The 124,252-nt window shown below is 45.3% G+C and overlaps 2 protein-coding genes and 1 long non-coding RNA gene across 10 annotated transcripts; 1 reads left to right on the top strand and 2 right to left on the bottom strand.

Moving 5' to 3' along the window:
• The first annotated feature begins 10,928 nt into the window (after window positions 1-10,928).
• Window positions 10,929-35,782, top strand: Got1 (glutamic-oxaloacetic transaminase 1, soluble). Its single transcript, NM_010324.2, has 9 exons — window positions 10,929-11,196; window positions 19,672-19,853; window positions 27,541-27,664; window positions 28,100-28,212; window positions 28,508-28,612; window positions 30,608-30,758; window positions 30,847-31,012; window positions 32,484-32,626; window positions 34,977-35,782. Exons 1-9 carry the CDS (start codon window positions 11,079-11,081, stop codon window positions 35,114-35,116), a joined length of 1,242 nt encoding a protein of 413 aa, NP_034454.2. The 5' UTR covers window positions 10,929-11,078; the 3' UTR covers window positions 35,117-35,782.
• A 2,541-nt stretch (window positions 35,783-38,323) lies between these two features.
• Window positions 38,324-96,465, bottom strand: Cnnm1 (cyclin M1). 7 transcript variants are annotated; one of them, NM_001373992.1, is made up of 12 exons: window positions 93,517-95,121; window positions 70,270-70,413; window positions 67,153-67,293; window positions 65,756-65,925; window positions 63,586-63,685; window positions 63,110-63,157; window positions 59,292-59,354; window positions 50,526-50,689; window positions 43,930-44,113; window positions 43,621-43,770; window positions 41,723-41,824; window positions 38,324-40,575 (listed from the first exon to the last, which is right to left on the bottom strand). In NM_001373992.1, exons 1-12 carry the CDS (start codon window positions 95,087-95,089, stop codon window positions 40,496-40,498), a joined length of 2,919 nt encoding a protein of 972 aa, NP_001360921.1. In that variant the 5' UTR covers window positions 95,090-95,121; the 3' UTR covers window positions 38,324-40,495. The 7 variants fall into 7 exon arrangements, 4 of the variants coding, with proteins under 4 accessions (NP_001360921.1, NP_113573.2, XP_006527543.1 ...); XM_006527480.4 differs by having other exon boundaries at window positions 38,403-40,575; window positions 41,723-41,854; window positions 93,517-96,465; XR_003952827.1 differs by having other exon boundaries at window positions 38,993-40,575; window positions 50,526-58,317; window positions 93,517-96,465.
• Window positions 96,466-107,573: 11,108 nt separating this feature from the next.
• Window positions 107,574-110,708, bottom strand: Gm38568. Of its 2 annotated transcripts, none has more exons than XR_003952909.1 (3): window positions 109,955-110,708; window positions 109,393-109,633; window positions 107,574-108,127 (listed from the first exon to the last, which is right to left on the bottom strand). It is a non-coding gene; the product is annotated as a predicted gene, 38568 (long non-coding RNA). The 2 variants fall into 2 exon arrangements; XR_877866.1 differs by having other exon boundaries at window positions 107,574-109,468; window positions 109,569-109,633.
• Window positions 110,709-124,252: the final 13,544 nt, after the last annotated feature.

Here is a 124,252-nt window from a genome sequence, read left to right as displayed (position 1 = left end):
CACACACACTTGCATGCATGCAACACATACACACACTTGCATGCACACACACTTGTATGCATACACACACACACTCACACACATTTGCGTGCATACACACACACACTCACACATACACACACTTGCATGCATACACACACACACAGTCACACACACACACTCACATCTTACTCTGTAAATAGTTCCAGCACAAGTAATTCTCATACTTCTTCTATTTCTAGAGGAGGGTTTTTGTTTTTCTGTCCAGAAATTGGAACTATTGTCCTAGAAATTACTGTGATGTCAGAAAACAAATGCAGTGACCTCATATAGGAGCAGGCCCTCCCTCTTTCTTGGCAAACATAATATCAGGGTGTGGTAGCCATTTGCCTTAATCTTGGCATTTGAGAGTCTGAGGCAGGAGGGACACGAACTTGAGGTCAGCCTGAGCTACAAAGTGAGAAGCTGTTTTAAAAAAACGCAAACCAGCCGGGTGTGGTGGCGCACGTCTTTAATCCCAGCACTCGGGAGGCAGAGGCAGGCGGATTTCTGAGTTCGAGGCCAGCCTGGTCTACAAAGTGAGTTCCAGGACAGCCAGGGCTATACAGAAAAAACAAAACAAAACAAAACAAAACAAAACAAAAAACAAAAACAAAAAACCCAACCCTGTTTCGAAAATCATAAAAGAAAGAAAGAAACAAACAAACAAATCCGCAAACCACCCCCACACATCCACAAACGATGACCCAGTCACACACGGTTATCTTTTAAAAATCTTGCCTCTCTCAAAGGGACGCTATGGAATGATTTACAGGTGTGACAGGATAAAACACTCCGAGATCTCTGACAAAAGCGCAGTATGACTTTACTACCCCGCAATGCATGCTGTCTACAGATTTTATCACGCCGGAAGCAGCCTGGCTAGGTGGAGCTGGGGACTCCAGAGCCAGACCGCCTGTGCTCCTATTCTCCTTATTTTGACTAGCTGAGCCACTGGGATGAACCGCTTGACTGCTTTTTTTTGCCTTGATTACCTCATCTGTTAGATGGGATAAGACCACCTACTTCAGTTGTTATACAATTAGAATGAATTAGTGTTTGTAAAGCACTTAGCCGGTACCTGGAAGACAGTAAGCACTATATAAATGTTGTTAAATGAATAAAGCCCTACAATGGGTGAGGCGGTTAGAAGCACCAATAGATCCGGGAAAATAGTGAACTACTGCTACCTACTGATGCTGTGTCTGGTGGGCGCTAGGCACCAGGAGAGTTGACGTCATCTCCTGTAAAGACTCTGATGGTGTGCAGTGATGTTCATTTAGTTTTTATAACTATGTCTTGACTGGCCACTAGATTCCAGGAGTGATCTCAATTGCAGGATGAAGTACCCTGGGATATATGTCTATTTGTTAGTGTGTGTGTGTGTGTGTGTGTGTGTGTGTGTGTGTGTGTGTGTGTGCATGAACACTTGTGCTTGCAGTTGCATACCCCTGCCACAACATGGATGGAGAGGTGAGAGGACAGATGACAAGAACCAGTTTTCTCCTTCCACCCATGTGGATCCTGGGGCTTGACCTTAGGAGGTCTGGCGTGGTGGTAGATGTCTTGCTGAATGAACCAAGTCACTGCCCTTTATATTTTTAGAAACCACCAGTTTGTTAGCAAAGGGTCTGTCTGTGTGCTTTTGAGACGTAGTGGAGTTTTGGCTGTCCTGAAACTCACTATGTAGACCAGGCTGGCCTTGAACTCACAGAGATGCACCTGCCTTTGTCTCCTGAGTGCTAGAGTTAAAGGTTCTCATTACCACAACCAGAAAGCAAATGCTTTGCAATACTTTCACACTTCCAAACCAGCCTCAAACTGTAGCACGGCTATCGGCTTTACTGAGAAATATGTTGAGGTTTTTTGTTTTGTTTTGTTTGTTTTGTTTTGTTTTTTTAAATTTTTCGAGACAGGGTTTCTCTGTATCTCTGGCTGTCCTGGAACTCACTTTGTAGACCAGGCTGGCCTTGAACTCAGAAATCTGCCTGCCTCTGCCTCACGAGTGCTGGGATTAAAGGCGTGCGCCACCAGTGCCCGGCTACATTGAGTTTTAAAGTATTACATGTTTGACAATGCCTGTTCACTTCCCCACTTTTCTACCCAATTTTCATTTTTAGAATCTACATTAATTTATATCTTTATGAAATCCCTTTCAAATCTGGTAGTTTTCAACCAAAGTATGACTTGAGAGTTTATAAAAAAATAATACTAGTATTCGCTAGGTTTTTTGTTGTTGTTGTTGTTGTTCAAACAGTGCTGTATTGCTTATTGTCTGTGTAGCTGCCTATCTTTGCAGACTTGTATACATTTCACTGGGGTAGGCTCTTAGACATGGCATGCACACCTTAATGTTGCGGAGATGCTCTCTTCAGAGTCTATGGAGGGGCACTGCCCTCAACAGTGATGCCAGTGCTCTTTCTCCCCAACGCTAATCAGTATTTTACATTTTTATCCGCGTGGTGGGTAAGCATCGATAAATTGGTATGACTCCAAATTAATAATGAGAGTCATTTTGAGATATTTGTTGGCTGCTTCTGTTTGTGACCAGTTATCTATTTTGGGGGTGGGGGGCTCTGAAGACGTTGTTCCTTGGTCAGGAGCACTTATTCCTCTTGCAGAAGACCTGGGCTCGGTTCCCAGCACCCACATCAAAGCTTACAACTGTCTGTAACTCCAGGTCCAGGGGATCTAACAACATGGTCTCACTTCTGAGGGCACTGCACACACACTGCAGGCAAAAAAAAAAAAAAAAAAACATGCAGGCGAAACCACTCATACACATAAAAAAAAAAAAACAACATTGTTTTCACTATATAACAAAACTCAGTTATTCTGAAAATCAAATAATTATCAAGGTGAATATCTAGTTTTGTCCTGATAGTTCTCTTCTCGTTAGTGCTCAGTTATATACCAGACATAAACAATTGGTGAAAGTGCTTCTTTTCTGGTGCCTCTGCCCAGACCTGTGGCTACTCCACAGCTTAGAGAAACTAGTGCAGATTATCCACAAGGTAAGGATGGAAGTCTCTAGGTGACCAGGAAACACCCCCACCCCCCCAAACAGCCAAACTCCTAAAAACTCATGAATTCTTTTCTTGTTTTGCTCAGTCGACCAAGAAGCCTCTGGGAGCTGGAACTAGCAATGTGGGAGGGTTATGAACAGTTTTCATCCTGGATGGAAAAGTCCAGGGAGCTGTTACACAACAGTGCAAACACGGCTAACACTACTGTATAGTGAACTTAAAATGGTCAAGATAGTGTTACTTAAAAAAAAAAACAAAAACACGGCAAAAGAGCTAATTTTGTATTAATGTAATTTTAAAGAGCTTGTCTTTAATCAATCAACAAATATTTATGTTCAAATTAGGCACCAAATACCTTTTTTTTTTTTTTTTTTTTTTTTTTTTTGTCATGGAACATGCAGAGAGTTAGGTCTAATGGTTTTGGGTCTTAAGAAACTAGCAATCAAGTTAGGGAGATAGTTAAGGTTACATGACAATTAACTAGCAATCCAGGCAATGTAAAGACACCAGATGAGAAGAAGCAGAAAGTCTTATATGTTTAGAACAGTATTGACCTCTTTGGGCTACAATGATAGAAAAACTCGTTAGGTATCTAAATAGCTTTTAAAGCAATTAAATTTTTGCTCATTTATTTATTTTTATGTGTATGGGTGTTTTGTCTGCATGTATGTCTGTGTACCACGTGTGTGCCTAGTGCTCACAACGGCCGGAGGAAGGCATCAGATCCCCTGGGATTGGAGTTACAGACAGTTGTGAGCTGCCATGTGGCTGCTGGGAATCGAACCAGGATCCTCTAGAAGAGCAGCAGCCAGTGCTCTAACCACTGAGCCATGCCACTTTCTGAATTAGCTCTTCTAATAAATCCTGAGGCATCTCTGCTTAAGAGCGGAGGAAAACAGGCTCAGAAGTTATAATTCGCCCAGTTGACAAGGCAGGGCTGGGGCTAGACTTAATGTCTGCCACCACTTTCTCCTCAGGAGGGTTGTTTAAGTTTGCACTGAAGATTCGTTGCCAAAAAATCTTTCCAGGGTCAGGATAGAACTCAAATATACTAAGAACACTTCTGCTATATATTTTCTAAAATTAGGGTTATTCTCTCCTCCGTGTCCTCCTGACAAAGAGATTGAGCTACACTTAGCACAAAAGTCAGACCCCCCCCCTTTTATTGCTTAGAGAAATTCAAATCATAGTGTAATAGAATCGATCGAGCACACAAGCTGTTTACGCACAGCTGTCAGGCAACCGAAGCTTCAGCAAAGAAGTCCCTCCCCCACCCTGTGGAACATCGTTCCTTAAAGTCACAATACCTGGCCTACGTCTGCATTTGCCCTGATCCGCCCCAAACGCGCTAGAAATGAACACTGACACAGCGGAATGAAGTCAGTGAGTAAGAATTTAGAAGCCATCATCAGGGTTGTGAGCATATGATTTACACACATTAAAAAAACCCACATCCTGCTTCAGAAAGACGATCTAGAAAGTTCAGGAGCGTTTACTGTGTTCATAGAAGACTGCTATCTGGCTGCCTAAGGTTGAGCCACTTTTTACCTTTGCCAGACAGCACACCCAGCAGAACACCTGAAAACTCTGGTTTTCACTAAGTACTCGGTCTTCCATTATTAAGCAAATAGAAGATATGGGATTCCTTCTATAAGACCAATAAGCAATAAGAAAAATAAATTTTAAAAAGAACTTGTATGGATAAAGTAAAATTAAAACAACAACAACAAAACGGTTGGGAGCCTTTCCCCTTTTCCCTAGATGCTCAACATTTCTCAAAAAAAGGGTAGTGCTGCCCTCTACTGCCAGATGTTGAAATGTTAGAAGCTTGTCTCTTCTGGCTTTGAGCAAGAGTCAAGCCATCGGTTATAGTGTCTTAAGAAGTTAGGAGTTAAAACACTGTTTTCTGGCAAAGACATTGAGTGTGCCCTTTTCATTTGCGTCCACCTTGTACCAAAGCTTACAACTTGAGGTCATGTCTAACTAAACAGAGGGGAAAGGACACAACTCGGAGAGATACAATGGAAGTCACTGGGGCTGGAGAGGCGGCTCAGCTTCCAGAGACTCCTTTCCAGCCTGCCTGTACGCCCGACTCCAAGGCATTCGACGCCCTCTTGTGGCAACTTTGAGCACATGCTTGCAGGAGCATCTTCATGAAAAAACAAGAAATGAAATCTCAAAAGAGGAAGAGGAGGGAGGAGGAGAAGAAGGAGGAGGAGGAGGCGAGGAGGCATGACGTTAGCAGTAAGACACTGCATCTATAATGAGCAGATCTACGTAGACACGGGGCCCATTCTGAAATGTTTTTGTTTTGTTTTGTTTGTTTGTTTTTTGCTTAGTATTCTTTTTGTGATTTATGTATTTTTTAAAAATTTATTTATTCGCTCTCATTGGTCCCACTGGCTTCCTTGCTCGCTCTGGCCCAAAGGTTTATTTATTATTTTAAATAGGTACACTGTAGCTCATTTCGGGTGGTTGTGAGCCACCATGTGGTTGCTGGGATTTGAACTCAGTGCTCTTACCTGCTGAGCCATCTTGCCAGCCCCCGTGATTTATGTATTTTTAATATTTTTCTTTTCTTTTCTTTTCTTTCTTTCTTTCTTTCTTTCTTTCTTTTGTTGTTGTTGTTGTTGTTTGAGACAGTGTTTCTCTGTATAGCCTTGGCTGTCCTGAAACTCACTTTGCAGACCAGGCTGGCCTGGAACTCAGAAATCCACCTGCCTCTGCCTCCCGAGTGCTGGGATTAAAGGCGCGTGCCACCATGCCCGGCTCTTAATGTTTTTTTATTTGCTGTTTTAAGTCAGTGGTTTCTCAATCTGTAGGTGAAGACCCCTTAGTCCCTCAGGGTCTTTCTCCATATCAGACATTTACATTATAATTTATAACAGTAGCAAAATTACATTTATACATATAATAATAGAAATAATACAAAATAGTACAAAATAATCTCATGGTTGGGTGTCACCACAACATGAGGAACTGTATTAAAAAGTTGCAAGTGGAAATGAAGGTTCCCCCCAGATGTTAGGAGAATTATGGGATGGTTTCTAAGACATTTTTTTTTTCTCTTGGGGAGAAAGATATAAAAGGCTATTATTACCATGTTCATATTTTAGTTCATTTTTGAATATATTATCTTGTTTTCTTTAATTGTTTTCTAGCACTTACAGATCTTTACAAAAACTTCTTAGAATTATTAAGTAGCTAAGGCTGACCTCAAATTCTCCCTCCGCCTTCTAAGTGCTGGGATTACAGACATGTACCGCCACACCTGGCCCCTTCTCCGTCTAGAAAATATTTCAGAGTGCATACCCACTAAGAGGCCAGATCAAACAGACTTCAAAGAGAGCTCAACCATTACCTTCCAGCTGTCTAGGGACTAAAGTGTAACCTCTATGACAATAATAATAACTTCTACCCATGTGCTAACTGTGCACACGTCTATATGCTACAACTTAACGGATATGAACAGCAGAACTCAGACACATTAAGTAACTCAGTGTCTCAAAAACTAGTAAGAGGCAAAGCTGAATTTTGTTGTTGTTGTTGTTATTGTTGTTTTTCGAGACAAGGTTTCCAGTGTATGTCCTGGAATTGGCTCTGTAGACCAGGTTGGTTTTGAACTCAGAGCTTCACTTGCCTCTGCCTCCCGAGTGCTGGGGTTAGCCACCACTACCACCCAGAGCAAAGCTGGAATTTCATTCTGAATCCAAGCTTAGATATAATTCACCTGGGTTGCTCATCGTTCAATAAAAAGCCTAAAGGACTCTCAAAGCAGAGTTGGTGATATCAGAGGTGATGACGAATCTCATTAACACTTGATGGACACTGTTAGCATCTGCTGAGTTCTTATGAGATACAATTCAAAGGACTTTCACACGGAACCGCTCAACTGCATTAAACAAGTTAATCTTCTTGACAACCCCCTGGGGTAGAACTATTATTACCTTCATATTGCAGGTGAGGAAACGGAGACACGCAGAGGAAATCCACTTCCAGAGGTCAGGCTTTTAACTGTTGTACTTAAGATACTTCTTAAACACAAAAATTACATGGCACAACGATTTCTAAATGGTGCCGGGGAGTTAATTACAGTCAACAGTAGAGGGTAGCATTCACTGCACTTGGGCCTGTTGATATCTTTGGAACATAAAGGTCTTCTGAGCCTTAAATAAAACCTGCACATGTGAGTATCCAGTCCAGGACTAAGTTTAGAAACTGTCTGCTTCAGGCCTCGCTGGGCATGTCCTTTCATGAGATAGGACACAGCAAGGCGCATCCTGGTTTGGTACGAACCTTGAGGCGGTCAGGGTTTGGGGCTGGGGATATGCTGGTAGAGGGCTGAGGCTGAGGATATGCTGGTAGAGGGCTGGGGCTGGGGATATGCTGGTAGAGGGCTGGGGCTGGGGATATGCTGGTAGAGGGCTGTACATAGGAAAGATAAGCATAAAGCTTCCACCCAGGTTCACCCAGGACCCAGCTAGTTAACCTGAGGGAGAAGCTGAAAACTGGCTGCTTGCTTTAGCAAGAGAATTCAGTTACCATTCCATTATACAACTCTTTTAGTGGGGTTTGTGCTTGGCTAACCCACCATTTGGCTACATAGTGACCCTTGAACACACCTTCTCTTGCAGCTTAGGTTTCTAAAGAAATATTGGCTCAGCATAAAACAGTCTCTAAATGCCCTTAGCGACAGCACACATATAAGTAGCCTAGATATGAGGATCCCAAAGTGCTATAAACTCTTCCCTCCCCAACTTATTCTTAAGTTTAGACATTCTGGGCACTGAGGCGTAAGATGGAGTGAAATAATCAGGTGCGGCTTAGCTTAGAGTCCCGGACAGTTGCCACCGACTCTCTGCCTCTTGGAAATGATCCAGACACAGCTGTTGCCGGGTGGCTTCCCAACCCCTCTTTTGCAGTTTTATTTTGTGTTTTGAAGAAAAGAGATGAGGGTGAGGGTGGGGTGGGGTGGGGTGGGAGCCAGAAAGGAGACACTAGGATTCTCCTTGAGTAGTTTTAGAAACTTGTCGGTAGACGACGACGAGGTTTATCAGACTCTTTGTCTTCTGACCTCAGCTGCCCTTTCCCTGGGCACTCTGCGGGCTGCCTCTCCATAAGCCTTTTGCTTGGATCATTTCCTCAGCAAGGAGGCAGTGTTGAGTCAATTCTAAGTCAACGCTTTAAAATTAGCAACGACCTGGAAGGCATTTTGTTTATTTCAAGTTCGGTATTTTCCTCAGGGGGTAGCCTGCACGGTTCAAGACAGAAGCGTTCTAAATGCAAAATCCAAGAACTTCACATTCCTGGGGGCAGGAGGCGGGAAGAAGACATTTAAATCCTATATAAATTAGGCATCCTTCCCTACCTTGCCAATCCTCTAAAACTCAGCTGTACGCACAGGACAGGAAGAACGGCTGTACTCAGCACCTTCTTCTTTGTCCACACCTGTCTTAGAGTTTCTAATGCTATGATGAAACACCATGACCAAAAGCAAGTTGGGGAGTGCATTTTGCTTATATTTCCACATCAAAGTCCATCACTGAAGTAACTCAGGACAGAAACCCAAGCAGGGCTAGAACCTAGAGGCAGGAGCTGATGCAGAGGCCATGGAGGGGAACTGTTTGCAGGTTTGCTCCCTATGACTCACTCAGGAATGGTACCACCCACAGTGGGCTCTGCCCTTCCCCCACAATCAATAATAAAGAAAATGTCCCACAGGTGGATCTTATGGAGGCATTTTCTCAACTGAAGTCCCTCCTCTTGTGTCAAGCTGACATAAAACTATGCAGTACCCGATCGCCACAGGTTTGACTGTGGAGCTGTGCACACCGTCAATACACATTTATTGGGAGGCTGGGGTGGCGATTTGGCTGGTAAGAGTGCTGGCTGTACAAGCCTGAGAATCTGAGTTTGGAACCCAGCACACATGTGCGAGCCAATAGTGACCATTATGCTTGTATCTCCTGTGCTCATCGACCTGAGGGTCTAGTAGAATTTGTGAGGTCCAGGTTCAGTGAGAGACCCTGTTTTAAATAATAAGGTGGAAAACAACTGTGGAAGACACCTGACATTCACCTCTGGTCCCTACACCCAGTTGCAGACATGTACATATTTACCCCTGCACATATGTGCTGCTGTGTACGTAACTCTAACTGAACAGGAACACAGGCGAGCACATGCACACACACACAGAGAAATATTTATTTGTTCTTAGCCAAACCAACAGTGTTTAGGTAACCTAGGGTTGCTTTTCTCCCTGGGAATGACGCAGGGAGTGACCATGACATTGTTGCCTAACGTTGTGAAGACGACACTTCTAAATTAAATTCTAGGAAGGCTAGGTTGCAGAACACCCCTCCCCAGTTGCCCTTCGGCTGTGATTTTTGGACGTACTCAAAGTGCACAGCCGATGGACCTTCCGTATTAGCTTGTGACTCTTAGGGGAAAACATTAATGAAATGCTTTGGGCAGTTTCCTTAAAAAAACAAAACAAAACAAAAACAAGGCGATGTTTCTGGAAAGAAAAAGACAGAAAAGCTTAGCAAGTAGTGCTCAAAGTTCGATGGCTTTTGTTTATCCTCTGAACCGAAAACTCGTGAAGATTTATCATGTTACCCAAAGGAAGCCATGATGCTGTTTTCTCGCAAAATACCAAGGAATTGGCGCCTTCCAGCATTGGGTGAATATGTAGTGGAAGAAACGGAGGGAGGTTTGCCAGATCCCAGGCAAAGCATCATGCCATCTAGGAGGGGGTGTGGACCCTGCGCCATAACAAAGCTAGTATTTAGAGAGCACTTACTGTATGCAACTAAACACTTTATGTGTCTTAACTCACCTAATCCCCACAACAACCTGGAGGAAAACACTATTATCTCCATCTTACAGAGCAGGAACAGGCCTGCCCAAGTAGGTCAGAGTCAGCCGGCATCTAAACCTAACTTGCCTGGCTCCAGAGTTAGGTTCCTACTCATCAGGAGGCTTTCTAAACTTGTAACGTCGACAACAAAACGCCCAAGTACAGGAAAGAGAGATGTCTAACCAAACAGCGTGTTAAGAGGTTTTATGGATGGCTGACAGATGTGAAATCTTCAAGGTCAACAGGTGGAGAAAGGATCTGGACAGAAATAGACTCTCAGGGGAAGGAGCAGCCTGACCTGACAGAAAGAAGCAGCAGTTTGGGTGTGTGCCAATCGATGATGACAGCACGCGTGGGAGGAATGCTGCAGAGAGAGGCTTCGCTAGATCCTTCAAGGTCCTTTAGGGCTAGGCTTTCCCGGCCCCGGTTATCTACCGGGGCTGGGGGTTGGTGTTAAAATTCTCAAGCTAGTATGTGCTCATCCCTTACTTTCTGCAGGGTCTCCCCTGCCAGCGATCAAGGAAGACAACACATCCAGGTTTCTTTCTGGGGAAGCACTGAGTGGAGACAGTCAAGGTCACCCACGATTGGGTACAGTGTGTCCAAGCGGACCACTAGAGTCCTGTGCCAGACACTTGGCTGTCAGCCGGGCCTGGCCAACGCAGGAACGTGCGCACCGCCGGAGCCTGGCGGCGACAGTCACCTGCTCAGCGGGTACAGAAAGACCTGTTCTCTGCTTTCCCCACGGGCGGGCCACCGCCCCAGGTCTCCAGGCCCCAGAAGGTCAGGAGGTTGTCCTCTGGGGACTCCCGCCACCCGCACCATCCTCATCACCCCAAGGAATAAAAGCCTCAGCGATTGGAACACGCTACGCCAATCATCCTAGCCTCTGCCCACACCTCCTCCGGTGTACATTGCATTGGTTGCATCATACAAGCCTCCGATAAGATCCTCTTCTCGAATTGGCTAGTAGAGGCTTGCCCCGCCTAACCCTTCTTAGTCGGAAGGTTGTGATTGGTTAAGCGCGTTGCCAAGCTCCGGACGCGGCTCGACCATTGGAAGCCGCGGGCTGCCCCGCCCGCCGGCGAAGGTGAGAGTCTCCTCCAGTCACCGGACCCCGCACCGCACAGAGCTGCTCCCGGCTCGTTCTCGAGGTCTCGGCACATTCTGTCGCGATGGCGCCTCCATCAGTCTTTGCCCAGGTTCCGCAAGCTCCTCCGGTTCTGGTCTTTAAGCTCACTGCGGACTTCCGGGATGATCCAGATCCCCGCAAGGTTAACCTCGGCGTGGGAGGTAAGGATGCAGTGCCTTGGAATGCGAGCAGCCTGGGGGGAGGTGGGCGTAGGAGGAGCTGAGATTTAGTTTGTGTCTCCCTGAGAGGAGCCCGAGGAGAGAAGGTTGGGACCACGAGGACATCACCAACCTACCCATTTTGCAGATGGCGATACAGAGTCCTTGGAAAGAGGGGGTGTTCAAGGTCACGCAGAACAGGTGTAACATCTGGGACACAAATGTTGTTTTTGTTTCTCCACCCAGTGTTCTTTATAGTACTTGTTCTAAAGCAACGATGGGGATGGTAAGGAGAGAGAAGTATGGTAGCTTTAGCGTCTCGTGGTCAACTGGAACTGGGAATGAAAGAGCTGTTAGCCTAATGGAGCTGTAGTCCGGGTTGAGCGAGTAGCAGACGCCACTTAGGAAGCCTGTTAACCCACATGGGGAAGATGTAGGTTTGGTTTATTCTCAGAGTGGAGCAGATGAGGCGAAGCCCATGCATCTCAGGCCACACACATCTGGGTCTTCATTTCTTGATCATTTGCCTTGAACCAAGTTAGCCTTCTGCCAAGGTCGTTTGTGTTGTAGTTTCTAAAGCCCTTTAACTCGAGCCTCCGGCGACTTCGTCATCACTGTTTGGATGTTTGAAGCTCTACAGAGCTTGGTGTGCATTTGGCCACGTGCAGAGGCCAGCCGAGGAGAGAAGAGTGAGCAGACTGATGCTCTCAGCAGGGAACCAACCGGAACTGAAAGCGCTAGAAGGTTAGAAAGAAGAAATGGAGTTGTTTTGAAGCAGAGGGTGACGTTAAGGGGATTCAGAATCTAGGTTCTTAGAGAGGATGTGCAAATATAGCCCTAGTGTCTCTGTCTCTCTGTCTCTGTCTCTCTCTCGCTCGCTGGCTCTCTTTCATCTAGGTTCTTAGAGAGGATGTGCAAATATAGCCCTAGTGTCTCTGTCTCTCTGTCTCTGTCTCTCTCTCTCTCGCTCGCTCGCTCGCTCGCTCTCTTTCATCTAGGTTCTTAGAGAGGATGTGCAAATATAGCCCTAGTGTCTCTGTCTCTCTGTCTCTGTCTCTCTCTCTCTCTCTCGCTCTCTTTCATCTAGGTTCTTAGAGAGGATGTGCAAATATAGCCCTAGTGTCTCTGTCTCTCTGTCTCTCTGTCTCTCTCTCTCTCTCTCTCTCGCTCGCTCGCTCTCTTTCATCTAGGTTCTTAGAGAGGATGTGCAAATATAGCCCTAGTGTCTCTGTCTCTCTGTCTCTCTGTCTCTGTCTCTCTCTCTCTCGCTCGCTCGCTCGCTCGCTCTCTTTCATCTAGGTTCTTAGAGAGGATGTGCAAATATAGCCCTAGTGTCTCTGTCTCTCTGTCTCTGTCTCTCTCTCTCTCTTTCTCTCTCTCTCTCTCGCTCTCTTTCATCTAGGTTCTTAGAGAGGATGTGCAAAATAGCCCTAGTCTGTCTGTCTGTCTGTCTGTCTGTCTCTCTCTCTCTCTCTCACACACACACACAGACACAGACACAGACACACTTCATCAAGGAATAGGAGTGGCTAAGAGAAAATCCTAAAATGCTGTTTTATTGATGGTGTCTGGACATAAATGATACCTAGCATTTTCCCAATTTCTATGTATGTTTGAAAGTTTTCAAAATAAAAAGCATAAAAAGGTCAGCATTCGCTGCTTTGCCAATGGAGAGGAGCTTGATGGTTTTAGCAGCCCTCAGAACAGGAGAAATACTGAAAGATTGTCTTGACTAGAAATCACAGTGGTCACCATATAAAGTCTTTATTTAAATCCAGCCCAGAATCTTCAAGTGCTTATTTACAGCCTAATAAAGATAGAAGAGCTAGCAAGGTCGATTGCTTGACCCATCTCGCAGGGCCTTTGTGGTGACTTGATGCAATCACTGCCTTGCATGGGGTCTGGTGTATAAGTAGGAGTTATATAAGTGTGAGCTATTTCTGTTGTTGTTTGTCGTTTCTTTGAGTGGGTCTCTTGAAAACAGTTGAATAAAAATGTTTAGCCTAAGAGCCAAATGATGACATTGATGACATCGGTTCAGAAATAAAATATTCGTGCACAGGAAAACCTCCAGTCCGGATGATCCAGTCAGCCTTGGGTTCAGATACTCATCTCAGTGATGACGTGCCTCTGTCATTGTTTCCAGGAACCTAGGAACATGAACAAATGAGTTATGCGTGTAAGCGTACGTACGTTCTGCCTACAGCAACTCTGGGAGGTTGCTTTCTTGCTCTCCTGTTTGCAAGGAAGGAGGCTGAAGCCCAGGGAGAAAGCATAGCTTAGTCCTTAGATGGGAGGGCTGGGATTCTAGGCAGGTCTCAGGCCTCAAGGGTTTTGGATTCTTCTCTGCTTGGAATACTTTCAGCTGGTCTGGGGGTAGCCAGGGACCTGCAGAGAGAAGAAACATAGGACCTCTAATTCGAAGGTTATCGAATGTCTTTGAAGCTGAGAAAGAATGAGGTGTCAGGAATGAATGACAATTAGAATCTATCGAAAGTCCACTCCAAGGTTTCCTAGAACCTTCAGGATTCTATTAATAGAGTAGTGCTATATAGTGTGGGATAATTGTATTGACCCCATCAATTAACCAAGGGTCAGTAAACCAGGAACAATTATGTGTGGAGTGTGATCTGTAATGAAAGGCGTTGCATATAGGCCTCTGTGATCATTACCTTGACCTGTTCTGTGTGGGTGATAGATGCTCACATAGGAATAGTCAAAACAGGGGATAAAAGGCCTCTTTCTGCACGTGTCTGTCCTGTTGTACTCTCACACACACTTCAACACACTCTCTGTAAAGGAAATTAATTACTGATTGAGAAGGTTGTTCCTCCCAAGGCCAAAGGTAATGAAACCGTCTCAGGTTCTCGTAGCCGTGCTGGGCAGTTTTAGAATAAACCGCTGCTGTAATCGCATTAGCTAGTTCCTATTTGCTGAGAGCTTCCCGGGAGTTTTTTTTTTTTTTTTTTTTTTTTTTGTCTTCTTGCTGGACTGATTTCAATAGCTCTCTTGTCAGGGAACAGAGCAGCGGGTCCCACTCTTCACTGCTTATGGAGCTGGTGGGCTTAGTGTTTCTCAGAGCTCCTTTAAGGACAGTGAGACACAAGTCCAACACAATACAAAGTCTCTTGTTTTTGTTTTTATTTACTCTGTGTGTGTGTGTGTGTGTGTAAGCGTCCATGCTTTCACGTGGAGGCCAGCTGTTGACACTGACTGCCTTACACTATTGCTTCTACTTTATCTTTTGAGATGGTGTTTCTCACTGAACCTAATGCTCACTGATGGCGTGACTAGCTGGCCAGCGGTCTCAGGGCTTTGCCTGTCTCCACTGCTCGGATGGAGCTCGGATGGAGCTCTAATGTTAACATGTCTATGCCCAGCTCTTTATATGGGTGCCCCAGAGCTGAAGTCAGGTCTTACATGTGTGTGGTGGGCGCTCAGAGGCAGAGCCATCTCTCTCTCTCTCTCTCTTTAAAAAAGCCAGTCTCCCCTCCCCCCACTTTTAAAATGAGAACTTAGCCTTCTTTCTTTGGGTCTAGTTTAGTAGTTTTTGATGTGGCTTCTCGCCTCTCGAGATGGGCTTGGTGTCGTGGAGAGCTGTATCAGGATTTCTCAGAGCAGAAGTTGGAGAAGGACCTAGAGGCTTGTGTGCACGGGCTCTTGGGTGCAGGTAGGTGAGGGAAGGGGAACCCTCAGGGGGATAAAGGCGCCAGTTCCACCATCCAATTCTCTGTTCTTCCTTTTCTGCATACAAGACTGCTGGGCTTGTCTGTAACCCGCGTGACTTCCCGGAAGCTTGCTCAGGAGGAAAGGACAAACATAGGTCACTCTGCGGAGCTGAGTGCTGATAAGAAGGCTCCTCCTGATTCAGGGCTCTAGGCTGAGGGCTTTAGAATTTCCTTAGGCATTGCCTGTTACAGAGAGGGGCGGGAAGAGGGAGGGAGGGAGGGAGGGAGGGAGGGAGGGAGGGAGGGAGGGAGGGAGGGAGGGAGGGAGAGGAAGAGAGACAGAGACAGAGCAACGAGCTCATTGAATTCAGTAGTATCAGCCTAACTCTTATTATCTTTATGATCTTTGGAAAATAATTTCTGGCCTCAGTTTCCAGACTCCTAATACCTATGTATTTTGTGGTTTGTTGAAATAATTAAATGAGAATAAAGAAATGTGCAAAGTATTTAGTAAATCCTTGTTATTACCGAGGCTTCAGTTTCCAGGAGTGTCTATAATTAGGAGAGCTCACCATCTGGGAGTCCTCTCCTAGGGTCCTTCTTAGTGCCGCCATGTGTTCACCAGCTCTCTACCCACCAACCACGCATTATCCAGACTCGACAGATATTGGAATGACCAGCCACCCTTTCCCTGTCCCACCTATATGAGTCTGGTCTTTGGGTTCTTGGTTTTGTCACATCCTCAGAAGTCCCGACTGCTTATCTTCCCATTCCTCTATCCCGCCATCATCGCCTTGTTTTGGGGCTTCATCATTTCTCTTCTGGATCATTTCGGGAGCCTCCTGCTTTTGGTCCTCTGGGGTTTGACTCTGTGATGTCACTCAGAGGAGTCTCTAAATGTTCATCTGTTGGTGTCACCCCTTTTAGATGTCCCCATTAAAACAGAAGGTTCTTGTAAAAACTCCCTGTGGTTCCTCCACCGAGCCTGCTCAGGAGACGTGGAAATGCAGCGCCTCTAAAGGCTATGCTGTCCTGCTCCTGAGGACCTTGCACAGGTGCCCCTCAGGCTGGAACGCCCCCTTGCCCCTGTTAAGCCCTTTCTTTTATTCACTGTTAGCACTCCATCCTCTGTAAGATCTTCTCTGACCCACCGTGGAGGTTTAAAGGCTCAGCGTGGCCTGTTTCCCAGGAGACAGGGGATATCTCCGTGTAGTGTAGCTTTTTCTAGCCAGTGCCGGGCACAGTGGGTGGGTGCTTGTTGAAGCTGAGTGGGTGGCAGGAGGATCGGGCCATGGGAACAAAACAGGACAGTCACAAGCACTCCAGAGGAGAGGAAGAACAGTGGCGGGCCATCATGCTTGCCTTCCTTGCTCCAGTCACCCGGAGAAGTCTGCGCTCATGCCGTAGTGATGGGTAGCACACCTGGGTATGCCCAGAATGGAACCTGGGAGAAACTGGGAGGGGAGCCACTCATTGGGCAATTCTCCTCTTCTCACAGTCGAGCTAACCTCACTCTTGAGTATTCAGGGTGGTTTTCTTTGGGGGCAGAGTGGTGGTCAGAGCATACGACGGGAAGAACAACAGCACAGTGGCTTTTTCTTTCTCCTACATGTTTTACAATAATTTAGGAATGGCGTTATGACATTACCATAGATACTCACATGCAGCATGTTATTATATCATGTATGCAATATCCAGTCATAGATCTGAAGTTAATAGGACTGACTTTTCTATACTTGTGGTGAGTCTAGGTGGTATCCTTTCTGGGTGGTTCAGACATGCATCCATTCCGTGACTCTGGGAGGTCCCTTTTGAAATGCCCTTGAGTGGTAGGATCCCACCGGAGAGCATCTCTTTATAACTGTCTCTGTAACACACCGTGCAGTTTATTCAGCCCTGCTTGCAGGGATTCGCGCAGGTACATTTCCCAACATTAAATTGGGTTTCAGAGGAAGAGGGTTGGGTAGAATTAAGGACCTTCCCAGTGATAACATCCCATCTAAAATCAAATCCCCCAGAGACTTCCAGGAGCACGTTTGCTGTGTAAGCCTCTGGCATCTGACCGGGTGGTCTGCACCAAGAACAGCTCTTCCTCGGAAGGAAGTATTTTGGTATGTCTTTAAAGAAACCCAATCAGGTTCCACCTGGTTAAGTAAACTTTTAATATTTGTTAAAGGCAGTTAGAGTATGTAAATGCTATGAGTCATGTTCTGAGGTTGATTCACCCGGAGACTAGACTATAGGTGATGAGGGGCCGTTTCAGTCATCATTTCTGTTACGCACTGATAAATTTTTTTGGACTTACAGATGTCTCATTTCTGGAAAGCATAGTTATCTGACGGAATAGAAAACACTTATTTCTATTAAAAATACATGACCCAAAGTGGACTTATGAATGCTAAAGTATTTTGTTTGTTGTATACATTTTGGCTTAGTAGTTTTATACTTAGAAGTATTTTCTGTGAATATATTCATGCTTAGTGATACAGGAATATTCAACACAATGTTTCTAATAGCAGATAATTGAAGTCACGGTTAATAGTAATTCATACTTAGGAAAGAGTGTTGTCTCTCACCCATGGTGATGGTGTAGATGGCTCACATGAAAAGTTTCCACTTGCATTTATAATAAGAGAAATGCAAATGGAACTGCCTTGACACAAAGTGCACATTCATACCGGGAATTCCTAGGTGAGGCTGTGGGGAAGCAGATGCTCTTCACATTGCTGGTTCATGTGAACTGATGGTTGTCGTGGAGAGCCCCGGAGAGCAGCTTGGAAGTATCTGTCCAAACACACATCCATCAGCACGTCCGTTTCAAGCTTGCATCTTACAGATGTATTTGTCAACACGAGAGATGACATGTATATGGGGCAGTTCACTGAAGTGTTGTTTTAATCGCTGACATAGTAAACAATTGCTTTAATCGCCTACATAGTAAACAACTTGGATGTCCAATGTGAGGCTGTCAAAAGAAAGTCTGGTTTATTCATCAGTTAAGCAGCTGTGAAAAAGAACAAAGAATCTTTTTGTGCATAAACATGAAGAGACCATCAAGTGGCGGAAAGCAAGGAACAGAACAGCGTGCGGTATGCTGTGGATTACCAAATGCAGGAAGCCAGACTTGCCTGTGTGTTGTGGGGAAACGCTGGACGGATGCATAAGAAACTACCAACAGTTGGGTGTAGAGAGGAGGATTTGGAACTAGACAGACACAGAGGATGGAATTGGGGCATGAGGACACATCACCTATCAGAAAAGATACGCAGAAGGCCTGGGGAGATGGCTCATGGGTAAGAGCACTGGCTGCTCTTCCAGAGGACCTGGGGTTGATTTCCAGCATGCAGATGGCAGCTCACAACTGTCTGTTACTCCATTTCCAAAGGGTCTGACACCCTCACACCAATGTACATAAAATAAAATTAAATAAATGAAGCCCCCGTTAGTTTAGCTAACTAATTAAAAAAGACACCTATAATGTATAATCAAGTGAAAAAGAAACATGCATGTTGGAAACCCTATGATGGTGTGGTCCATATTCTATAAAAGAATATGCACGCTGCCAATAGAGATGAGAAAGAGGTTGTACATTCATACCCAGGAGCAGAATGCTGGGGCTGAGGTGTTTAATGTCATGTTAAGTGTTTATATTTGGGCTAAGCTAAAATCTTTATAGTTAATGTGTGTAGTTCCGGAAGACACCCTGAGATATACACGAGTTACAATTTAGTCAGAATCACTCGGAGAGCTTGGTCTCACCTGCCCCGGCATAGGATCGCTGCCTCACTCAGTAGAGACGGAAGTGACCCCAGTTGGGATCAGCTCAGAGATTATTAGCTTGGGTCAAGGCCAAAGCAGCTGCCTGCAGAATCCAGGATAACTTTAGAGCAGGGTAGGAGGAAATCGGAAGGAGACGAGGTCAGAGCAGCCCGAGAATATGCTAAATGCACTAGAAGGTTGAAGGAATGCCTGGAAGTTTACTGAGTAGCCTGGTTAAATGTCGTGAACTAGATAAAATTAGGTCAGTGGGAGGCCTTGGGAGACAGTGAGTGTGTCTGAGCAGTGAAAATGTAAACACCAGCTGATTTCAAAATACGCAGAGAGGACAGAGATGTGTTTAAGTGGGTCCCTGGTCATTGAGTAACTGGTATCTGTGCGCCAGGCCCAGGACATAGGCTTCCTGTGTGACACGCTTCTGCATTTTTACGTCACCTGGAGGAGGCAGACAGTCTTTCTGTTTCTCCTCCTTTCTCCATGGTTGTGTTTGGAGGGGCATTGATTTTTGTCAAGTAGCACCAAGCCAGATGCGTCCATCCTTTTTGACCTTGCGTTATGACATTGTCATGGTCTACAAACCTGTTGGGTCGTGTTGGTAGCTATCTTGGGACACATGCAGGCTGTGGGCTGCAGTTTGGACACGCCCAACCTAGGCTTTTCTGGAACGCTCTTGGGGGGCGTGGGGATGTAATCTCTGAGCCGTTGATTTTAGAGACTTGATCGGCAGAGATGGCTTCCATTCACAGAGACCGCCCCTCTCTTGCTTGACCTGAGTTTGTGGCATCCCAATTTTATGTCAGCATTCCAGTTCTGGAGCTCACATTAAAAGCTATATAATCTGAATGGGGCAGGGGGAGCGAGGCTGTCCTGTGTGCCCAGCACCAACCCGGGACTCAATTCAGCAAGTGAACGCACTGTGTTTCTGTCTCTGTCCTGCTTTGGCTAGAAGGTGGGGGATTTTTCTCTGTCCGTATTTACACACGCTGCCTTGGAGGCTGCCTGACGTTCATGTGATCTCTTTCTCTGTACTCAGCGTACCGCACAGATGAATCTCAGCCCTGGGTTTTGCCAGTAGTGAGGAAGGTCGAACAGAAGATTGCTAACGACAACAGCCTCAACCACGAGTACCTGCCCATCCTGGGCCTGGCAGAGTTCCGGAGCTGTGCTTCTCGCCTAGTTCTTGGGGACAACAGCCTGGCTATCAGGGAGAATCGGGTGAGTTTGGGGGGGTGTGGATAGTTTCTCATTAGGAACCGTAAATGTCTAAAAATAAGAGATTAAAAGTTCAATTTCCTTGAAGGCACTGAAAGTTATATCTTGAGGATTCTTGGAAAATACATTTATGTTATTTTTTTCCTTGACGGTAAGCTGACCTCTTTTACATTTTTATTTATGTGTCTGAGCTTTGTGCTTGCATGTAATGCTTGTACATCATGTGTGGGCCTGGTGCCCAAGGAGGCCAGAAGAGGGCATTGGGTCCCCTGGGACTGGAGCTTCAGATGGCTGTGAACTGCTATGTGGGTGCTGGGAATTGAACCTGGGTCCTCTGGGAAGAGCAGCCAGGACTCTTAATGACTGAGCCATCTCTCCAGCCCACCAAATATATTTTCAGTCAGTGTAAGAGGATAATTATGGCTGTATCCGGAGCTCAGCTTCACTTACTCAGTTTTGTCCAGTACGTTATCAGATTTCAGCCGCTGGCGTTGAAACCGTTACTAGAAAAGCCAAACAAAGAGAAGTTAATGGACTGTGAAGAGTTTGGAGATGTATAGACTCATCTCTGCCACTGCTTTGGGCCACAGGCAGATCATTTACCTACTTGCTATCTGTGTCTTGAATTTAGAAAGGAAAGAAACTATAGCTCATAATCCCATCAGGGGTTCTTTCCTCTAAATGTATGACTTTCGTTCATTTCTGGGGAAAAATTTCTTTAATTTTACCCGGCTCCTCAGAAGGTTATCAGTGATCCCTCAACCTTCAAGAACCAGGATTCCCCGCTCTTTCTTGCCTGTGGTAATTCTCTCAGGTGCTCTCATTGAACTGCCCGTGTCATAAATTCAGATGTGTGCGAGAACTGAGTGTATGGTAGAAGCAGACACCGTGAGGTAGAGTGTATATGGTGGGAAGTGCTGAAAGAGAGATTCAGGGGACGGGGAGACCCTTGGGGCTGCAAATGTGTACCCAGCCGGTCCTGGAAGTTGTAAGCTGGACCCTGTGAACCCTTGCCGAGCCAATGTGATCAGAATCGTGAAGGGGCACTGCCCTCTTGTTCCCTACAACCCCGATGGGAGATTTTTCTTTTTTTCCTTTTTTAATCTTTTTTTTTTAAGAGAGGGTTTTTCTATGCAGCCCTGGCTGTTCTGGAACTCATTCTGTAGGCCAGGCTGGCCTCAAACGCAGTGATCAGAGATCCTCCTGCCTCTGCCTCCCAAGTGCTGGGATGAGGGTATGTGCACTACCGCCTACTTGGCTTGGGGGTATTTTTAAAAGGTGCCCCCACTGACTCCAAACTATATCTAGGTTTGAAAGACCACAAAGTAGAGATGATAAGGAAACATCGATCCTGTTCTTGGGACAGGGGTGTGTGGGATGGCCCAGGGCCAGCGGTGGGCAGAAGCAAGTCTTGGTTGTGTAGAGACTCGCCTGAAGACTACAGTATGTGCAGGGGTTACCTAAGGAAAGTGTTGTTTGAGCAAGGTAAACCTGGCTCACTGGGGCTGGGTGGGAGGGGAGAGCAAGAGTCCGGTTAGGTGTTGTGAAATTGAAATCAGCTGCACTCCTCAGCCCGCTGGGCCATGTGGTAACGCAGGTCACAGTTCATCCATGGAGAGGGCCACTGGGTGGAGTCATTTGAGGCGTTCCTCACCTGTTTGTGTACAGCAGGGTTTTCTTCTCCAGATGCCCTGATAAGCGAATGGCAAGGTGAAGTAAAGGACGAAGGGAGTCTCTGCTGAAGGTCTGGGAACCCAGGTCACTGATTAAACAAGTGATTAATCAGAGTTCGCACTAGATTTCTGTGTAAGGCAAGCCTTGGGGGAACGGAAGGTGTGGGATGTGTGTGCCGGGGTGGGGGGGTGGGGCTGGGGGTGTTAGAGCGTGGTATGGAAGAGTTGCCCTGAAAATCCTGTGTTTGCCCAGACAGAAGGTGGGCAGTCTGTTTTAAAATCTATATGTTCTATCGCTCCTCAGAGTTTCGGGCAGTGTGTTTTGGTCATACCCATTTCCATTTCTCTTTCCCCCTCCCTGCTGGAATGATGACGTGCTCGGTTTTATGCAGGAGAGTGCAGCCGATGTGTGTCCGTGTGAGCCAGCAGCCTGTCATGTCAGGAGCACACAGTTGTGTTCCAGCCCTTCCCAACCTCTGGCTCTTAAAAACCTTCCACTCCCTCCTCAGTGGTCCCTGATCTGTGTGTGTGTGTGTGTGTGTGTGTGTGTGTGTGTGTGTGTGTGTGTGTATGTGTCTGTCTGTCAGTCTGTGTGTGTTAGTGTGTTATAGATGTCCCATTTGTGGCCCAACACTCCACTGACATATGGTACCTCTCTGTATATGCTATAGATTAGGTTGGGCTGTTGTTGGCAAATCAGAGTCCATATTGAGGGAGCAGCTTCTCTAAGAGAACTGTATTCTCAACATGGCTACTTTGTTGACAGTATTCCTCTGTCCATGGATCTAGGTTTTGACCTCTTAAGACTATAAGAATCTCCCAGCACTTGGGAGGCAGAAGCAGGCGGATTTCTGAGTTCGAGGCCAGCCTGGTCTACAGAGTGAGTTCCAGGACAGCCAGGGCTATACAGAGAAACCCTGTCTTGAAAAACTGGAAAAAAAAAAAAAGACTGTAAGAATCTGGCCTGGGGCTCATGGCCTTGACCTGGTAACTTACTCTTCCTTCTTGGTCTAGTTCGTCTTCACCGTGTTTTGATTACAGAACGGACTTAAAGGACGGTTTTTATGGCATCAGTTATGTAAAGTTCCTGTTTTGGGATACTTCCCAGCATCTGAATTACTCTGGGTACCAGCTGCTCCTGAGCTCTGAGCCTTTCTTTCTTTCTTTTTTTTTCCTGGAAGTTCTCTGCATCCCTGGGCCACTATCTTCATCCACAAGGCCACCAGCTCATGTAGATTCTTGTAGTAGCCTCATTGGCCTTCCAGCCTCTACTCTCCTTGTCATTTCAGAACATTTCCCACACTACAGGAAGGGAGATACTCCTTATAAAGAGGGCTAACGGTGCTGCCTGCTCCCTTCCTCCACAGGGTGCACCTTCGTTGCTGTCTACAGAGTGTGGTCCAGTCTGTGAGCTTGCCATCCCTCTCCCTGTTATCCCTTCGGGATCCTGCCAGTCCAAGAGTGGAGAGTGTTGCTGTTTCGCAGACCCACAGGCCTATCAGAACTCAGAACCCAGGCCTGGCTTTTCCCTCTGTGTAGAATGCCCGTCCTTGCTTCACCAACTCTCTAGTCCAGACCTCTGAGACCTTCAGGACCCGACCAAGGGTCACTTCTGTGCTGAATCGTTCACTTTCTCAGGCGTGGCTGGTTACTTATGTTCTCTGAGTTATGACGTGGCTGTTTGAAGTCTGGGAATAACAGAACTCACTGTGGCTTTACTCTAGCGCCTAAATGAAAAAATATTGTTCCTCCACTTTATATGTGAGAGTATTTTGCTTGCGTGTATACATGCGTCACGCGCATGCCTGGTGCCCGTGGAGGTCAGGAGAATGTCTCAGATCCTCTGGAACTGGAGATTCAGATGACCGTGAGTCACCATGTGGATGCAGGGAACTGAAACCAGAAAGTGTTCCTAACTGCTGAGCCACGTCTCCAGCGTGCTAGGATGTCTGATTTTATAAGGCTTTTTTCCTCTCACAGTTTGTGACCCTGGCTAGGGATCATCTCACAATTTGTGACCCTGGCTAGGGATCATCTCACAATTTGTGACCCTGGCTAGGGATCATCTCACAATTTCTGATCCTGGCTAGGGATCCTGGCTTTTTGTTTAGTACACGTTCCAACAGTTAGCTCACAGAACTTCCAAGGGTCTCAGATGTTTGAGTTAGTCACTTGTCAGAAGAGCCAGGCACGTTGCTAGATGCTAGGACCCAAACATACATGTGACCACAGAGACAGGTCCTCCTTCCGTTTACTGTGTTAAACTTGTCAAATGCTGTAGAAAGAGAGGGGGCGGAGGCATGTTAGCCGTGGGGAAGGGAGGGAGGCTGGCTTCAGTTTTAACTGGAGTGGCCAGACTAGGAGAAGGGATAGTAGAGACAAGACGTGAAGAATGAACAAGGTTAACGGTAATGTCAGCTTCCTTACACAGCCTTCCTCTTGAAATTTACCATTACCACCTGCTTTGAAGGAGCTCAATTCTGGGACCCTGGCTGCTGCTGCTTTTCTGTTCTCAGACTTTTGGATTCAGACAGAATCTCACAGTAGAGCAGTGTTTTAGGCTCTGCTGTTCCTGAGCCTCAGCCGGCATGGCAGGTAGCCAGCCCCAGAAGACCCGACGTGATGCCTTTCCTTGTAGTGAGATCTCAGTCTCTACTTTGGCCCTCGCCTCAAGGAGTCCGGGGATCTTGCCCTGCCTCCGGTCTTTTCCACACTAGATTCTTTCTTCAGCCAGTTGGGCAGGAGCTTGTGTGGTGGTGTGTATCAGATACGGTAAGAGTTGCTATGGAACCCAGGTGACGTGTGACCCTGGCCTCAAACAGCTTCTTGTGGGCTCTGCTCCCGTCACAATGAAATAACACGACCAATTATGATATCTGACATGTTTCTAAAGTCAACAGTTATATGTCAACACGAAAAGGAGATGCAGAGACTGTCTGGTCCAGTTTTAACTGGTTGACTCTTTGTTCTGGATACCTGTTTAGTGATTTGGGTCCAGTGGTTGAGTCCGTGAATTGTCTGAACTTATCTCGTTAAATATTGATTTTTCCTTTTTTACAAAACACAGGACTTTCTTGGCCAAAAAAGTTTCTACAATGACCAGTTGCTACTTTATTTATTCACAAAAAGCAGTTTCTGTCAATTGTTGATATTTAGAGTACCATGTGTCACAGAAGCCATCCAGTGTTTAATTTTTAGGGCACGGTGGTTTGAGGATTCAGTCTTTCACGTGTCATATGTTATGAGTGCTCAGGTAGCTGATGTTAATGGAGTGAATTTATAATTTTTCGTTCCCAGGATCGTTTGCAGTCCTGGGTACCCTGTGTATCTGTGCTGACACCATGTGCTTCTGGAACAGGAGGGAGGGCGGGGCTAACCTCAGGACCTCTACTCCCTGGAGGGCGGGGCTAACCTCAGGACCGCTACTCCCTGAACGATTTTTCCTTTGCTGTCTTTTAGCATGAGTGTTAGCTTAGAGTTTTAGAACAACTTAGGGCAGCTTTTCTCCTCTAAAAAGAAATTTTCTTCTTTTAACCTCTTTATTATTTCAAATGCTATAATGCCTACATCCATGCCCACATCACATTACTTCAAGGTCATCTGTATTTGTGAATCTTGTGTAAGATCGAACCATACTGCCAGAGCAAATGCACGATAGCCGAATGTGTTTCTTCAATCATGAGATTTTACAAATAACACAGGAACGAAGCTCTTTGTGTGTCTTTAGGATCATCACGTAGGGCTGGAGAGACAGCCTATGGTTAAGAGTACTCACTGCTCTATCTGACGGACGGGGTTTGGATCCTATAGCATTCACTCTGGGCAGCTTCCACAAGCCTGTAACGCCAGCTCCACGTGTTTCAAAACCTGTTTCTGGCCTCTGTTGGAATACACAACACATACACACAACACATACACACACACACAAACACACATACAAACACATACACACAAACAAACACCTCCCCCACCCCCACACCTTAAAGAAAACCAATTTAGGCGCACGCCTTTAATCCCAGCACTTGGGAGGCAGAGGCAAGCCGATTTCTGAGTTCAAGGACAGTCTGTTCTACAAAGTGATTTCCAGGACAGCCACATCTATACAGAGAAACCCTGTCTCGAAAAACCAAAGTCTTTCTACTGTGACTATTCCTGAGTCTTTCATGAAGTTGTCACTGCTAGGAGACTGCTGTGCGTCCCTTGGCATTAAGTACTCTTTAGTACCATGATAAAACACCAGAACCAAAAGCATCCTTTGGAGGAAAGGATTTATTTTGGCCGATGGTTTCTGAGGGTTCGGGTCCTTAATGAAACGGAGGTGTGGTAGGCAGGTGAGAGTTACATCTTCAGGCGTGTGCAGGAAGCAGAGGGTGAACAGGAAGTGGAGTGAAGCATAAACCCTCAAAGCCCTTCCCCAGCGAGTTGCTCTTCCACGGAATTGTACCTGCTAAAGGTTACATACCACCACCACCCCAGCACCATCTACTGGGATCACGTGTTCAGATACCTCAGCCTGTGGTCGGCAATTTTCCATTGAAATCACACTCCTCTTCTTATGTTGTTTGTTTTGCTCTGAGACAGAGTTTCTCTGTGTAGCCCTGGCTGTTCTAGAACTCATTCTGTAGACCAGGCTGGCCTCAGACTCACAGTTATCCACCTGCCCTGGCCTCCTGAGTTTTGGGATTAAAGCTGTGTGCCTCTACTGCCTGGCACTTGCACTCTCTGTCTCTGTCTCTCTCTCTCTCTCTGGGATTGGACCTAGAGCCCTTCATGTGTTAGGTAAATGTTCTAGTTCTTTATCTGTGGTGGTTTGACTATGCTTGGCCTAGGGAGTGGCACTACTAGGAGTGTGGCCTTGTTGGAGAAAGTGTGTTACTGTGGGGGTGGGCTTAGAGACTCTCCTCCTAACCATGTGGGAGCCAGTCTCCTGGCTGCTTTCCAGTTAAGATGTAGAACTCTTGGCTCCTCCAGCACCATGTTTACCTGGACACTGCCATGCTTCCTGCCTTGTTGATAATGGACTGAACCTCCGAACCTGTAAGCCAGCCCCAATTAAATGTTATCCATTATAAAAGTTGCCTTGGTCAGGGTGTCTCTTCACAGCAATGGAAACCCTAACTAAGACAACATCCTAGCCGCCTCCCTTTATTTATAGACGTTTTTTATATGATTCTTTTGTTTTCCTTAATCGTGTAGGCATATTAGGCAACATTTAATTTATCTATTTATGCCTTTTATCTCTACTGAGAGAGTTACGCTGAAGCCTCATTAGAATTGGAGGGGTCCGATCAATGACAGGTGGACGGAGTGGCTTACAGAAGACGGAGTGAGCAGACCCAGAGCTGGGAGATCTCACTCGCGTCCATCCGTGCTGACTGTCTTTTGATTTCTCTCAATCCATTTACTTTGTAGAGTATGTGAGAGCCAAATGACACTCTAGGTGAAGACATTTTTCTGAATGGTAAAACAGAGGACTTTCATCATCACTTTCATCATAATAACGTTAGGACTCTTTAGGCTGAGAGGAAACTAAACAGAGGAAGGGAAAATCTGCCTGTCATCTTTGTTTGAGAGAACACGTCTCTGGGGATTAATATAACAGCATTCCCGAGATAGGTGGGAGTCAAGGGTCAGTCAGCTTGAAGTGAACGTCTAGGGCCCTACAGACAGGAGAGATCTTGGGATGGGTGCTCAACAGCTGGGGTTCCCTTCCACGGCACACATTGTGTCCCAGGTCCTTCTACCTGTGTTCAAGATGGAGGTTCCTCCTGGAGTCAGAGGAGACCTGACTGTCCTGCTCACTGGTGACTGAGCAGGGACTTCGTCTCTTCTTGCCTTCCTGTCTCTCGGTTTACCCACATAATAGGATCGTCCGGCAATGGTTTGAGGAACTCATACACTTAAGGGGCTTTAGACAGAAAGAGGACAAAGTATGTTACCATGATTGTCTTACTCTTTCGAATATTAGCCGATCTCACCATTGTCAACAACCTGTGACCCGAAATCTTCTCTTTCAGGTTGGAGGGGTGCAGTCTTTGGGAGGGACAGGCGCTCTTCGGATTGGAGCTGACTTCTTAGGGCGATGGTACAATGGTACAGATAACAAGAACACACCAATCTACGTATCATCACCAACCTGGGGTGAGCCTGCTAGCCATAGAGGGGGCGAGCCAAGCATCTGGGAGGGCTGTCCTTGTGACACTTGGTGACTTGCGTGGAAGATGTAACCTATCCCTGGGAGGGTGCGTTTTGGGGAGTCATTGAGCACTGGCTTCTAGCTGCGGCCAGAGAAAGCTACTGCTCCAATTTCAACTGGGAGCACCTTTGCCCAAGACTCCGTTGTATTCTATCCTTAGGGTTCCATGATGGTGGATATAAGAGGCAGACTGCCCAGTCGTAGGCTCCAAGTCTGGAGTTCTTATAACTGGTTAGACTTGTTCCTAGTATAACTCAATGGCAAGCCTCTACGACGCCCAGTGGACACTGAGCCTGAGGGCCCATAACTCACCTGTGTTCCTTCCGATTCTGCCACCTTGTGTTTAAAAGGCACTTAGCATCTGTCCCTTTGCTTTGCAGAGAACCATAATGCTGTGTTTTCTGCCGCCGGTTTTAAGGACATTCGGCCCTATTGCTACTGGGATGCGGAGAAGAGAGGACTGGACCTCCAGGGTTTCCTGAATGATCTGGAGGTGGGTGATACAGAAGAGCAGTAGAGAATTCTGTTTAGGAGCAGCAGGGAAAAACGTTCGGATCAGTTGATAAATGAGAACCTGAGACTTCCTCCGAACCATCCAGATCAGAGAGTAGATTCTGAGGTAGCACATGAGAGAGGTGTTCAAGACATTGAGAATATGGCTAATGCTTGCCCTATGGCTAATGCTTGCCCCGAGCCTAATGCTTGCCCCTGTACTGTGACCTGTGCTCCCCTGACCATCTCCCGGTATCTCTGCTCTGTCAGAGCTGATGTAACCTTCTTCTCCCCAGAATGCCCCCGAGTTCTCCATCTTTGTCCTCCATGCCTGTGCGCACAACCCAACAGGGACCGACCCGACTCCAGAGCAGTGGAAGCAGATCGCTGCTGTCATGCAGGTAACGGCTCTTGCAGAGCGTCTCTATTAAGGAGAACGCGTGGATTCATTTTATTTAGTTGTTATTTCTTAATTATTTAAAAGCACAGCCAGCTTACTGAAGGAATCCCGGAAACTGGAGAGAAGTTCAAAGAAGAAAATAGATATTAACTGTAAACCTTATTACTCCTACAGACACTTGTGTTTGGTAATAGATATTAACTGTAAACCTTATTACTTCTATAGACTGTAGTTTAAGTGTCTTGGTGGATGGAGCATCAGAGAGTGTGTGGTTTTTAAGATGTGTATCTGTTTTGCAAGGAGGAATCAGTTTCTTAATGTTATGTTGTAGCACTTCTCCCTTTTATTTCTTTATATATTTAACAATATATAATTACACAATATTTAATGGCTTATAGCATCATTTTTGTGGAGATATGCCATTTTGGGGGATTGGGTAAATAGGTTGAGGAATGTTTAATTTCAGATTTCTTGACCTGATTTACTTACGTAGTAAAACACACACACACGCGCGCACACACACACACACACACACACACACACACACACACACACACACGCTCTCTGTCTCTCTTTTTTTTTTTTTTGGACAAGGTTTCTCTATGTAACCCTGGCTGTCCTGGAACTCACTCTGTAGACCAGGCTGGCTCTGAACTCTCAGAGATCCACCTGCCTCTGCCTCCTGAGTGCTAGAATTAAAGGTGTGCGCCACTGCCGCCTGGCAAAGCTTTCTCTCTTTAGGATTGCTTCCTAGATGAGAATTTCTAGCTCAAAGTGTATATCCTCCATCACCGTGCTTATGGGATACTTACTAAGTAACTGTTAGGTGTTAGGTACCATCGGGGTCTGCTAGTGAATATAGCAGAACAGGCCCCTGCCCTGAGGAGCATATAGCCTTTTTGGGAAGATCTAAGGGTTTAGTATTCAAGAATTCCAATATTGTGAGATAAGGCTTGGGTGAGTTCTGTGGGGTATACAGCACAGATTTTATTGCTGGTGATGGCCTAAAGCTTCCTAGGGGAAGTCCTTCGAAGGAGGAGATAAGAAGGCCTTGTCTGGAGGAAGCTGGTAGAAAGGTGCTAGGGGCAGGGGCTTGGGTGTATGTGGCCACAGCCCCACCCAGGCAGACCGTATGCGCATTTAAGGAACTGAAGGACATTCTCTTTGCTCCCTGGAGTTCTGGGGCTGGGGCTGGGGAGTGTCTACCCTGGTAACACAGTGTGGAATGGATCTGAGGGAAGCTCGCTGAGTCAGCTGGGAGAGAAGTTAGGTGTTGCCGATGTGGGAGCTTAAAGGCTCTGACCGGTCGGTCGTAGGCGAATGCTGCAGGGCGGGAGTGAAGGCACACTTGGGTTTTCGGTTTGGACTGTTCAGGAGAGAGAAGAGGCTTGTCCTCTCAGTGTGAGAGCGATTAGAATGGAGAGCCTGTTTCCTCCTGAGAAGGCAGCACTGACCCGAGGTGCCTGGGGTTGCCAGACCTCATTGAATTAGCTAATCATAGCCGGGCGTGGTGGCGCACGCCTTTAATCCCAGCACTTGGGAGGCAGAGGCTGGCGGATTTCTGAGTTCAAGGCCAGCCTGGTCTACAGAGTGAGTTCCAGGACAGCCAGGGCTACACAGAGAAACCCTGTCTCGAAAAAACAAACAAACAGACAAACAAAAAAAACTAATTAGCTAGTCATACCAGGATCCATGACACAACAGCACCTCTAAGCTTCAGAAAGGAGCCTTGTTGCTAAAGCTGCATCTTGACCCTGGAGTATCGCGCACGCTGTTAAGGAAGGGTTACCAAACCCCGTGTTTGCTGCTTGGTGTTCATGAAACAGAACTAGGCGCAGAGTGGCAGGCGGATGAATAAATGCGTGCAGACAAGAAACACAAGGAAGGCTCTGGGTCGAAATTCCTTCCAGGCACCAGGTGGGGAGGAAGGGCCCACGTCTGAGGCCGCTTCTGGAGGACGCCCTACCCTGACTCGCTCCGCTTTCCTTCCTCGCAGCGCCGTTTTCTGTTCCCCTTCTTTGACTCAGCCTATCAGGGCTTTGCATCTGGAGACCTAGAGAAAGATGCGTGGGCTATTCGCTATTTTGTGTCTGAAGGCTTCGAGCTCTTCTGTGCCCAGTCCTTCTCCAAGAACTTCGGGCTCTACAGTGAGTGCTTCCCAGAGTCGCAGCCCTGCCTCCCTGCCCCTCAACACCACCTCAGCGCCTGAGCCTGGCTCTCTCGTCTTCTCCTTAGATGAGAGAGTGGGGAATCTGACCGTGGTCGGAAAAGAGTCTGACAGCGTCCTGCGGGTCCTTTCCCAGATGGAGAAGATTGTACGAATCACCTGGTCCAATCCCCCAGCCCAAGGAGCTCGGATTGTGGCCGCCACCCTCTCTGACCCGGAGCTCTTTAAGGAGTGGTAAGGGCCTTGGATCCTGATGGGCGAGGGCAGGAATCAGGAATGCATAGCTGACGTGTTCTGCTTCATTTGCCTGGGTTTTGCTCTTTTATTTCCAGAGACGTAGGATGCAATTTTTAAAATTTTATTTCTCTCCCCCCTCCAACCCCCCGCCATGAATGCTGCATGTACACCTGAATGCCAAACCAGTTTCCTTTATAGATGGTCGTGAGCCACCAGGTGGGTGCTGTGAACTGAACTCAGGACCTCTGGTAGAAGCAGCCAGTGCTCTTAATCGCTGAGCCATCTCCCCAGCCCCAGGATGCCATTATTTTAGCCTCTCTGAAGTTCAGGTATTTCCTCAAGGCTGGGCTGATATCCACATCACCTGTGCTGTGTAGCATGGCATCTGAGGTGTGGAGAAGCCCTGCAGTGGATGTCACTTCCTCCACAACCCAGCCTTCCTTCCGTAAAGCTGGAGGACAGGGATTCCCAAAGAATAGACTGTCCGACTTCAAGGCAGTGTGACCATTTTTGGGCTCTCCCTTCTTTTCCTGCGCATACACAGGACGATGAAATTTAGTTTATAGACGGCACATAGTAGAAAAGGCTTCTGATAGTAACCACTAAAGGAGTGGAGCCATGATAGTATATACTCTGAAAACAGCTACTTCAATCTTAGGAAATCTTTACTTCTGGAATTTTCCACTTAGTGTTTTCTGACTGTGGTTAACCAAAGATAGCTGAAACCGCAGAATCGGAAAGATAAGGGCGAAGACCTGTGCGTTTTTTGGTTTTTTTTTTTTTTTTTTTTTTTTTGGTTTTTCGAGACAGGGTTTCTCTGTGTAGCCCTGGCTGTCCTGGAACTCACTTTGTAGACCAGGCTGGCCTCGAACTCAGAAATCTGCCTGCCTCTGCCTCCCAAGTGCTGGGATTAAAGGTGTGTGCCACCACGCCCGGCTAAGACCTGTGTTTTATTTTATTTAAGAAGACAAAGGCTCTCGTGTCCTGGCTAAGTGTATGATAAATAAATCAGTTGGGCCCTGTAGAGTACATGATACTGTTGGTGTTAGTATATTCTAGCTGGACTCTATCTGTAAGCACAGTCCTTGCTGACTGTCCTCTGTGTCTGTGTGTCTGGCAGTTCATTCACCTGACCAGGAACCCAGGTACCATAATAGACAGGTGTGAGCTTATGATAAGCTTTCAGTCTGAATTGCAGGTTTGTGTGTGTGTGTGTGTGTGTGTGTGTGTGTGTGTGTGTGTGTGTTTTGGGCATAGGGTCTTGCTGTGTGTCTCAGGCTGGCCTGGAACTCTACACCAGTCTGGCCTCAAACTCACAGAGATCTTCCTGTCTCTATCCCCTGAGTGCTGGGGCTGATGGAGTGCACCACCACCGCCTGGCTTAAATTACAGCTTTTAAACAAACCTATGTATTTCTGTGAATCCTCTCTTCGTGCCTGGGTATTGCTAACCACTGCCCATGTCCCAGGAAAGGTAACGTGAAGACAATGGCTGACCGGATTCTGACCATGAGATCCGAACTCAGGGCAAGACTAGAAGCTCTCAAGACCCCCGGGACTTGGTCTCACATCACTGAGCAGATTGGAATGTTCAGTTTCACCGGCTTGAACCGTAAGTGCCCCGCCCCCACCCCCTGAGCACGTGCACGCACACAGAAGCAACAGTTCTTATGCCGAACTTTGGATCTGAGCAAGTTAGGTTTTCTCAGTCAGAGTCTCCCAAGCCCCGCCAGTCTCTGAAAGCATTGTTGTGGTCTGCCCTTTTGACCCAGGATTTTGTTACTTTCATTTCTGCAGGTGGGAAAGTGGCTCAGAGCGAGCTGGGGAAATAACAGGATTTGTAACTTGGACCTTTAATTTGTAACCAGTTTCTCATAAATTGTTAAGTGCCTTTGGCTTTACCTTAATTAGCCTTAATTAGTATAAATGCTACACATGATTCCTTAGGGACCAAACTTAACAGGGCTTCAGGTAGTACTCCTTTTTTTTTTTTTTTTTTTTAAAGATTTATTTATTTATTATATGTAAGTACACTGTAGCTGTCCAGAAGAGGGAGTCAGATCTTGTTACAGATGGTTGTGAGCCACCATGTGGTTGCTGGGATTTGAACTCCGGACCTTCGGAAGAGCAGTCAGTGCTCTTACCCACTGAGCCATCTCACCAGCCCCCAGGTAGTACTCTTGAAAAGATGTTACAAAGTTACCTTTCCTTGTCCTAAATTTAAAAATTGGGTAGGTATTTGGGATTAAAAGCTGATGGGAAATCCAGTGGGCCTGATTTCCGCCAGCTGTCAGCAGAGTTTCGTTATGATAGAGGAGCCATTTCTTAATAAGGAATTCCTGAGAGCCTGATGGATACTTGTTGTTAGACTGGTGCAGAGTGACGACCACACACTGTCACCCTGCTGGCTCTCGGGAGGGATCCGATGTCAGGGAAACACTAGAGGCCCCAGGCAATGTCAAGGCTGTCAGTTCTGGCTTGAAATGGGCTAAGGAGCAAACCAAAGGAGATACATAGAGAGATGTGATCAAGATGTGTTACAGATTTGTATGAAACAAGGCTGCCTCAGAAAGTGGCGAATGGCTCCGTTAGCTGTAGGCGTCCCTCACGATTATGGGATAGAGTTCATTGAGAAGTCATCTCTGTGTAGCTGTAAAAAAACCCGGGACTGAGCATGGTGTGAGAGCTTCTAAGAGCTCACAAGAAGAGGGATCCCCATGAAAGCATTATTCCCCTACAATTCAGAGGAGGAAATTGGTTTTTATCATAACTTGACAAGTGGTAGGAATAGACTGAACCTGATTTGAACCTCATTTGAAGTTTGTCATCATTTTGTTTTTGTTTGTTTGTGTTTTCTGGGGTTGTTGGGAGGGAGTTTCAAGCCACGGTTTCTCTGTGTGGCCCTGGCTGTCCTGGATCTCACTCTGTAGACCAGGCTGGCCTCAGACTCAGAGATCTGCCTACCTCTGCCTCCCAAGTGCTGGGATTAAAGGTATGCACCACCACCGCCCAGCTTCATTCATTGATTTTTTTTTTTTTAATGATAGAGTTTGTTCTATTTTTTTCTCTTCCCCCCATTTCCTTAAGAAAACGTACAGAGCCAGGTATGGTGGTACACAGCCTTTCGTTCAGCACTCGGGAGGCAGAGGAGAGCGTTGAACTTTTCCTATGCCCCATCTGTGAAATGGGCATGATAGGTTATCACCAAGAATACTGAAGCGCATAGCACACTGCCTAGCATGTCACACTTGCCCACTAGTTTGTGTGATTTTATTGTTCTACTTCATTTTTAATGGGCTAATTAAGCAAAAAATATGCTAGAGTTCTATCACAGTTTTGCAGAGAAACAAAATCACTGTAGTGATGAGGACATGCAGGCCTCTGTCCCCTTCTGCTTTCACGTGTGGGGTTTTTTCCTGCAACCATGGAATCCCTGATGCATCCTAGGAGGCTGAAGGATGAGTGGTCCAGAGGCTAGAATGTGGTGGTCCCTAGGTCACGGGGTCTGGGTCACAGGGTCACAGAGCCTGTTGGTTCACTTACATGCCGGTTATCTGTACATTGTGATGGGCTCCTGTCAAATGTACTCTGAGATGAAAGGCTCACTGGAGGTTGTTGGATGCTCAGGACTGGAGCCCCAAAGCCGGTGTCGAGCACCTATCAGGGTTTCCCGATCAGGGTACTTCCCTTGTGTCTGATGGCTGCTCTCAGTTGAGAGGGGTATCTAACGTGCAAGGTCTGGCTGGGAGGTCATCCCGGCTTCAAAGCTGCCCCTCTGCTGTAGTCATATTGTCAACGTCCTGAAAATTGAACATGAATTACTGAGAAATCTTTCCAGGATCTAGTGAGTAGTTTCCTGTTGGTTGATTGCACCAGTCTGAGTTAAGGAGGAAGAAGGAAGATGGTGATCTCTGAGTGTCCACTGCTTAAGTCAGTGTCTTGCCCTCCTGTCTTCTCTACAGCCAAGCAGGTCGAGTATTTGGTCAACGAGAAGCATATCTATCTCCTGCCGAGTGGTCGGATCAACATGTGCGGCTTGACCACCAAGAACCTAGATTACGTCGCTACCTCCATCCATGAAGCCGTCACCAAAATCCAGTGAAGAAACACCTCGTAGTTCACGCCACCAAAGCAGTTCTTGTCACACCTTTCCTGCCTGCGCAAACCTAGCTGTACCTAGCTGTACACGTCCTTTATTAGAGATGACCGAGGGGAAGCAGCTGCTGTTTAGCTGACCCCCCACATGAGAAGACGTTTCTTGAAATGAGCCCCGGGGGCTCTGGGGTTAGAGCCTGTTGGAAACCAGAGTAGATTAAAGTTATTTAAGAATAAAAAGAACTTTGGCTATGAGATGTAATCACCTTGCCTTCCTCTCTAGCATTCTGCAGGAGTGATGCCCACGGAGCCTTGGGCTTCTGCGTGTTGCCTGACTGTACAAAAGTCTAGTCTCAAAGATCAAGTTGGTCTGAGGAGCCGGATGTGACTGTGGGTGTTGGCTGGGGCATTAAAACTCATCATCGCCACCCATCTCTGTCTCTCGTCACCCTGATCTCCCCGCACGGTTGTGTCCCTGGTCTGGAACATTAGTTTTTTTAAGGCAACTGTGGCCAATATTTATATCATGACATACAAATGGATTTACGTATTTGACTGAAATGAAAGTTCCACTAAACGGTATTTGCTCTTGTGATATGTGGCACATTGTGATATTTTCTTAGTCTGTTCTGTTTTATTTAAAAAATAAAACTGCTGATCAAGACAAGTGAAATGGAGTTTGTGATCCATTCATGAGTTGCCACCCACAGTTTAGAATGAAGTCTTTAGAGGGGTTCACTGATGGCAAAGGTAAAGGAAAAAACAAAATGTGTTCATGAAACTGGAAGTTCAAGTAGGATCCAGGCTGTAAGTCCATGTTGCTTTTGTAGGTTTATCGTTCAGACACCAGCCATTTTCTTAAGAAACTAGGATGATATCATTTAGAGGGATTCTAGAATACCAGCTCTTTCCGTCACCGCTGGAGCTGCTATGTCCCTAGTGTATTGAAAACATTACAGCTGCTTAAACATCACAAGTTCCAGAGTCCCTGAACTCTGGGAAAAGGGTGGGTCTGGAAAAATTGGTAGGGCTATGCCTTACTTTAAGCAACAGAGTAACCACTTTTCAAAATATTTAAGAGTAGCTTTTCAGAATTTCCCAGGACTCCCTTGAGGTATAAAAATCCCACGATTTTTAAAGATGGTCGGCTCCAGAAGTCACCAGGTCTAGCCTGGCTACCGCAGTGAAACAGTCTGCTTGCTTCCTGTTGTCTCTGACTCACCCCCTTTCCTCTGGGTGTGGTACGGAATTCTTTCCAAGCTTACCAAGACACCCTGTTCTGTTAGTAGGGCCTTTTAGTTTAAAAAAAGACCTTTGACCTTGAGCCAGAATTTGGACTGTTGCTGTCATTCTGCCGTCATTCCTCATTCCTTTCTTTGAATCAGTCTGTTGGTACTGAAACAGTCTGGCTTCCTGCCTTCGGAGAGGAACGGTGGTTATCCCTGGTCTGGCTTTCCTTTGCAAAGCCCTCCGCCCTTGCAGATCCTACCATCTGGCTGGGCTGACTCTCTGTAGGTGCCCCAGGCTGCTGGGTGTGGACGAGGTAAAGGTTATTAGACGTTAGCTTGCAGCTTGTTTCCATTTGTATCCTTTATTGAGGTTTGTTCTTTCAGCTCTAGGATGCTGCCTTCCCTGGAAGAGTTTCTTGCATTCTCCCTAGGGGTGGCTTAAGCCATCAGACTCCAGTACCTCTGATGGGGACAGACTTGGTTGTTGTGAGCAAAAGAGCATTGCTTGTTGCTCTTGCAGAGGACTGGGGTTCTGTTTCTAGCACCCACATGAAACCACAACTGCCCGGAATTCCAGATCAAGGGGATCTGACGCCCTCTTCTGGCTTCCAGGGGTACCTACATATGCTAAGGCATACACATAAATAAATCTTAAAAAACAATTTTGATCAATGTGGCCCTCCAAAATGTCCTACCCAGTAACCACCCCCCACCTTTTTTTTTTTTTTTTTTTTTTTTGAGACAGGGTCTCTCTGTGTATCCCTGACTGTCCTGGAACTCACTCTGTAAACCAGGCTGGCCTTAAACTCAGAAATCTGCCTGCCTCTGCCTCCCGTGCTGGGATTAAAGGTGTGCGCCACCACTGACTGGCTCCCCAGTAAACTCTTACTAGGGCATACTTTTCTTGTTAGGGAAAGAGAATTTTTCTTCTAGTTTTTTATTTTTAAATTTATTTTATAAAAATTTATTTATTAGAAAAATTTCTAATTTTTCTTCTAGGGGGAGTGCCAAAACTATTTAAATTAAGGAAACAACTTTAAGTCTCAATGCCAGTACCAACATGCTAAAAAAGTTTTTAGTATTTTAAAGAAAAAAAAAAAAGATGAAGTGGGACAAATTGGTTAGCGTGTCCTGTACTGTGTCTGGGGTTCTGTGGATGTTTGGGGGACACTGCAAGAGCTCTCAGATGTGGGTGCATGGTAGACTTCAGAGGTGGGCAAACAGAAAACTCCAACTTGCCAAAACTTCAATCAAGTTGTCCAAAGGCATCAGCGCCTTTGAGAGGCAGTTTTGAGAAATGAGTTAAGCAGCCTTTATTACACCACCTGCTAAGTGTAGCCCAGAGAAAACAGCCTTTAGCGTATTAAGGAAAGAATAGCCCCGATTGGGTCTCCAGAGAAGAATCCTGTATTGTTCCAGCATAACCCTCTAATGGTCTTGTTACACTGCTTGCAAGCTGCCTGGCTGGTCCGCCTTCTGGAGCCAGCTAACTGCACACGGAACCTCTGGCCCACTGCTTTCTTGTTCCTGCCTCTAGCCTTTGCGTAGGAACCACTGGAATGGGGCCATCTTGATGTTCCAGAAGGTCCGAGAAAGCCAGCAGAGTCTCAGGGGTGTAGGGTCTGGCCTCCAACATCCTGGTCTTTTCTCATGGTCACATGGGTTCAGCAGCCACTGGCCCTTCTCAGTATCCTCTTAATACCCCCTTGTCTCCACTTACATCCAGTCTTAGGTTTACTTCCCTCTTCTGCCGTTCATTCCTATAAAAATCCGACTCACCTGACTTCCCAAAGCAAAGTCTACCTGAAGTACCCGAACTTTGCTGTAACCTTACCTCAGCCTCGCACCTGCCTCAAGGGTAGTTAGTGCCCTGCAGGCAGGTGGGCCACACAGGTGAGATGTTGACACCTGTGCATTGTCTGACACGCATCTCAAATGAAACCATTTTCAAACTCCAGAATCCCATGGGCAAGCAAAGCAGCTAGTCCAGGAAAACACATTTTTATTTTATTTAAAAATTATTTACAATTTATTGAGTTTTCATAAATACTTTATTTTAAAATCTTTTTTTAAAATGTATTTTAACCTGAAGAAAATCGGAGGGGGGGGGTGGGGCTTGGGAGCTAGGGAAAGGAATGGTGACAGGTCCCTTAGAGGGTCTGCAGAGGGTGGAGTTAATACAACAGTAGTGGCCTGAGCCTGGTGGCCAAAGGACTAATGAGAGGGAACTTTACCTAGCAGGGCTCCCTTGTGAGATCTTGTTCCAAACTCATCATCACTTACTGGCCTAGGTCTGCGACACCAGCACTAAGGGCTGGCACTGTATTCTGAGCAGGCAGGAGCAGGTTGGGAGAGGTGGCTGTGGACTTAGCTAGAACACATGCATGGCTGAGCCTCAGGGCAGCCAGGCTAAACAAGGGGCATGTGAAGTCCATGACATACACAGAAGAGGCATCTCTGGCTCCAAACTTCCCTCCCATGGGCTACGGCCCTCTTGGCAATACCTACTGTGGGTTTGGTAGACAGTGGGCAAAAGTTATATGGGATGTAGGTTGTGACCCTACTGCGTGGTGTGCCAGGGATTTCTAAGGACCCTGTCTTGGTGGGTCCCAACCTTCCCCCATTGACAAGAATGCTTCACCACTTTATAATCAAACACTCTTCTCAAGCATCCCAGAATTCACTCTGCATTGCAGAAACATCGGGCTGAAAGTTCCATTATTCAAAACAGTTAAAAAGCCTTCCTGGATCTGGGAACTTTGAGAATATTAAGAAAGCTTCAAGCTTCTGAAAAACACACAAAAACACTTCCGACAATTTTAAGGGCTCTTTAGCCCACTGGAGTCAAACTATGGACCCCCATGGGGTAATGGCCCCAGGTCAACAACCCCTGAGTTAAAAGTTCCTGTGGGCAAGTATTTCCCCGTGACTGAATGGGGGTGGGGTGGGAGTGGAGGTTGGGGGAGGCAGCTAGGGAATAGTTGGAGATTCAGCAGGCAGCACTGGATCTCTGGGCACTGACTGGAGGTGTGCAAGGATGGGGTGGGAAACGAATCAGAAACTCAAACTTGACTTTGAAATTTTCCCTTGGGCTGGTTGTGTTTCCCAACACCTACATGATTCGTAGGAGTAGATATGCATGGTCACTCTGCCATCTTGTGGTTATGATTAGAATTGCATCTGCCCCAACATCCAGGGCTAAAACCCCTGGATCTGGTAGGTTTTTGGAATACTTAGCTGACCAGCAAGGGATGTAGTAAAGAGGCCTGAGGAGGGGGTATGTGAAAAAGAAAAATGAGCGTTCAACATTCCTGTGTCAAGCACAGTGAAGTCCCGTGACAGCACGGCACATCCGTCCTGGCCGACCTGGGCACTCTTTGGTTTATCATGGCTACACAAATTTTAACAACTTACAATTTTTCATGTAAGTTGTTTTTTTTTTTTTTTCCTGCTTTTATTTTCACTTAAAACCTGAAGTTCTGTATCTGGCTCACAACTTGGTCTCTGTGTCCCCTGAACCTCCTCTTCTGAAGCAAGCTTATAGACTCGGGAAGCCCAAACTGACGTCTCTGGGAGATACAGGGACTCAGGGCTTCCTCTCTCTTTCTTCACTGCAGCCGAACTGCCCTTCCCCAGGCTGTGGGGAGAATCCACACACTAACAGGGAACAATCCTTGTCCATCTGTCCATCCCTGGAGCTGATTTTCACACCGGCTCCTCTAGACTCCAGTACACCTCTCTGCCCGCATCACTGTCTGAGCGAATGCTAAGCATGAACTATGGTAGAAAGCATTATTTTGTCCTGGAAGAAAGAATGGTGAATTCCAGGACATGGGTCTCCTGTGGCCCAGGGACACCAAAGAACAAAGATTATTATTGGGAGCCTCAGAATGGCATTCTCAGCTTTGCGTCGGCCCTGGCCAGTTCTTAGACTATGCTACAGACAAAACCATTTCTAGCGTCTTCCATTACAGGCGTCTCCTTCTGTGTCAGACTGGAGGCAACTGATAAAACGTGCCAGACTGACTGAGGGGTGAAGGGTGAAGGGCCGAATGTTCTGTCACTGATGGGAGGCCTTGGGGGTGGCGAGTGACGGGAGGGTGGGTCTTCCCCCAAAGCCTCAGAGTCTCACACTCAGCCAATGAGGGAAGACCTGGTCATGTGATCAGGGGCGTTAAATTGGAGTTTTCCTCGGAGGCTCGCTCCCCGTCTGCGGACTTCTTTCTTTTCCGGCCACCTGAAAAACAGGTTGTCAGCATCCATGGGGGGATGGGGGGGGGGGACGGGGGACGTTCACGCACTGTCAGCAGCCTGAGGACTCTTCTGTCCTCACAGACGCAGGAGGGGAGACATAGCCCTGCCTTGGAACTCATGCAATGGAACCATGGTGCGGATGTCTGCACCTTTACACCTTGAAGCACTTTCCCAAAAGAGGAGCATTTCTGAAAAGGCTCAGTCCCCCTGGCACTAGCGTATAGTAGAGGGTGCACAGAAGGGATTGAGGTAGTCCCCCAAAAGCCATCTCTCTTTTCCCTGGAAGGCCCCAGCTCAACTGACTGCCAGACACCACACAGTACTAGTCTCCCAGTCTTTCGTGTCCCATGGGCCACAGCTGGGTTCAGGACTTCCCCAGGGCCCTGGTTCAGGGCATCTCCCGCCTACCCTGGGCCAGGTGATGCTGATTGGATAATGCCCTCGAAGGCGGACTTTGGGGGTTTTCAGGAGCATTTTCATCCTGCTTTCTCAGCTGTTGACCTCTGTCTCAGGAGGAGGATGCTCTCCTTCCCCTCCTTAAAGAATATTTATTTCATGTGTGCGCATTTGCACATGTGTGTATGGATGTGTGTTGTCGTGTGGGTGCCACGGTGTCATTCTCTCCTCTCACCACGTGGGTCCTGGGCTCGAACTCAGGCCCTCAGGCCCGGCAGCAAGCACCCTCACCCACAGAGACATGGTCCAGCCCTTTGCTTTCCTTTCTTGGAGTCTCCTGGACACAGTTTTTTTCCCAAAGGACTATACAGTAAATATTATAGGTTTTACAGGCTCTAAGGTCTCTGTCACAATCGTTCAGTCTTACCACTGTGACTACATATGACAAACGGACCTATGGTCCAAAGGTCCCTACTATAAAAAAATCACATGACTAGTCAGAATTTGACTTTAAGACATGTCTGTAAGACTCCTGTCCTAGGAGATCACCAGTGCGATGGGACAGATTTGAGCAGTATCACAGGTGTGGCGCTGGCTCAGGCCCTGCTGTGGATTTCCAGAGCTGTGGTAAGAGTATGCAAGCCTCACCCCACCCCCTCCCCCCGGGAGGACAGGCCTCACTTGCTTTCCCAACTACTTGGTGAGGAGCTTTGGTCTGGGAGAGGGATACTCACTCAAGGTTCTCAGCAGCTTCTTGCCCATGTTTTCCTCAGAGTCGCTGCTGCAGGGGCTGGCCTCTGGATCCAGGTGGATATTACAGCATTCAGGATCCGAAGCTGAAGGGAGAGCAGACTCAGGTCTCCAACCTAAATGTCATCAGGGAGGTTCTGAGGGATGCCTTTCTGAGAGTGACAGACAGGGTCCAGGGGTGGGACCTCTCTGTGAGAGACAGGGTAAAAGGGTGGGACCTCTCTGTGAGTGACAGGGTAAAAGGGTGGGACCTCTCTGTGAGTGACAGGGTAAAAGGGTGGGACTCTCTGTGAGTGACAAGGTGAAAGGGTGGGGCCTCTCTGTGAGTGACAAGGTGAAAGGGTGGGGCCTCTCTGTGAGTGACAGGGTAAAAGGGTGGGACCTCTCTGTGAGTGACAGGGTAAAAGGGTGGGACCTCTCTGTGAGTGACAGTGTGAGAGAGAGAGAGAGACAGACAGACAGAGACAGAGACAGAGACAGGTAGACAGACTCCTGAAAGGTGTTGTTTATTAGTTGGCAAGTGACATTTTACTGCCACAAAGGGAACAGACAACAGGACCTGTAACCCAACAGTCTACTCAAAAGTCAGAATAATGACACCTCTGCAGATACCCTCTGGCAGGAGAGGGAGGAAGATCCTAAGTGTCCCTACTTAGTGTCTGTGCCAGACATTGAGCACTGTCATAACAGGGTGCACACCTGTGTCGTCTTAGAATCTTAGAGCCCAGAAAGGATTCAAGCCTCCCACCAACTGAGCTCTGACCCAGGGAGGCAGGGTGTGTGTTGGAAACTGACCTGCACCAGCAGCCCTGACGTGGAGGCCGCATCTACCATGGTCTTTGGGTGTGCGGGTGAGCCATTTCCCAAATCCTGGGAATTCTATGCCCCAGTCTTCCGGGTTCCACACGTTTCCTCTCTGATCTTACTACCTTAGGAGTCTTTCCACTTCTTTGCTTTGTATACTTGGTGTGGAAGAGGCCAGACCTGAAATACCGGGTTGAGGAACTTCTGGCCTGGTAGGTAGGTATATAGAGTGTCAAACACTTGGGAGTCTCACTGCTATTGGGACACAGGGAGTTTTGAGCAACTCTGCTGTCAAGACAGAAGTGCACTGTGTCTCATGTGAAGTGACCTGAGAATGCAGGGGTACTCCCTGACACCCCCCGAGACTGTGGCCTGCACTGTGGCCCAGAGGAAGGGGAAGGCCCTACCAGTGGGGTTAAGGGCTGATGTCAGTCTTCTTATTGTGGGGTAGTTCTAATATTTATGGAGCGGGATACTATACACTGATGTGCCCGATATAGACGCTATGCCACTTGAAACTGCCTTGTGAGATAACTACATCATCTATACTTATTCACTTACTCAAGGAAACTTACCTACTAAGGAAACTGAACCTTAGGCTGTGGTACTGTGGTGTACTGTGGTGGTACACTGTGGTGGTCCATGCCTGTAACCTGCCCAGGGAAGGCGGGCGCAGGAGGCTTGGAAGCTCAAGGTGGTTCTCTGTACAAAGTAAGCTTGTGGCCAGCCCAGATTACAAGATACCTTATCTTAAAAAAACAAAAACAAAACAAAAAAATCCTGAACTGGAGGGTTAGGGTCTGAATCCAGGCAGAAAATGCTCCTATCATTGCCCAAGTTTTCCTGGAAAGATGAATTGGATGGGCCCAATACATGATAGGTGCTTGGTAAATGCTGACCCTGCCCTCTTTTGTGTGTGTGTGTGTGTTTGTGTGTGTATGAGAGAGACAGAGAGAGAGAGACAGAGAGAGAGACAGACAGACAAAGATAGACAGACAGGAGCTGGAGACCCAGGGCTTCCCCAAGCCCTGTTTGCCAGAGTGATGATCTCCCTTTCTGCTCTGGACCCAGCCCTGACCTGCTGTTGTAGGAACTGCGACAGGGGACAGCGAGACTTGCTGTGACCTGTGCTCCTCAAAGTTGGGCATCTCTTCTTGGGGGAAGGCCATCTCCTCCATCCTCAGGTACACAACCTCGCCTGGGCTTCTCAGACCATCCGAGCGGCTGCCTATGGAGGACAGTGAGTAGGTTACCTCTGTGCCTGGGAGGAGACCTTGGGCTCTGTGAGGCACAAAATGCCTGCTAGGCAGAAGTGGAGGAGAAATGTAGAGCTGGTTTGGTTTTTTAAATCACAGAACAGCCCAACTCATCCACCAGACTGACTCACATGGCAAGCTGGTCCTGTTGCTCAGGAGGGTGAGGACCGGGTCGTCCTTTGGAGTCTGGGGTGTGCCCCGGGTGGTGGGGGCCTTGGTGGAGTCCCCATCAGTGAAGGCTTCCATATCCGGGGACTGGGGTGAGCTGTCCATGTGGCAGGCCGTGAGTGCGTTCTGGTACTGTTGTCGTGTGATCTGGAAGGAAGTGGACAGAGACTCAGGAGAGCTGCAGACACTCCACCCATGCAGCCAGCTTTCCTAGGCAGACAAGCTCTAAGGGATGCTCTGGGATGCCCACCCTGAGGCCTGAGGTCATGAAGTGGGAGTCCTACCCAATCTGTGTCAAGCCCAGCAGCAGGAAGACAATGAATAGACCATTTACTTGCTGACCACAGCGGTGGACAATCCCACAATTCACTTTGATTTGCTATAGACTTTGTAGTGTACTTGGAAGAACCTGAATGAACCTGTTCTGGGTTGCTGTAGCGAAACATCTGAGCCTTGGACTTTATATAGAAAAGAGGTTTATTTTGCTCAAGGTCCTGGTGGCTGGAAAGTATAGTGAGAGACGCAGAAAGGGAACCAGCTGATTGTAGCAAGGGGCCGAGCGCATAGGCCAGCCTGGTTTGACAACAACCTGGTTTCATGAAAACCAATCCAGTCCTAGGAGAAATATATTAAATATATTAATCCCCTCCAAGGGTGCTACTCCCCAAACCTACCCAGTTTCCACTAGGTGACATCCCCGGAAGATCCACCTCATAAAACTGTTACATTGCGGACCTTGTTAACCTTTGGGGGACACAGTTAAGCCATATCCAAACCAGAGGATGTGGGCCATACAGAACTATGACTCCCACACCTTGTCACATCCAGGTTTCTGGGCCCGATTCTGAAAGTTTCTAATTTACTAGGTCAGGGTCTGAAACAGAATTTGTATTTCTAGCAAGTTCCATGTAAGGCTACAGGTACAGTAGCACTCTGGGATTCACTGGCTGAGACCTGCTTAACTGAGGCACAAGTCCTGCCCAGCGCCAGTTCTCTCCCTGTGACACACTTCAAAGGGCACAGCAGCACTGTGCTTGTTTCAGACGAAAACGATGCGTTATACTTTCTAACATGGAAACAGGGGCCTCAACTCACCATCTGCCCAAAGCCTCAACAGAGTCAGTGCTCTTGTCAAGAACACCCTCATGCCCCAGCCCCCGTCTTCTCTCACTGAGAAGTCTGAAGTCAGGTTTCCAAAAGGACAGGAAAATTTCCTCCATGAGACTTGATAAACCTGAGAAAGCAGCTGGTTCTACCATAGCTGTGTTCTTTATAGAATTGTTGTGTGTGTGTCTGCAAGTTTGTGTATGCCAGGTGTGTTTGTGGTGTCTGTGTATGCCATGTGTGTTTGTGGTGTCTATGTGTGTCTGTGTGTCTGTGTATAGTATGTGTGTATGTGGTGTCTGTGTGTGTCTGTGTATAGCATGTGTGCACCTGCAGAGGTCAGAAGAAGGTACCGAACCCCCTGGAGCTGCAGTTACAGGTGGCTGTGAGCTGCTCCCCAGGGGTGCTGGGAACCAGGTCCTCTGGAAGAGCAGCAGGCAGTCTCAACTACTGAGCCATTGCTCCATAACCCCAGCTGTGTTCTTTAAAATATTAATTTATGTTTGTCTTCTACTTTAATCAGTTAAGATAAAAAGATCCTTGACCCAGAGAGTACAGCAGGAAACTTGCTGCCTGCTCAGCACCCAAGTCTCAAGTCTTGGTTTTGCCACTTTTGAGGTGGGGAACGCTAGCCAGATCCCTAGCCACTCTGAGTTTGTAAAAAATGCCTACAGAAACTTATTACAGCCCCCCTCAATGCCTCAATTTGATTTTGTAACAGGTGCACATTTCAAAGGCAGGTGTAAACTCACCATCTTATTCCTTCTAAATGGTCTATGGCAGGCCATGAGGTGGAGGAGGGGGAGGAGGAATGGGAGAGGGATGGGGGAGGGACAGTGGCCCTCAGTCAGCGAGATTGGTGGTGCTTGGTAGAGTTAAAGCCTTCAGTAAGACAACAGCCCAAGAGGACAGCAGGAAGGGGCCAATGCCAGGCAGTGGCAGTGGCTGGATAAGGATGATGTCCTGACTTTGATGAGGAATAGTGCCGTGGAAGTGAAAACCAAGTAGACCCTCTCCTCGCCATGTTGCTTTGGTCAAGGTGCTTCATCACAGCAATAGAAACAGGAACTAAGAGATGATTCAGAGAGCTACAGCCAGGGCTGGGCATTAGGAGGAACACTGTGTGTGTGTGTGTGTGTGTGTGTGTGTGTGTGTGTGTGTGTGTGTGTGTGTGTGTGTTGTGTTGTGCTTGTGTGCACTGGAGGGAATGGTTGCCCTGGACACTTGGTACAGGGTAGAGTTTGGGGTGGGGTCTGCTTGTCAATGGGTAGCTGTGGAGAAGGGAAGGCACCACGGATTCGTTATCACTGTTCTCATGGTCTTGCTTTCAGAAACAGATATTTTTGAAACTTTAAAGTACTGTTGTGCTAATGGATCGCTGTAAGAAAACAACTGTTGGCATATGGGGCTAGAGAGATGGCTTAGTAGCGAGGAGCCTTTGTTGTTCTTGCCGAGGACCTGGGTCCAATTCCCAGGAATGCACATAGTACACAGACAGGTATGTGAGCAAAAGACTTGAAATAAAATGAGTAAACCTACAAAAAGCTAAAAAAGATAAGCTGTGGACAGAAACTCTGATCTGAAAAGCGGTCTTAGGCCTAGGTCCGTTCTTGTCTCTTCTCTCCCACTGGCCAAGTTTTGGTGTTGGTGCTAGGGAATAAATCCAGGGCTGGCACACACCAGACAGATGGGATTCTGCTCAGTTACACTCCCGGCCCTGACAGTGGGTCAACTTAGCACGTTACTGATACATAGAAATATTGTCTAGTAGTTAAAGAAAATAAAAACAGGTCAACCAGAGCTATATTATGACACCCTGTGTCTAAAAATAACACACAAAAGAAGAGAAGCAGGTGAAATAATGTCCTCAGCATAGCTTTGATGGTTAACAGTTCTCCCAGCCACTAACCCAGAACTAGGGCAGCCAGACTCTTTTCAAGGTCCCTTCCATACCTGCTTGTGGGAGCGGCCCCACACGACACTGCCTTAATCACCCTCTGGTTCCTTCCCAAATTTTAAAGGTCCAGATATTATCCAGATAATATAGTGTTTTAAAAATGCCACATAATTTAGTGGCTTGAAAAAAAAATGCCACATAGTTTAGTGGCCTGCATTGATCATTGTATCATTGTCATTTAACTTGTTTTCTCCTCTTAACAACTTGCAAGGCACTTTTGTATAAAACATTTATATATTTATATCTGGAAATTTTGTTCTAGTCTAAAATTTTTTATTTAATAATATCTTGAGTGTTTTGCCTGCATGTGTGTTTGTGCAGCACATGTATGCCACGTCCCTGTGGAGGCCAGAAGAGGGTGTCAGATCCCCTTGAACTGGAGTCACAGATGGTTGTGAGCTCTCATGTGGGTGCTGGGAATCCAAACCAGGTCATCTGGAAGAGCAGCCAGGGCTCTTAACCACTGAGCCAGCTCTCCAGGCCCCATATTTGTATCTTATATCCAAATATATTTAACGTACTACACGGTGTCCAAACATTGTCAATGCTCAGGTAATATGCATAGATTGGCTGATGAAGCTAAGCATGTTCAAAAGACAACATTTTTTTCTTTTTTCTTTTCGTTCGTTTCTGTTGCTATGAAATATGTCTTAGCAATAGTTTGAGTTTAGATTGTCCTCCACACTTTGACCAGTTAATAATCTAAGCATTTCCTAAATTATTATTGTGAGACTAGCAAAAGATAATATTTCCATTTCAGGCATTTTGACTTAGCACCCAGAACTTAACCTTTAGGCTAGTGGATGTCTCTTGCCATTTTATGAACTTGGACTTACTAGCCTTCAAAACAGGACCCTGCAATTTAGGAATTCCACCACTAGATGGTGACGGGAATCAGGTCAAAGTTACATAACAAACACCATAGGGTAGTTGCCAAATGTTCTTAACAATGATGCCTACATTACAGATACTAAATAAAAAAAAAAATAAATAAATTCACAAGCATTCTTTGGGGGCTTCATAAACGTCTACGAATCATGGCTTTGTTTAAAACCTTACCCAGAAAACCATAAGATGCGCCTTTCTAGCTTTACTGTAAACTTGTCTTGAAATCATATTACTTCCGAACATAATAATTTGGGAACTTTAGTTTTTTGGACAAGGAAGGTCACTCAGGACCTTTTCTACAGCCAGCAGCTGGGGTTTGGGCCTGGGAAAGCAGTTTTGCACAGAGTCTTCACTTTATGTCCTCAGGGGCTGTAAGGTGGAGTACTTGCCTGGGGTGTCTGAGGCCCCAGATTCAATCCTGATTCCTACAGAGAAGCAGGGAGGGAGGGAGGGAGGGAGGGAGGGAGGGAGGGAGGGAGGAAAGGAGGGAGGGAGGAAAGGAGGGAGGGAGGGAGGAAAGGAGGGAAGGAGGGAAGGAGAAGGAGAGAGGGAAGGAGAAGGACAATGAGGAAGAGGAAGAGAGAGCGAGTGAGCAAGCACATGCACTGGGAGAGGAATGGAGGAAGTTGCCTCAGCAAGGACCCCAGGCAGCTCCTGAATTGGGAGGAGGTGATTTTCAGCTTATGGTTTAAGAAAAATCATACAGTACAGGGCAAAGGAGGAAACCAAACCCTAACACATTTGTCTTGAATTTGAAAAGTGCCCCTCAGTAGGACTAATAGTTTCCTGAAGCCACGGGTTTAAAGAGAGTTTGACTAATGCTTTAATTAGCCATCCTTCTCGATTTAAAAATGTTTAGGTTAAAAAAAAAAAAAAAGACTCTGTTTGGTTTTCCCAGCAGCTTGGACCAGAACATGATCCTCCAGTGTGACAAACAGAACTTGTGCTTCTCAGTACCCCTGAGGTTTGTCTTTGGTTTCGGGTTCCAACCACCACCGTCTCAGGATGGGAAAGAGTTTTCCTTGTCATTTGTGGAAAGTCACCTCCAGGGCTCCAGGGTACGGGGACTTAGGGAAATGTTACAAATGTCCTCTCTCAGAGGCTCTCATCTCAGTCCCCTGAGGAGCTGCCAAATCCAGGTCTGATAGTCCTATCCAGTCTATTCAAGACAAGGGACACTCCTCTTAGCCCTCAGCCTCACAGCTCAAGTTTAAAGCCCAATGGTTAAAGAGTCTTGTTTATTTTCCATCCCACAGTACCAAGCCAAATGGATACTGATTTTTGTTGTTGTTGTTGAACTTCAGCCATAAATGGTGCCATGTGAGCCCCAAAATCTACACACTACGTTGTGCCACCCTATCCTGGAGGGGAAGGCATCAGGAGGCTGACGCTTCAGAAGGGGATCAGGATGCTATGACTTCTCTTCTATGGGCGCTTGCTCTCTTTCTCTGCTCTCTAAGGTCTGAGGCCCCAAGGTCCGTGAGGAAGTGGGCCCTCAACACACACTGCATCTCCTGGCCCCGTGACCCTTCCTAGGTTATAGCAGTGTAAACTGTACATTCTATGATAATTTGTGACAATAGCCTGAATTGACTTGGGTGAACAAGAAGACTCAAGAAAAAAAAAACAAAAAAAGGGAACCCTCCTTTCCCCCATCTAAACCTTTTAAAGTTGAGGTGGGTGGCTAATTAAAGCATTAGTCAAACTCTCTTTAAAACTTTTAGTCCTACTTAACGGGTCTTCCCCCCCACCCCACCCCATTGCTAGGGAAATGAACTAAAAATGAATCTAAATTCCATAGGCTGCCTGAAGGGTGCAAGGGCTCTGTTTCTGATGCCCCATTCCCATCACACCAGCATCTGTGCTGGTCACAGGCCAGGGCTCCCTCCCCGCTCTCTACCTAGTCAGTTCAAGTATTCTTTCTTCAGCCTGCTCTGATGGCCACTTCAAAGGCAGCCAAGTCTCCTCCACCTGATCTATTTATGCCGTGGCTCAGTATGAACAATTGAGCTTACCTGAGTTACCGTACGCTTCCCCGTCTCCCTCACCCCCCGCTATTGCCACGCCATCTCTAGAAAAGCAGCTGCCACAGTGTCTTGTCAATACCAAGCACAACACAGCCATCGGTGAGACAGCTCAACCTGTGACCTGAATCTATGAGCCCAGTACTACGAACCAGCAGACTTTAGTATTATGGTTTAGAAATTCCATCATATAAGTCAATACTCTGTCGTAGAAGATCATCACGGCTTTCTATATGTTTGGTTTATTTATCCCTGGCCAACTGACCTTAGAAGAAATGAATAACATCGCTCTGGGGGCAATGCCAGGGGTTCAGAAGAGACTGTTAGAAACACTTCTCAGACAAGCTCCTCTCCCTTTAACGTGTGCCTTAGCGTCTCCATAGGAAACAGAGGAACCAGGGACCTCGACCGGGACAAATGCTTAACAACCATGATACACGGCAACAATCAAGCTTACTAAGAGCAGGGCTTTGCACAGCCAGGGAAGAACTGTCACCCAGCACACCGTGGGGCAGGGAAATGGTGTGTGTACTATGCTTAGGTCTGTCCCACTGCCCCCAGCCTGCTGCCCTCCTGGAGGAGTCACCTTCACGAACTGCACATCACTGAGAATGTGCACCGAGTAGTCAGGTGTGTAGAGGTTGTTGCTGCTGCTGTACAGTTGCGTGTTGCTTCCGCCGAAGTCACTGCGCTCTCGGTTTGGAGACTCGGAGCGATTCAACCCGCTGCAGCGAGAAGGGGACCGGTTTACTGCAGATGGTGAGGAAGAGGGAGGGGAAACGAGAGAGGAGACAAGGAATGGCGGGTGGGAAAAAGAGAGGAAGGATGAGAGGAAGGAGGAAGAGAGAGAAAGGCGCTGTTTACCGAGGTCCCATGGCACTACCAGGCTATGGCACTGTAAGGACAGGGGCCCACACCCCACTAGAGCCCAAGAAGGGGGTGGCTTGTCGGTGTTGTCTCCTGTGATGCCAGAGTGCTCTGTTTCCCTAGATGGGGGTGGGGACAGAAGTAGGAGGCTGCCTTGGCTCTTGTCTTTAAGTTAGGTGTAGGAGAACCCCCAACTACACAAGGATAGTGCTGTGTCTATGGTACTTCTCTGCTGGGACAAGGTGCTGTACACAGTGTTATGACAGAAAGACCAAGGCCTTAGGCTTATCTTCAGGATCACCTGTCATTTCACCATAGCCGTATTTTATGGGGGCTAACTTGGCCTGCCTGAGCAGTGGCAGGTGGTGGTGGGTCCATGAGCCATAAGGGTAAATAGTTACAAGTTGTATAGCATGTTAACATGCATTTAAAAATATTTTAGCCTTGCCTTTTACACCCATTCATACCAACCTGTAAAGCAAGGCTCTACTCCATGAGTTTTATGGCAGCAACAGGGTTGCGTGGGGTGAGCCAGGCTCTGGTCTTAGGGCTCCTGGACTCTGTATCTTTCAGGGATGTTTGGTTGTGGAACTATAGAATTCTGCATGTCTGAGATATGTAGCAGGAAGAACATGGGCTCAGGGAGGGCACAGCCCCTTGGCTATTATGAATGCCTTGCATTATCCAGGACAGTAGTCCTTAGAAATGTGGGTCACAGAAAGGCTCATTCTGGCATAAGTAGAACCTGGAATGATTCACAGACTTTCAGCCAAAGACTTAAACATCTCCATAGTTTCTTTAAATTCAGTAAAGACTGTGCCATTTGATTTTAAAATGGACAGTGATCTGTCTTCCCTAGGACCAATAGTGGGGAGGGAAGCCGAAGGTGATCTTAAGCACTGTCTCAACACTGGGACCAGTCCAACCAGAGAAGGCAAGGCCCTTCTCATCCCGTTTCCCAACTGATGCCGTCTGCATGTCTTCCCAAGACACTAAGGAGGCTGCTGGCTTCTCAGAACTCAGATCTACCTCAGCTCTAGTGAAGACTCAAAGCCTTCAAAGTTCACTCAGGGTAGAAACTTAGGGGTTTGATTCTGCCCCGTGAGATGATGCTCATGTCAATCAAGACGTCTGGTCGGCACCTGCTGGAGTGAGTCACAGAGTCTGATGACGTGTCTATTTGCCAAGCCATTACAAAAGGCCATTTACTTGCTTGAAGCTATTTGCCTCCAGTAACCAGGGATCAGCCTTGACTTCCCTACTCTCTTAGGACCACACCAACACCTGCCATTGGCTTCTAACCCAATGGGCTCTCTCTGTTTTCTCCTCTTCCTACTCAAGGTCAGTGATCATTGATTTTGTTTGGGTCACAATCTGTTCTCCTTACTAATCTCAAACAGCAGTCCCCCCCCCCCCCTGTGTGTGTGTGTGTGTGTGCGTGTGCGTGTGTGTGTGTGTGTGTGTGCACGCACGCGCAGGGGGAGATCCCATGACTCCAAGTCAACACCATACACTCCAATAGTAGAAACCCAGTTTATACACTGGGTTTCCCCTTTCTCACATACACATGATAAAATTGACAACATAGATACAGTAAGAGACCATTTACCACTAAGTTTTAACTAATGAAGTAGAATTATAATATACACTACAATAAAAGTTGTTTATACATTGTGACTTCCCTGTTTTCTAAATTTTCATCTTAATATTTATGGATCTTGATTATCATGGGCAATAGAAATCACAAAACGTGGAAGTGTGGGGAGAAAGAGACCACTGAGATCTGATCCCACAAATTCATTTCTGATTCCACCTGAGTAAAAACCCAGGCTCCTTGCTGACCCCCACTCTCCTGACTGATTTAGTCTTGGGCCTCCCTCTTTGCTCTTGGCCTCTGGCTTCCTTGGGCACCCTCAGTCACGGAAGTGCCTCTTTCTGAGAAGATGCCAGTCTCTTGGTTCCCAGGCCTGCCTGCCAAGGTGGCTTCCTTCTTAATCCCTAGCTGTCTCTGAGGATGCTCACTTCTCTGAAGACCTCATCTGGGTCCCCTGGAAGCTCTCTGTTACTGCCTCTTTCCAGTCCTTCCAAAAGCACTTTTTACAGAGATCGATTACATATCCATCAGCTCTGTTAACCCTGAATCCAGCGAGGGTACAGCCCTCACCTTTCCTGATTCCTGTCTTTCCTAATCGTCATCAGCATACACCCACAGAGTCTGACCTGGGGCAGGTACTCAGTACAAACGCAGAGTGGACAGATCTGTACCTATCATCAGCCCTCGAAGGGATTTTAATTTAGAATCTAAATCCTGTTTAAAGGGAGGTATTTAGGGCTCTCTTTCCTCTGCGAACTATAGTCACCTGGGGAAACCCATTTCTCCAAGAAGCTAGGGCTGATAGCAGGATGCTAGAAGTATTGCTGTATAGAGTGAAATCCAAGACGCCTCAGGCCTTGGCCTAGCAGCTTAGGGGACAGGCCAGGGAGCACCAAGACTCTGCCTTCTCTTTAACAACAGTGTGTGAGACAAGAGGTCCTGGAGTCAGGCCTGTGGAAGTGCCTCATTCACAGGTGTTGGAGGACCAGACCATCCAGAGTGATTGAGGATTGACACAGCAGTGACCGAGAACAAAGGGACACATGCACCAGTGGCTGTGAGCCTTAAGACTGTGGTCTTGGTCCCTTGGAAACAAACTGATGGGTTCTGGCTTGACCAAATCTACTTGTAGCTCTTTGGGATAGCAACTGGCTAAGAAAGCCAGAGCTCTGTCCTCTGGGGTAGCTGGGCTAGTAGCAGGTAGTATGGCATGCGATCAGGGTCTGCAAAACTGACTCAGCGTCCACTGAGTCAGGCGTAGCTCAAGGGAGAAGGCGTGAGCTCTGCCTGTAACTTCATGGGTGCATCTTCCACTTTTCCTGACCAAGCTGGGGCTTTGCAGCCCACAGCCTCTGCTCCACATGCTGATCTTGGGTCACATTTCCATACACTATTTGGGAAGGATGACAGGGAAATGGAACCTCTCTTACCTACTGAGCTTTCCCCATCTGCAGACTCATCTGCCTGAATCACTTCCATTCCTCACAACAGGGAACGGAGGTAACAATAGAGGCAAGTACATTCTAGTTCTCTGCTAAGCTCTCATTGTGAGCACCTAGGACAAGGAGATCACCCTGCTTTTATTCAGGGACTCACATGTTAAACACTGTGTGTGTGTATATGATATATATACACATGTATGTGTATATGTATATATATCATATATATATATACACACACACATATACATATGTGTGTGTATATAATATATATTACACACACACACACACACACACACACACACACACACACACACACACACACACGGTATAAGACCAAAAGCAGGCCAGAGGCATGTTGGCCACTTGGCCCAGCTCCTATTGGTGTCTCTGTGGTCAGTACTGATGTGTTCTGTTGTCTGATCTGATGTATTCAAACCCCCCTTGCACCACACTTAGGGTTTTCCACTTTGTCTCACACACTGTTGTTAAAGAGAAGGCAGAGTCTTGAGCTCCCTGGGTGCTCCCTGGCCTGTCCCCTGAGCTGCTAGACCAAGGTCTGAGGCATCTTGGATTTAACTCTATACAGCAATACTTCTGGCATCCTGCTATCAGCCCTAGCTTCTTGGAGAAATGGGTTTCCCCAGGTGACTATAGTTCATAGAGGAAAGAGAGCTCAAAATAGCTCTCTTTAAATAGGATGTGTGTGTGTGTGTGTGTGTGTGTGTGTGTGTGTGTGTGTATGTATGTATGTCACTGTTATGTTGTAAGGAGAAACATGTTTTAATATTTTTTAAAAGTAAATACACCACTGGATGTTTATTTATAAAATCCCAAAGATTCTCAACGCCAAAAGATACAACTGTCTTGTAAAAGAAATTAAGAGAGAGAGAGAAAAAAAGAAAGAACCCTCATTCGTGACAAAGAAACTCCCAGCTCATCTGAGTGTTGTGCAAGACACTGTTTCAGCGTCCCAGGGCCTGACATTCCTCAATAGGTAGGACACTGATGACTCGGCACTTTGGTAATTGTGCGCATACTGGGAGGCTTCGGAGCGAGGGAGATGGAAAGGGAAATGCTTTTAATAAAAAAGAGAAGAAATCAGTAACAGACGAGTGCCCCAGCAGCATGGCAAACTCGTTCAAGTTGTCTTAATTCCCCTTGACATTTCCTAAGAGCACAGAGGCACGGCTTGGGGGACGAAGCAAAGTGGAAAACCCTAAGTGTGACTCGAGGAGGGCTTGAATGCATCAGATTGGACAACAGAACACATCGCTGCTGACCACAGGGACACCAACAGGAGCTGGGCCAAGTGGCTAACATGCCTCTGGCCTGCTTTTGGTCTTAGAGCATGTAGCTGGCTCCAGGGTGACTGGGTAGAAGGGAACACTGCTTCCTACTTAGCATCACTAACTCTCTGGAGGACTGTGGTAGACCTCCATCCACTCCACTGCTGCCATGTGTGGTCATGCTGAAGAGTTGTCTGTTCTGGTTGGCAGCTTAGAGTGACTGAGGTTGGGTGGAGAACATACTGCAGTAAAATTTGGGGAGGTAGAAGAAGACATGGAGGAATATTTCATATAGTAAGTGATGCTGGATAGAATCTCCTTTAATCTCTACTAATATACAGGCCTCCTTGAAGACTGTCACATAGTTCCAGGACTCTTGTCTCTCTTGTGCCTACCTTTATCTAGTGTACCCTCAAAGGGAACAAAACTCAAAATCCACAGGCATAATGCTCACTTCCCCTTTGGAGCATAAAGATTTGGGGGCTCTGTGCCTGCCTGTCTACATCTTTTGGATCATGACAGAGGGATGGGGGGAACGGCTTTCCTTTGGTCATGGTTACTACCACAGGCCATCTGTGTTCCCCAAATTAGATAGGGATGGGGTTTAATACACAGGCTTATAAGAGTACAGACTAAGATTATTAAAATTCATCATTCTTGGTAGTTTGTTTTTTCTTTAACATCAGACAACCAAATGCCAAGAGCCAGCCCTCCATCAAGCCCCACGTGAACTCTGCAAGCCAGCCCCAGTTACACTCCCAGATGAACTTGCTCACGTTTCAAGGAGTGTGTTAATGGTTCCCAAATGTTTACTGCACAAGAGCCAACCCCAAGGAATATTTCCACTTGCCACATTGTACAAAGCTGGAAGATTATTTTTAGGGACTCCTCGTATACTCAGGCAGAAGACGACATCATCTTTGATCTCAAAGCACATTACGGATAGACAATAGCCTTGGTTGTGATGTCTCTTTCTCTGTAGTTTTTGTGGATTTAGGAGGATTGCCATGGGAAAGTCGATATTGTCTCCATCAGGAGAAGAACAAGGGGATGAATTTGGTGAGAGGGAGAGATAACTGCAGTGGGGCCAAGGAGAAGTTTCATTTTTAAACAAAAGCACCTGCAGTTAGCTAATTGCACTGTTCTCTGGAGGTGATCCATAGACCACTAAGCTCTCCTTACTTCAGACTCAAAGAAATGCCTCATGGATAATGATTTGCAGTCACATGCTCAGTATTTTTGAAATATTTGGTACAAGGACTCTTGGACTCCATCCAATGTGAGTGCCATAGTCATTAGCATGGCTAATGCAGACGTTGTCCTCTAGGGGGCGCAAAATGCCTACGTGTAGAGATGCAGTAACTTTCCCAGGCAAGAGAAAGCAGCATCTAGGGACCTGGATCTCTCTACCTACTTACGATAAATACAGGACTGACCAGACAGCTTATGTCTGTGAGTCTGTCTCCCTGTAATAGTCCCCGCCCCTCTCCCAGAACAGCTGAGAAACTAGGATAAAACGATTTCTTTTATAAAATTTCTTCTTCTTAACTTTCAGAATTTATTTTATTTATACAAGTGTTTTGTCTGCAAGTATATATGTATACCGTGTAGAATGCCTAGAATTCTGTAGAATGCCTAGAATGATTTGGGAGACAAGTTAAAATAACTGTGTTTGAGGTTATGAATATGAGGTTTGAGGTCTCAGGACACGGCCTTTCCAATGTAGAAGGTCAACTGACCAGATGTAACAGGGTTTTGGGTCACTGAGGCCAGAAGAGGGCACTGGATCCCCAGTATCTGGAGTTACAGAGGGTTCTGAGCTGCCATGTGGGTACTGGGAACTCAACCTGGGTCTGCTGCAAGAGCAGCCAGTGCTCTGAAGTTTTGACCTCTCTTTCTGGAATTCGGATTTGTTTTTAAAACTTTTTCATTTCTAGGGGTTATTCCCTCCCCCCCCCCCCCGGTGCAAGACAAGTTAAGGTTTAATATGTATATAACCTTATATTTCTGGAACAGGAATAAAAATGAGACCAGAAGGAACCCATGATTCCTTGCCACAAACTTCCCAGGCATCTTTGCTAACATGGGACAGAAACAAGAGTCAGCGTAAGAGGTAATGCTGTAGCATAGGGTCCTGAGAATGCCAGCCAGCTATCATGGAGGCTAGCGGTTGTCCAAAGACAGAGCCCATCAGCAAGAATGGTAGAAAGAGCAGAAAGAGAAGGTACTGGCTCCTGGTAGCTTTCTCCTGCTTCACCTATGACTGGTCCACTCTGCAGAGCTGAATCAAGACTGGGAAAAGGATGGGCTTGCTCTCAGCTTGGTTTTTTTTTTTTTTTTTTTAGCACTTTCATGTTGGATTAAACATCCACAGTCATGGAAAATGGGGAGAAGAACTCCCTGGGGTGCATGTCAGCCAGAATAGGAGGAAGTCTCTGTCGCTGGTGGGAGAAAGGCTACACAGCAAGTCTGTTTATTCTCTGGCATTGGGTTACAGACGTTTTTTCATAATAAATATTGTGAACCACCACTATCCTTTACACTGAGAAATTATAACTGGGATGTCTGGATAGTTAAGGGTTAATTAAAAAGAAAAATATATGCCTGCTTTGATTCTTCTGGTTTAAAATCCTGTAAAAATACGCACCCCCACCCCCCTTCTGCAGCTCATTTGCAGTACAGCTTGGCATTCGCCAAGACTTGAAGGTCCATGATGTGGTTGCCTCTAATTCTGCTGGCATGCGGGGGTGAGACCGCTTAGCTGGTGTGGGTACCAGATTGGCCTCTCGCATCAACTATTCTAGCCTGTAGCCATTGGGAAGGCATGAATTCTCACAAAGCAAGAAGAGCTTTATTCCTTAGTGGAAAATTACCATCCACAGAGACAGAAAACTTTGGTGAAATTTGAGAAGGTGGTTAAGTTGTCTTGAACAGATAAACATGGGAGCCAGATGGGTTTTGATGGGAAAATGTGATTTGGGAGACAAGTTAAAATAACTGTGTTTGAGGTTATGAATATGAGGTTTGAGGTCTCAGGACACGGCCTTTCCAATGTAGAAGGTCAGCTGACCAGATGTAGCAGGGTTTTGGGTCACTGAGGATACAAAGGGTTTGGTGAGGGAAACATAGGTGGGGTAACCACAGGGAACGATGGACTTCATTCTTTCTAGTACAGAAGGAATCTGGGGTCTGGGCAAGGGAGTAGAGGCAGAGAGAGAAAGGGGGCAGAGTAGGCCAGGATGTGAGAGGAGAGAGAAGGGAAGAGAAGGAACACTTGGGGAGCGAGGAAGAAGGTGGAGGGAGGGAGAGAGGGAAAGAAGGAGAGTGGAGAGGGAGGGAAGAGAGAGACAGAGAGACAGAGACAAAGAGGGAGGGAAAGAGAGGGAGAAAGGGATGGAGACAGGGAGGGAGGGAGAGGGAGGGAGGGAGAGGAAGGGAATGGGCTTGTTAACTTCAGGAAAATTTTATCTAATACATTCCTGCTTTGGTCTGCACTCCATGGTACTAAGAGATAAACTTCTAAAGATAGAAACAACAGAAACAGCCATTTAATTATTCAACTTTGCTGTACCCAATGCAGTCATTGGGTTACTGAGTACTCTCATAGGTTTCACTAGATTTAACAAGAAAACCGTCAAGTTTTATATCATTGACATGAGGTGCTACACCAAATGGAAAGGTATGTGGGCACTTTTACATACAGTAGTAACCTCCGTAGGTGCAGAAATGAGCGTACTATCACACAGTGGAGTACTAAGACGAGGGGGATGGGTTAGCAGCTAACTACAGGGAAGCAAAGGTTGAAGCAAACGGGATGCTAGGCAGGTAGGACAGTGTTCCATCATTTCCTCTGTCTCTTCTGCACTTTTTATCCCCCCACTCGGCAAGAGTCAAATTATGTGGGAGAATGTACATTACTTCTCACCTCAAACACACACACACACACACACACACACACACACACACACACACACACACACACCCTGGCAGGAAAATTCCTGACACTGTGCAAATGAGTTATTATTTGTGCGATGCTTTATGTCTTAGTCATCCAGGAGCCTGCGGGTAGGGGCCAGTTCTCATGCAGGACAGTGAAAGGGGACCAAATGCCTCCTGCTAACCCGACTGGATCTACAGAGACCAGAGATACTCTGCATGTTTACCTGGGGAGCCTGCCAGAGAGTCCCCTCTGCTGAAGGCGAAGGTACGAGACACAGAGACGGGCACTAAGGAGTAGGGGTCAAGGGCATGTGAGTGGCAAAAAGGAGATAAACACAAAAGAAGAGAGACAAAGCAAAGAGGGTGAGACCGTCTGTTCCCAGTTCTTCACAATAGCACATTTCTTGGCAAAAATAAACCTTGCTTTGGAAAGCACAGGGATTCTATGTTTATGGAGTCACTCTCCAGAGAGACAAAATAAAATGAACTCCACTGAAGGTCTCCTGAGAGGAAATGTAATCACCTCAGCGAGACTCACAGATGCCAGGGACTAACACAGCCAGTGCCCTTGGGGAGAGCACATGAGCAGCCTTCTCTCAAGCTGGCAAGTCTGCTAGAGGCCAGCACTGTGCCCTGCCCTCTGCTCTCCCAGTGGCCACATGTAGCCTGTTCAACTGCAGGAGAGCACTCGGTTAGACATTCAGAGGCCAGGATGCTCCCATGAGGACATCTGCTAGGAGGCTGGATCCTGCCCTGGCTCCCAGGTGCTGCTCTTTGCTCAGAGACCTTAGGCAAAGGCAGGGCAGGATTCTAGTGGCACAACTGTGAGTCAACTTTATGAATCAAGTCAGGTGGTTTCTAGAGAGCACAAGTTCCAAAGCACCTCTTTCTTTTCTTCTCTTTTCTCCCCCTTTCTCTGTTCCCAGCCCTGGCCATCACTCATAGCTTCGGTCCTTTCCTCATGTTAATCCTGATGTGAACTTACACAGGACTCTGTCTTATCTGGTCATTTTCACAACCCCTTCCCAGGACCCAAGTGAAACCGATCTACAGGATGAAGGCACATGAAATCGGAGGCTTCTGGGTCCTTATCTCCTACAGCACAGATTTGATCTCAAATTATTTATCCAAGCGGGGGAAGAGGAGGAGGTTTTATACCTACCTGGGGACCATTCTGCCATAGGATGTTAATGAGTGTCTGAACTGGCCTCTGTTTGGAGACGCACTGGAGCAATAAACCCCAGTCTCCGGGAGAATCGGTTCTTCCTAAATTAAATTCTACTCTGCTAAGCAAATGGAAGGCTCCTTCTCCTCGGCCCCTGCATAGGTCTGTGTGCTTCTGTGATACCTGGGCTCGTGTGAGGCTTCTCTAGAAAGCCAGGCTCCCTCATCATGGGCTCGAGGATTTCTTGGCGATCGAAGTCAAGATAAAGAATAGAGTGCTAGCTGGGCACCATGGCACGCAGATGGAGGCAGGCAGCTCTTTGTGAGTTCTGGTCTACATAGCAAGTTCTAGGCTAGTGAGACCCTGCCTCAAAGAGGGACAGAGAACAGAGTATGGATTGTGCTTCCTGAGGCACACTCAGGAACACCTGGGAGAATCTCTGTAACGTCAGGTTCAACACTGAGACACAAATCACAGGTGTTGAACTAGGTCAAGACCCTACAAGAGTTGACTGCCCTGTGGTGTGGCTTAGGTTCAAGCTCCTCCTCCCAACTACATGCTGATGTTCCTGGCTGGTAAAATGTGGAGCTGGGGGGCTGGCGAGATGGCTCAGCAGGTAAGAGCACTGACTGCTCTTCAGAAGTTCCTGGGTTCAAATCCCAGCAACCACATGGTGGCTCACAACCACCAGTAATGAGATCTGACACCCTCTTCTGGTGCGTCTGAAGTCGGCTACAGTGTACTTATGTATAATAATAAATACATTAAAAAAATGTGGAGCTGGGGGCTCTTGGACCTTGACATCAGCACCAGCTCAGAGAACAACGTTGGGGTGGGGGTGGACTTTGCATTTAGCTCACACTTCACTTGGGGTGGGGGGGGGGGAGGATTTGATGGAGGACAGACAACCTCTTTTCCCCTACTGGGCAATGTTCTTTGTCTTTCCTGAGAATGTGTGTGCAAAGGCTCAGAAGCATGGGAAAGAAAAGAGAACGTAATGCTTCCCTCTAGTTAGTTAAATACAAAGTATAATGACTCATGTATATGAAGATGCCGTGGTAAAACCCATCGCTTTGGATGCTATCTTAAAAACTTTAATAAAATGGGCGGGGGGGGGAGACTATGGTTGCAAGTTTACTCTTCTCACTGATAAAACTGAGGGATTTTTTTTAGAGAACTAGGATCAGAGGAAGTCAGGTAATATCTTCCCACTTGACATTGTTTTTAGTTTATTTATTTGTGTGTCTGCGGGTAGGTGTGGCATAGCATGTGGGTGAAGGTCAGTTATCTTCTTTTCCAACGTGGGCTCCAGGGTAACAAACTCAGTCTCATCTGACTCAGCAGCAAGGGTCCGTTCCTGACGGACCCTCTTTTGTTGGGCCTTTTTAAAGAATGTCATATGAACTGGGGAGGGAAGGAGGTGGCGAGATCTATGATACTCTTTGTTTTCTGTTTTTCTTTATTCACAGCTCTTTTTGAAGAGCCAGAGCAGAGCCAGAATTTCTAGGTAGCATCTTTTTTTTTTTTTCCAAGACAGGGTTTCTCTGTATAGCCCTGGCTGTCCTGGAACTCACTTTGTAGACCAGGCTGGCCTCGAATTCAGAAATCCGCCTGCCTCTGCCTCCCAAGTGCTGGGATTAAAGGCGTGCACCACCATACCCGGCCTCTTGGTAGCATCTTAACAGCCCTATCATGTCCATACAGTGACTGAATTCTGGACCACAATGATCTAAAAATCTGTATCCATTGTGCTGCGTGAAATAGTCATGAAACAGGAGATGTCCCATCCAGGCTAAGTTATCAATTGGCTAGGTGATTTGGGACAAATCATTTCTTCACCTTTCCTTATTAGAATTTTAATTAATAAACTTATTTATTTATTATCTATTTTTTGTGGGGCTGGGATTTGAACTCAGGGCCTTGACCTTACTAGACAACTACTTGGCCACTGCTCTATACACCCTGCCCTTTTTTCTCATTCTGAAGTGACATTTAACTTGCTGTTCTTGGCCTATGATGCTTCAAAGCCTTCAGATAAATTCAAATATAAAAACACTATGTAAAAATCTCTTTTATGATGAAAGGAAATACCCCACTTGACATTAAAGTGGCCACTGCAAAATTTAAACCAATGAATCTAAAGGAATTCTAGAGAAAATTCTTTCTAGATTACATTCGGATCACAATCGAAGCCATGCTTTCTACACACAAACACACTGATTCTGCACAGAAACTAGCAAGAAGGTAGCACACAGAAGGGCAGTTCAAGCCAGCCACCAGCCCTGTGCCAGTCCGCACGCACCCCCAAGCTGCATGCATGGCCAGCTGGCAGCCACCTTGTCGCCGACAGAAAAGCTGTAGGCAAGGAAAGAGCAATGGCTAAGCAACAGATTTCACTAGCCTTGAGCCACAACACCAAACGCCACAGTTACCTTTTCCTAAGGACAAACATCATAGACCAAAACCAAAACCAAACAAAATATTATAGCACTTCAGATAAAGGCCAAGGGTGAATTACCATCGCACAGAAGGAAAAGGACGGCCATCAGAGCATACAGCTCAACTTCCTGCATTCCCTGACAAGTGGCAACTCATGATGCCCCCCCCCCCCCCCCAAGCCACACTTCCGCTCATCCCTTGTGCAGTAACAGAGAAGCCAAGGCACACATTCCAGGCACACAAAAGCTAAGCCTCCGTGCTCTGTGGGTACCTGGTGGGAGGCAGTGTTCCCGGCAGAGCATTACAAGGAAGCTGCCGGCATTCAGCCATTCTCGTTAACCCAGCCCATGTTCAAATAGCCTGGTTCAGGTTCCCAGAGTGGGCTGAGGCAGGACCATGGCAGGGAAGACATGAGGAAGGGGTTTGAGAGATACATACGGAAGACAGAGGATCCAGCCAGACTTCCAACCTTCCGCACGTCATTATCTAAGGACAGAAGGGTGCAGTGGGTTTCAGAAGTAATTCAGAAAACAGAATGTCTCATGGAAATCTCCACTTCTACTCCACCCCAGCACCAATTAGCCCTGCAGGAATCAGGCAGGAAGGAGGGTAGTAGGGAAGAGCGTGAAACAACGTGTCCTTTCTTTCGGAAAAGCCGGGTCTCCACCCCAGCACTTGCTACAAGATTACCTTTTCCACCCCCACCTCAGTTTTCTTCCTCTTAAAGCCAAACAAAATCTGAAGTTATTTTTATGCCGTCTTTGCACAGAAGGAAACCCGAGCCAAGGAAGCGAAACAGCTTATTTTGAAGGTGTTTAACAGGAGTCAACACAAGAGTCGTGACTTCCGCCTAGATCTTTCTTGGTGGGCCCCACTGCTTCCCTGATAAACTCCCGGCTTAAGAACTAGAATACCTGAGCAAGCGCTGGTCATGATGGCTGGAACACCATAGTAGGTAAAGGCTCCGTTCTCAAAGCGAAGGCCTTCCTTACCAACCTCCACTTCCACTTTCCCCTGGAGAGAGAAGGAGGGTAAGGAACTTACTGAGGCTGGGATGGGCACTTCCAGGTCTTCCAGGTTCCCTCAGACCCCAAGGACTTTTGTGGGCACGGACAAATGGACTCACATGATCACAGGGAAGTGTTAATTCTGCCTAGATTTCCTTTACAGAAACACAAGCTCCGACTTCAGAAGCCCCTTGCAGTGAATTCACAGCTTTATCAGCCCTAAAGCAGCACGTGGTCCTGAATAACGAAGCTCTCCTGCTACACTGTAGCTGCCTTTCGAGGACACAGGCCTAAAGCACCAGTAAGCCAGAGCATAGTAAACAGCTTTACTGACTCAGTGTCCCAGACGAGACCATTTCTGGGTCTGGCTGAGATAGAACCTGCTCTTGTTGAATTCACCACTGGTGACAGTGATAACTAGCATTCATTGTCAATGATAGCAATAACTACCATGAGTGTAGAGCTGCATTTATGCAGCTGTTACTGTTATGTGCACCTGTGGATTCTCAGTCAACCCTGCAGGGTTTCTCTGTGTAGTCCTGACTGTCATGGAACTCACTGTGTAGAGCAGGCTGGCCTTGAACTCAGAGATCTGCCTGTCTTTGCCTTCCAAGTGCTGGGATTAAAGGTGTGCACCACCACGCCTGGCACCTTGGCATTTTTCAAAATAAATACTTGCAAACGGGAGGATTAGGAATTCTTGACAAAATATCAACAGTTGTTGAAGCTAGGTAATAGTTACGTTTTTTCCTTCTTCCTACTTTTTGGCTAGTTTTCCATAATAAAATGTTTAAAATGAACATTGCCACCTGGCATATGTAACATTTTTATGTCCAGTTGACAGATGGATTGATTCAGGCTCAGAGAGGTTCACTGGATTAGCCAAGGTTTGCTAGCAAATAGAAACAATGACATTTTGAAGGCAAATCTTTCCAATTCCTGAGACTACTACCTTTTTTTCTATTTTATCCCCTTCAGCTTTTTATTTGAAAGCTTTTCCTTATGAAGGACTGCATGTGTCCTTGCATTATATACACAGTGTAACACAATTCATTTCTAAGGTGAAGAAAAGGACCCCATTTATGGGGGTAGAATCATCATTACTGAGGTTGCTTGGAGTGATATATATGAGACAAATCAAGGCATAAACGGGATAGGCTGAGGTGGACTGTATGGCCAGCGGCCAGTTCTAACTCAATGTGATCTTGACTCGGATCTTAAGCCATCACTGTTTCTAGGGCCTATAAAACTCTGCTGGGAAGAGACATGGAGCCAGTGACGGAGCTCACGGTGGGGCCAGGACAGGATAAGCTGTGCTCCAGTGGAACTCTGCCTGACACTTTTAATTAAGTAATTAATTTTATTTTAGACAGAGTCTTGCCACGTAGCTCGGCTTGCCAGCAACCCAGTATGTAGATCAGACTATTCTAAAACTCACAGGTATCCTCCTGCCTTTGCTTCTTGAGTGCTGGGATAACAGGCATGTGTCATCATACCCAGCTGTGACAGATACATAAGGCAGGCCTGTCCAGGTACCCAGGGTAGGCAACTGATAGCCTTTTTCATTCAGTCATTGCCTTCCTTCTTGGCCCTTACAGAGAGAGATGTTTCAGGGAACCACAGAGAATAAATGTATCCCACATGGTCCAGGAGGCAGAGACAGGGCCAGTGTGGAAATCAGAGATGCTGAGAGTCAGATCAACAGAAGAAAGGGTTTAAGAAGAGTCATGTACATATCAGGAGGCAGTGGGGGACACTCAAGCAGACACCCCGAGATACCAGGATTCCACAGGCTCTTTCAGTTCAGAAGGAGAATGCCTTTACTGAACATGCAGGCTTCTTACTGTCCCCCCAACATGCTCGAGTGCTAAGGTGAAAGCCCATGGGAGAAGCTACAGATCCCGGGATACCACTCTTACATGCCTGTGGCTTTCCTGTGGGTAATGCAAGGACGCCCAACCCATTGGCCTTGTTCTCTAGGCACCGTGCAATGAGGGAAGCAAAGCCCGAGGAATTCCCCTTTGCCCTGCAGGTGCCCTCCTCTTGCTCTCGGAAGTCCCCTGACCTTGACACCCACCTGTAAGAGCAGCACAAAATAGTCCACCGGGCGGTTGCGCTGGTAGAGGTAGTGTTCTGGGGCTTTCTTGTTCCTCTCATCAAACTTAAGCTCCTGGATCACGTTGGGATGTTTCAGAAGCCGGAGCAGGATCTTCTCCGAAAGGTACAGGGACTTAAAGGGCTCCACTTCTGGAAGGCAACAGGGGGTGGGGGTGGACAGCTGCACTGCTGCCCCTCCCCCATTCCAACTGCAAAAGCTGGCAGGAGGCGAGTGCAGCATCTGGGGTTTCATCTAGAACAAGACCCTTAAGTAGGCCGGGGTGGGGTGGGGGTTCTGCAAATCAATCCCTCAGATGAAGAATGTTAATCCCCAGTGTGCATCCAGGGGCCTTCTCTGTGCCTTCTGGGGCTGACTATTGCTTCATGATATCTCGGGAGAAACAGGTCAGCGTTTGGGAAAGGTCAGTTTTGTTATGACTTTTGTCCCTGATTTTATTTAGAGTTGGACCCTGGACAACTCTAGACACAAAGAATTGAGTCTGGCTTATCTGGATAGCATTCACCTGCTGGCTGACATGAAATCCCAAGTTAATAGAAAGGTAATGACTTAAGTGATAAGTTGCCAATAATGTAAAATATCATTTATCATACTCAACTATTAATAGGCATTATATAGTGATGCTTGCAGAATTATACTAAGCAGATGAAGCTGCTTTGCCCTGGGCAATTGATCCATGATTAAAAAAAAATTACATTCAGACAAGATTACATGTTGAAAATTCTTACTGTAAGGAGGCTCCACTTTATTGTTACCCACCTTTTAGTACCTGGCCAGCTCTGGCTAGCACTCTACTATATCCTCAAAGAGTACGTATTGTATTAGCTAAAAATGGAACTTAGTCATGGACTAACCATTCTAGGTGAACATGTTAATTAGGGCTGAGTGATGTCAGAGAGTTCAAAGGCAAATCCTTGCCTCTTCATACAAAGGAGTTCCTGTACCTGTTTTTCTTTCTAAGGGCACCAGGATTCCCACTCCAGACTCCTAGTGGGGAGCAGGACACATGGGCTTGTTGCTTGGTAGGATAATGCTTTTCCCTCTGGGACAAAGGTCTGGGGCACCCCAATCCGAGTAGGATGGAGTAGGTTGGCTTTAGGCTCCTGCTAGGAAGTGAGCAGAGGAAATGGAAGTTATGCATTTTCTGGTAAAAGAGTACTCACTTCCTCTCCATCAACACAGCAGGGAGCCTGAAGCTACCTCAACCCAACAGGAGGCAGCCTTCTTCCTCAAACCCTGGCTCTCAGTGCCAGTGGCACACTGGATGGGGATGGAGAATAGTAAGAGATGTGGTGCCTGGTGCCATGCTAGATTCTACTAGAAGTGTTGAGGTAGGGCGTGGGCAGGGCAGGTCCTACCTGTGGCCATGAAGCGGTGTGTGGCAAGCAGCAGCTGTGGCGAGATCTTGACTCTGATCTCGGAGTCTGAAAGCTTGAACAGAGAGAAATCATGCCGCCTTCTCTCCCGGTGTGGGACCCTCTGCTTTTTCCGATTGTCAGCTATAGGACACAGGGGAAATACGACAGTCAGAATCATTGTTGGTCTTTGGATGCTTACACAGATTCTTCGGGACCACACACTTCTGCGGTGCCAACTGTAGGAGGCTAGGCCAACTCCCTCCCAGTAGGAGCCAGCAGGCAGCAGATGGTTCAGTGTTGTTTGTGCTTAGGTGGTAGATGAAGGGGTGGGGAAAGATGGCAGGGGGTTGGGGGGGGGAGGGTGGGAGAGGGAGGGAGGTTCCCATGCCCAGAGTTCTAAGGCTGGTTCTCTTACCCGAGAGCTGTGCAAACTCTCCATGCATTGGAGTTTTTGATTGCTTTAATCCATACAAGACATTTAATACCTTCTCTATCTGTGCAGTTATTGCAAGACTCTAATGTACTTGACAGTGTTTATACAATGTCATATAGACATAAGCTGCTGGTATTCTTGGCATGAAAGGGGTTGGGGTTTCTCCCTCTGTCCTCTTCCATTCCCTAGAGCAGGGCTCACCTAGTCTCTTTCCTGTGGGTTTAAGCCACACTAGGTGTGGTAGCTAAGCCATGTCACTCTCTTCCCGCTCACAATTCTCCTGCTTCCCTCGGGACCCTCTGGAGAGAGGATCATGGGAAATACAAGGAAAACAAAAGGAGAAGGAGTCAACGTGCATATAGAATTTTTCCAAAAGCGGATTCTTCAGATGAGGACTAAGCCGAGTCTGGAACTTCAGAGCCTGTACACTGGGCCTGAGTCTACGCACCGAGAGGCGTACTTTCTCCTAATTAGTTTTTTTTTTACTTGCTTTTTTAAAAGGAAAAGTCTTTTTTTTTTTTTTTCCGAGACAGTGTTTCTCTTAAAAGGAAAAGTCTAGGGACCTGGAGAGATGGCTCAGCAGTTAAAAGCACTGACTGTTCTTCCAGAGGTCCTGAGTTCAATCCTCAGCAGCCACATGGAGGCTCACAACCACCTCCCTATAATTAGCATCCGATGCTGTCTTCTGGTGTGGCTAAAGACAGTGACAGGTGACAGTGTACTCACATGTATAAAATAAATCTTTAAAAAGAGGGAAAAGTCTACATGTGTATACACATGTATAGATTCACATTTATGTATATTATATATGTATACATATACATACAATTTTTTTAAGTGGAGGAAGCGATTATTTTGAACACTTCTCTGTTGCTTAGAGAAAAAAAGACATGGAAGTGCTAACCTACCTCATCTGCGCTGGGGGAAGGGGAGAGAGATGTGTCTCTGTTCTCTTCAAACTTGGCCTGGAAAACAGCAGGGCCCCAGGGCTTGTGGTACAGTGGACCAGATACACTAGAGACCAAAGGGATGTGTCCTCGCAGCAGGAAATCAGGACCTCAGATTCCAGCCCCCCCCAACCCCCCTTCTTTTGGAACTTGCTTCTCTCAGGCCTTAGGACTGGCTCCCATCTACACAGCTCTAGTGGACCTGCCTTTGCCTCTGGGCCCTTATTTGCACTTCAACCTTCCTTTTGCTCTGTTTGAGAAGGTGGGATGATTCCGCCCCAGGGGTCCAGAGTGTATATAATGAGTCACAGTCACATCCTTTTCCAGCTTTGTGTGGCCCTTAGGGAATCTGTGTGGGGCGCGCTGGCCCTCTCCTCCAGGAAGAGGCTCATGCAGAAAGTGAGCGTCAAAGAGGCTTAGAACCCATTTTCTCTGCTGTCACTAGTGAGTGGCCTCCGAGTTATATGACATATTCACTTATGTGTCTACCAGCATGCCATTAACCTTTCCTCGTAGAGACATCCCTATAATCTCTCCCTTTAGTACTCTGATTTTAATAGTGGGTACTTGAAGCATTCGGGTTTTTAAAAACACTACCCCAGGAAGAGACTACTAATTTAGTCTTCTACCAACGACTAACATTTCAGTATGGTCTCCGTCAATTGTATTTAAGGATTCTGGAAGTTCTAGACCAAGGGTGGTGGGCAGAGAAGGGAGCCTGGAATGGGAGAGGTCCTTTCTGAGCGCCAACCTTGTTTGAAAATGCTCAGTACTGCATTCCCAGGTCCCCGAAGGAAGGTGCGGTGACACTCAGCTTGCTTTCGGTAAGGGCTTGGCCCGTGTTTTAGATTTGATCTCTTCTTGGCCCACGGGTATCCCTGCCATATGGTATCACAGCCTTTTGCTGCGAGGAAACAGTTTCTGGAAGATTGCTCTGGCAAACCGAGGCTGCTCATCTCAAATAAATGAGTTATCCCTGGGCAGGGAATGGAGTGGATAGCCTAGGAGATGAAACTCTGGGGAGGAAACATTTCCTGGCCAGAGACTCCCATGGACTTAGATAACATTGCAATTTCACAGACAAAGTAAGCCCTTGTGTTGCTGGCAGACAAAGCGTTGATAAGGCCCATAGGCCTGAAGCTGTCACTCACTACAAAGAGGAGGCCATATTGTTCCTGAGCGGTGCAGGGAGAGGAAGAGACCAGAGGCAGAAGCAGCAACAGGAGCCACACAGGGACCTGATCCAGGGGGCAGGAGGCATGAGAGCCAAGAACAGCATCCAACAGGGGCATTTAACCGTTTGGCTTTAGCGAAGGGTGATGCTATGACGGTGCTCGTTCATTGGTCACTGGTGGTCCGGTGTGAGGAGCTCCAAGGGAGCTGGGCTCTGCCTCTAGGTAGACAAGGAGCCACCATGGGAACAATGCAGAGGGCAGAAACAAGAGCAGAGAGCCCCCTGGGCCTCCTCTTGGGCACACTGTCTTTCTCTTAGCCATTTTTTCCATTTGAAGGCGAAGCTATCTTTCCCCAGTTTTAACGGTGTTCTGGAAAGTTCCCTTCTGATAATACCTTACCAGCATGATTCAGGATAACGTGGGCCAGGGTGCCCTGCCATGCTAGCACTGCCTGGCCGTGGGTGACACACCGGTGCACAGACTTGCCTTGACAACCTTTCCCATTGTTCATCAAACCGATGCGTTCCTGGGGGTCTCGGGAGTAGGAAGGACCCACACTTACTGTAGAGGTCAGTTTCGTCGAGGATCTCCGACTTGATGATCTCTTCTATGATGTCCTCCAGAGTCACAATGCCCATCACCTCATAGAAAGGGTCTCCTTCACCCTCGTTGTTCACTCTCTGGACAATGGCCAAGTGAGATTTTCCTGGAGAACAAATGAAACCATAGTCAAACATATGGGATCATTTTCAGAGATGATTTCTGTTTGTGAGAAAACAATACAGAGTTTCTGTTTGACTAAATTCAGGACTGAACTCACCCCAGGACCATCTGAAAATAGGAAATTGGTGTGTGCAAGTTCTTACCAATGGGAGCCTGATACTCAGAAGAAATACAGATGTGTGTTGCTCAGTGATAGAGGCAGGTTCTCAGACCTGAACTGTTAGGCAGTTTCATTGTGGGAATATCACAGAGTACAGGTGCACTGCCTAGTTTTCCGTCAACTTGACACAAGTTACAGTCATAAGAGAGGAGGGATCCTTAATTGAGAAAAATGTCTGTATTCAATAGAGGCTGTAAGTAAGCCTGTAGGACATTTTCTTAATTAATGATTGGTGGGGGAGGTCCCAGCCCATTGTGGACAGTGCTGTCCCTGGGCTGGTGGTCCTGACTTCTATAAGAAAGCAGACTTAGCAAGCCATGAGAAGCAAGCCCGAAAGCAGCACTCCTCCATGGCCTCTGCATCAGCTCCAGGTTCCTGCTGTTTGAGTCCTGCCCGGCTTCCCACAGTGGAATGTGCTATGTAAGCCAAACAAACCCTTTCCTACCTAACTTGCTTTTGGTCATGGTGTTTCATCACAGCAATAGAGACCCTTATTAAGATAGCACTTATGCAAACTAATGGTTATGTCATAACTAATGACATAATGGTATGTCATCACTAGATAACATTTTTATAAGACCATTCTACATAATCTATTGTTGGCCATACATTGCCATGTGGCACTTAGTTATATTTTATAACGTTAGTTTGCATATAGGTTGGACACATAGGATACAATGTAACACATTTACACAATAAGTAATGGTCAGATCAAGGCATTAGCATGTCTACCATCTCAAGCCTCATTGTGTCCTTGAATCAGGTCTGTGTGTACTAGCTGTTTTGAAATATGCGGTTAATCATTGTCAAGTAGGGGACTGTACTGTGGTCTGAGCCATTAGAAGCCACTCCTCCTATCCAGCACACAGCTGTACCTGCTAGCCACAAGCCCTCCCTCCTTCCTCCCTTCCACCTGCCTCTTGCTTCTGAAAACCTCTTGTTTCTTTTAAGGGCAACTTTCTAACATGTATCTAAAATGTAAGCTAGTTACATTTTTTTTCTTTGAACTTTGACACATTGATAAGAATATATTAGGTGAAGGAGACTCAAGAGCCTAATTGAAAAAGTAAGACCGAAGGAGAATTAGATTAAAAGTCAGGCTCCCTGTTTAGGCAGACTGGTTATTACCTTCAGGTAAATTATTTAACTGCCACTGAGTTGCCAACACTCATGTGGAATCAGGAACCAGAACCAAGGCTGTGGACTTTTGGAACTGCCTCCACGGAAGGCTGTAGCTAATATGTCCTGCCCCTGAATCTGGGTGGGCTTGTTCTGTACCCGAGGTTGGGTGGTAAAAGACAACAACTTCTGCTGTAGAGACCCTGTAAGACGGTTGTTGACTACCTTTTTTTGTTTGTTTGTTTTTGTTTTTTGGTTTTTCGAGACACGGTTTCTCTGTGTAGCCCTGGCTGTCCTGGAACTCACTTTGTAGACCAGGCTGGCCTCGAACTCAGAAATTCGCCTGCCCCTGCCTCCCAAGTGCCGGGATTAAAGGCGTGTGCCACCACGCCCGGCTGGTTGTTGACTACCTTGAGGCCACCATGGTTCAAGAAGCCACCTTGAAAGTGGGTGCTTCATTCTCAGCTGAAAGTGGGTGCTTCAGTCTCAGCTGACCCAGGCTTTCTTGTCTTCCCTAGTGATGGCTTAAGTACTGCAAAGCAGAGAAAAGTTATCCTATCATGCCTTTCTTAGAAGTCATTAGTGTAATAAGATGGGAATTGTTTTCTATCTCTGTTTTGGGGATGACTTGTTATCAATACTCTAGCTAGAACTGGCCACATAGCTGGTATATTTGTAAAAAGGTTTAGTAAACTATAATGTATCACAGGCAGATATGACGTCATCTTGATTACCAATTTGGTTGGATTGAGAGATATCTAGGAGGTTAGTAGTGCATACTTCTGGGTGTTTATATGAAGGCAATTTTAGGAAGGGTTAGGAGGAGGTGGGGAGGAGGAGGAGGGGAGGAGAGGAGGGGAAAGAGGAGGGAGGGAGGGAGAAGGAGGAGGAGGACCCACTCTGGGTGCCTATGGCACCATCAATGTGCCTCAGCTCAGATGGGATAAGGGGAAAGGAGAAAGCTTGTTTCCACAACCATTCTCCGTCTGCTTCTGGCCGCCATGATATGAGCTGCTTTTTCTTGGCCACCATGGCTCCCCATGGGGACAGGATGAAACCAGGAACCAAAGAAACCCTTCCTTGTTAAAGGTGTTTATAGCGGGAACATTCTGACTAATGTGGCAGATGTTTTGTTTTTACTGTCTAACAACTTAACAAGCGCTAATATTTGTTGAGCTCTTGCTTCATGCCAAACACTATTTGGAACTCTTGACACATGTCAAATGATTTAATCCTCAAAAGAGCTGGGGCCAGGCAGTGGTGGCGCACGCCTTTAATCCCAGCACTTGGGAGGCAGAGGCAGGCAGATCTCTCAGTTTGAGGCCAGCCTGGTCTACAGAGTGAGTTCCAGGACAGCCAGGGCTACACAGAGAAACCCTGTCTTGGAAAAAACAAACAAAAAACCAAAACAAACCAAAAAGAGCCGGAAATCGATTACACTCATTTTACAAAGGAAAGAATTGAGCCACAAGTTGGGTTAGTGTTAAGCCTCAAGTGGCACAGCCCAAAGGGGGCGGAGCTGGATCACAGCTGTATCCAGTCCTAACAGGAGGTCTGCTCACCCTTTCTTTTCCCTTCTTTTTTTTTTCCCCTGATAGAATCAAACCTAGGAAAAACCAAACACTACCCCTCCACATTTTATTTTGTGACAAGGTCTCACAAAGTTACCCAGGCTGACCTGGATGTTCCTGTCTTCTGAGAAGCTGGGATTATGGGGCCTTTGCCATTAGGCCTGGCTGAAGTATTTTCTAGCTGCCCTCCTCCAGGTCAATCTGTTTCTTTTTCTAATATAGACACATTTCCTGGCCCTGTTCCTAAAATGCAAACCTGAGTGGTTCTTCTTTCTTGGCTGTGAGACATGTAAGGCGTTATAAGGAGAAAGATCTGAGGTACAGACTCAGATGAGTTAGTCCTGAAAAGAAAAACTCCCCAAAGCAGCTTTTGTTTGTTTATTATTAAAGGCATCACTCAAGAATAAAGAAGGGCAGTTGGCTTTCCAGAAGCATAGTTAGCTATCATTTCACTTTCCTGTTGCTGTGATAAAGCATCTGACCAGAACAACTGAAGGGAGAAAGGGTTTATTTCAGCTCACAATTTGGGGTTCCAGTCCATCACAGTAAGGACCACAGCAGAGGAACCTTGAGGACCACTGTATCCTCTACCAAGAAGCAGAGAAAGGTGGATGTCTGCGTTCAGCTCACTTTCCCCTCTACAGTTCAGTACCCCAGCCTAGGGAATTGTGCCACCCTAAGGTGGCTCTTCCTACTCCCATCAACCCAATCAAGATAAACCCTCACAGGTAGCCAACCCTAGGGGACCATCTCCCAGGTAATTCCAGATTTTATCAAGTTGGCAATTGGGATTAACCATCACAGCTATCAAAATTTAAAGGCAAAGATACTCCTTGGGGTTTGAAATGGAAATGATATTTGAAAGATGGTATTTTTACCACTTATGAATGGTCTCTAAAATGTCCTCATCTTCTACCTACACTTCAACCTGCTTCTACACTTCTAGCTGTGCCAGTCAGGTTCAAGAGCTTTCCATGCGATGGTTAATTTTGACTGCCAACTTGACAGGGTCTAGAATCACCTGAGCCACAAGCCCCTGGGTATGCCTGAGAGAAACCATCTAGATAAATTCTTATTCTCTAAAAGTCAAAGAGAGCTGGATGCAGTGTTTGGCACGTTCTGCTTGCCAACTGAAGATTCAGTGTGTCCAAGCACACGAAGCTCTGACTTCTATCCACAGTGGACACATACATAACCTGGAACTACCAGCCAAAGAAACCCTTGCTCTAAGTGGCCCTTGCAGCTCTTCTGTCACAGTAACAGGGCAAGTGTCTACTGAGATAGCATACAGTAAGTAACAGTCCTTACAGAATCAAGTCTAAACTTAAGTTGTTTAGTAAAATCAAGACTGCACATTGTGGCTCTTCCCAATATCCCCATTTACTCTGCCACATCCCATCAGCAGGCTATCCTCTGGGTATTCCAGATAAACTCCGCTTCCTGAGTTTCGTCTCGGCGCCCCTTCTAATAGTTCACAGCACGGCTTTGCCATACCCCGTCTCTGCTGGCCTTTTAGGTTGCAGCTTCAGGAGAAGCTCTCCCAAACTGACCGCATTCTGAATCAGCCCCGATCTCCCGCTGCCTTGGGCTCTGAAGCCTTTGCTATTACTATTCCAGCTTTCTGCTTGGAACTAATGACTCATGTGTCCTACATTATGTGTGACTTCTTGGAGGGTGGGCTCCCACAGGACAAACGGTCACGTCTTTAAACAGGTTCTTTCACCTCTCCAACACCTGGCCGGCATTTGATAAACTGAACTAGGCTAGTGACCAAATAAAAATACAAAGCTAGTATGACAGATGCTACCAAGGATGTTTCATTTCTGATAGCATATTATAGGTTTACATGGATACTTCAACCCTCCCTCAGTGCTCTAGGAAGTTGCCCTGTGAAACAACTGTTTCCTATCCAACCGGACTGAAGTGTTTTGTAGCTTAAATTAGATTATGCTAATTGTTCGAATGTGTGCCACTTAAAGATTAAAACAATTTCCAACACAGTTTTTCTTAAGCTTATGGCACCTGTTCTCACTTTTCTGCTAACATGTGCTAGCAGATGACAAAACAAATGAGTAACATCATGGAAAATCTAGGCAAACTGATTTCTTAAAACTGCTTGCTGAACTGAATGCCTTTTGTGCTGTGGGGCTCAGGCTGCATACAGCACGTGCTCCACAGTTCATGTGCTTAGTTTATATGCTAGAATCAAACACACGAACAGTTGACTGTTTTATAAATAACTTCTACATTATGGACATCCAAAGTTGTCCTCATACCCAGGAAGATATGCACACCCACCCCAGCAAAGATATATGTGTGTGTGTGTGTGTGTGTGTGTGTGTGTGTGAGAGAGAGAGAGAGAGAGAGAGAGAGAGAGAGAGGTTCTATATCTTATAAGGTCAATTGTAGGGTCACAAAGGAATTTTAAGGTTTACTTATATGCTAATCAGGATACTGAGACACAGTATCTATGTAATCCATTTAGAAACATTTGACAACCAGCCTCTGAGACCACACCCTTCAGGGTTGTTGGATACGATGATGTGTATATATGAAAGTTACACTAAAGTTCACCATTTTGTGCACTTAATATACACTAATAAAAGGTAAGGATTCAGGGGCTGGCGAGATGGCTCAGTGGTTAAGAGCACCGCCTGCTCTTCCGAAGGTCCGGAGTTCAAATCCCAGCAATCACATGGTGGCTCACAAACATCCGTAACGAAATCTGATGCCCTCTTCTGGAGTATTTGAGGACAGCTACAGTGTACTTACATATAATAAATAAATAAATAAATAAATAAATAAATAAATAAATCTTTTTTTTTTAAGGTAAGGATTCCCCTTCACAGCCATAGAAATCCATTGAAACAGATGAAGGAAGCTGCCCTTCTTAGGGGCAGACTGGGATAGGAAACGGGATGGCAATCATAAAGCTCATTTTGAGCTAATACAACAGTGAGATAACCAGCTGTTTCCATGGTAAACACACCTCGGGTCCTTCCTTCACTTTCAGAGCCCCATCCCTGCATCCCTTTTTCCCTTAGGCTCAAGAGGGACTGTTGTAGGTGGTCTTATGTGAAGCCAATCTGGAGATACGGAAGACTTTCACTCCCTTCTTTCCTGCCATGACACTCTGTGAATATTTTTCATTTACAGTTAGGGCAATAGCTATTATTATTATTATTGTTTTTACAGAAGCCACTATTTACCATATACATTCTCTAGTGCTAGGCATCAGACATACATCATTGTACAATGACCTGTCTCTAGAATACATGAAGATTTAAATACTACATCGCATGAAAAGACAACCCAGTTACAAAAATGACAAATGGTTTGAATAGGTGCTTCTGTAAGGGAACTATATAATTGATCAATAAACATGTGAAGGATGCTGAACACGCATCATAAGCATTAGGGAAATTCAAATCAAGTGGAAATGGAATATTACTACGTATCTACTAGAATGGCTATAAAAATGACAAGTGTTGGAGAGGATTTAGGAAATAAAGATCCTCTATCACTGCTGTAGTGCTCTGGAAGTTCTTAAAACTATTAAACATAAACTATTACACAGTCCAGCAATTCCACTCCTACACTGATGATGTATGGCCAACATCATTAATGATAGCCTAGAAGTATCCACAACCCACATTTCCAAACAAACAAGACGTGGTAAGTCTACAATGAAATGCTGTTTGGCCACAAAGGGGATAAAGTAATGCTATGCAACACACATGCCTTGAAGACACAGCAAATCTAAGAAGCCAGGCACATATGGCTGCCTGCTGTATGAGTCTATTCATGGGCAATTTCCAAAACAGGCAAATCTACAGAGGAAGAGAATAGATTGGTGGCTGTCAGAAATGGCAGAAAGAAGAAAATAGGTAGCTACTGGGTTCAGAATTCCTTCTTGGGATGAGGAACTATTCTGGGATTAGATGACCTTGATGTTCACATAATTCTGTTAGTATACTAAAGTTGTAAATTAAACATTTACAGGAGTAAATTTTATGCCATGTGAGTTATAACTCTATGAAAATTTCTTTTGAACAAAAAGCTAATAGCTCCTGGCTGAAGGTACAGTATATTGGTAAAGTTTAAAGCTACAAACCACTGGAAGGTGTGAGGCAGAAGCAGGTTCGTAAGGGGAGCACATTGGAAGGAAAGAGTGATAGTGGTTTGGGGCTGAGGAATTGTGCTGGTGTCGCTGACAGCATTCTGTCACTTTGTGTTCTAGATTTGTGATGACCAGCAGTGGACCTAAGAAAGACCATGGAAAGCAGAGGAGAGGACACCGTTTGTGCTCCTATGTGGTGAAGGAAATCATGAACAGAGGCATGGTTTTGGCCACAGATGGCAGGAGGGGAATCTGAAAGCAAATAAAGGCCAAGCTGAGCCCTGCAAGGTTCACCTCTGTTATCAGATGTTTCATTGGCTCTCAGGGATGGCTGAAGAGTGCTTACCACTCAGACTGGCACAAGCCTGGAGTAACAGGGCTCTCACAGCCTGATGCATCTGTTTTCATTTTTCTCCGCAAATGTTGACCTTCAACCTGTAGTATTTCTCTTCCAGTGGGTCGATGCTGTGCATGGAAGAGTGGTGTACATTTGCCTACTCCCCTCTTCTGCTTCCTCATGAGATTCCATGAATTTGGACTGTGATCTCCTCTGCTGGGCCACCCCTGTACTGACTAGGAACTAGCAAATGACTTCCTATCACGACAAACCCATTCCTTTCAGTTTGTCCCTAATTTTGTAGAAAAGTGGGCAATATGTCAGACAATTTAGGTTAAAATACAATTATATAGAACTTTCCAGTTTGTCAAGATGCTCTCTAGATGGTACAGAAGAGCCGTGGAGTTGGTGAGATGCTATTGAGAATGATATAAATTTCCTAAGGAATGAGCGAGGAGTGGTTTTATAGGCCCAAGCTTGCTTTTGAACCCACTGAGACATATGTGTCCTATGTATATTCTTTAACAAGTTAACTCCCTCTTTCAACTTCCATTAAATAGACCCCTCTCACGTGGTGGCCATATTCCTAGGGCAGGCAGTGTTCTCTTAGAATCATGACTGCTAATAAGAGAACATGTGCACCAGGGCAAAGCCATGCCCAGCTACAGCTGCGGGGGAGCAGGCTAAGCCGAATGATCTGCTATGCACACCCTTGGCAGTGCTCAGAGCCATGGGGCCTGGCAAACAGTTACCCCCTCTGTTTCTAAAAATAGCCAGTGTAACAATCTTTAAGTCAGCTAAGTCAGGGGTCTACTGTATCTCATTACGATGCATCAGAGGCAAGAGGTAATTCTTCAGAAGAAAGCTCTCCGATGCTAGTTACTAGAGTTGAGGCATTTTTACATGTCCCTTGAGCATGCAATTTTGACCTGGATGGAAAACCTCTGGGCTGAGTTAAAAGGAGTGGGGTCTAGGCTAATGCATGCTCTCCCCCTGCCATCTGCAGATGCTGGGCATGTGCATGAGTACTCGTGTGGACATGGAAGCCCGTGATCAACCCTGAGCGTCCTCCTCTGTTCTTGTTCACCTTATACTTTTGAGACAAGGTCTCTCACTAAACCTCTCACTAATTTAGTAAGACTAGCTGGCCACCCAGCCTCAGGAATCCTCCTGTCTCTGCCACAGCTACACACTTTTGAGTGATGGAGATCCAAATTCAGATCTTCCAGTAGCAGGAACTTTACTGAGCTATCACCCCAGCTCCGCCACTCTACTGTTTCCGAATCCAGTATTTCTTCCCTTCTCCTCCTCTTCTTTTGTGAGACAGGATCTCACTATGTAGCCCTGGCTGGCCAGGTACTCACTCTGTAGACCAGACTGGTCTCCAACCCTCAGAGATCTGCTGCCTTTCCAGGGGACTTTCTTGAAACAAAGTATCTATTTGTCTCTGAAATGTTAAAACTATATTTTACTCTGAGTTTACTTGTATCCCACGTCTAAACTTAATCACACAATCTCTGATGTCTAGTATGAACCTTGTATCCAAACACTACAGAAGTCTACCCCTACCCTGATGGCCTTGTTTTTTCTTGATTTCTATAAGCTATGGGCTTCTTTATCCAGAGATTTGGTTGCCTGAAGCCTCTGTCCTCTCTCTCCCTCCCTCCCTCCCTCCCTCCCTCCCTCCCTCCCTCCCTCCCTCCCTCCCTCCCTCCCTCTCTCCCTCTCTCTCTCTCACTTACAATCTCTAGATCCAATGCTGCCCACATCTTAATGAGACACAAAGTAGAGACTATGTACCTACAGCTTGACTCTTGCTTGGAGCACACCACCAGGGTGGTTTTGTTGAAACCAGAGACATAAACCTTAATGAACATGAAGGCACTTAAACTACACTTCTGTAGAATTAAGTGGGATTTATGGTGGCCGACCTTCCCTCTATTAAATAGTACTACAGGTGAGATCCCTTTGCTCTGAATGCTTCGAGCCCTTTCACCTACTTCAATGGCTTTCACTTTTGTCTCTGGGTTAGAATTACTCCGAAAGCCTTAGACCCATTCTGCACATGAAATCCCACACCCAGATATCCTAGCTCCAACACCGCTCACATTTAAGACTGGTTTGGGGTAGAGCCATGACATCAATGTTCAAAGTTTGGTTTTAGGACCAAAGTGTCAGCATCACCCAAGTGTCAGCGTCACTGTCACCGGACTAGTTGGGACAAGTTACCATCAGGTACCATCCCAGACTCTCTGAGTCAGAATCCCTGGGGGTTCATTGCAATGATCTGTGGTTCAATAAGCACACAGGCTAACACACCAATTTAAAGGAAGGATTTGTGTCACAATAGTTGTTGTCTGACACCTATGAAGAAGGGGGCGGATACTGAGATGTCCATCAAGCCCTAGGCCCTTTCAGTGCACCTAGTTTACGAGATGCTAAGTCTTCACAGGAAGGAGAAGAGCTTTCTGAGTTTACAAAGAATGGCTGTAGTCATAAGCCAAGTGCTGCGTTCTCTCACACAACATTGGATAGCTACAATGTTTCTGCTGACGCAAGTCAGAAACTAGTTGGTGAATGTTAAAACTGGGTGTAGGAAGGCATCTTCTGTGGCCCTTGTGCCAGCCACGATGAGAGAGGCTTGACAGGTTACACTATCAGGCTCTTGACATGTCTGAGGACAATTAACTTCCGCTCTACTGTAAGTCAGGTAGTCTTTTCTTGTTACTCAGAACTCAAGGTGTGCTCCTAATGCTGGACATTGGTGATTCTTTGTATAAGTTTCTATCATCACTTGGCATCACCATCCAAAGTACAAGGCAGATCACTTCAATGGTTATATATTATAACTATATATTAAGACAGCAATGAAAAGACTGGTTATCAATGGGGGAAGGTTTTGCCTATTCCCTATCCCCGAATAACATCTGTCAATTCCTAGAGATGAATTGGCTGTTACAACTGGGAATTCACATTTAGTGAGCAGAAACCAAGGCTGAGGTTAAGTATCCTATGATGTACAAGATGGCTGCCAGAATTCAATATAGCTGAGGCTGGAAGTCCTGCTTTAAGGAGATGGAAAGTTAGGTAATTAAAGAAACTTCATATGACGTGTTTGTATTGGAAGAAGTTGAGATGTCCTTCAGGGCTTGAACAATATGGGGTACTGTGCTATATATGATTTAGGCACGACCCTCAGAAAGCTTTCACGGATCTTGTTGTTCCTCTGCCGTGAGAAAACAGCCAATAATTGACTTGGTTCCTCGTTGTTTCAAAAATAGCCAGAGCACTTGGGTAAAGTGATTGTTTCCAGCACTGAAAATAGAAGCTAGGAGGAGGGCCCATTGCTTGGTAACAGAGAACAAAGGAATGCAGAAATCCTGCATCCATGACCTGCTCCTATGATGCTACTTCTGGCATCCCCACAGCATCTTTCATTCTTTTGGTGGACAGCACTCTGTGACTGGCTATCTACGTGAGAGTTCCTTAGAGTGACAGCAAGAACATTAGCTGGGTACTTGTTCTGGGACCCCACTTCTAATGCACAGCATCAGGATCTTGGGGGTGAGCTGTGAGTCAGACAATCTCAAAGGATGAACTCTGTACAAGGTTCTCACACACACTAAAGTTTGGGGACCAGTGGTCTTGACACTTGCTACTTAATGATGTGTGGTCCCTGCCCAGAAGACAGGCAGCACCTGGAACCTTGCTTGGAGATTCCAAAGCTCAGACCCCACCATAGTCCTCCAGTTAGAGTCTGCATTTCACTAAGACCCTAAGTGGTTCTTACTCGAATTTGAGTATGAGAAAAACTGGCCCATACTAACCCTAAGCCTAATCCTTGACACTTGATTGACAGGTACCACATGCCTCACACATGTAATAGAGATTTAAAAAAAAATGCTGGCCTCATTAGTCATAGTAAGCAAACCAAGTTTCTGTTTTGAAAAGATTTTTACAAATGTAAAGGCTTTACAACTAAGAGGGATTATCATTGCTATTGTTCTTTCAAGGCTTTTTTTTTTTTTTTGCTATCTTAAAATTAAAGGTTGGAGCTGGGAGTATGGTGTCGCATGCCTGCAAATTCCAGCACTTAGAAGGCTGAGGCAGGGAGATTGGGAGTTGAAGGTCAACTGGACAGCACCATGAAACACCATCTCAAAAAAACAAAAATAAAAAACAAAATAGTTTATAAATTAAAAGTTGGGATCAAAGTTTTTTTTCTAAACTTTTGTTCTAAAATACTGTTATAAGTCTAAATGATCTCAGGCTACAAGAACAGTTTGGTATTACAGGGTGTCTCTTTTTGATTATATGTATTTAAGAATGTATTTTATTGATGATTGGTCAATTGGGGGGAGGGAGGCACATGTGTGTGCACGCACCATGGTGCACATACTGGTACAGAAGTCAGAGGACAACTTGTAGTAGTTGGCTCTTATCTTCCACCATGTGGCCCCTAGGGATCTACTCAGGGGGAGGAGCCCAGGTCATCAGGTTTGCTGGAAAGTCCCTTTACATGCTGAGCCATCTTATCGCCCCTAGACGTTTAATTATACCAATGATTGCAGCCTCTATGTTAACAGAAAGCTCTGAGCTTCTACTGTTTTTATCTTAATACTTTTAGCACCCCACTGGAATGAGATAAGGAGGAACTACTGTATAACAGGCTACGGGGTTCTTATCATTTCCATACATTCACCTTCTAACAAAAGTCAGAAGAAAACACAAAGCTATTCCCCCATTAATCCTACACCAACCACATTGAACTGAAGAAACAAAACTCTCTCTTTTTTTTTCCTGATTAAAAAACAAGGAATTGCAGCCACCTTTTGAAGTCACCATCTGTCTCAGTTAGGGTTCTACTGCTGTGAACGGACACCATGACCAAGGCAAGTCTTATAAAAAACAACATTTAAATGGGGCTGGCTTACAGGCTCAGAGGTTCAGTCCATTATCATCAAGGTGGGAGCATGGCAGTATCCAGGCAGGCATGATACAGACAGAGCTGAGAGTTCCATGTCTTCATCCAAAGGCTGCTAGTGGAAGACTGACTTTCAGGCAACTGGGGTGAGAGTCTTAAGCCCACACCCACAGTCACACACCTACTGCAACCAGGTCACACCTATTCCGACAAGGCCACACCTCCAAATGGTGCCACTCCCTGGTCCAAGAATATACAAACCACCACACCATCTTATTACAGAAATAATAAGCGACATCTTTATCACCAAATAAGAAAACAAAAATCGGTTGAGCCACTAAAAGGCAATTATAAAAAAAGCCAACTGTGTCATCCAGAGCACCATGGTAACCAACATCACCAGGGCACGAAAAAAGTTGTTAGTCACTAGAATCAAAGCCAGTTGGCAACTTGGCTTGCTAAGCAACACCACAGAAATAGCAGAGCAGAGCTTCATTACGTGCGGGTCTGACTCTGCATAGCTTGGAATCCAGCTCCAGAAGGGACTACCCAGGTCTCTCCCTCTCCATCAACCTGAACCTGAGGCTCCCACCCCAAGCCTAATCCATCACTCATTTAACCAGCATTTATCCAAGCTTGTTGCATCTGAGGCAGATGGTTTCATAACACGCATGTTTACTTGGGTTTTCAGCTGAGCGGAAGCTGTGAAATGCAGGATAGAGCAAGAGTCGTTCTGCCAGAGCGGGGGGGGGGGGGGGGGGGCAGCGCGGGGGGGGGGCGGGGCAGGGTTTGCCTGAGACAGATTCAAAGAGAACTGACAGCTGACCATCAGAGGACAGAGAGAACTGTGAAGAGTAAAAGAGAGCCGGCTATGATGCTGCATAAAATAACTATATTCTCATGACCGCGATCCTGCGTCATCGAGAAAAAGACGGAGTTATATTTAGGATCATTAGTAGAGGCAGGAGTGAGTACACGTGATTTTAGAACTATCACCATCAAAATCATAAGACATGCTTTTTGGCGTGTTTTGGCGTGCATGGGTAATAAAAATCGTGTCTGGCAGATACTTCATTTCCTCGAGTTTCCGATTTTGGTAAAAGAGACTCAGGCATAAGAGAATGGCTTTAGCACATGAAAATTCATGGCTGTCTCTGTTCTGCTTTTCTTTTTTCTAAGCTCAAACTCCTGCCTCAGCTGGAATGCCCTTTTCTTTCATAGTCGCTGATCACAGTCCTTTCAAGGCCAAGTACAAATTGCATTTCCTCAGAGAAATGTTCTCAGATCAACCAAGGACTTATTGCTCCTTCCTCTCTTCGCCCATAGATGCTCTTGCCTGTACCCCAGGCTGTCTCTTACTATCCTTTGAACCAAAGCCCTTTCTCCCTTTGTGCTTCCATCTGTATCTGTCTGTATTTGTCTGCCCTGGCTCTGGTGCTGTAGGGAATGGTCCTGAACTGAGCTCCAGTGATGACAGCCACAGAGTGGCAGGGAGAAAGTTGCTTGGATTCCCTAATGAGCAGAACACAGCCCAGAGGGAACCTTGGATGTTGCTACCTGCTTCCCTCCACTCAGAGCCTTTACACATTTTACTGCCATCTTTTGGGGGAACCTTTTGCCTGAAGAAAATTTTTCCTGTCCTTTAGGGTTCAGCTCAAATATTTGATGACTAAGGAGTCTACACTCATCTACAAACCAGCTGGGCATGTTCAAATAAAATCCCATTTTTTTAATAAATTGCCAGCTAGTGCTCTTCTTTCTGCTTAACCGCAGACCCAACAGCCTGCAGTGATGTTTATCTGTCACTATATCCCCATGCAGAACGAGGCCCCATCAATACAAGGAAAGCAGGCAGGAAAGAATGGGGTGGGGAAAGAATCTCAGTTTGATAAGGAACATGGACCAGGAAATAAGAGGGCTGAAGACTCCAGGTTCCTAAGAGTGTGCCTACAGGCAAGCCAGCTTTGAAGACCACTAGGAGAGCATGCAGAACCTCCTTCAAGAAACTCAAAGGCTTGAAAGAAGTTAGGAGCAGGCCACATGCATCTGGGGAGGTTAAAATGTGGAACTGGGGTAAGCTAAGATACGCAGTATCTTTTGAGTAAGAGAGATCTCCGGAGAGATGATACAAAGAAGAAATGGAATTTCCCTCCAGCCTGTGGGATTTAGATTAGCTAAAAAGGCAGCCTGACCATGAGATCTGGACAGTCAAGAAAGGAAGGCTAAATCTAAAAACAGAAAACACTAGGACTTAGAATCTCAGGCTCCTTAATGCTCCTTTTGGCTCTGATTGTATGGTTATCTATTTCTTTTGCCAGACAAGACCGAGGGATGGGATGGGCAGAGAGAATACTGCAAGAAAACATTATAATGACCACACTGAAAAATACTTAAAAAAAGAAAAATAAACCTACATTTTTTGACATCATACATAGTTATTTTCATTTTTCTTGTTCCCTTTATCTTCTCCCTGGGCGTGACAGACCTTGCTTTGTCTACTGTTTGCTTTGGTGATTCAAAGATTCACAGTCCGTTCCAAACCCAATTATCTAGCAATACTTAACACATTTAATGACATCTTGCCTTTAATTTTAACCAGTGTCCTTCAATATTGTATCTCAATGTCACCAACTGAAGCCTTGATGTTTTGACAGGCCTCTCTTGGAATTAACCAACGAAATGATAATTTTTCCTCCTGAAAAAATCTCACATCGGAATTTGGGGTATGAAGTAAAACACTGACTTTTAGATTATTCACAGGGAGAAGATTACAATCTGTAAGTGAGGCAGGAGCATTTCCTTGATGATTGGAAATCCTTTAGGTAAAGATCCCTTGCAAGAAGACCCAGGATTGAAGAGGATAAACCTTGTAGTCCCATAGTGGACTCTGTCACAACTGTATTCCCAGGCTTTAGGTTCAACTAAAATGTTTAAAGGAATCAATGGATGAGCAAAGACTGCATAAAACAGCAATTGGCTATTTTTATAGCCATGCTAGTCTGCAGGTGGAGTAACAAGCATAAGTGGGTGGAGTTGCAAAGATGGTGCTACTATTTGGCAATACATTGTTTTGGTTTTTTCCTTTCTTTTGTTTTTGTTTGTTTTGTTTTTTGTTTTTTCGAGACAGGGTTTCTCTGTGTAGTCCTGGCTGTCCTAGAACTCCCTCTGTAGACCAGGATGCCCTCAAACTCAGAAATCCACCTGCCTCTGCCTCCCAAGGGCTGGGATTAAAGGTGTGCGCCACCACTGCCAGGCGGCAATGCATTGTTTAACAGAGTTAAACATCAGCATTCTAAAGTCCATGGGGCTCTGACATCAGAAAACAGTTTCATGCCTTTTGTGTGTCTACACAGAGTTAGTGTTCTCTTAAGACAGTCTCCTAGGGAGTAAACTGTATGCTAAGTAAAATAAACCTCAAAGTGTCCGAATCATAAACTACACCTCCTATATTACAGTGTTCAATCCTGAGGAAACTGTAGTAAAAATAACATATGAGACAATCACTCTCGGGATTATACTAGACCATTAGATTTGTAAATCATAGCAGGATCCTTTTACACAACCCCCACTTTATTTTCTTTTTAAAAATGTAAGGCTATGCTTATGTGTAGTTATGTGTTTAAAATACTAGTAAGAATTCTTTCATGAGAGGCAGGGGAGATGGCTCAGCACTTAAGAGTATGTACTTTTGCAGAAGACCTGGGTACCATTCCTAGCATCCATATTGGTTGCTCATATCTGCCTGTTCTAGGTTATCTCACACCCTCTTCTAACCTCTGTGGGTTTCTGCACACACACACACACACACACACACACACACACACACACACTGTGCACATACAGACAAGCAGGCAGACACACATACACATAAAAATAATTTTTTAAAAAGGCTATTTCATGATAATGGGATTCTTTTCAGATGTTATTCACACTTTTTTCTGTTGTTTTATCTCTAATTTTTTTCTATATAAAGTATAGAAATCTATAAGCTTCAGTACAATTCATATGAAAGCAAAATATGTCATTTAACCAGTTGCCCTGACCTCTGTGTTTCTATTGCATCTTATTTTATCTTAGTGATTTTTGTATAGGTTTTTGTCTTACACATATATTTATATATTGAGCTATGACTCATGAACTGTAATGTCATTGGAAGTTATGTGGAAGGATGAATTCGCTTGCTTTCTAGCTTGCAAAGAGGAATATTATTCTTGGCCTTAGGTTCTTGGCTTCTGGGAGTAGATTTTGTACTTCATATACTTGTTCTGTGTAGTGTAGACTGGCCTAGAACTTGAGGTCCCTCTGCCTCTGCTTCCGAGTGATTGCAGGCTTGTGTCACCTCGTCTTAGAACAGCATTTTGGATATTAAAAATAATTGTAACAGTTGTTTCTAAAGAGAGAGAAAAACAATGTAGATAGTATTTTTCCTCTACTATTTAAACTCTAATATGTCCTGCTTTATAGTCCAAAGCTATTAGGTTAAAGACAATTAAAGATTCATTTACTAGAGTTCTGTAGAACTTGCCCATTAACATTATATTAGATCCTTCGTAATCCACTCACCTTTTCAAAAAATATTTTGATGTACTAAGCAAGACATAGTGATGAATGTCTATAATCCCAGAACTCTGAAGGCCAACACAGGAAGATTCTGACTTCATATTGTGCATTTAATAATCCATATGATGAACTGGGGAGGTAGCTTAGTTGGTAAAATGCTTGCCTCATAAGCAGGATAACCTCAATTCTACCCCAAAGGATCGACTTAAATAGCTAGGCCCAAATAAAAAGCTAAGTATGGTGGCCCGTATGTGTAAGTCCAGTGCTGGTGAGGGTGAGGGTGAGGGTGAGGGTGAGGGTGAGGGTGAGGCAGAGGCAGAGACATCCTCAGGGCTCACCAGTCAGCTAGCCTAGCTTAGTGGGTAAACTCTGGGCCAGTGAGAGATACTTTCCTCAAAATAAGGTGGACAGTGTTCTTGAGGAATGACACCCAAATTTGTCCTCTCATGCACACAAACACGCACATTCACCTAATGAGTTTGGTGAATGACAATAGAGCTTTACAAGAGAGGATTCTAGACAGGGTGCCCCCTACCTGAGTACTACAGAGGGAGTTGATACTAGATAGTCAGGATGTGAATTTGCAGCCCATCATAGTCTCATACAGTATGAGAAAGGGGACAGACAAGACACAGCCCTGTGCTGTTGTGGGCACCTAAAACTCAGGCAGAGAGTGGGGAGTAAATGTGGTCAGACATTGGTCACCAGGGTAATGACAGCCCCATCTCTGCTTAGATTCCACTCTTTGGATGGTGGAGGCTGCCAAAGAGTTTTACACAGAGGATTTAAAACCTGGAGATTAATTTAGTGACACTAGAGAGGACAGGCTGTAGGGAAACAATGGTTTGGAGAAGCATAACTTCTTAGGAGACATTTTCACAAAGGATAATTGGTATTTTCCTAAGGAGAGACCGGAGTTCTCTTGCTCTCTCTTCATACACACTAAGGACATGTCACATGGAGACATAGAAAGAAAGAGGCAGCCAGATGCAAGCTAGGAAGAGAGTCTGTACCAGGAACTGTGCTAGCCAGAACCTTGAGCTGGGACTTCTACCATCTAGTATAGTGGGAGGAGGAGTCTCTGTTGTTTAGGTCATCCAGTCTATAGTATCTGGGTATGGAAGCTCTGAAGGAATACACCAAAACAAAGATGGAGGAAAGCCCAAGAGAGGGAGCTTGAATCTCACTTAGAAGGGGGAATAAAATAGTCATAAGAGGCAGATGAAGGGAGGGAGTGGAGAAGGAGAGGGTGGAGAGGGGAACTGGGGGTTCAGGATCAGGTGTGGGGAAGGACAGGAGAGATGACCAGATGAAAATGAATGGAAAGCTGCAACTGATGGGGGTAAAGAGGTGAGGGCATCTCCAGGATGAGAGAGAGAACTGGGATAAGGGAGGCACCCAAGAATCAATGTGTGGGGGGGTGACCTTAGCTGTGACTCACTACATCAAGTATATGAAACCTGAAGAGTTTACTTCCTGTAGCTAAGCAGGAACCCCAGTGGAGCAGTAGAGACACCAACCTACCCACAAAACTTTCAACCCAAAATTTATCTTCAGGCACGTGGGAGGAAGAAGAGACTGAGGGAATGACCAACTAATAACGGGACCAATTTGATACCCATACCATGGGCAAGCACCAATCCCTGACACTATTAATGATACTCTATCATGCCTGCAGACAGAAGCATGTTGTCCTCTGAGAGGCTCCACCCAGCAGTTACAGACTCAGACAGATACAGACACCCATAGCCAAACAGAGGATGGAGCTTGGAGATTCTTATGGAAGAATAGGAAAAAGGATTGCAGGCCCCAAAGGAGATAGGAACTCCACAGAAAGACCAATGGAGTCAACTAACCTGGACCCTTGGGGCTCTGAGTCTGAACCACCAATCAAAGAACATACACGGGCTGGACCTAGGCCTCCTTGAACACATGTAATAGATGTGCAGCTTGGTCTTCGTGTGGGTCCTGAACAACTGGAATGCAGGCTATCCCAAAAGCTGTTGGCTACATGTGAGAAATGTTCTTATAGCTGAGCCGCCTCGTCTGGCCTCCGTGGGTGAGGAATTACCCAGCCTCACAGAGACTTGAAGTGCCAGGGTGTGTGAGGGGGGATATCCAGGGGCACCACCCGCTCAGAGGAGAAGGGGTCAGGGGATGGGGGAAGGATTGTGGGAGGGGTGGGTGAGGGGGGCAAGTGAGCAGGGTGTAAAGTGAATAAGTAAAAATATAAAATTAAATAAAAACAAACAAACAAAAAGATTAATATAATAAGGATGGATAAGAAAGGAGACGTTTGTGTCTTGGCACACTGGAGGGACTACGCTGTCTCTACTGGAGGAAAAAGAAGAGTCATTTGCCGTGGTCAGTGAACAACCCCAATGACTTTGTGTTCGCCTTCAGTCAAATGTAGAAATATGAACCTTGCCTATTTACGACGCTCACTCAGTGCTTGCTTATAATTACACAGTAGTCCCTGTGCTTGATCTGAGGAAAGTAGGACGAGTCATTCCCTGCCATCAAGGCACTCAGTCCTGTGGGAATGAATACCAGTCCTTTGTGAAGCTGGCATGCCAACTGGAAAGCCTGCTTTCCTTTTTTTCTACCCCTGAAGACTGGCAACCCATAAGTACAAGGATAGTATCCTACACAAGCCAAGAGCTGGGTCATGTGATCTGCATTTGAATCTGGGTAATACAGGCTCCATGGCATTCTAAGAATGACCATCTGACCCTTAGAATCAGCCCTTGTAACTGTAGAATCACATAAAGAAAGGCAGGTAGAATCCTACAGTGGAATATATGTTAGTGGTTATTACAATTATTAAACTATATTCATAATCCAAAGAGCGAAAGCTGTGGGTAGCAAGTCAGGAAAAAAGGCCAGTTTTTTTTGCCACTATACTAGGCAGCAGACATTCCATTGGAGGTACAAGGTTAGAGTAGCAGGAGTCAGAGTAGCTGACAAACAGGCTCTGGGCATCTCCAGACTTACCTGGTTCAACCACAGTTCAGTCAGTTTTCATTTATGGAAAGTTGAGTAAGTCATGCTATCGATCTAAGCTTTAATTGTTTTATCTACAAAACGGAGTTCATGATACTTACCCAGGAGGGCTGTTTTGAGTATATATTAAAAAAAAACCTGGCATACTGCCAGGCAGAACTGTCACTCAATTAATGGCAACAGTTGCTCCTATTAATATAATCACTCCCCTCTTTTGCCTCCTAAGGGATTTGTCTAGATGGTTAAGTTACTTGAGATTCGAGGAAGTGAGGGAAATGGAGGAGCTATTAAAGACTAGCTTAAAAGTTATTTTCGAATATAAAGAAAAGCAGTTTAACTTGGCTTGCTTCTCCTAACATGTGGTGTATGCATAAGTCATAGAAATTGGCCACTGTTCTAGGGCTTAGAGCCCGATATAACCTTCTTGTTAATGATTCTTTGTCTCCCACCCAAAGTAGGTCTTCCAAGAAGTGTTAAGAAGTGTTCTCTGAGGGTGTTTAAATCTTTTCCAACTCCAATATAAACTCAAGTCACCCGAGGGCTTGTTAAAAATGCAGATTTTCATCTAGGAGATTTAGAGTAGGGCACGGAGTTCTGCATGCCAATGAGCTCCCTTGTGACTCAGGATGGCGTTCTGAGGAAGTGGCTAGGAGCTGAGAAAACATAGAAATATCATCGTCGGCCCAACGCTTGTTATCATGACCTACTTCTCTTTAATGATCTACCTAATAACAGACTATTAATAGAATATGAAAAAAAAAACTTGTTTGACCAGATTTGGAAATTCTGCATATGGACTCATTTCTCAACTATTTTGAACAATTTTCTGGAACACAAAGTTTGCTTCTAAAGACTGCTCTTATTAACCTCATATATATACTGTTAACTTCCTGAAGGCAGTACATCTAGAGGGATACTACCCCTTGAGTGGTTGTTCAGAGGTATCCTGGAGAACTCCACCCAAACACTATAGGCTATTGCTATTGCTCTGACTGCTTACTATCATTTTATGGTAAGATCCTATTGCTGAAGACACCACACACTCTGCTCACAAGTTATGGAGGGAATCACGTTGGTACTGACTAGGAGGCTTCCTTTTAGTTACTTTCAGAGTACCGGAAGGTACTATGTAGGTTCCTGGAGGGGGAGGAGCCATCAACAGTCTTACCCAGCTGTGACCCTTGTGAATCGAAATAATGACCTATTGTGGTGGTAAGATACCATGGCTGCAATAGTGGCATGCCTGTTATAGGGTAACACACTGCTTTCTGATTGAATTGAAGGCCGAGTTTACAGGGGGAAACATGCCTGGTCCTATAAATCCAGTCAAGAACCCATGGTTGGGGAGCTCACAGGCCCTGGTAGGGGAGAGAAAACCCACCACTAATTTTTCTGCTAAACAGCTTTAGTATCAGACTGTCCTCTAAATCTGTGTCTCTACCGGTAGCATAGCATAGCTCTCAGACCTTATCGGTGAAGATTCTTTGTCCAGTAGATAGTGGTTAATGCAGAAGCTTACAACTGGTCAAAGCACAGAGAAGTGTTAGAGCTTAGTGCTCAGTGGGATATTTGTATCTTTACCAGCCCCAAGGCTCACGTAGCATCCTAGAAGATGGGGGCAGATACATTGTAAAAGCCAAGGCTTAGGGAGGACCAGAGGGAAACATTGTATCCTGCACATGGAAACCACTGCTTTCATAAACTCACAGCTGCTGTGCTGAAGGCACAAGAGCAAGCCAGTGAACACTTAAGCCTAGGGAAGAAGAAGAGAAAGCCGAGTCCCTACCTTTACCTGAGAAGCTATAGATGGTTGATGGCTTTTGGGGTAGGAAGGATTGATGTGACCTTTCGTGGTGTGACCCCTGATAGGCTGACTGTACTCTTGTGGATATGCGGGAAAAGAGGACAAGATGTTGTGAGAATTGGTGCGTGGGGGGTACGTGGAGTGGATGCAAGAGGAGTTAAGAGGAAGAATAGGGCTGAATATGATCACAATACATTATATAAAATAACCAAAGAATACATAAAATTATTTTTTTAAAAAATGTCCTCTGGCACTACGGGACAATGAGACACTTTCTCAAACTAGCTGGAGTTGCTCTCTGCAGAAACGTTAAGCCTTGGTAAGTCTCAGGGGAGAACGCCAAGTGGGAGAGAATGAATATAGAATATGGCAACCCATACGCCAAGCAGAGTGGAAGAGGCCTGGGGCTCAGCCAACTGCCAGGGAGACCTGGAAGATGGGACTGTGTTCTGAATATTCTCAATGGTGACACCCTGGAAGTAGATCTGATTAAAACCAAAAACCACGTGGCAGTCCTGGGACAGATGTGGTGAACAAGGGGCAGGGCAAACACAAGGCCAAGAGGTCTGGCTAGCTCAAAAGTAAGCAGGTGGATTATTCTTGAGTGAATTTGAACTCAGAAGTAGTATCCAAAGAGAAACCCCAAACACGAAATCAAGCGCCATAGAACTTTCTGTGGCACCATGCTTGAGGTTAGGAGGGATGGGGAGATGGTGTCGGTGTCGAAAGAAACCCACTCATTTGGATGCAAGTTTTCTGGTGTCTTCACTCTGGAGAAGTATTTCTTTAAGTCCCCACCTCCCCTACTGTGATGAGCAAACGCTCTTGGTAGTACAAGCACTCCACTGCTTTAGCTAACTTTGAATCTCTAACCTGGCCATTTTGTATGTCAGATGAACGTCTGCTAGTAAGTTAAATATGGAGAAGAATGCGCAAGGAGCCTGGTGCCTATTCTCCCTCACTCGAAGGGGCAGAACTAGAAACCCTGGAGACTTCTGTTTCTGCTCCGTATAGTGTGGAAGCCGCTGTCAGCAACTGGAGCTGTCCAGCAATGGAGTTCCTTCTCTTTGGAAATGGTGAACTTCCAGCTCTAGGAATTTGAGGCAAAGGCTAAGTACGGGTCTCTGTGGGAACTCTGTAGTGTGTAATGAGGTATGCAATAAACTCTTAAGGCTCTTCTGGGCTCAGTCTCACAATACCTGGCACTTGGTAGACACCAGAACTACAGGTGGGAGAAAAATGGATCAGAAGAAATATGAGTTAGCTGGTGAGCCAAGAAAAATGGAAGAGGCCAGGGACTCAGCTAGCTGCCAGCCAGGTAGAAAAACATGAGATATCCAGGGAGCCAATAGCAGACCTTCCTGGAGTTTTAGCGCCATACATAGATCAGAGGTATTCTTTGGGTACCTGAAGCCTCTCATGGTTATGAAGGGCAGTTTTATCTTTGAAGGGGGATAGGAGCTGGGGAAGAATAAGACCACTGCTCACCCTTCTTAAACTCCTCCAGTACAGTGTCCAGCCGGGTATCATTGAAGACACAATGCAGGGGCCTGTTGTAGAAGCGGGTGACTGTGAGCAGCGGGGTACAGTCGTCCGGGTCCACAAAGGCCAAGTCTTTGACGAACAGAATGTCCACAATGTTGTGCCTCTGGTCGCCCTCATACACCGGGATGCGAGTGTAGCCACTACGGAGGATCTCGGATACAGTGGCGAAGTCAAGCACGGCGTCAGAGCGCAACATGAAGCAGTCCCCTAGAGGGGTCAGCACCTCCTCTACCACCTTGGTGCGCAGCTCCAGGGCTCCCTGAATGATGTTGAGCTCTTCCTTCACCAGGTCGCTGTAAGGGTCGGCGGCCCGCAGCGTCTCCAGCAGCTTTTCCCTCGTGTAGAAGGTGCTGATCTCCTGGCGCAGAGCCCAGTCCAGGAGGCGGCCCAGAGGGTAGCACACCGGGAAGGCAGCCGCCATGAGGAGCCGGGTCAGGCACACACTGTGCGAGGCGATGGCCAACCCGTGGCGCGAGCACACCGAGTACGGACAGATCTCGGCTCCCAGGAACACGGCGCCGGTGCACACCAGCGCCGGCAGCCACGGGAAGTGAACCCCCGCCTCGCCGGAGTCCTCCCCGGGGTCCCCGACGCCCGGCGGCAGCGAGGCGTACAGCCAGCCGGCCAGCGCGGCATTGGCGCCGGCTTGGCCCAGGAGCAGGGTGCAGAGCAGATGGGTCCCCCTGCCGCGCACGGCCTGCACGCGGCGCGCCTGCTCCTGCTCGGCGGCCGAGCCACTGTTCCGCAGCACCCGTAACTCCACCGGGTCCAGCGAGAGCAGGCTCAGGCGCAGGCCGCTGAACAGGGCGGACAGGGCCAGCAGCAGGAGCGCCCCGAGCGCTCGCAGCCACGCGGGCGGCAGCAGGTCCCCACCCGGGCCGTAGAGGCGCGGGCGGACGCGCAGCAGGAAGCCGCCGGCGGCGCCGTGGTGGTGCCAAGCGCGCCCGTCCCAGGCGCACAGCGAAAAGAGCTTCCCGCCGCCGCCCGCGCCGCCGCGCTCCGCCTCGCCCTTCCGCAGCTCCCGCACCCGCACCTGGACCAGGGCCGAGCCCGCCACGCCCCCGGGGCGCAGGGGCCCCAGGACCTCCACGTCCGACGCCCAGTCGCTCTGCTCGCGGCAGCGCTGAGGTCCCGGGGGACGCGTGGGGACCGCGCTGGGCGCCGCGCCGCCCGCGCCCGGGGGCTCCTCGATGAACACGAGCCGCGGGGCCCAATCGCCCGTGCCGTTTTCCCCCGGGGCCAGGGAGGGTGCGGGCACGGGCGCGGCGGGGACCGGCGGGCCAGGCTGGAAGTAGACCCGCAGGAGGAAGCTGGTGCCTTCGGCCGCCCGCAGGGTGCCCCCCTCCAGAGACACGCGGCCTCCGGCAGTGTCTTCGGGTCGCAGACCCAGTAACCAGGCAGCGGCGGCCGGGGGCCGAGGGGACAGGGAGAAGAAGAGCAGGAGTACGGCGCCCCGGCTGCAGCAGTCCCGGAGCCTGACACCCAGCGCTGCTGCCGCCGCGGCCGCCGCCGCCATCCTGCACCCGGCGCGGTTGCACGTGATACTGCAGCAAGCCGAGCGCGAGCTGGAGGGAGGGAGGAGGAGCTGGAGCCCGGAATCCAGCCCCAGGCAGGTCACCACGTGTGCTCCCCTTGCGCGCGTGGGCTGGAGGCGGGGGTGGGGGAGGTGATGGTGGGAGTGGTAGGAACCCGCCTGGTGGCCACGCACCGTCACAGTGCCTAGCCTGGATACACTTAAGTATATCTGAGCCCTGGGAAGGCTGGGTTTGGAGCATGGCCTCCTACATCTGTAGTTCCTCCTCTTCAACCTTCCCCCATTCCACTCCCTGCCCTTATGGCGAATTCCCGGCAGTAATTCCAAACTGCAGGCTCACTGCTTCCCATTGGACCCAGGAAATTTCCCAGCGTTTTCCTTCTGTCCTTCGTGTTCTTGCTTCTAATTAAAAGATATTCTGGTGGTTGGTCCTATGAAATCCGTGAAAAAAATTGGCCTCAATCAAATTCTAGCTAATCTTTCATATTGTAAAAATTTCCAAATTATTTAAGTGCAATTCCTTGTTAAGATACCAGTGTTAATCAATAAATTGAAATGCATTATGGGACCAATTTGGAACAGAGTATTATGCATCCAGGAAAAGACTGTACAATACCCAATGTCTATATAATTTGGAAAAGTCACCAAAGAAAAAAAATAGTAAGGTTCAGGACCATGATGCAATATACCGCCGTTTTGTTAAAAGTATTCACGGATAAAGTTTATGCACATGCTCGTGTATGCCAATGGGAGGATGCTCAATAAATACAATAACAGGATTAGTCTCAATGCACAGATTAACAAGAAGTTGTTAAAAGAATACACAGAAACAACTCTGCTTTTCACTCAGTTCCTTCTACGGTTTACATCAAAAGCAGGAAACCGACATTGGGGTAAAACTCCTATCATTTTGTCATATCTAAATTTGTGTAACCACCATCACTGTAGTAAAAATACACACCCGACTGTTCCCCAGGAAGATCTGGGAGCCTTTCCCCCACTGAACTGCTCACGTTATTTCTATCCACCATCTGCTAGTGTTGCTTTATTTTTATGACTCGATTCTTAAGTGTATGTAGCAAAAATCACTTTTTTTTTGTTATATTGCTATGTATGTTCCATTGCGTTTTGAGACTGGGTCTCATGTCACACAGGCCAAGCTCACTCGATTGCCAAGAATGATTCCAGGATTACGCATGTGCACCACGACCCTCTGCAATGCTATTACACACGTCGATGGATGCGTGTTCATGTACCCATCCTAGTAAAAAGTAGTTCCATTCTGACCTGGGGATGTAGCTTGCTTGCCTAGCACACAGTAGGCCCTGGATTCCACCCCCCCCACCCCTCCCACCCCAACCCCCGCCCCCCACATCACACCTGCACTTGGAGTGGGTGGTTCCATCCTTGGCCTTTTCCTCTGTAGTTTCCTTTCCCAGAGAATCGTATGAATAGTAAGCAAGCAGCGTTTGGAAGCTGCCATTGCTCACTGTGTGTACTTAACATTCATCCAAGTTGCATTTGCCAATAACCCATCCATTTGTAGATGAGCCGAATTGATTATGTGGATAAGTCACAGTGTGTTCATCTAGTTAAGGAATGATTGAGCTTTAAACATTTGGCAGCAGTTTTCATTCCTTAGGTGACTATACCATAGATATGTACAATATTTAATTAAATAAATAATTGCTTATTTTGAGGTCACATTTGTGTGTGTGTGTGTGTGTGTGCATTTTTGTGTGGTTGCACATGTGTATGTGTGTGCCTGTACCATTCATCTTGTTTTGCTTTTAAGGTGAACTTTCTCATTGGCTTGTCTAATTCTGCTAGGCTGGCTGCCCAGCAAGCCCCTAGAATCCTCCTGGCTCCACTTCATTAGCACTGGGTTTCCAAGCAAATGCATCAGCCCCAGCCCCACCTTGCATTTCTGTGGATCTAACTCTAGCCTCATGCTTCATGGCAAGCACTTGACTGAGTTATATCCTCACCTCCTGAAGTTACATTTTTCAAGGCCATTTTTATTTTATTTATTTTGATGTTGCGGATTAAACTCGTAGCCTCCTGAGTGCTAAGCAGTCTGTCTGCTACAGCTCTGGTTTTATTCTCAATTGACAAACCATAATTATTTATGGGGAGTGGTTGGTGTAGGTATAGATAGGGAATGATCACATTAAGGCCATTGACATCTCAAATATCTTTGCAGAAATGAAAAGGTTTAAAATCTTCTCTTAGTGCTTTGGAGCTGTTCTGGATATCAGCTGGAATCACTGCTGTGTGGTGCCACGGCAGACTGTTCCTCCCTCGGAGCTGTCACTTTGTAGCCATTGGATGGCCGGCATCTCCTTTTCTAGGTCAACCTCCTCAGTAGCAGCTGATAAACACCATTCTACTCAGCCTCCATCAGACCAACCTTTTCTGTTCTTTCTTTTTCTCTTAGATCACATGTGTATTTTTAGACTTTGCTTGACTTTATTTGTGTATTTGTCTGACATATATGGGGTAGGTGGAGGCCAGAAGAGAATGCCAGACCTTCTGGAGCTGGAGCTATAGACAGTTGTGGGCTGCTCCATGTGGGTGCTGGGAACTCTTTTCCTCTGAAAGAACAACAAGTGTTCTTAACGGCAGAGCCACCTCTCCAGCCTCTCATTTCTCTCTTCTAGTTAATCATGTGACTACCCATTAATCATGTAACTGTCATAAAGTAACCCAAATATAATCTCATTTATTTCTACTCATGAAGACTACAAGGGACAATGTGCTTGGTCTAAGGGAAGAGGTCAACACATGATAACAGATTTTATTACTGGGAATTTTAATACATTTTCTAGTTTTATAAAAGTAGTATAGAAAAGTGTCGCGTCTGCTCTCGACCAGCAAGAACGACATGACCACCAGGCCTTCTAACAGCAGTTTATTCAGCAAGTTTCAGTCTTCATCTCTCTCGCTTCATCTTTTTTTCTATCTTTCTCCCTCGAACCCTGGGCCTCTCACTCTTATATACTCTCAGTCCCCATCCACTCACAGCAGGCCACCCCACCTCACCAGGCACGCAGCTTCAGCCAATCAGGGCGGCAGGGGCATGTCTCCACCAAATATGGACTTGTTTAAACCGCCAGCATCATGGTGCACCTGTGCAGCTCTCACGATGGTCATGGCTTATTTCCAGGTGTATGAGGAAGTCAGGTGCAAGTCATAAGACTTAACTGCAGTCCCGGGCGCCATCTTGGGACTGCTGCCACACCCACTCCTCACAGAAAAGGTCAAAATGCATGGGGTGCCCATCTACAATATAACCCCTACATCTGACTAAGGCTCAGGGAACATCACTGAAGAAGGGAAGGAAAGACTGTAAGCAGCAAAGGGCCAGGATACCAGCTGCCAGTTAGTGTTTTCTATATATGACAGGGAAGATGCACCCCCACCCATCACATCTTGGCACATGGTTGCCTAAATGAAACCTGAGAGATGACAGTGTGTATGGGGGAAGTCTCACAAGGCCCTGCCCTTAGATGAAGAGCAACAGACAACCAATGGCTGTTGAGAGGAGAATGAGCGTCCTGATAGGCTATCCGATCTTTACCCATACATACGTATGAGCAATATTAAATAAACTCAGCAAGGTGTACTTATATATTTATCAGTTAAGAACAATATAACTATTATATTAACCATACAATAACAATATAGTTATTAGCAATAATAACTAAAGAAAAAGAGGCTATAATTTGAGGCGGAGCAGGCTGGGGGCAGGGATCTTCATGGAGGGGGTTGGTGTGAGAAGGAGGAGTATATGTGTAGTCCACATAGTTGAAGTTTAAAAATTAGGTTTAAAAAAGTTAAAAGCAAGAAAAAAATAAATTAAAAAGAAACAGAAGACACAAAATACTTTCCCAATTCTTCAAATGTATAAACTCTTCTGTTTACATTGTGTGTGTGTGCCCACACGTGCCTGCGTGTGTGTGTGTGTGTGTGTGTGTGTGTGTGTGTGTGTAAGTTCAAAAGCTTTTCTCTCTACATGGATCCAAAGCTACATCCTCACTAAAATCTCTCATGTCTCACCTGGCAATCTCTCCCCCCACCCCCGAACCTTCTAACACAAAGACACTGGTTTATCATAAGGGCTCTTGCACCTTTATTAAGCCAAATATTTGACCATCATAAAAGTATCACCTAACACTTTTATCAAGCTGTAGGTGCACATGATTGCCCTGTGAAGTAGAAATAATTACATCTACCTAACAGGGTAGGCTAAATGGTTAGAAAGACATTTTTAGAACTCTATGCTTATGTTCCTTTCACCATGAAGAATGGAGCACTGTAAACAAAAAGAATTCTTCCAGAAATATTAGACTAGGAATTTAAATCCTAGATTTTGGATAAAAAAAAAAAAGGATCATGTGCTCACAATAATAAAATTTTAACACAGACGAGCATGAATAAAATAAGTTGTAGAACAACCAGAGCTAAATGTGTAATCTTCAGGCACAGTCTTTTAAAAATTTCTACACAGATAAGAAAATCACACACACTTGGGCTCCCTGCATTTTCTATAGTTTACAAAATTCTACTCTGTTTTCTGCCACTTACCAAATCAAGATCTTTCCCTTCGATGAAACAGAAAGTGCTTGCAAAAATAATAATATTCACTCATATCCACTCCTTCCCTGCTCTCAAGTACCCCATCAGTGCCTCAGGCACACAAAGTGTGAGTTTTTCTGCCAAGCTACATTGCAGCCTCCCATCAAAGTCAGTTTATAGGGAGGGGGAGGGGGAGGGGGAAAGGGGAGGGGGGAGGGGGAGAGGGAGAGGGAGAGGGAGGGGGAGAGGGGAGGGAGGAGAGGGAGAGGGGGGAGAGGGAGAGGGAGCTTAAGAGTGAGCATGTTCTCTATCTCATCAGATCTATAAACAAGTGTTAGACTTAGAAAATCAATTAGCTTTCTGAGCCCAGTTCCTCATCTGTGAAATGAGTTCAGCTCTCCACCCCTTCATGAGTCAGCATGTAAGGGCTAATGACCCCCAGGTGAAGATAATCTAGAGAGACTGAGTATTTTTCCTTTAGCTGAGCACTAGGTCCTGGAAAAATACTGGGTTTCCTGAGCTCGGCTGTAACTGCAAGGATCCTTGGGGGCAGGTCCAGCTATCCTGATTGTCTTCAGGAGGAGCCTACAAAAATAGCTCCCAGGAACCAATATGCCCCATCTTCCTCGTTTGTAAGGCAACAATCCCCCATTTCCTAGAGAAAGGGAGGAAGTAATGTTTACCTCCAATGCCATAAGCGTGCTGTTTCAGAACGTAGCTACTAGAATGCTTTGGCTTACGCTGTTACTTGCTCATCTTTGCAGAAAACGTGTTAATTCATGAAGTGCCAGGTCCTGGGCTCAATGTTGACACTCTCCTCACCACCCTGGAGCTTGGATTCTGCTAGGAAGACAGGCATGAATGGAGACTGCTTACTCACGGAATTAGGGAGCTATTCAAAGTCCATGGCGTGATATATCTTCAAACCCGTCTGTGGAGGAGAGTCTAGAAAATGAAGTCTCAAAATGAGATGTAGTGGAAACAAGTCTATAAATTTGGAGAACAAGAAAAAAATATTTTCTTCTGTCTTCTATTTCTTTTTATAGTACTCTTACAAGTGTGAAATTATATTAGTAACATTCCTAATGACAATCTGTCAACCTGCATTCTCTGTACCATGCCCACTATCCTTATAACCTTCATAACAATCGAGAAAACTATTTGGTTTTGTGATTCTGTGACATACACTGCTAATGAATCTGCCTTGAGCCTACAATTAAACTTATTTTCACATCTGTCTATTTTTGTGTGTTCATATATGGGTGGGTGTGTTCGCCATGATGCTTATGTGGAGGATAACCCTTTCAGTGTGAGGGTTCCTCAGATCAATCCCAGGTTGTCAGACTCAGTGGCAACCACCTATTCCTGTTAAGCCATCTTGCTAGCCCTCCAAAGCCTATGGTTTATTGATCTTTATATTTAAATTGATTTTTAAGTGTGTGGATAAATGTGTGTTTCTGGGTGGGGAGACTGTGCACTTCAGTGCAAGTGCCTGACAGCGTTGTGTAGACAGACAGATGTTGGATACCCTGGAAATGAACTTCCAGGTGGTTATGAGCCACCTGAGATAGGTGTTGGGAGCTAACTCCAGTCCTTGGCTAGAGAAGTACATGCTCTTAACCACTGAGCCATCTCTCCAGGCCCCCTTCTTTGTTATCTTTAAAAATCAGCATACAGTTAATGGATTTTGTGTTTATATTCTCAAGCATGTATATTATTGTGTAGTCCTCAAATTTAACCTTCCCAATAATGTCTTTGAACACCCCTTTTCTTTTCCTCTCTGGGTCTTCCTGACCCCAAATAGTTCCCTTCCTCCTTTCATGTCACATATGCATATAATATGTATATTTAAATCTAGATTCCACATGGTATTTATTTTTCTGTGTCCACTTTACTTTCACATGAGGATCTCCAGTCACGTGCATTGTATTGCAAAATTATTATTTTTCCTCTATGGGCAGCTAATTAATACTCTATTGTGTTTATACCACATTTTGTTTACCCATTCATCAACTAGTGGTCATCTAGGCTGATCTATATCTTGGCTATTGTGAGCAGTGACGCACAAGTGGGGATTTTCAAGCATTTCTGTGATATGCTGACTTAGACTCCTTTGGTTAAACATCCAGATTTTCACCAGAGATACATCTCCCATACACTGCCTGACAAGCACCATCCACACCATTTGTTGTTTGTTTTCTTGATGGTAGCCCCTCTGACAAGCACAGAGATGGAACCTGACTCACCTCACATGCAAGCTGTTACTTGAATGCACACGCATGTGCGCACACACACACAAAGAGGCACACACACAAAATGAGCAGGAGGGAACAAGTAAATAATAAATACATGCAAATAAAAAAAATAAAGTTAGTGTCTTAGTTTGTGTTTTATTGCTGCGAAGAGACACCATGACCAAGACAACGCTTATAAAGGCAAACATTCTACTGGGCCTGTCTTACAGTTTCAGAGGTTCAGACCATGATCATCATGGCGGGAAGCATGGCAGCATGCAGCCAGACTTGGAGCTGGAGGAGCCAAGAGTTCTAATCTCAATCTGAAGGCAGCCTGGAGGAGTTTCTGTCTTCCACAGGTAGCCAGGAGGAGGCTCTCAAAGCCTACCCCCACAGGACACACTTTTTCCAACAAGACCACATGTATGTATTCCAACAAGGCCATGCCTCCTAATAGTGCCACGTCCCATGGGCTAAGCATATATAAATCACCATAGTTACGAATATGGCATAGAAATATCAGACAACGTTGACATAAGGCTTACTGGGCACTAGGTATAAAGTAGCTCAGTTAATTTTTTTTTTCAGAAAAACCTTTAGCGTAGGTACCATTACCATTTCCATTTGTAGCAGAGGCAAGTTTAGCTACAGAGTGATTAAATACTCAGTTGATCAAGATTTATCCATTACACACAACATTTTACACTATGTCCCAACTGTACTATCTACTGAGCTTTTGTTTATTTACCTATATAGTTTTACATGGTGTACTTTCAATGTCCTTATAATTTTAGTGTCCCCTCCTTTTCTTTCTCCCTTCCTCCTTCCCTCCCTCCTTCCTTCTTCCCTTTATCATTCTTTATTCTTATTCTACATTTCTAGAAACAGTACTTAGCTGGCAAATAAACAGAGGAATGATCCCTCAACAATTCTTTTCTAGCCACATCCTGTTCACAAATATGCTAATGAAATTCTCAGATGACTTTAAAAGAAGACACGTTGCAGAACCTAGGACAAGCCAAAGAAATATAAAACATTAGGAATATGGTAAAGAGACTGACACTCGACTTGGAAAAAAGTCAAGTACAGGTACTTGGGGAAAAGTAGTTGGAAGGAAAAGTTTTTACAGGGAGGGCAACATCTGCAAAACAGTAATGGTTGTAGAGACCCCAGGGTGATGCTGAACAGCGAATCAGATATATGAATGCTGTGTAATATTGTGAGAAAAATATGACACTGGCCTCTTGTCCTAAAGCAGGGAAATAATGTCTTTTTCCATCTGGCCATAATGACAGATAGCACCTGGGATGCTGTTTTTAGTTTTGGACACTTCATTAGGAGAAACTTGTTGATTAGCATTTGGGAGTTTGGAGGCAAGAAACAAGAACAATTAAAAGCATTTATTAGACATGACTCACCCATTCGAATCCAATGGTGCAGAGGGATAAAGGACTGTAGCTCTGCTGTTAGCATGAGTGGCTGAAAAACCATTTTAAATTTAGCATAGAACCATGGACTGTTGGGCCAGGGAGGGTCTTCAGAAATGGCTTTTTTTGGGACCTAAAAGTTCTTAGGCTAAAATTCAGTCAGCAGGAAATGTTATGCTTTGAACAGACATCTAGAAGGTTTCTCAAAGCATAGACTTGATAATCTTAACATTATTTACCTGTTTTAAGACTTCAGTAGCTTCCTATAGCATTGTAAATAAATTCATCCGTGTTTCAGGGACCCAGAAGGTCCTGCTGAATATGGTCTTCACCTGAGTCTCGTCGTCGACTACCACTCTACCCTTCGGGTCACCAATCTTTTACCATACCTGCCTTCTTAACGGCTTTCCTCCCATCCCATACTCCTAGTCCAGCTTCTCAAGTTGTGGGTTCTTTCCCATCTCTCTTCCTTCAGTGAGCATCTTATTTTCTGTCTCCATTCCTAGTCCATCACCCTGTTTATTGTATCATCACAATGTGTAATTTTGGTTTTTATTTCTTTATTCCTTGAAAAAAGACCTTTCTTTTTAAAAAATTTTTCTTTTATATTAATCATTTTATTCATTTCCATTTCAAATGATATCCCCCTTCCCAGTTGCCCTTCCACAACCCCCTCATCCAATTCCTCTCTCCCTCTCCCCTTTGTGTCTATGACGGTGCACCTCCACTTATTCTCCCACTCCTATCTCACCGCTCTAGCATCCCCCCACACTGGGGCATCAAGCCTCCACAGGACCAAGGGCCTCCCCTCCCATTGATGTCTGACAAGGTCATTATCTGCTACATATACAGCTGGAGCCATGGGTCTTTCCATGTGTACTCTTTGGTTGGTGTTTAGTCCCTGGGAGCTTTGAGTGGTCAGTTAATTGATATTGTTCTTTATATGTGGTTGCAATCTCCTTCAGCATCTTCAGTCCTTCCCCTAGCTCTTCCACTGCGCCCCCCCCCCCCCCAGCATAGTCCAATGGTTGACTGTGAGTATCTGCATCTGTATTGGTTAGGTGCTGAAAGAACCTCTCAGGTTACAGCCATACCAGGCTCCTGTCAGCAAGCACTTATTGGGATCAGCAATAGTGTCTGGGTTTGGGGTCTGCAGATGTGATGGATCCCTAAGTCGGGTGATCTCTGGATGGCCTGAAAAAAAGACCTTTCTTATCTCATCCCTTCCTGTTCCCAGGGCTTAGCATGTGAAATTAGTTAATACTGTATTCTTACAATATTCCTGACATTATTCACTATTTCTCAAGAATCAGCTCATTTATTAACTCACAGAAATTCTATGCAGTAGCTTTTCATTAGCTCCATCATAACTAGCTTATGATATACAGAAAATAGGAGGCAGAGCTAGGATTATGGCTTGAGAATATAAGTTGCCCAGGGTCTGAAGTTCAATTACCTGTATGCTATCTTTTCCCCCAGAGAAGAATTCAGGCAAAGGATTCTTCTCTATACTTAAAAATTCATCACTCACTCCTATTGTGTAAAATAGAAAATTTAGGGAGGATAGTTGAGGAGAGAGCAATTGGGATCAAAATAGCTGTAGAACATATGAAGGAATAAGAGTTGTGCTTTGTGTGATAAAGTCTTGGAAGAGGCAGGTAAAACAGGAGTTGTATTTCCTGGTTTATTAGGAAGTGGAGAATTGGTCTGGAGTAGAGGGGTTGGTAGCAGGACCGTGAATAGGCTTATTTACCAGAGATCAAAACATAATCTTATAACTACTTTGGAGTGAGACTTGAGAAATACTTGCTTAACCAGAAAAACCAGGCTACAGTGTTTCCAAAATTGAGCCTTAAATTTTTTTCCTGGGAATGGAACCCAAATCTTGTTCATGCTACACATGTGCCTCTGAGCTACACCCTTGATCTTTCCAATGCCTTTTTAAGTTGAAAAGTCAAGTGATTCTGTGTCTATTATATGTGGAAGCAAGGGTATGGGAGCCAAGGATAACCCTATGTTATACAACAACAAGGTCTTTTGATGAAGGAGCATAACACTTTAGTTTGCATGCTATCTGCTGCCATGCAGAACGAGTATGTAAATACCCTGTCAAAACCGAAAGGATTTCAGCAAGAAAGACATGGTGATATATTGCAATTATTTGGACAAACCACTATTATTCAGGTAGGTGAATATTATCAACAACAACATTGTCCTTTTGATTAGCAGGAATGAAAACATATTTATAGGAAATTTTGTTAGCTCACTATGGTGGCCTTGGTTTCTTCAAACTCAATTTTCCTGTCTCCAGTCCTTTTTTGTTGTTTCTGTTCTCCATTATTATTTTTTTTGACAATTTCCAGAGTAACATTTATAAAACATAGACTCATTGTCCTGTTTTGGACCTTCCAACGGTTTTCTATTGCTCATAGAATGAAATGTGAACTGCTTATCAGGGCCAACCAAAGTCCTTCACAGGTTGCTTTCTCTAGCCTTCTGCTTCATTTCTATTTGTTAGCAAGTGGCAGAGCTGAGATTTGATCTGTGAATAAGCTACATCCAGAGCCAATATTATTTATAAAAACACATTATTATATAATGTGTGTGAGTGTTTTGCTTGCACGCATGTATGTGTACCAGCTAGGTGCAGTACCCATGGAAGTCAGAAGGGTACTTTAGATCCTCTGGAACAGGAATTTTATAGAGCAACTATGTAAGTGCTTGGGAACTGAACCTCAGTCCTCTGAAAGAGCAGTCAATTCTCTTATCCACCAAGCCATCTCTCTAGTCACAGAGCCAATAGTTTCCCCCTGCCCTGAGACAGGATTTCTCTGTGTAGCCCTGGCTGTCCTGGAACTAGCTCTGTAGACCAGGCTAGCCTTCAATTCATGGAGACCCACCTGCCTCTGCCTCTCCAGTGCTGGGATCAAAGGCACACATTAATTATCTTACCTTCTTTGCCTCCGTTGCCTCAGGACTCAGCCATCTCGAACATTCGTTCCAGTTTCTTCTGTTGGTTACATGCTCTCTTGTCTTCAAGTTTTGTGGAACACTGCCACATTGCTGCCTCTGCTTGGACTACCCTCTTGCTTCAAAATCACTCCCTTAAGCTTGCTTATTGACAATAAGCAGTTTTCTAGGACTTTATTCTACTTGATAGTTCTTTAAAAAATATTCCATTTGTTTTGAAGGTGTGATGGGCAAGCTAAATTTAATTTCTCTCTAAACATGGCAATTTGTTTCTTGTCCTTATCCATGAAACTCATGTTACAAAAAGCAATCTTTCAAAAAAAAACCCACAAAAACAAAAACAAAAAACACCCCAAACCTGGCACTTTCATATCATCCTTCAGATTTCATCTTGGAACCTTCTTCAAGAGTCTTCCAGTGATTTTCCTCATATCGAATCGAAACCCTGTGCCTTATGTTGCAACAGTTCCCCGTCTCCTGGCAGCTAGCATTCATTATGTAGATATTTCCAGCTTATGACAGTTCACTTTCTGGTGTTTTGACTTTGTGGCAGTGAAAAGGGATACACGCCCTCATTAGACGGATTTGTTTTAGAAGGACTTGCTCTGTTTCTCATGCTGGTCTTGAACTTGTTTTCCCCCCTGCCTCAAGTTGCCAAGTGCTGGGATTAGAGAAGTACAGCCATTACGCGTGGCTAGGACACTTTTAATTTTTATTTTCATGGGCTAGCAATGTGTGGCATTGAGGCAGCACAGCTAGCTAGGAAATAGAGGGGGCATAAAAAGGTTCTGATTTTCTTTTTGTTGGCAGACGCACATAACTAGGCAGACCATCTGCGAAAGTGCTGAACTTCCTTTTCTGAGCAACATCTTAAACAAGGCTGAAAGTGGGTGATGAACTAAGTCTTAAGTCCCTATGAACGATGTCACAAGCGTCCTTGTAATCTATGTATATCTTAAGTATCCCTCTGAACAGTTTCTTCTTCACTATCCCTCCTGTCTGCATCTGGAAGCTGGCACGGTGAAGCCAGCTCATCAAGAATAGAATTTGGTTGATATGAAAAAGGAATCTACCAGCAATACTTTATAATATCCCACATTAGGATTAAGTAGCTTCAAACTCTCAGATCCCAGATCTCATTAGCACTGAGCCAGTTCAGTGCTTTCCTCTCCTACCGCCCACACCTCATCTCGACTCTCCTCAGCTGCCAAATGCTTAACCAATCTATTCATTGTCTCACTCTATGTCTTACTTGCTATTTCATTGCTGTGATTAAATACCACAACCAAGGCAACTTATAGAGAAACCTTTATTTTGGGCTTATGGTTCCAGAAGGTTTGAGTTCATGAGAATGAGGTAATGGCATGGCAGCAGGGCCAGGAAGCTAAGGCTCACATCTTGAACCACAAGCATAAACCAGCCCTTTGCTGGTGAGCTGGTTTTGTTTGGCTGTGGTTCGGCCAGTCAGGTCAGACAGTAGCACACTGTCCTGAAGAAGGCTGGAAGGCAGCGCTGGGTGGAACCGCCCCACATGCCCGAAGTTGGGCTTCCGGAGCCGCAAGGCATGTTGGGAGTCTCCTCACGGGTCTTCGTCGTCCTCTGCGCAGCGGAGCCACGTGCTCGGCCTTGCCCTGACTTTCTTGTGACTAGAGCGGCCGGGCTCGACAGCAATGTGGCTGATGGCTGAGGAGTGGGGTCAGGTGACCGAAGCCCCTGAGGAGAGCAGCCTCGTCATGACGTGAGGGCGTTATGGAGGGCGGTGTGGTTCCATGCCGCCTGCCATGCTGGGCGCGGCGGCCTGGCTGCGGCCTCTGAGGAGAAAACCCAAGAGTGATACCTGAAGGAGTGAGAAAACTCCATCTCCAAGCCAGGGAGGCACAGAGGGCACCGGCGGTGGTGTCCTTCTCCTCTTCCAGCCGTTGGGATGCAACTGAGGCACCTGAGAGAGGAGGCTGAGAGAAGTGCTGTCCTTGGGAGGGACAGAGAGCAGCGGGAGGACAGAAGGAGGGTGAGTACCACCCTCTTTGAGGACCTGTAGTTGCTGCAGCCGGGTGATGGAGGACGCGTTGTGGAACTGAGGATAGATGAAAGACCAGGACCCAGCCTAAGGACCTGGTTGCAATCTGGTACTATAAAGGCGCCATGGGAACTGTGGTCCAGGCTTTTTCCCTAGCGGAGCCCAGACAGATTACCACGTTCTTGCCTGCTTGACTTCACCAGTCCACTCTTCCCACCCATCCTTCCCTTTTGGTTCCTCGAATTCGCCTTCCTTTGGCTTTGTTTCTCTTTCACTTCAGGAAATCTTTTCTTTCTTTCTTTTTCTTTTCTTTAAGAAAAGAATTATATCATGTTCACATATGTGCATGTCTCTGTGTAGGTGCCACACTGGGCCCTGGAGGTCAGAGAACGGCTTGAGGGGTTCGGTTCTTTCCTTTCACCATGTGGGTCATGTGTGTGGAACTCAGGTCACCAGGGTTTGTTGGCAAAATGCTTTACCTAATCTTGTTGGTCCTAAACCTTGAATTCTTAACATTAGAATTCTGGGGGGGGGGGGGGTCTGTGAGTCTGTGACCTAGATTGGGCATAAATATCATATTTAATACTATATCACTGCTTAAAAATGTGTTGACATGGGGTCTTGCTGTGTGGTTTTGAATTTCTTGGACCAAAAGATTCTCCAGTCCAAAAGTCTAGAGTATGTGGAGCTAAGGCAGTTTACACTGTGCACATTCCCCATAGATGTCTTGAGGAGTAAATGGCTGTGGGTTAGAGGTCACTCAACTTTCTGATCATACAGTTGACAAAACTCTACTAGTTCCTTTTTTCTTCTCCTGGTAAGTCTGGGTTCTTAGTTTCAAGGCATTCATGGTAGAAAATATTGTGAAGAAGAATATAGTAGGTATTAGTATCATCTCCAAGGCTTTCTCCTTTATTGATCTTACCTAAGGCTCTTGATGCCACCAAGAGCTTGTTTCCTAAGTGTCAATAGGTTCTAAAACTTCTTCTTCATTTTGTGAAGTTTTAATTTCATATTTTAGAAAATACTCTGTGGGGAAAATTTGTGTTTGTGGCTTACCATATTATGCCATGTCGTCCATTCCTGGCAGGTAACTCCTGATCGTTTCTCCAACTCAAAGGGCTCAGCAACTAGCCTGTGCTCAGAAATGGCCAACGCTGTTAAACATACCTCTGTTCTCTTGATCTTTTGGCCTCGTATTCCTTACTGTGTTTGCGGATTTCTGGTGGCTTTACCTATTGTGTGCCATTTATCCAGCTGTCGTTGTAAGTGCTGTTTGTCTGTTTCAGAGTACTTCATTCTACACGGGAATTCAAGGATTAGGAGGTCTATGCTTTAGGAAAGATCCTTTGGAAGACACTGTAAACAAGCTTTTGAAACTTTCTCCCTCCCTCCCTCCCTCCCTTCTTCCCTCCCTCCCTTCCTCCCTCCCTCCCTCCCTCCCTCCCTCCCTCCCTCCCTCCCTCCCTCCCCTCCTTCCTCTCTCTCTCTCTCTCTCTCTGTCTCTCTCTCTGTCTCTGTCTCTCTCTCTCTCTCTCTCTCTCTCTCTCTCTCTCTCTCTCTCTTTCTTTCTTTTCCAGACAGGGTTTCTCTGTGTAGCCCTGGCTGTCCTGGAACTCACTTTGTAGACCAGGCTGACCTCGAACTCAGAAATCCGTCTGCCTCTGCCTCCCGAGTGCTGGGATTAAAGGCGTGTGCCACCGCTGCTCAGCAAAGCTCTACTTTCAACAGAAAGTAATTAAATAGACTTGCAATATGAAAAAATGAGTTATGTTTAGGGGCTGCAAAGATTTAGCCATGCTTAAAACTAGATTTGGAGAGTCAGAGAACACTTTTTTGGAGGCAGTGTTGTTTAGCAGAAATGCTGTTTTGGTCAATGCCCCAAATTGAGAAATTATGTCAAGTTGCTTTCCAAATTATTTTTTACCCAAACCATCTTATTTATCTTCAGGTTAACCATAGAATTAATGTATATATAGATGCCCTGTTTATAGATGAGGGCATATCTTCCTTACGGTGATGAAGCTTCTTTCAGGTTTCTATAATAAATATTTTCAGTTTTAGTGCTGTATCTATAAACATAACTTAATATATATTTAATGATTTGTTGTATAGATGAACAGTACCCTTATTCTGTTCTGTGGAGAGGCTGTTCAATGTGGCTGTTGAGAACACAGACTCTAGATTGTCTTTTTATCCTGATTCTTCTATTGTTTATTTGTATGACTTTAAACAAAATAACTTTAGGTACTTCAGATTTACCATTTTAATTAACCAGTTTTTTGTGCATGTACATATGTGGTATATGTACACATTCTTGTAAAGGTATATGTATATGTGGAAGCCAGAGGTTCACATCTAGTTGTCTTCCTGGATTCATCGCCACCTTATTTTTTTAAACTTAATTTTAGTTTTTTGTTTCTTTTTGTTTTTTTTTGTTTTTTGTTTTTTTTTCGAGATAGGGTTTCTCTGTATAGCCCTGGCTGTCCTGGAACTCACTTTGTAGACCAGGCTGGCCTCGAACTCAGAAATCCGCCTACCTCTGCCTCCCGAGTGCTGGGATTAAAGGTGGTCGCCACCACGCCTGGCTAATTTTAGTTTTTAAAATTTAGTTTTCAAATTGTGTGTGTGTACAGTTAAGGGTTGTGTATGTGACTGAAAGTGCTCACTGATGTCAGAGAAAGAAGTTGGATCCCTTGAAGCTGGAGTTACGAGTGACTATGAGCTCCCTGACACAGGTGTTGGGAACTGCTCTCTGGCCCTCTGGGAGAGTAGTTCATACTCTGAACTGCTGAGCCAGCTGAACATATTGCTAGCCTCTCCACCTTAATTTAAAAAGAAATAGATTTAAATCTCATTTTATTTATTTTTATGTGTGTATTTTGCCTGTGCATGCAGTACCTACAGGGACCAGAAGAAGGCGATCAAGATTCCCCTGTATGGAGTTACTGTTGACCAGTGAGCTCCAAGGAGCTGCCTAGCTCTATCCCTTCTACAACCTGAATGGGTTACAGTCATATGGTGCAGGGACAGGACTTTTTACATTTGTGCTTGGGATCTGAACTCGGATCCTCATGCAGCAGACAGTTTACTAACTGAGGTATCTCCCTAGCTCCAATTTCTCCATTTTTAAATGGAGAAGACTGATTCTACGTGATGACGAGGATTGAAAGAGCTGACAAATGAATATTGAACAATAAAAAGTAACTGCTATTTGAATAAAAGCTCTATTACTGTTAATCCTCTACTGAAAAGCATTTAGATTATTTTATTATTTTATAAATAATGGTAGACCAAGTGTTTTTGTTCTTATAGACTTTGTAGGACTTTGATTACTTACCAGTGATTATTAGTATTAAATGTCAACTTAACAGAATCTAGAATCACCTGGAAGATGGATCTCTTGGGCATGCTTGTGGGAGTTGACTTACTTATATAAACTGAAGTGGGAGGTCCATCCACCATGGGTGGCACCAATCCCCAGGCCTAAGATCCTGGATTGTATAGAGAAAGGGAACTGAGCAGACCCATTCATTTATTGCTGTCTTTCCCCGACTGCCTATGTGATATGACTAGCTGCTTTAAGCTCCTGTTTCCTTGATTTTTTTCCCACTATAATGGACTGTGCTTTTGGACCATGAGCCCGACAAATAAACCCTTTCTTTCTTACATTGCTTATATAAGTACATAATTGTCCCCTTTCCTCCCTTTCCTCCACACCCTCCATGTTCTCTCCTTCAGCTGTTAAAAAAAATGAAATAATGAAAATTTCAGGTAAGTGGGTGGAACTAGAAAAGAACATAACGAGGAAACCCAGACTCAGAGAAACAAATGCTTTTTTCTGTCCTCTTTCAACAAGGCTCCTAGCTCCAAATCTTCAGACGTGAGTACATGTCCTGGAGTAAATGCAGAAACCAGGAAAGTAAAAAAGGGAGCATTGCCAGGCGCTGGGGTACTCAAGCAATAGAGAGGGAAATAGCTGGGAATAAGTTGTAGCCGTCCAACAGGGTTTATCTGAAAGGGGGGCTGGAAATGAAAAGGATGGGGTGCGAGAGAAGGGTGAAGCCAGGACAAGATTCTGATCAAGTCTCAAAGTTTAATTCTGAAGCTCCAGCTTATAAAGAGAAGACCACTAAACCCATCCTTTGTTTCAGCAGAATTATGTTGCAAAGCAGGCTCAGCAGACAGTCTATTCTAAAATTGTAGGTGCAGCATTGCTGCTGACTCCACCTGGGTGTTAAGGTCCTTTGTGGCAAGGCTCAAGGTCTATTAAGCCTGCTCAAGGCTGGGGGAAGTGCGCAGTGATCAGATAGAAGAGAAGGGAGCATGGAGATGAGAGCTCTAATTAGGGACGGGCAACAGTACGGAGGTCTGAAAAGGTCATCAGGAATCATAATATTAACTATCTAACGAAAATACCTAGAATACATGTAAGTTGGTTTAAATATATAGTCTAAGTGAAAATTTTCCATCTGGACTCCCTCCAAGAGACAAAGATCATTCAACAAAAACTCTAACTCGAGGCTTGAGAAGCCTTCAGGGATGTCTAAGCAAGACTCTCCTTACAGGCTATTGCTATTGCTCTTGGTTGCCCCTCAGAGGTGGAAGGTAAGTCCCCATTTCTAAAGATACCATGTAATTCAGACACAGGTGTGCAGAGATCTCTGAGCTAGAACTTTTTCTTTTATTATTGTTGTCACATGCGCTCACAATACCTGAATATAGAAATACAACATGCTGAATCCACTCAGTGTTGATTGTGTCTATGATTTCAGGACTGACCACTTGATATTAGGTAGCCAATCAGAGGCCTCACCCTCGGGGAAGACTTACACCTCCCTGTCTCCGCAGTCACTAATTGCCATTCTTTGTCTAGGTGTGGCCCCTCAATAGTTCTCCCTTACACTTCAACATGACTGCTAGTGTTGCCACTCTTTGGTCTTGTTTAGGCAACCATGTTGTAATGGAATTGTGTGTGGGGTTAGCTTTCTTGTCATTTTTAGGAGATAAAATCTCACAGCAGGCTTCCTGGTTCTCTGGCTCTTAAAAATGTATCCTTTTTCTTGGTGTTCCCTGAACCTCCTTAAGTTTCTTTTATCTGGGTATTTTATCCTAAGCAACAGGAAAATAAACTAATACATTACCGACAATATTTCTAGGAATAGAATTTCATGTTTTTAGAAAGCTCTTAAAGCACTTCTTGGCCTTTTCAATGTGTGACTGGACTACAGTTTACCTTCCTATATTACGGCGTGTTAGAGTGGTCATGCTGTTTCTGTGTGTACTATTGGTGAAGTGTAGTAATTATTGGTGATATATGTGATATATATAGTTTTAGAAATGAAAAGCTTTTGGACTGGAGCTTATCATAATGACAAAACATGTGCTTAATTTCTTGAGGGACATACACATACACTCTTTCTTCATCAGAGTGAGAATCAAACCAGGGCAGTTTAATGCTGAAGTCTGCTAATTTCACTAATTTCCCATTATAAATCTTGAAAACTGTTGATTTATATTCTTTTTTTTTTCTTTATGGGAGGAGCAGGTCAAGACAAGGTCTCCTGTAGCTTAGGCTGGTCTGTTGTAGCTCTGGCTGGTCTCATGTAGTTCACAGTGGCCTCATATACCTGAGAATGGCTTAGAACTTCTAATTTCCCAGCTTGCACGTCTCTTGGGATTACAGGCACATAGCATGATGCCTTGCTGAATATGAAATTGTATTATACATGCTTTTTTTTAAAAAAAAAGTGGAGTTCTCTTATCAGATACTGCTGTTGCATGTCCCTGAGAGAACTATTCCAAAGGAAGGTATATTCTTACACTAGTGCTTTTGCCAGGAGGTAAAGCTTGAGGAGGAGACCTGACTCTGTTTTGGATTTATGTACTAATTAGTCTTGTCCATTAGTATTGGACCAGTACCAGCATTTTCCTACAGATTTGTAAAAGCATTTTGGCTGGTGCACTTATGCTCATTTTTATGTTCATCTGTTGGTCCTACCTTGTACATATTTTCTTCTCATTGTTTCTAGTTGGTTATAATCTGGGATTATTTATTGATCAAACCTTAATGCTCTGTTTTCGTGATTTTTAGTAATTTTTCTGTGGCCATATACTGTTAAAGATTTTAAAAGCCACACTTTTTCATTGTTTATATTTTCTTTTACAATTGGCAGCTGTAAAAAAGAATGTGTTTTTCACTTGAACATGACCCTTGATTGCCCTCACTCTCCATTTCTATAAAAAGGTCAAATCTTTTTATTCCTTTCTCTAGGATTTATTTTAGGAATGGTGGTGCTGGGGATTACATTTTTTGAGCCATGTTCCTAGATTCAGTTTCAGAAAAAGGTTTGAAATGTTTTTTAACCCATAATATATGCAAAATTCTCTTTATAGGGAAAACATGAAACACTTTAAAATTAGTTCACTGTGCATACTCATCTTTCCAGATGTAGTTAACCGCCGAGATGTAGCTGTAGATAAAGGTTCCCCTCACTGTCCTGCAGGTGTTCTCAGTTCTGACTTTGAGCATTTGGTGTATGATCATGTCTGATTACAGAGGTACCCTATTTTCCTTTTCGCTACTTCCTCCATATATTACTGTCTGTTTCATTTGCTTCATCTTTAGATTTAATGACAGTTCTTCCTTACTGGGTATATGAATGGTTGTGATGGGGTGTGGGCAGTAGTCTATCAGATATCATCGGAAAAGAAGGTCACATGTATGTTGGAAAAACGTAGTCAAGTTAAGTAAGTTAGTAAAGTGAAGATTTGAGTTGGGTCATGGAAAGGGAGAAATGAAAATGGAGATGGGATTTCTTCTTGAACAAAGATTGAGTGTAATTGAGGCATTTGGAAGACTGTGACATGGGAGGACCACCTTGAGTGGGAGGCTAGCCAGGGTTCTACAAGGAGTTCTAGATCAGCCTGCAAGGTGTAAGACTTGGTCTAAAGAACAAACAAATAAACTTGAAAGTAGGAGCTTAAAAAGCATGTCTCTAAATTTGTCCTAACCATTAAGATAGTCACTTTTGAACAGTTAAAATGTGGCTTGATTGAACTGGGGTGTGCAACTATAGTGTGCAGTTTTTGTTACCCCTCTTTAAGCTCCAGGTGGATCGAGCTACTAGTCCCAGGCCAGAGAATATTGGAATGCAGATGAAACACACACACACACACACACACACACTCACACACACACACACAGACACACACAGACACACACAGACACACACAGACACACACACACACACACACACAGACACACACAGACACACACAGACACACAGACACACACACACAGACACACAGACACACAGACACACACACACACACACACACACACACACACTTATTTTCATGTTGCTTTAGCTCCCCTAAGCCTTCTTCTGCTATTGCACTCCTCTTCACTCCCAGCTCACACCCTAAATCTGCCCTCAGCTTAGTTATGTTTATAACCTCCTACCTGGAGAAGCAGCCTGTGGTCGCTCCACCCCATGCTGGTCACCTTTCCTCCCTCTGAAGCAAAATCTTTTCCTCCTCCCTTGCACCTGCCAGCCTGCCCGTGGGAAACCTGAATGCCCCCCCATTCTGCCCAGCTCATTGTCCACTAACATCTTTATTGATGGATCAAGAACGAATTGGGGAAGAGGACCTTCAGGGTTCATACTAGGATTCCTGAACAAAACATCAAAACCACCCCCTATATGGAACTACACTAGATTTCAGACTTATAAGAAAAAGATTGGAGAAGATAAAAGATTTTCATTTTTCTATCAGTTACATGTTGAAATAGTACTTTGGCTATATTTGGGTCAATGAAGCATGTTACTAAGATTAGTTATTAGTTTTAACAAGGCTGCTATGGAGAAGGGACTGTCACATTTGTTCGTGTTTGTGCACTGTCTAGCACAGGGCCAAGCGTATAGCAGGCATTCCCTGCATGCTTGTTTAATCATGTGTTTTCCCTCCTACTAGGTCATAAGCTTTTGACGACTTGGGACTGAATTTTAGTGTTGTGAGCCTCTCATTCTAGGCTTAGTACACGTAGCACACATAGTAGGTACTCAGAACATATTTATTAGATGAGTGAATGAAAGACAAATGTTTCTACTAAACAACTACTAAACTGTATACTTCCTCTGTTCTTAGCCAGTTCCCAGCTGGCTTTCAGAGGTTTCCAGTGTGGTCTGTCTGGCTATTTGCCGCCACTTTCCTTTCTTTCTCTCTCCCTTTTCCTTTCTTCTTTCCATCTTCCCCCTTAATCTCTTTTATTTCTTGCAAGCCAACAATGGTTTGTAGGTTCTGGTAACCTTTTATTTCCTCAAAAAACTATGTACTAAGTCCTCTTTGACTTCTAGGTTTTTGTTCATCCTTAAAATTTCAATTAAATTCTGCTGAAGAAGAATGGAATTTGCTGAGTGGAAAAATGTACATTTCCTCTCTCTTAAACACTTACATAGCTGCTTCTCATTGGGCTTACTTTGATGTGAAATGCTTGATAGACTGCAGCTCCCTACAGGCTATTATCTTGGCTAGCCAAATATCACACAGCGAGAACAAGAGTAAGGATACAGGCCATAGGAGTAAAGTCCACAGGCCCACAGACAGTTTGAAATATGGATGAAGATCTCAGACCCAAGAATGTGATTTCTGGGCAAACATCTCTTGAGGCTTTGAAGGAAACAAGCAACACGACTCTGGATGATCTCTGTGGCTCTTCCTGGCAGTAGCATCCAGTGCTTCTCTAACCATTAGTGAGAGAAGGCAGAACTGGAGATCGGGCTGCTGTGAGTTAGGAGCTCTGTGGCTTTTGAACCGTCTCCTGTGAGCCCAGTTTCATAGTATTCTAGCATTAACCTTGTAACCTCTTTTACCCTTTATTCCTATTTAAAATTATTTCCTTCTCCGTATTCTTTCTGAGAATAGAATTCTCATAAGCAAGGGGGCTTCTTTAGGCCTCATCTAGCTCTAATTACTTTGGTTTCTTCCAATAATTACTTTAGCCTTTTCACTTAGAGCAAAACCTCATTTTGAATGATTGCTAGAAGTAAGTATTCTCAGGATTGATTAATTTCCCTTTTAAAAGTGGTTTGTTTATTTTAATTTTATTTTACTTTACGTTTCTGAGATAAGGCCTCCCTATTACGTAGTATTGGCAGTCCTGGAACTTGTTATGCAGACCAGACTGCCCTTGAACTCCGAGAGACACACCTGCTTCTGCTGGGGTTACAGGAGTGAACAAACACAACTCCTGTTTTACTTTTAAGTTATTTGTACTTGTATACGTGTGTGTGTCTATGTTGGGGTATGTGCAGGTGCTTGCTGGTGTCACTACAGGACAGACAGGCATCATGTCACCCGATCTGGAGTTACAGGTAAGCTGTAGAGCATCAGATCATTTGCTTCATATTTCAACAATAATCCCTTTGCCCACGGCTGCAGAATTAGACGAGGCCTTTGACACTGTTCAGGATAAGCTCCTTCTTTTAACATTAGTACCATATTAGTCATTTGTCTTATTGTTGTGACAAAATAGCTGGGAAGTGCAGTTGGAAGGGAGGGAGGAAGGAAGGCAGGGAGGAGGAAGGAAGGCTTCCCTTTGGCTTGCACTTAGAGAGTACATTACGTACAGTCCATTGTGGTGGGAAAGCTGCTCCTTTGCATATGCAGTTAGGAAGTAGAGAGCAGTGGGGTACTTGGAGCTCAGCAGATTTTCTCCTTTTCATTCATCTATGGGCCCCAGGCCTAGGCTGCTGCTGCCTACATTTGGAGTGGGTCTGCCCACTTCAGTGAACCTCATCTAGAAGAAATTCACAGACATATATCCAGAATGTGTTTACATGGAGATTCTAAATCCCATCGAGTTGACAGTGAGTGCAGCTAACCATGAAGTTCACCAGGGCTTGGGAGGATGAGTGATTTGTCTTCACATAGCTAGTCTGTTGGAGCCGTGTGTATGTTGATCACATGCGCTGCCACTAGCTGTGCCCTTAGTGTCAGGGCTTGATTATGGCTGAATACTATTCCATTGTATGTGTTTAATCTGTCTATCATTTTAGCTGTTCTCACCTTTTGGCTAATGTGAACAGTTATATAGCAGTCTGTATGAATATCTGTTTTCAATTATTTTGAATATAAAAAGTAGAACTGTTGATCATATGTTCTATGTTTAACTTTTCAAAGAACTTACAAACTGTTTTCCATATCAACATTTCTTATTCCCATAAACAACGTATGAAGATTATAATTTTTCTATCCCTGCCAATATTTGATTTCTGCTTCAATGTTGCTATTATATTATACTGCTGGGTGTGAAGTGGTGTCTCAGTGTAGCCTTGATGTTTGTTTTTTTTTTTTGTAATTAATGATTTGAGCATTCTTTCATGTGTTTACTTGGTTCTTATATATTTATTTTGGAGCAGTGTCTAAAGTCTATCATCCATTTTAAGAAATTTCGTAGAGTTCCTTGAGTATTCTAGATAATAAACTCTTACTAGATTTCTGATTTTCAAAGATGTTTGGCTACTCTTTAGGTTGTAATCTCTTTCTTGGCAGTAAAGAAATGTTTGTAATTTTAGGTAAATACATCTTACTCATTTTTTCTTGTGTATTTAGGGTCATAATCAAGAAAGTACAGCCAAGTCTAAGGTTGTAAGAGTTTCTCATAAGTCAAGGGCTGGGCCTGAGCGTACAACTTCATGTCTGAAACCTTCAAGTACTGAGCTTCATCTTAGTATTAGCTTCACTCCTTCTCACACGGACAGCATTTCCTAAGTAACATTTGTTGAAAAACTCCCCCATTGAATGGTTTTGACGCCCTTGTTAAAAATCTATTGATTATTTTACGGTTTGACTGTGATATATCTTCCCTGGGCTTATGTGTGAGTGTGCTTGGTCCCTAGCTGGTGGCACTATTTTAGGAGGTCCTAGGAACTTTGGAAGTATGTCATCATCCTTCAGCTGCTCTCATGAAAGGTGTGGGAGAAGAGCTGAGGCAGTCATTAGGTGAATGAGGTTTGGAAATGCATGTGAATCACAGAAGTCTACTTTGTTCCCTTTCTATATAACCGAGGCCATTGAATTACAGTGCCTTTACTCACTCCCACAGCTTTGGCCCAAGAGGGCCTAGACCCTTCCTTGTGGAAAATCTGAAGCTTTTTATTTTATTTTATTTTATTTTGGATTTGGAAGAACTTCTACTCTAGTAAGGTGAAGAGACTTTTCTAAAGTCATGTTAGTTACTATCAAAGCCACTCAAGAATCTAACTCTCCCAGATTCGTCAGGCTTTGTACACAGATAGCCATACTCAGCCTAGTTTTGTGTTGCTAGAAGCAGTGTGTACAGGATATGCTGAGAGGCCTGTGGATCTCTTCTGACATCATCTTTAAAATATGTGCTTGTGTGAGTTTTCATATACAGAGTATGGGATTTTTCAAAAAAGTCACGTCTGTTTTATTTACTCTGTGTAGTCCCTGACAGCAATATGCAAATATAGAACTTATTTAGTCTGCCTCCCTTGGTGATTTGCCAGTTTCTGAGTGGGGAAGAATACATTTTAAGTTTCCCATGGGTTTTGTTTGTCATAGTTTGATTTCCCATAATGAAAGAGTCCTGGGTTAGCCCCATATGTGGCAAAGCTGGCTAGTATTAAATGCTTCTGTCTTACATACATTGGGCATTCACATTTCCTTATGGAGTACCTCTGCGTATTAAATTTGAACTTGCCAAAACCTACCACTTAAGAATTGGTTCTTGGCAAGTCTGATAAACCAGAATACTCAACAGAAAATTCTAGACTTTTTCTTATAGTAGAAGATTAGATCCTAGATTTTATTTACAAATTAGGAATCTTTCTTAGGCAAAGAATAAAGGCCTCAATTTTTACTGAGAATCTAAGCACTCTCACCTCTCCTTCTTCTGTGCTAATATAATCTCTATCAGAATGTTCTTGATCTCAAAATCCATAACCATCCAGCATTTCTGAATATAATTTCCTGGTAGCATTTTTCTGAGACAGCTTGTTAATGTCCTGTTACTTTCCATGATATCAATAAAGAATAATGCAGTTTTTCAGGAAAAGAGCCATTTTTTTTACTCTTTCCTATTTGGCTCTGTTATCAGTTAAAAAGATAACTAATTATTTAAGCTTAATCTTCTAAGTATTTTTTTCAGATGTTCAGTAACTCCCCAGGGAACTCATATGAGTCCAGTTAGTAGGAGAGAAACAGTTTTCTGAGTTGCAAGTTTACCACTTACTCAGTTGCAATGGTAGCTTGAAGTCTAGCAGATTTTTGTTTTGTTTTGAAATGGTTTCTCTGTGTAGCCCTGGCTGTCCTGGAACTCACTCTGTAGACCAGGCTGGCCTCAAACTCAGAAATCCACCTGCCTCTGCCTCCCAAGTGCCTAGTATGTGTAAGCAGCCATAAAAGCAGATTTTTCTTTTTTTTTAAAGAAAGGGAACATATGCCTAGAACACAGCCTCTTTTACACATTTCATAACTACCCTTTTTTCTCCATTGCAGAAGGCCCTCATTACCAAACCTTTCTTTCATTGAACATTTACTATGCTATGCGATAACTACTTTTATACACTTTATTTAATCTCAAAAGTATACAGAGTGGCTATTTTAACACTAGCTTTTGCTGATGGACCAATAGAAGGTTAGAATGTCTAGGTAATTTGTTTAAGATCACATAGTTACCATAGCACAATTGGGCGTACTTATTTTATTTTTTCCTGTGGATGCTATCAAGCCCCAGGCTTTACATATATAGTCAAGTACTCTCTCTGCTACTCCCAGACTAGGAACTTGGATTTAAACTTGTATTTGTTGACTTCTAAGGCCAGCAATCCCAAGTCATCTTGTTTTCTTTTTAATAGACAGAACTCAATTTTATTTATTGGCTTGCTGTTTAGCTAGGAGTGGTCATGAGGTAGAGATAGGAATTGTTCTGAATTGCACAATCACAAGTGATTTAGCCACAGTTTGTCTTTTGCTATTTTTATTTTCTGCATGCTTGTCTAGAAAGCAGGTGTGACAGAGCATTGTCTTTTAAAAGTGATGTGAATGGACTGGCATTAGTGATATCTGAAAGCTTATAAGAATCACAACATCTCAGGCATAACAATGGACACATCGAATCAGAATCTTCATTTTAATGAGATCCAAAAATTATTTGTGTATTAAAGTTTTGAGAAGCATTGGTTTTCTTATGGTCATGAGGTTAGGGACTAAAGACAAATCTACAAAGTATATTTCTAGGTATGTATTACTTTATGTAACAGGTGTATTTATGGTATAGGTCAAATAAAAATCTTATAAATTAAATAATATTAAACATATAAAAATAAAAAAGGACATTTTTTTTGGTGGATCTCTATGTTCCAGCCATTGGGATGGGAATTTTATTTGCAATTTTTCTTCAAGCAGTACCATGGGTATAGATATTGTTCTAATGGCTATTTTGCTAGTGCAAAAACTGGAGATTAGAGAGTCTAAGTGATTTGTGTGTGTGTTTTTTTAAATTAGGTATTTTCTTCATTTACATTTCCAATGCTATCCCAAAAGTCCCCCATGCCCTCCTCCCCACTCTCCTCCACCCCCTCCCACTTCTTGGCCCTGGCGTTCCCCTGTACTGAGGCATATAAAGTTTGCAAGACCAATGGGCCTCTCTTTCCACTAATGGCCGACTAGGCCATCTTCTGATTCATATGCAGCTACAGACATGAGCTCCGGGGGTACTGGTTAGTTCATATTGTTGTTCCACCTATAGGGTTGCAGATCCCTTTAGCTCCTTGAGTACTTTCTGTAGCTCCTGCATTGGGGGCCATGTGATCCATCCAATAGCTGACTGTGAGCATTCACTTCTGTGTTTGCTAGGCCCAAGAATAGCCTCACAAGAGACAGCTATATCAGGGTCCTTTCAGCAAAATCTTGCTAGTGTATGCAATGGTGTCAGTGTTTGGAGGCTGATTATGGGATGGATCCCCGATATGGCAGTCTCTAGATGGTCCATCCTTTTGTCTCAGCTCCAAACTTTGTCTCTGTAACTCCTTCCATGGGTGTTTTGTTCCCAATTCTAAGAAGGGGCAAAGTGTCCACACTTTGATCTTCCTTCTTCTTGAGTTTCATGTGTTTTACAAAGTGTATCTTATATCTTGGGTATTCTAAGTTTCTGGGCTAATATCCACTTATCAGTGAGTACATATCATGTGAGTTCTTTTGTGATTGGGTTACCTCACTCAGGATGATGCCCTCCAGGTCCGTCCATTTGTCTAGGAATTTCATAAATTCATTCTTTTTAATAGCTGAGTAGTACTCCATTGTGTAAATGCACCACATTTTCTGTATCCATTCCTCTGTTGAGGGGCATCTGGGTTCTTTCCAGCTTCTGGCTATTATAAATAAGGCTGCTATGAACATAGTGGAGCATGTGTCCTTCTTACCGGTTGGAACATCTTCTGGATATATGCCCAGGAGAGGTATTGCGGGATCCTCTGGTAGTACTATGTCCAATTTTCTGAGGAACCGCCAGACTGATTTCCAGAGTGGTTGTACAAGCTTGCAATCCCACCAACAATGGAGGAGTGTTCCTCTTTCTCCACATCCTTGCCAGCATCTGCTGTCACTTGAATTTTTGATCTTAGCCATTCTGACTTGTGTGAGGTGGAATCTCAGGGTTGTTTTGATTTGCATTTCCCTGATGATTAAGGATGCTGAACATTTTTTCAGGTGCTTTTCAGCCATTCTGTATTCCTCAGGTGAGAATTCTTTGTTTAGCTCTGAGCCCCATTTTTTAATGGGGTGATTTGATTTTCTGGAGTCCACCTTCTTGAGTTCTTTATATATATTGGATATTAGTCCCCTATCTGATTTAGGATAGGTAAAAATCCTTTCCCAATCTGTTGGTGGCCTTTTTGTCTTATTGAGGGTGTCCTTTGCCTTACAGAAGCTTTGCAATTTTATGAGGTCCCATTTGTTGATTCTCGATCTTACAGCACAAGCCATTGCTGTTCTGTTCAGGAATTTTTCCCCTGTGCCCATATCTTTGAGGCTTTTCCCCACTTTCTCCTCTATAAGTTTCAGTATCTCTGGTTTTATGTGAAGTTCCTTGATCCACTTAGATTTGACCTTAGTCCAAGGAGATAGGAATGAATCAATTCGCATTGTTCTACATGATAACTGCCAGTTGTGCCAGCACCATTTGTTGAAAATGCTGTCTTTTTTTTTCCCCACTGGATGGTTTTAGCTCCCTTGTCGAAGATCAAGTGACCATAGGTGTGTGGGTTCATTTCTGGGTCTTCAATTCTATTCCATTGTTCTACTTGTCTGTCGCTATACCAGTACCATGCAGTTTTTATCACAATTGCTCTGTAGTACAGCTTTAGGTCAGGCATGGTGATTCCCCCAGAGGTTCTTTTATCCTTGAGAAGAGTTTTTGCTAGCCTAGGTTTTTTGCTATTCCAGATGAATTTGCGGATTGCTCTTTCTAATTCGTTGAAGAACTGAGTTGGAATTTTGATGGGGATTGCATTGAATCTTTAGGCTAGGACTTGAATTCAAACCTGTCAGCTCTTAGAGCATGCATTTTTAAGCTTTCAAACAAATCTCACCATGTAGTTTTTTGGTAAGATACCTGTCTTTTTTTTTTTTTTAAATAAAAGTCTTGTGATTTTTTTTTTCCCTTAAAGACAAGATCTGGCTGTGTGGCCTGTATTAACCTTTTGTCCTCCTACCTTTGCTCCCCAATTTTATTTACAAGTGTGTCACCATTCCTGGCAATTCTTTACAGTTCTTTCTGAGATAGGATCTCCCTCTGTAGCCCAGGCAGCCTCCAAACATGCAATCCTGTTGCCTTAGCCTCTCCAAAGTTTATGATACACTAAAAAACATGTGATAGACATTAAAATCTAAT

Source organism: Mus musculus, chromosome 19 (assembly GCF_000001635.26).
Source record: "Mus musculus strain C57BL/6J chromosome 19, GRCm38.p6 C57BL/6J".
In the NCBI taxonomy this organism is placed as follows: Eukaryota; Metazoa; Chordata; class Mammalia; order Rodentia; family Muridae; genus Mus; species Mus musculus.
The sequence above is the reverse complement of the archived record's forward strand: the minus strand, read 5'-3'. Positions and strand labels throughout refer to the sequence as shown.

Bases quoted from the DNA above. Each gene is read 5' to 3' on its own strand.
- Got1 (NM_010324.2), top strand. From the start codon at position 11,079: ATGGCGCCTCCATCAGTCTTTGCCCAGGTTCCGCAAGCTCCTCCGGTT. The intron at 28,613-30,607 runs GTAACGGCTCTT...CCTTCCTCGCAG, and splicing joins AGATCGCTGCTGTCATGCAG to CGCCGTTTTCTGTTCCCCTT. The intron at 31,013-32,483 runs GTAAGGGCCTTG...CCCATGTCCCAG, and splicing joins CCGGAGCTCTTTAAGGAGTG to GAAAGGTAACGTGAAGACAA.
- Cnnm1 (XM_006527480.4), bottom strand. From the start codon at position 95,089: ATGGCGGCGGCGGCCGCGGCGGCAGCAGCGCTGGGTGTCAGGCTCCGG. The intron at 70,414-93,516 runs GTGAGCAGTGGT...TTTGTTCTCCAG, and splicing joins ACTGGAGGAGTTTAAGAAGG to GAAAATCTCACTTGGCCATT. The intron at 50,690-59,291 runs GTAAACATGCAG...CACCATCTGCAG, and splicing joins CTCTCTGGCAGGCTCCCCAG to TAAACCGGTCCCCTTCTCGC.